At 37.5% G+C, this 144,179-nt stretch overlaps 2 protein-coding genes, 3 long non-coding RNA genes and 1 pseudogene across 8 annotated transcripts in view; 4 read left to right on the forward strand and 2 right to left on the reverse strand.

Moving 5' to 3' along the window:
• Positions 1-6,637: 6,637 nt before the first annotated feature.
• Positions 6,638-6,782, reverse strand: LOC119865430 (annotated as a pseudogene).
• Positions 6,783-10,811: 4,029 nt separating this feature from the next.
• On the forward strand, positions 10,812-67,289 carry MOB1B (MOB kinase activator 1B). Of its 2 annotated transcripts, none has more exons than XM_038556285.1 (6): positions 10,812-10,957; positions 45,276-45,442; positions 50,379-50,472; positions 56,040-56,173; positions 58,323-58,486; positions 61,291-67,289. In XM_038556285.1, the coding sequence occupies exons 1-6, from the start codon at positions 10,944-10,946 to the stop codon at positions 61,366-61,368; spliced, it is 651 nt and encodes a 216-aa protein (XP_038412213.1). In that variant the 5' UTR covers positions 10,812-10,943; the 3' UTR covers positions 61,369-67,289. The 2 variants fall into 2 exon arrangements, with proteins under 2 accessions (XP_038412213.1, XP_038412214.1); XM_038556286.1 differs by lacking the exon at positions 10,812-10,957 and adding an exon at positions 11,558-12,100 and having other exon boundaries at positions 61,291-61,486.
• LOC102152328 lies at positions 58,183-59,933 on the reverse strand. 3 transcript variants are annotated; one of them, XR_005369083.1, is made up of 3 exons: positions 59,731-59,933; positions 58,970-59,109; positions 58,183-58,728 (listed from the first exon to the last, which is right to left on the reverse strand). It is a non-coding gene; the product is annotated as an uncharacterized LOC102152328 (long non-coding RNA). The 3 variants fall into 3 exon arrangements; XR_005369081.1 differs by having other exon boundaries at positions 58,187-58,728; positions 58,970-59,106; positions 59,731-59,932; XR_005369082.1 differs by having other exon boundaries at positions 58,190-58,728; positions 58,970-59,106; positions 59,763-59,931.
• Positions 67,290-72,721: 5,432 nt separating the features above from the next.
• Positions 72,722-103,881, forward strand: DCK (deoxycytidine kinase). The gene is made up of 7 exons (XM_038556287.1): positions 72,722-72,889; positions 78,013-78,128; positions 95,071-95,264; positions 96,311-96,458; positions 98,045-98,160; positions 98,911-99,001; positions 101,611-103,881. The coding sequence occupies exons 1-7, from the start codon at positions 72,799-72,801 to the stop codon at positions 101,635-101,637; spliced, it is 783 nt and encodes a 260-aa protein (XP_038412215.1). The 5' UTR covers positions 72,722-72,798; the 3' UTR covers positions 101,638-103,881.
• Positions 103,882-113,639: 9,758 nt separating this feature from the next.
• On the forward strand, positions 113,640-115,707 carry LOC119874470. The gene is made up of 3 exons (XR_005369086.1): positions 113,640-113,691; positions 115,233-115,284; positions 115,530-115,707. It is a non-coding gene; the product is annotated as an uncharacterized LOC119874470 (long non-coding RNA).
• Positions 115,708-131,638: 15,931 nt separating this feature from the next.
• Positions 131,639-144,179, forward strand: part of LOC106559632 — a 15,483-nt gene continuing 2,942 nt past the window's right edge. Inside the window, exons 1-2 of the long non-coding RNA XR_005369084.1 lie at positions 131,639-131,836; positions 136,870-136,932. This is a non-coding gene — a long non-coding RNA (uncharacterized LOC106559632). The remainder of the gene's footprint in view (positions 131,837-136,869; positions 136,933-144,179) is intronic.

A 144,179-nucleotide genomic window follows, 5' to 3' on the forward strand; every position in this document is an offset into this window, starting at 1 on the left:
TGGATCTAAAGCCTGTGGCTCTTCTTAAAACCAGAGACTTAGTGTTAAAGAGATATTAGTATCAAGCCAAAACTTTCTCCTTCATATAATGAGAAGAAATGAAAATAAAGGGGAATAACTTTTTCTTTCTTTTTTTTTTTTTTAGATTTTATTTATTTGTTTATGAGAGACACAGAGAGAGGCAGACACACAGGCAGAGGGAGAAGCAGGCTCCTTGCGGTGAACCCAATGTGGAACTTGATCTCAGGGCACTGGGATCATACCCTGAGCTAAAGGCAGACGCTCACTGAGCCACCCAGGCATCCCAGGGAATAACTTTCTTAATATGTGATCCGGTATTATATAATACTGTGTTTGGGGCACCCCGGTGGCGCAGCGGTTTAGCGCCGCCTGCAGCCCAGCGCCTGATCCTGGAGACCCAGGATCGAGTCCCACGTCCCTGCATGGAGCCTGTGTCTCTGCCTGTCTCTCTCTCTCTCTCTCTCTGAATGAATAACTAAATAAATAAATCTTAAAAACAAAAATACTGTGTTTGTGTGACTTAAAATCCCAACTCTTCAATAAAAAAGCCCTGGGACGTTTTGATTCTCCATGAATTAGTACCTGGGTTCAAATTCTGAAATCTCCTACTTACTACTGGTGCTATATTAGATGTGATTTAATATCCTCATTCATAGAACTTGGACAGTAATGTCTGCCTCAGAGGGGTGTGGTGAGAATTAAGACTCTGAGATACAGAGTCTTGCAAGATTCTTGGCAGAAAATTATACAGCATAAAATAAATATTAGTTCCCCTCATTTCCTAAAGACTCTGTGGTCTCTTTCAAGTACTGGCTTAGATTCTCATATGCTTCCACGATTATACAAGCTTTCTAAGAGCTATGGCAGTTCAGGCAGGCCACAGTTGGCTCAGAATATTCTAGGAAACAAAGAGCTGCCTTCAGCCCTATCCAGAGTAGCCTCTTGGGAGGCACTGGCCTTTTGAGCCATGCTGTGTAGCCACAAACCACCCCTTCCCACCCCCCTGCCTCCTGTGAGGGGTGTTGATGATCCAGGGAAGATTTAAGGAAATTGTAAGCATGAAGGCCCCGTGACAGTGATTTTAATAGATGACACACATCCCTGGAGGTTGCCAGAGGGAGGAAAGACACTGGAGAAGGAGGAGCCTTTGTTCCTTGGAACAGAGTTGTGGTTCCATCTTAATTTCTTTACACATACACCTGCTCCAATTTTAGACCTGCCATTTGACCATGCAGTCATTGAGCTATGGCTAAAGGCTGTATTTTAAATATTCACAACACTCCCTATAGAATTTAGTTTGCAATTCTGTGGTATCAAATAAAGCAGAGTTCAACATAGCATTGGAACTATTGTCCGCTTGGTGGTCAGGAGAACTTTTTTTGTCTTTACACTGTGACTCTGGAATTTCTTCCCTACTCGATTCCTGATACCTTTACTCTTCTAAAACATTGCTTTAATAAGGCTTGAGATTTCATGCCATAATTGGGGATCGTGAAAATGCAAATACAACTAGAGTTAATGCACTGACAAATTCAGAAGGTCTCCTCCCCACTAGAATATAAACTTCTTGGGGTCAGGGAATTTGTTTTGTACCCTACTATATCCCCCAAGTACTGATAAAAGTAATAGCATATGGTTAGTACTAATAAATATTGTTGAGTGAATAAATGAGAGTTCATCCTATGGCCATCGGTTGTAGCAGTCGGCATTTCCTTTGTTTACATGTGTTTTTTTCATGCTTCTGGGCTTTCCATATGTGGCATTATTTTTCTTTTTTTCTTTAATTTTATTTATTTATTCATGAGAGACACAGAGACATAGGCAGAGGGAGAAGCATGCTCCCTGCGGGGAGCCCAATGCAGGACTTGATCCCAGGACCCCAGGGTCACATCCTGAGCCAAAGACAGATGCTCAACCACTGAGCCACCCAGGCGTCCCCTGGCATTATCTTTCTGTAATGCCTTCTCTCTGCCTCTTACTCCTCTATCATTCCTTCTTTTTTTTTTTTTTTAAAAAAGATTTATTTATTTATTCATGATAGACAGAGAGAGAGAGAGAGAGAGAGAGAGAGGGGGGCAGAAACACAGGAGGAGGGAGAAGCAGGCTCCATGTGGGGAGCCCGAGTCAGGACTCGATCCCGGGACTCCAGGATCGCGCCCTGGGCCAAAGGCAGGCACCAAACCGCTGAGCTACCCGGGCACCCCTCATTCCTTCTTGATCTGGAGAAAGTCTACTAATTCTTCAAGACTTGCTTCTTTGGTAAAAGTCTCTGTGATCTTTATTTTCCTTCTCAAATTAACTCTTTCCTGAGCTGAGCTCCTTTAGCTCTTGGCACATAATCCAGTTAGATTTTGTGTTGTAATTATTTGTTTATAGGTCAGGCTCTGGCATTAGAAATGAGCTCCTTGAGGGCTGAAATGTATATTTCTTTTGTATCCTCCTCTCTAGCATGGTGACTAGTTTATGGGAGATCTTCAATAAGATCTATTGACTGAATGAATAAATCTTGCAAGTGGTCCTTTATAGTAGGGTTCCAGAAAGGTCTCAGATCCCTCATTAGGAGTGCATTACAAGATTACTTCCTTTAAAAAAAAAAAAAAAAAAAAAAAAAAAAACAAGATTACTTCCTTTAAATGCCTTATTTTAGATAGGAAATCTTCCTGATCATTGTGGTTTCATTCTACGACAGCCCTTGCCCTGTACTCACTTGAAATGATCGGTGTGGAAACACAGAGTAGAGCCTATAAATAAGGGATTTGGAAACAGTTGGTCAAATTTCAAGGTGGGACTGATCATCCTGGGCTGCTTCTCTACAGATGCATCCTGGTTACCTTGATACTGTACTAGCCTTAAAAGTAGTGATATTTTGGGAGGGTTGAAATATTTCTTCCAAGGAAAAAATAAACAGGTTGACTATCACGGACAGATTCCTATTGGTGCAGTATAGAGGAATTATATTGTACAAAGGAGTAGCTCACGTCTCCAGCTATACGAGAATTGTGGCCTTCTCAGGTTGCTATGGTTGTGACCATGACAACTGTGAAAAACATGAGAGAATGCCAAGAAGAGGGTGTGGTAGTGACCATAAGCAAGAAAGAACAAATGGCTGGGACTAGGGACTGCCCAGGGTCCCTAGAGTCCCTAGGCAGGGATTCAAGACCATATTGGAAGATCTGAATTCCATATTTCATTGTTTACATTGATGTGAACCCTCAACTGCTCATAACTAATCTCTATTATTCATCCATTCTGCTTTAAGGAGGGGAATGGATATGGGGGAAGCAGCTGAAGAACATAGGGCATAACCCAAAGGGCTGCAGCTCTTGAGAACAGGCACTATTTAATTAAGCCAACTGTGAATTTGTGTGGGTGAAAGTAACAGCTGCTGCTTCTCTTAGGATATTTTTAAGTTGCAGCCAGTTGGGATACTCTCCATGCCTATATATGGTCTTTCATGCTAAAGGACCTCATGGCGATGGGTGGGCTAAAAACAGACTCTTTGAAACTGTATCATCATCTCTTGGTCTTTGACAGCACATAAGCAGCTTGCTCTTTAGGGAAACCTTAGCAAGGTTAAAAGCTGAGCTGCTCATCTGACATACTTAGTAGTGATTCCTCTATCCCTCACCCTCCACATTGTTGCTAGGCCTCTTTGAGATTTAAAGAGAGACTTATTTGTTTAGTTCCCATACACTTTCAGGCTGCTTAGCTACCACATCTTGTGCACATCTTGTGCACAATGTGCACTCCAGGCAAACAAATTTTAAGGGCACGGCAGATTGAAGCGGCAAGCAAGCCTACCAGATTGAGCCCCCTGAGCCCATGTGTGATATGAGGCAAATGAAAATACAGCTGGTAGAGTTAATTTTAGGCTTTCTGACCTTGGAAATATCCTATCAATTCGGGAAAAGCAGCTTTGAATAGGTTCAAAAAGGACCCTTCTCCCAACGCAGCTGCCTAGAAAAGTGGCTACATGGTCTAAGTTTAGTGGGAAAAACCAATTAATAATGGACCATAGTAAACTTGATAGATCAAGAAATTCAACATTTATTTAGCAAGTGCAAAGTCCAGGCAAGAAATATTTTATGATTTTTGTCCTATGAACTAAGATTCTAACACTTGTACAGAAACTAACACCTAAAAAGTTCTAAGACTGGTTTCTTGAAAACAAAAATCAATTTCGATGTCATAGTGCTTCAAAACATCACAAGTTGGTAAGCAATAACAAGAGGGTTAATAGTTTTATTTAATTATGCTGTTTATAAACATAACAGGAATTTAAATCCAAGGATAAATATGTACTATTCATTTCTTAATGCATAAGAACCAACACTCTGGTAACCAAAATAGATGAGGTCCCTGTAATAAATACTCACATATAACATGAACTTTTCCTTCCTGAAAGTTATACAATTTTTTAAAATTTTGCTTTTATTTATTTGATTGCCTGTATTTTCTAATGACCTATAGGATTCATAATGTTTTTTGCTCCAAGAGGCCATAGTAGACAATAAATGCTTGTTCACTGGATAAATGATTTACATCTCATCATTGTCTTAAATTTAGCATTCCATTGTGCGAACCTCACTTTCAAAAGAATGAACAGCTTGACGGGGAGGGTACTGGGTAAAGTTTAGGATCAATGGAAGATTTATTCTTCTATTATAACACATTACATAAACTTTGTGTTTTGATACTTTATGGCTTTTAGTGATAAATGAATGCACTGAGACACACCAAGCTTCATGAACCAATCTTTTATGCTTCCATTCTTTTCTATTACATCAGAATAATATGTCCTTGAGAAACATTTATAACCATACACTACATACATGTTTGTCTGTAATGAAGCAAGATATAGAATTAAAATCTAAAGAGCATTAAAAAGGGTTAAGTTGAATTGCTAGGTATGTGGGATTGTGTAGCATGCCAAAATTCACTTAGGATATTTTCATTCTAATTTAGGTCACCCTGGGAACGGGGGGTAGGGAAATGGGCTCTACTGAATTGAGATCATGCTTATTAGCTACATGATTTTGAGCAAGTTACATACATAACCTCTTAGCATTAGTTTCCTTACCTATAAATGGGGGGAAATAACACCTAACATCAACCTTATGGGGCAGTCTAAGGAATAAATGACATAAGGATAAAATATATGAAAAGCTTAGCAGAGTGACTAGACTATTAGAAATATTCAATATATGATAGCTATAAAAACAATCTTATGTAATAAACTAATTAGGTGGAATAATTACCACATCAATCTAGATGCTATGTAATCAAAATACTCCGGTACAACAGAATGCATTTTATCAGGTTACTAAAAGATTTGTTGCCCGGGTATACTTTTTCTAGTATATACTGTTTGGGTGTCTATTCTTTCACAGTCAGATCACATTTCTAAATCAGAAGGGATCAGCTACTTAAGAAATACTGAGGCCTAGATTTAGCCACAGAGTTTGAATTCAGCATTTCTTCTCTCTGGCATTAACAGCATTTGCTTTTACTTTTACATGTTAAAGAATATCTTAATATATAGGCAGAAAAAACTGGCCAATATGAGGGCAAGGAAAGAATGCTCTAGTCCAAAAAATCATTGTCTACATCAGCAAATTTTAAATTCCCATCATTAATAATACTTTTAATAGGCCTCTTCAAAAGGAGACTTACTATTTATTTTTCTTTTTTATTATGGGAAAATTCAAAACTAAACAAGAGTAGACAGGAGAGTATAATGATCCTCATGTACTTATCACCTGGCTTTGATGGCTATCAACTCATGGCCAATCTCCTTTTTTTTTTTTTTTTTTTTTTTTTAGTTTATTCCTGAAAGACACACCAAGAGAGATAGGCAGAGACATAGGCAAAGGGAGAAGCAGGCTCCATGCAGGGAGCCCGATGTAGGACTTGATCCGGGGTCTCCAGGATCACGCCCTGAGCCAAAGGCAGATGCTCAACTGCTGAACCACACAGACATCCCAACTCATGGCCAATCTCAATCCATCTATACTCCTACTTCCCTCTCCCACATAATTTGAAGCAAATCCCAGGCATATTATTTCACCTGTAAATATTTCAGTATATATTTATAAAACATAAGGACTTTTTGACACAACACAATTACAACATCATCATCATAACTGGGTAAATGGGGGCATCTGGGTGGCTCGGTGGTTGAGCATCTACCTTTGGCTTAGGGCGTGATACCAGCGTCCTGGGATCGAGTCCCACACTGGGCTCCCCGCAGGGAGCCTATTCTCCCTCTGCCTATGTCTCTGCTTCTCTCTCTGTGTCGCTCATGAATAAATAAATAAAACCTTAAAAAAAAATAACTGGGTAAATGGCGATCAGAAACCGGAGATATCTGGGAAGAGAAGTAAAGAAAGAACAAACTCAGATGCTTACAGGTAACACTTTGCTATGTTTATCCTCATTGGGCATATACATTTCTTTTTGGAAGCCCATCTTATGGCTTCAAATACTTTTTTTAAAGATTGTATTTATCGGGCAGAGAGCCCGGTGTGGGACCCGATCCTGGGGCTGCGGGATCACACCCCGACCCAAAGGCAGATGCTCAACCGCCCAGCCACCCAGGCATCCCATTCAAACACTTTTTTTTTTCAAACTATCAAACTCCACTCATTGGGCCAGAGACTCGTGTGTTAGGAGTAGACTTGCCCCTCCTGTAGCACACTATCTACACTGTGTGTTCATCGGCCAGCCAGTGGCCTCAACTCCAAGCTCTAACAACGTGGGGTTTCAAATACGATTTACTTACTGAGGTCTGTATTCATGCCACTAGTTCAGATCTTGACCCCCGCCCCTGACATGCTTTGCACTGTAGGCAAAACTCTACCTGGTACCACTACTCTGCTGTCTAATGGACATCTCAAAGCAAACATATCTAAAATGGAACTTTTAGTTTTACTCCCAAATTGTGACTCGTATCTTCCCTATTTCAGTAAATGGGTATTTCCATCAATTGCCAAAGCCAAAATAATAGTAGTAATCTTTGTCTCCTTCATTTCCCCAACCTCCACAATCAATCGATCACCAAGTGCTGTTGGTATTACCTTGAGATTATTAATTTCTTCTATTATTGATACTACACGAAATCAAATCACAACTGAGAAACAACTGGACTATTAGAATAGTCTTCTGGTTTCCCTTCTGACATGCTGGCCCCTTCTGGTCCATTCTCCACAAGAAGAGAGTGATCTTTCCAAAATGTTAATCACAGATCATGAACTGATAATTGCTGAAGCTATGTGATGGATTCATTATATTAATTTCTTCCCCTTTGTATATGTTTGAAATTATCAAATTTGAAAAACCGAAATGTTATTTGGATTATTTTATTTTACTTCTCTGCTGACTTCTCCAAATGTCTTGCCTAGGCCTGTGAACCCCAGCCTGCCCTCGGACATGTCCAGCTTTATCTGATGCCATTCTTCTTGCTCACTTGCCCAGGTTATAACCTTTCAGTTTTAAGAACTCCTTAAGCTCTTTCTTATCTTAGAGCATTTGTGCTTGTTATTTCCTCTACCAGAAAATGCTCATCTGCTCGCTCTTCGCAAGTCTGGCTCCTTCTCTGTTTCAGGTCTTAGCAAAAATGTCACCTCCTTAGGGAGGCTTTTCTTAGCTCTCCCTTCACTGGTACTATCACATTATTCTATTTACTTCCTATCTTACCACAATTTATAACTATTGTTTGTTTATATTTATATATATATAATTACACTTACTTGTAAATTTGAACGAAACTTTTTATTTTAACTTTTGTAAAATATTTTATTTATTCATTTGAGAGAGAGCACAAGCAGTGGGAGCAGCAGAGGGAGAGGGAGAAGCAGGCTCCCCGCTGAGCAGGGAGCCCAACATGAGGCTCAATCCCAGGGCCCCATGATTATGACCTGTGCCAAAGGCAGACGCCCAACCAACTGAGCCACCAGGTGCTTCTGAATGAGTCTTTTTTTTTTTAAAGGACATTTTTTAAAAAATTTTTATTTATTTGTGATAGTCACAGAGAGAGAGAGAGAATGAGGCAGAGACACAGGCAGAGGGAGAAGCAGGCTCCATGCACCGGGAGCCCGACGTGGGATTCGATCCCGGGTCTCCAGGATCGCGCCCTGGGCCAAAGGCAGGCGCCAAACCGCTGCGCCACCCAGGGATCCCCTGAATGAGTCTTTTAAAAAGATATTTGAAGGTATATCCATACATGTTCTGTTCTATTCTTGTTATAGTGTCAATTCTTTGAAAAATTGGTAAATACAAATTTTAATCATCTTCCTTCATAAACAAAGACTTATTTTGGGGGAAGATTTTATTTATTTATTTGAGATAGGAAGAGAGCAGGAGAGAGAGAGTGCATGAGCAGGGGTTGGGGGCTAGGGGCAGAGGGAGAGGGAGAGCAGGCTCTCCACTGAGCAAGGAGCCTGATGCGGGGTTCGATCCTAGGATCCTGGGATCACAATCTGAACAGAAGGCAGATGCTTAACTGACTGTGCTACCCAAGTGCCCACATAAACAAATATTTATAAATAAAATAAGATTTTGATCAGGAGAGTAACTTCTTGAAATTTTAAGAGGAGAGTAATATGAAATATGAATTGGTGAAGGTGAAATTGTCATTAGAAACGTCTATTTGAATATACCCTTTATTTGATTCTAAATTTTCCAGTGCTTTTGAAGCTGAATAATTTTGTGACAGCCACAGTATGATTTAAATGTTTAATCTCTGGAATTATATTCTGTATTATTAACATGACACCTCTATCATTTCTAAGACCAATATATTTAAATTTTATCAGGCGTTAATTTCAGGCAGCTCTCCTTGAGATATGAAAAGAAGAACTCAGCAGGTAATTTGGCAGATTCTCTCCTCTGCTGATCATTATTCTGATTCAGTGTCATAGAATTCATCTAAACTGTGTTAGAACAAAAGCAAAGCCACATAAGCCACCTACCAAGTCAGTGAGCAGATGAGAACTGTCTGCCAGTCCTTTGAATGAAACCCCTGACATAACAGATTTTAGAACTGGAAGATATCTTACAGATCATGTAATAATCCAAGGCTCTCATTTTAACAGGGGTGAGACGGTTGTTTGAACAGGTCAACTGATTTACTCCCCCCAAACATAATTTCCTAATCTGGTTAATTCAAGGTCTTACTTTCAGAAGACCCTTAAGGAATGATATAGTAAATTAGTAGCACCAAATCAAGATGTGGGCTTTTGTCGTAAATCCATTATCTTCACTATATTAAGATGGATTCTTCCCCTCTTCTTTCCTGCATCTTCTGAGTCTTTAAGTCTCAAATTATTCCAGTGACCTCTGCTTCTTTGGAGTTGGTGTCAAGATTCCAAGATTTTCTTCTTTTTTTTAAATTTTTATTTATTTATGATAGTCACAGAGAGAGAGAGAGAGAGAGAGAGAGAGAGAGAGGCAGAGACACAGGTAGAGGGAGAAGCAGGCTCCATGCACCGGGAGCCCGATGTGGGATTCGATCCCGGGTCTCCAGGATCGCGCCCTGGGCCAAATGCAGGCGCCAAACCCCTGCGCCACCCAGGGATCCCTATTTTCCTCATTTTTAAAACATGGTTTGATTTGCCAAAGTAATAGTGCACAAACGCAACAGAATACACTGCATATTAGTACTTCTTTTAAGTAACCAACCCAAGGTGGGTTAATAGCTGCACATTATTTAAGTTTTGTTCAGATACTTTGAAAATTTACTTGTCGATTTTTTTTTAAGATTCAAAAAAGTCACTTATTTGACAGAGAGAGAGAAAGCATAAGCAGGGGGAGCAATAAAGGGAGAGAGAGAAGCAAGCTGTCCCCTGAGCAGGGAGTGCAACAGGGGCTGGGTCCCGGGATCCTGAGATCAGCACCTGAGCCAAAGGCAGGCACCTCACTGAGCCACCCCGGCGCCGCTTACTTGTGATTTGGTGCTTGCTGCGCGTAGAGATGCACATGTCATGTGCAATAAATGGGTCCTCAAATTGATAACGTTGGGGGGGGGGGGGTTGGCTCTCGGCGGATGCTGATTCAGCAAGCATTTACGGGGCCCAGGACCACTGTAACCGCTGGGCGCTGCACGAAGCATCCTGGAGGCCGGACATGGCTCAGTCTCCCTTGCAGAGCTCCGCATTTCGGAGTCAAGGGTTCTGGGCCAAACTCTGGGATCTGCTCAGGAACGCTCCGGGCACCAGGGCCGAGGACAGCCTAAGCTGCCTGCGGAGGCAGTGACGGCCCCGGGCGGCCCCCGGTTCAGGGCTCTCAGGCGCGACCTCACGATGGCAGGGACCCTGAGCCCCACGCAGACTCCCGGGCTCCGGCGGAGCCACGCCCAACCTGTTCCAAACACGTTGCCCTCCTCGGGTCTCTAAGGCGGCAGGGGCGGCCCCGCCTTCGTCATCCCTGGCACATCCGCAGCCGGCGGGTCTCCGCGGGCAGATCCGTCCCTCGCTGCAGAGCCCCGGCATCCCGGGGTCGGCGCTCGCTTCCCTCCTGGCTGCTGGAGCCCCGCGGGGCAGCGCCGCGCCCCCGACCCGGTGCACGGGCCGGTAGCGGCGGGCGGGCTCCGCGGGAGGAGGAGGGTGGGCGCGCGCCGCTCTCGCGAGAGCTCGCGGGGTGAGGGCCGCGGGGGGCGGGGCGAAGCGGGAGGAGGGGGAGGGGAGGGGGCGGCTCTGCGGCGGCGGCGGCGGCTGTGCTCCCGGGGGCGGGCGTGCGGCCTTTCCCCGCCTCCCGGAGGGCGATCCGCGCCGGGCGCCTCTCCCTCCCGCCCCCTCTGCCTGCCGTTGGAACTAGCAGAGCCGAGCTGGTCGCGCCGCGGAGAAGCCGGCGCCGCCTTCCTCCTGCTCCCGCGCGCCTGCCGCCCCGAGGCCTAGAGACGCCGCCCAGCCCGCGCCGCGGCCGACATGAGCTTCTTGTTGTGAGTCGCCGGGCCCCGCGCGCCGGCTTTGTTCGGGCGGCCCCGGGGGGGGGGGCGGGGGCTCCCCCGCGGTCCCGGCCCCCCTGCAGCCCCGCAGCCCCCGAGCAGGCTCTGTCCGCCCGGCCCTGCACCCCGCGGCTCCGAGCCTCCCTGCCCCTTGCCCGGGGCTCGCGCGCTGCGCTGGGCTGCGCTGCGGGGACACCTGCTGCCCCTCCCCTCCCCTCCCCGGCCCGTGCGTCCTGCGCCGCCAGCTGCCGCCCGCCGCCTCCTTCTGGGTCCCGAGCATAGAAGAGTGGGCGCTGCGCTTTTTTTTTTTTTCCCCCCTGTGGCCTCAGCGCCCTTTTAACTTTCCCCTTAGGTTTTAGGAGTGGAAGTCGGGGCGCCGAGCCCCGTGGAGGGGACACCCTTAACGAGGCTGCTTTCGGGTCCGGATGCCCTGGCGACAGCCCGAGGCCTCGGGGTCTGCAGAGCCGCCTGCCTCCCCCCGCCCCTCCCCGGCGTGCGCCCCCGGGAAGTCCGGGCCTCATCCTTTCAGACAAGCACCCATCAGTCGGGCTTGATTAGGTCCGCGGGGAGTTGTTTTGCGAAGGATTTGAAAATGCCAATAACGTCACGTTTAGGACTGGTCGTTATTTCATTTATTCGTCCTTTATTGTGGACGATTTTAGGAGGGATGGGCAGACCAACGGGATGGGCAAATGGGAGTATGGGGGCAGCAGACAGCCTCAGGTCGTCAGCAAACAGGACTTGACACCCTCGGAATTCCTCTTTTGAAGGCTTCGTTGTGATTCACCCACGTTTAGTCTGTGGTTAGAGAAGCTCATAAAGACTCGGAGGCTGAAACTTGCACCTTATACTCCTTTACTGCCGTGGACGGGATAGCATTTTCCTTCACAACAATGACCCTAGCAGTTGTGTCCCGATTTCCTTCTTTCCCCACCTGTAATTTTTTAGTCATCAACATTGGCACTTGGATCCTGAGAATTTAATTGACCCTTAATTTCACGTGCTCATACGTGGGATTTTAATCGTTTTCCGGGCATTATGCAAAGCTGTGATCACAGAACATTAACTGGCAGGTGGTGGGCTTGATATTTCTCGTGTGCACAGGAGCCCTGCCTTGAGTCACCCTGCGGAACACATGTGAGTTGGTGAAATCTCTTTCTTAGGCTCATCCTGGAAGTTGATCTGAGTGTGTCATACAGGTGTGCTACATGAGAGGACTGGGTGACTTTATGAAGGTCTCTGCTTCCAGTTTTAGCTTGAATCCAGGTATCCAGGTGTCTCAGCTTGAAGCTTCTCATCTAGACTATGTTTTACATTGCTTGTATTTGATTTCTTCAAGAATGTAGAAGCTGTCTTCAAAATAGCAATGTGGATGATGTCCATGACTGCTGCCGATGGGCTTGTGTCTCTTGGAACTCAGAGCTAAATTGGTTGAAGCAGGGAAGAACCATATTTGGCTGAAACTAGGGGATGTCTCGAGAAGGTCTTGGTGATATTTTCTGAATACAAATAGAATAGTATCCTATTTTTACATGGCTCAGTATTTTATAGTTACTGAAATGCAGTGCTTAAGTTCATTTCTTCTGAAGCATACAAGTTACATAAGAAAAACCCTGCCATAACAAATGTGTGTATATATATATGTGTATATATATATACCACATTATAGGTTTGTACTGTCTGGAGCACAATTTTTCAGTTAGGTTTCATGTAGCAGTTAATACATTCCCAATATATTTGGCCCTCATGCCTGACAATCCAAAAAAGTTAATCCAACCTTATTGGTTTTGTTTTTTGTCTACCAGTAGTTTCAAATCTAAAGTGAAGACCTCATGGATAGAAGTAATTATTATCAAAGTGAAAGAACAAAGTTTTGATTATTTCATCTATATATTATTTGGTATATCTTCCTGAAGATATACACCTATTTCTGTACCAGTAGGTGAGCAGGAAAATTAAAAGTTGCAAGTTAGGAAGTAAATGTAAACATTTTCTTCTAGCTCTTGGAAGCCTACTTGTAAGGCTACTGTAAATGATGGAGCCGAGGAAATAAGGGCAATGTGAGATAGGTTTATGAAGATGCTGACTCATAACTCCTGACGGCTTTAAGTCAGAAGGAGAGAATTATTGGTTAAGAAAATCGTTTATTGTGCCAGGTACTGATGTAGGCACCGGGTATCATTTATGAACAAAACAGACAAAAATTCCTGTATTAGTTCAGCTTATGTTTTGGTAAGTGACCATAAACACTGAATACCAGTAAATTATATTGCATTGTAGGAGGATGTAAGTGCCATGGAACAAAGTAAAGCAGGGTAAAGAGGTTTTTTTGGAAGGGGAGATGAGGTAGATTAGGTAATCCCCAAACGGTACCCAGATAATCAGCAGCAATGATACCTTTTATAGCTTTTGTGCAAATGCTCAGAATAAATTGTACAGCATCTATAGATATGACTGGGACAAAGCTTTGGTTGTGCTACACATTGGCCTTTATGTATCTTCAGATTAATAAGCTAAACTCCCAAATGTACATAGGGAAACTTCACAGGAACCTAATTTAACTTTGTAGTCTCAAATCTTTAAACATCCTCAGCACCTGCTGTGTGCTAAGCATTGTGCGCAATGTGGAACTCCAGAGTGGTAGACAGTTTATAAATAGTCATCTGTAATAGATGCAATACAGTCATGGAGGTCTAAAGAATATGGAATAATTTGCTTTATTTGGGCTGGAGGAAGGCTTCTTGAAATAAGTGATTGATAGTTAATGGAATGTATAACAAGGGTTCTCTAAAAGGGTGTGGGAAACTAGAAGATTTCAGTCGCAGGAAACATCACAGAAACGTGAATTTGCTTGTGAATTGTCCATTTTCAGGTTTGTCCAGGAGGCTATGGAATTGTGGAGCTAGATGGGATCTATAGTAACATAGCTTACTCAACCTCTTTTGGGTAAAATGGCAAAATCACTGACATCAGGTTACCGGCCTAATTATTGGCTTGTGTTGAATTGAAACACAGGCCTTTTAGGGTTTTTCCTCTCTTGGCATTTTATGCACATAACATTCAGGGAAATTTAGGATCAGAGTGAGTTCTCAATGTTCATTCAGAGTACGTTGAGTGTTTTCTGTTTCTAGCATTTTGTAATTGCTGGTCTCTTCTGACCAATAGAATTTCACTGAAATATTTGACTTGGAAAAGACCAAGATATTATTTCCTAATGTAGGGCTACTTGATTGGAACAGAGTTAAAACAAATATTTGTAGTTAACTTTAAAATGGAAGTCTGGAGGAAAGGTGGTTTAGGGATGTGAATGAATATAAACCAGGTCTGTTTCTGTATAGGGAGAATCAGATCTGTTGGGAAAGGAAGGAAATACTGAGCATTATTCTAGGTAAATTCAATTTATCTTTTCCAAAATAATAGCAATTTAGGAAAGGAGATGTAGCTGTGTTTATATGTGTCTCTGTCTCCCTCTTCTACCTCTTTCAGTCCTGCCCCCCCTCACCAAAAATAACCCCAGCATCTTTGTTTTAAGGCAAATAAGCTGACTGACTGGAGTGCTTCAGCATCTTCACCTATAAAGGAAACTAATATTAATAATAGTAATAATAAATATTGCTAAGTGTTTACCATGTGCCAGGCACTCAGTGCTCTAAATGATTAACTTAGTTCAATAACTAGCAGAAGAAGAAACTAGCAAAGAGAGGTTAAATAATTTGTTTAAAATTATGGGGCCAGTGATAATAGCAGGGGTCTGAATTTTAGCAGTCTAAATCCAACAGTCCTGCCTCATATCTATAATTGATAAAATTATATAAAAAGATGGGATCCCTGGGTGGTGCAGCGGTTTAGCGCCTGCCTTTGGCCCGCCCAGGGCGCGATCCTGGAGACCTGGGATCGAATCCCACATCGGGCTCCCGGTGCCTGAAGCCTGCTTCTCCCTCTGCCTGTGTCTCTGCCTCTCTCTCTCTCTCTGTGTGACTATCATAAATAAATAAAAATTAAAAAAAAATTATATAAAAAGATAGTATTCAAAAGGCCTTGTTTTTAGAAGTCTCCCATTCCCAGGTATTAATAGCTCATACTCCTGGACTGTTTGCTAAGGGTCACCAAGAATATAATAGTGGAAGAAAAAAATAGAAGCTTTTAAATTTAAATAATACTTATAATTATTTTTGACTTCCATCTTTTATAAAAGATTTTATTTATTTATTTATGAGAGACACAGAGAGGCAGAGACAGGCAGAGGGAGAAGCAGGCTCCCTGTGGGAGCCTGATGCGGGACTCAGTCCCAGGACCCCAGGTTCACGAACTGAGCCAAAGGCAGATGCTCAACCAGAGTCATCCAGGTGCCCCTTGACTCCCATTTTTAATGTAAAAATAATACACATGTTGCAGAAATCACAATATAGTGCTAAGAAAAGCAAGAAAATAAGTCACTCATAATCATTACACCTTCCAAAATAACTATTATTTGTATTCTGTGATATAGTTTCCTCATCTTTCCTGCCACGTTTCTACTACATATAGACCAGATTTTCCATTTGGGAATTTTTTTATGTCAGCAAACATCATTCTGCAATATGATTTTGAATGGCTGTTGACCAAGTGTTAACAGTTTTGTTTTCTGACAGCCTGATTTACTATGTTATGCTTTTTTTGAGGGGTGGGGGAGTAGATTAAGTGTGGTCATCTTTTAGAACTACAGTTTGAGAATTGTAGATACCTGACTGGGTTTAGTTTACTTTTCCTCTCTAATATAGAATTGCTTTTGCTTTACATTACTGAGTGCAAAATAATTACTATGTGATCACTTTTATCATTATTGATTTTTTTTTTTTTTTGCCCTCATAGTTGCAGAGTTTTTGTACCTTTGGAGTGTCTAATATACAAAAGCACATGTAGTACTTCTTCTCAGCTGTATATTTGATTATGAGGTATTGGGACAGAATAGCTACGTGTACTTGAAAAAATGGTACCTTTTAGGAGCGTTAAGTCTTATAGAGAAATTTTTTTAACTCTTCTTTCCACATTTCCGTTTTTTAAAATTGAGATATAATTGATATATAACATTATGTTAGCTTCAAGAGTACAACTTGCATTTTTGTTTTGTATCAATCATCTAACTTAAGGCCATCCTTCATAGCTCATTTAGTAAAAAGTGTAGCTGTGAAACCTGTTCATTTGTAGAAAGTGGTTTTTAAATTTTATTTTGAAAGATTTTCAGATTTTTAGAAAAGTTGCAAAAAATAGCCCAAAGAATTCCTACATAGTTTTTATCCAGAGACCCCATTTAGTGTGATCCAATAATGTTATCCTCAGCAAAAGGGTCCAGTCATGACTCACCCAATTTTGTTCTTCAGCCTTCTTCCAACTGAAATATTTCCTTAAGTTTTCCCTTGCCTTTCAGGACCTTGATATTTTTGAGGATTATAGGCCAGTTATTTTGTGGAATATCCTTCAGTTTGAGTTTGTCATGTTTTCTTGTGGTTAGACCTGGTTATGCATTTGGGGCAAAAATATTACAGAAGTGTTACATAGGTTTATCTTATAGCTTCTTATGGTGCATTTAACATATGTTTGCCCATGATTGGAAGTGATCCTTTGATTAAAGCGTCTACAGAGATTCTCCAGTGTGACATTATTATATATGTTTTTTCCTTTGAGTAATTAATATTTTGTGGGGAGGTGTTTTGAGACTGTGGAACTGTCTCATTCCTCATTTTGTTTTCACCCACTAGTTTTAGTGTTCTTTGATGTTTCTTGTCTAACTTATTACTACTTATTACATTGATGGCTGTGTTCTAATTCTGTCAGGCTTTTACATTTATTTGACATTTTTACTGAAGAATTTTATCTATCAGTGGAGGCATTTTGATTCCTATTGTATTTAATGATTTATAACTATAATTATTTATGTTGATGCTCCTAATGTTTCAGCTTTGGCTAGTGGGAGCCCTGTTCAGTCTGGTTTCTAAGTCTCTCTGCTTGTCTCTTTTTCTGAGTATTTCCTAACTTTCTGGCACAACCAGGTATTCCAGATTTGTCCTACATTTTCTGTGCCCTGTACCTGGAAATGGCCATTTCTCTAAAGGTGTTTATTCTGTTCATTGAAAAATGGTATTTAGAAAACAGAATGTAGGTGATAGGTATGTTAGTACAGATATGTTGCTGTTCCCAGGCCCTCTCAGCAGATAGTGCTAGAAAATACCATGTCCACATACATTTACATGTATGTATTGAGTGAGTTCATACTAATATCTGCAGGTCTGATCCGAGTAGCACAGGGTTCATTCTACTTTCTCTCTTCACATATTTTTCACTTTGTTAGTGAAAAATAGGCTCCCATAATTCTCAACATATGTATTTGCTCAAACGACTGTGCATTGCCATTCTCCTAACCCTTCCTGGCCACCACCCTTGTTGTGGCTCCAGCTTCCACATGTCATCCATGTCTCCAGAGCATGTGCAGGCCCCTGCTTCAGCCGTATTGAAAGCAGACTGAGACTCCACTGTGTATGGTACGAGTATGACAGTAATCTAATTTTTTTCCTATGAATCCTGTGTTAGGATCAAGACCTCAGAGATGTTGGAAGAATTAAAGATATTGAATGTAAAAGGCCTAGCTCAATAAATTATAGTTAAGTGCAGCAGCAATATCTAGTTCATTATTGATAACTCAACAGTGTCATGATTGCTAGTAGCTGTTGTTATTTTTTATTGACATATTCATCATTCTGATTGCTTAAATCATACACAATTTCTGTAGGTTTATAATCATATGTATCAGTGCTACTTTGATTTTTCTGCAGTTAGAACTTAAAAGCAGGAGTTGAAGGCAAGCAAATATTTGAGTAGTGGTTTACCTCATAGCCAAGTAGTCTTATTATTACTATTTATGAAGGAAAGTTTGCATTTTCTTTTATTGCTACTATTATTTTATCTTTCAGCCTAAATCCTTTTGTTCTCAAATTCAAATTTGATGAGAATAGTTCAGTAGTTATAGTATTAAGTATTAGAGGAATATTTTTTGTGTGTTTCTTTGTAGAAGTAGATAATGGTATAACAAATACTTTCTTAATAATCAGTGTAAATATAGAATAATAAGTAGAAGCAATAGAGGTGAAAGCCTTTTATGGCAACTTTTCTGGTATCTTGGTGCCTCGATCATGTTCCAGACAGAGGAGCAGCAGCAGCATGGCCTTTTTGCTCGGAGGGAAACTTTTTGCTTGTTAGTGTCCTGTTAGCATTAGATTTTACTACTGGAAGAACTCTTTGTTTAAAAACTCCCCGTGGCTATAGTTTTTACTTATAGGCCAAGTTCCATTCTCCCTAATTCTTCCCCACATCCTGCCAAATATTTAGCTGGCTCTCTTATTTTCAACTCTTAGAAATGTCACTTTTGAATCATGACCAACAAACTGAATTGACAAAACTGTATTCTCTCAACCAGAATGAGCGAGTGTTGAAGAGTGTTGCTTGTGTCTCTAGTCTATTGTTAAGGACTTCCAAAGGGATCTTATCAGTCAGCTTGTTTAACTCTTTAATCAACCTATTGTCAACCTTGCCATTTTTTTTTTTTTCTTAAAGTAAACTCTACCTCCAACGTGTAACTCCAACTTTACAGACTGAGCCAGCCAGGTACCCTAAACTTGCAGTTTTTAATTTGGGAAATGACAAGTTACCAAGAACCAAAATAAAGTTTTTTGTTTTTTGTTTTTTATCAGACTATATTTACAGCCAAACTATTCCAAAAAGTACAATTCTAAGTTCCTGGATATGTATGGGAACCAAAATGTGCCTCACTTGAGTTGTACTGATTTTACCTTTGCTGAAGTGGGAACATAATTTAGGTGTTGGGACTGTATTGCCTAGTGATGCCTGTAAGTTCTAGAGATACCTTTATTTATTTTAATGCCATTCAACATTTAGAAAAAAAGTACCACTGTCATTTTATAGCACTATTGGGAAGCAAGGCTGTAGTTGACTCTCTGGTGTCAGAAGACCACCCCTAGGACTGAGGAAATCCATATCTGTACATGATTAAAGCTCTTGGTAAGTCTACTTTAGACCCTTAAAGTGTGGGGCTTTGGGCATCACATGGGAGCATGTTAAAAATGCAAGATTTCAGGCCCAAAACCTTGAATTAGAATGCATTTTAAGATTCCTAGGTGAAAAGCATGTTCAAGTTTAAGAAGCTTTAGATAATAGCAAGTGGACGATGTCTGTATATTGAGTTAAATGATTCAAAATAAGGTAAAGAAGGGGATCCCTGGGTGGCGCAGCGGTTTGGCGCCTGCCTTTGGCCCAGGGCGCGATCCTGGAGACCCGGGATTGAATCCCACGTCGGGCTCCCGGTGCATGGAGCCTGCTTCTCCCTCTGCCTGTGTCTCTGTGCCTCTCTCTCTCTCTGTGACTATCATAAATAAATAAAAATTAAAAAAAAAAAATATTTCAAAATAAGGTAAAGAAGAAAAATCCTTGGGATTCAATATTAACACTACCTCCTTTTTTGAGACATTCTGTGAAGCCCTGGTGCTCTTGAGCCCTGGTAGAAGCTTGACAAAACTTTAGTCAGGCTCTTGAGCCTTCTTCTAGGTTCATCTGTGTACTTTATAAAGTTTAGTTTTAGCAGAGACCCTACTTGCTGAATTTAACCAGAACCCCCTTTCCCCAACCTCAATATCTGATTTAGCTTGGTCATCTACCATTGTCCCTCAGGTGATGTCTGATCACCCTGGCTTGTGTCTTCAGCAAGAATCCTGTTAGGTCAATTTAGTTAGAACCCTTCTAATCCTGATGTTTTCTCCTAGTAATTTTCTATCCACTTATCCCTATACCCTGCTCCTTGCCTCTTAATTCCCACTTGCACATGCTTTATTTAGATTTGAACCCCATCTCCCCCAATGCCACTCTCCCCAACTGTAAAATCCCATTGCAGTTGTTCCTATATCTATCTCATTGTTCCTGAATAAAGTCTGCCTTACTATCTTTGACAATTGTCAGTGAATATTTTTTTCTTTAACAGTTCTCAAGGAGCTTAGGTCCCTTGGTTGTCTTTGCATACCTGTGATTACCTTTATTAATTATTAATTAAGGTTTTTCTCCCCTTCTGAACATTAAGTTTCATAGGGTTTGTTCGCTATTTTATTTCCCAGGGTGTTAGTACATTGCTTGGTAAATATGTCATCTACTTACTTATCTATCTGGACCAAAGACTTTGAAACCCAGGACCCCTCATTCATAGGCCACTACTCTTTCCATAAGACTTTGAAACCCAGGACCCCTCATTCATAGGCCACTACTCTTTCCATAACAACCTTATATATATATATATAAAGAATAGTGGCCCATGAATGAGGAGACCTAGGTTTCAAAGTCTTGGTCTGTCACCAGACATGTGACTTTGGGCACATCATTTAATTTCTTAGCTTCTGTTTCCTCTATCTACTGGGTGGAAAGGAATGCCTTTTCCATTGGGTAAATGTGAGAATTGAATGAGAATGTATATGGAAGTTTTTATAAACCAGAGAATCCTGTACAAACACTATTATTATCCTTACTCAAGAAGTTCCCAAGCCCAGTATGTAAACTCTTTCTGCATTCCAAATTTATTTAGCTATCTTATAAATGAATGGTATTATTGCATAATACAATAATTTATTGGATATCTCCTGTGTCTAAAGCAAAGTGTTAGCTGGTGTTGGGAGGAGAAAGAGGTCAGGAATAATACTTGGAACACCCCGGGAAATTAAAGAGTAAGGGAAGGGAGTGGCTGGAATCCTTTGGATTTTCTTCCTGCAGTTCACTTCAATTTTCCAGGTAGAGATCGGAGTGTGCTAGCAGTGGTTGGCAAAATCCCAAGACATAGAGAACCTCTGTGATACGGTGTTTGCTTATTACTCCAGCCTCATTTGTGCCTTCCTTCCATGTCTTCCCTCACAGAGCCCAGCCATTTTATTTTATTTTTGGAGGGGGAGGGGCAGGGAGAGAGGGAGAAAGAGAATCTGAAGCAGGCTTCATGCCTGGCCCAGAGACCGACTTGATCTCACAACCCTGAGATCATGACCTGAGCCAAAACCTGGAGTCAGATGCTTAATTGACTGAGCCACCCAGGTGCTCCAGTTTGCATTTCTTTCAACATGCATTTCTTCCTTGTCTGCCTGCCTCTGTAAATGCTGTTCCTGTTGTTCTGGCTGGACTGCCTTTCTTCCCACGCTCATTTTTTCAGTTCAAGAGTCAGTTCTTTTTCCCTGCCCTGTGCCCCCTTTCCAGTTTGTTACCATTTGGTGCCATTTCAGATTCCTTCATGTTCCTTATTATAACCATTATCAAAAAAGATACCGTATTTGTCCGTTTTCAGGCCTTTCTTCATCAGAATGTGTGACCTCGCAATTTCAAAAGCCGTTTTTAAATCTCTGCCACCTAGCATAGTGCCTAGCACATACTCAGTAACAAAATTTTTTTAAAAAATCCGTGACATTTTCAAGTATTTCCTGGTGGTAGGTGGAGGTGTGAGTGATTTCTTTTATTCTGCTCTGATTTTGACCTTCAAGAGACTTGGGAAATATAAATAGGTGGCTACTGTGCACAGAAAGGTTTGGAACACCTATTTATTGGATCTGTATCTCACAATTTTGTAGAGACCTTGTTATCTTACCCTCTTTTCAGGATTGATATGTGCCAGGCACGTTTCCTACCTGCCACTGTAAATGGTGTTCCAGTAGTAGTGAATGAGAGTCCTTATTGCCCTATATCCCTACCACCATTATACTAATAAGAATAATCATCAAAAAAACTTCTTGGCTTCTTAGGCTTTTCATATTAATGCCAGGTAAACAAGTTGTTGTTTTTTAATTTTTTTAAAATTAAAGTCGGGCTAGAACTCATGACCCTGAATTAAGACCTGAGCTGAGATCAAGAGTTAGATGCTTGGGCAGCCCAGGTGGCTTAGTGGTTTAGTACTGTCTTCAGCCTGGAGCGTGATCCTGGAGTCCTGGGATCAAGTCCTGCATCAGGCTCCCTGCATGGAGCCTGCTTCTCCCTCTGCCTGTGTCTCTGCCTCTCTCTCTCTCTCTGTGTGTGTCTCTCATGAATAAATAAATAAAATCTTAAAAAAAGAAAGAAAAAAAAAAAAGATGCTTAACTCACTCAGCCACCTAGGTGCTCCCAAAGTACACAAGTTAATGGTATGGTAAAGAGTCTTCCAAAGAATCCCCCCTCCCCCCTTTTTTAAAGACTATTTATTTATTCATGAGAGACACAGCGAGAGAGAGGCAGAAACACAGGCAGAGGGAGAAGCAGGCTTATGTAGGGAGCCTGACGTGGGTCTCGATCCTGGGTCTCCAGCATCACAACCTGGGCAGAAGGCTGAGCCACCCGGGCTGCCCCTTCTTTTCTAACGAAATAGTTAGGGTACTTGCTTACATTACCATCAATCTTTTTCCTCTTTTATTTTAAAAGGGTAAAGTAATGCTTTCTGTTATAATTTAGAATGGAGCTATTTATTAATAATTGAAAATTTAAAATTAAGTCATGTAAAAAAATAGAATATAATTAAAATTTTTTTGTTGCTCAATGTGTTTAACAGTCATAAAATTAAGTTTTTAAAATATTAGTAACTTATTAGGAAGATACTAAGTTTCTCCAAGATCTGTACAGATTATGGTCTGTAAAGGGAGATTTTACAAAATGAAATATTTAACTTTAATTGGATTTCTTCTTAATTATCTTTGATATTTTAATGCAGATAATAAGCTACTGATTTAATGCAAATGGCATGTTTGGGAGGCAGATGGCATACTTGGAGCTGTAAAAATGACTTATAGATTCTGGAAATAGATTTAAAGCAGCTTTTCAGGGCACCTGGGTGGCTCTGTGGTGGAGCATCTGCTTTTGGCTCAGGTCATGATCCTGGGGTCCTGGGATTGAGTCCCACATTAGGCTCCCCACAGGGAGGCTGCTTCTCCCTCTGCCTATGTCTCTGCTTCTCTCTGTCTCTCATGAATAAATAAATAAAATCTTAAAAAAAAATAAAGCTGCTTTTCACCTATTACTTTTAACATATTTATTACTCTTCTCATGGAGTCTGATAGAGAGCTCTGCCAGGGTTTTTCTCTCTGTATTATTTCAAGGTAGAGAGTGGTTTTTTTTCTTCCCAAAGTGCTGTTGAATTTGAAGCATATACTTTTATGAAGTGCTTATAGTTTTGAGCATTTATAGGCTGATTGTTATAGTAAGGTATATGGTGTGACAACTCAAGGACATTTTATCATTTTATCAGTAAATACTTCACATATTTGTATATATGAGAAACCTGCTAACCTTAATGGATTTGTTCCTTTTCTTGTGGTAGTTCTGATACATTTCACTTAGTTAAAAAAAAAAAAAAAAAAAAACAAACTGGGGGTGATGAGGGAAGATTTTTATGATTAGTTTTATGCATTTTTTTTTTTTTCTTTTTCTCCTCTTTGGTGGTTTTCACTTATTTGTGTTATCCTTTCATAGTTTTAAATGGCTGCAGTTGACCCATTGCAGGTACTGGGAAGTATTGCTGAATCCCAGAAAATGTCATTTTTTTCAGTATTAGGATTAGAGTGGCTTTTTTTTTTTTTTTAATTGTACCATTCCTTGAGTTTTATATAGTCTTTTTTCTGCCTTGTGTTCCCAGGTTTGATTATTATTTTCACAGGAACTCTCCTGACATTACACTGGTAAATATAAGCTGCTTGTTAGCTTTCATTTAGAGGAATGATTGTCCTGTGTTTGGGTGCCGTAGTCTCATGCTTAAATCATTGGTGATTGGAAAGATGGAACCCTTGCTTCCCAACAGAAAAGGAGAATGAAAAAAAGAAATATTTTATCTGAATTTCTCTAAAGAAGAATTCAGTTTTTCTGATGACCTACAGTTGTACTCTAAAACAGTATACTAGAAAAAAAAAAAAATAAAACCGTATACTAGAGCCTGTGTTGGCTCCTGTAAGTCAGGATCACAGAGGTAAGACTTGGAATTTAGGTAATAGTACAGAATTTAAGTTGGGCAAAATCATTGTACTTTTGTGCCTCTTTTTCAACTACTTATAAAAAGCATAGTTTTATATTTACCAATATGCAGTCTTCTTCATGGTGTTTGAGATTTATGGTGACTTGTGGAATTGGTAAGAATGAGATCAAATCTCTGGATAATTTACCGTTTTAGAGTTGGAGAAGATTCTAGTCCAATCTCTTATTTTTAGATGAACCAGTTGAGACTGTGGGATCTTGTGATTTTCCATGGCTACACTTTGTCAGTTGTGTAAACAAATTCTAATGAGACAAATCTTGGTTACACTAAGTATTCCAAGTATCTTGTCATTTTAGTTGTATTTTTTGACATTACATTATTTTTTTGCCCTTTTTAGAGTTGCTGCTTAAATATGTACAATATGTAGCTGTGACTCAAGCTTTTATCTATGGATGGGCTTTTGCTATAAGGGATAAAGAGATGGTATGAATATATTTAAGTGGTATCAGTTATTGAGTGCTGACTATGCACGGGGTGGTTCCTTACATTTCTGTACATATTGTTTAGTTTAGTTTTGGTTTTTAAGAGTTTTAAGATTTTATTTATTTTAGAGAGAGTGAGCGGTTGGGGGGGACAGAGGGAGATGGAGAAGCAGGCTCCCCATGGAGCAGGGAGCCCAACATAGGGCTTGATACCAGGATACAGGACGTGGAGATCATGAGCTGAGCTGAAGGGAGACGCTTAACTGACTAAGTCACCGAGGTGCCCCCATATCATTTAGTTTTCAGAACCATCCTACATGATAGGTGATACAGTTTCTCTTTTCTGTAAATCAGAATGATTAAGTAGTTTACCTAAAGTCACATAACTAGTATAAGCCAAATGAGGGATTCCCGGGTACCCAACTGCAAAAATCAAGATTCTGCATGAAATAGATAACGCCCCAAGTTAAATAATAAACAGTAGGGATCTTTGTGCCAGGTATTTTACTGTCTGGTTTCTAATCCTGAAACAACTTCAGCATAACACTTTCTCCATTTTGTAGATGAGGCAAATAAGGCTGTAGAGAGGCTAAGTAACTAAGTCTAAGTGTCTCACTAAGTAGTAGAGGCACCATGTCATTCTAGGGCTATAGGATTCCAGTTAGCAGTCAGTGTTCTCCCATTACTCTGTGTTGTAGGCTGCTTTTACAAATCTAAAATTGATAATGTACTTAATTGATGGCTTTTGGTTTTCTCAAGAGCCATTGGTTCATTAAATTGAATCTGGCAGTTTCTAAAGTGAATGAATGTTTTTGAGACAATTTGATAGTAGAGCTAAGCAATAGCAGCCACCAGCTACTAAACCATTAGGATGAGAAGTCTCCATATATATAGGTGATTTTGGCTTACTGATCTATGGTGTACTGTAAATATGATGAATCATAAATATATTGCATAGTATGCTTTGATTTTAAAGATAGAACAGTTTATTAACATTTCTGTAAACAATCCATTTTATTGCCATGTATTCATAAGCATTCACATTTTTTAAACTTTCATACTTTGAAAATTTTACTTTTGTTGGCATTATACATGTACATGATTTAATTTAGAGCCAAATAGTTCTGTAAGGCTTGTCATAAAAACAACCCCTTTTTTCCTGCTTCAGGATACAGCCATTTGAACTCTTATATCGGACTGTTTTATCTTTATCTCTAATTTTTTATCTCTAATTTGTATTGTTTCTCATTTTTAAAAAAATTTCTGTGTGTTAAATATTGGGTTCTTTTTTTATTGAAGTATAATTGACATACAGTATTAGCTTCAGGTGTACAACAGACTGATTCAACATTTGTATACATTGCAAAATGATCCCTAAAAGTCTAGTCAATTCATGTGTCATCAAAGTATGATACAGTATTATTGACTCTATTTCTTATGCCGTATATTACACCCCTATCACTTATTATATAGCTGTAACTTTGTATTTCTTGATTCATTTGTACTTCCCCAACCTTCCTCCCCTCTGGCAACCACCAGTCCGTTCTATGTTTCTATGTGTCTGGGCTTTGTTTTGTTTTTTAGATCCCACACTTAACTGAAATCATGTAGTATTTGCCTTTTCTGTGATTCATTTCACTTAGCATAATACCTGTTGATCCACCCATGTTGTGGCAAATGGTAAGATTTCATTCTTTTTTATGGCTTAGTAGTAGTCGTGTGTGTGTCACATACTCTTTATCCATTCATCTATTGATGGCCACTTAGGCTGTTTCCATATCTTGGATATTGTACAAAATGCTGCAATAAACATAAGAGTGCCTTATGTCTTGTCAATTTAGTAGTGTTCCCTCCCTCCTATAGACGCTCAGTAAGTAGTGGAATTGCTGGCTCATACGGTAGTTCTTTTAATTTTTTGAGGAACCTCCATACTTTTCCATAGTGGCTGTAGCAGTTTACATTCCCAGCAACAGTGCATGAGGGTCTTCTTTTTTACACGTTCTCACCAATACTTGTTATTTCTTATCTTTTTTATAATAGCCATTCAGACAGATGTAAGGTGATATCTCACTGTGGTTTTGTTTTTTTTTTTAAGGTATTTATTTATTTATTTATGATAGTCACAGAGAGAGAGAGAGGCAGAGACACAGGCAGAGGGAGAAGCAGGCTCCATGCACCGGGAGCCCGATGTGGGATTCGATCCCGGGTCTCCAGGATCGCGCCCTGGGCCAAAGGCAGGCGCCAAACCGCTGTGCCATCCAGGGATCCCCTCACTGTGGTTTTGATTTGAATTTCCCTGTGATTAGTGATGGTGAGCACCTTTTCATGTGCTTGTTGGCTATGTCTTTTTGGAAAAATGTCTATTCAGGTCCTTTACCCATTTTTTTTTTTTTTAAGATTTATTCATGAGAGAGAGAAAGAGGCAGAGACACACGCAGAGGGAGAAGCGGGCTCCATGCCGAGAGCCCAATGTGGGACTCGATCCCAGGTCTCCAGGATCATGCCCTGGGCTGAAGGCGGCGCTAAGCTGCTGAGCCATCCAGGCTGCCCCCTTTACCCAGTTTTTAATCAGATTTTGTTGTTGTTGTTGTTGAGTGGTATGAGTTCTTTATGTATTTTAAATATTAACACCTTATTGGATATATCATTTGCCCATATCTTCTCCCATTCAGTAGGTTGCCTTTAAGTTTTATTGATGGTTTCCTTTGCAGTGCAGAAGCTTCTTAGTTTGATGTAGTCCCCTTTGTTTGTTTTTGCTTTTGTTTCCCTTGCCTTTGGAATCAGATACAAAAAAGGTATCACTAAGACCGATGTCAAGGGAGCTAGCCACCAATGTTTTTTTCTAGAAATTTTATGGTTTCAGGTATTACATTCAAGTCTTTAATCCATGTTGAGTTAATTTTTGTGTATGATGTATGACAGTGGACAGTTTAATTTTTTTGTATGTAGCTGTCCAGTTTTTCCAACACCATTTATTAAAGAGATTGTCCTTGGGGCACCTGGGTGGCTCAGTCAGTTAAATGATTCTTGGTTTCAGCTCAGGTCATGATCTCAGGGACACGGAGTTGAGTCCCATGTGCAGCTCTGTACTCAGTACAGAGTCTGATAATTGGTATTCTTTCTCTCCCTCTCCTTTCCCCTGTGTCCCTCCCCTGGTTGCATGTGTGTACTCTCTCTCTGTCTCAAATAAATAAATCTCTAAAAAAAAAAAAGGTTGTCCTTTCCCCATTGTATATTTTTGTCTCCTTTGTTGTAAATTAATTTACTATATATGCAGGAGTTTATTTCTGGGTTCTGTATTCTATTCCATTGATCTATGTATCTGTTTTTAGGCCGTTTTGATTACGGTAGCTTTGTAGGATAGTTTGAAATTAGGGAGCGTGATACATCTGGCTTTGTTCTTTTTAAAGATTGTTTTGGCTATTCAGGGTTGAATTCAGGGTTGAATTCTTAAAATGGGAGAAGAAAATATCACACCCCCTCCTATCACACCTCCCACCAAGTATATACATAGTTCTTATCCTGCCAGCTTCTCAATATGATTGGTACTTTGTAAACACTGTTGACAGTTGAGCCAAGTATGTACTGTAATTTTCTTTTTCCTTTCCTGAACAACTTTAAGCTGTCTCTGGAAATGTTTTCTTTGTACTCATTGTTCTTTTAATCCCCAGTACTCCCCAGTTAATCTTTAAAAATATTTATCTTCTTTTGCTCTATTTTCGTAAGTGCCTATTGGAGTTTTCTGACCTGCTCTAGTCTGTATTGTCTAATGGTATCTAGTGCTGTTGCATAGCTGTTACTTTTGGAATCTCTTTTCACTTTCTGAGGATTCCTCCTTATATGACTTTTGGGTTGGGTTTCTTGTTTCTTGGGTATCATGTCCTTTCTCTTGGGTTTCCTTCCTTATTTTGGTGGGGCAGATATCTAAAAACTCCCTAGACATAGTAAGTGGAATGTAAATATTTTAAGACCTTATGTGTATAGAAATATATTTTATCTTCATACTTGATTTTATTTTTATTATGTCAGAGTATAGAGTTCTAGGTTGTAAATAATTTTTCCACAGAATTTTAATTTTAATTTATATGAGAGCTAAGCTCCAGCTGTTGAGAGACATCTAAATACCTTTATGATTCCTAACTCATAAAAACTAGTTTTTATTTTGTCCTCTGGACTATTGTAGAGCCTTCTCTTTATACATACAGTTCTGGAGTTTCATAATGGCATCTTTTTTTTTTTTTTTTAAAGATTTTATTTATTCATGATAGTCACACAGAGAGAGACAGAGAGGCAGAGACACAGGCAGAGGGAGAAGCAGGCTCCATGCACCGGGAGCCCGACGTGGGATTCGATCCCGGGTCTCCAGGATCGCGCCCTGGGCCAAAGGCAGGCGCCAAACCACTGTGCCACCCAGGGATCCCCATAATGGCATCTTTTGGTGTGGATCTATTTTCATCCACCCAATTAGGTTGCTCAGTCTAAAAGTGCATTTTCAATTCTGGGAATTTGATGATTTATTTCACTGATAAAGTATTTTTATGATTAAATATTTCCTTGTTATTCTGTTACATCTTTTTGGAATTTCTTTTTCTTGGATATTGGACCTCTTAGACTGGTCCTTGATTTTCTGCTTTCCATCTCTTTGTTTTGTATGCTTCGTGTCCCAAGAGATTGTTTACTTTCTATTTTTTTTATCATGTTTTTCATTTCTGCTACCATTTTAAAAGAAATTCAAGGGTTGGGATGCCTGGGTGGCTCAGTGGCTAAGCGTCTGCCTTTGGCTCAGGTCATGATCCCGTGGTACTGGGGTCGAGTTCCGCATCAGGCTCCCCATCGGGGAACCTGTATTATTATTTAGTTTCTTTTTTTTTTCTTTTCTTTTTTTTTTTTTAATATAGTATCCTGTTCTTATTTCATGAAGCATTTTTTTCCTATAAGTATTAATGTTTTTTTGGAATGGAGTAATTTTTATTCTTTTGCATTGTTTATTGTTCAAGTTGCCTTTTTTCTGTTTTAGTGTCTTCTTTCATGTTAGAGGGTTCCTACAAGTGCCTGGTAACCCTTTGAAGCTTTCTGCTTTTATTTACAAGTAGGACAACTGAAAAGCTAATTGGAATCTGTATAAAGGGTGAGTGGTCTTTGCCGAAGGATAGTGTTTCTGCTGGGCTATTTCCCTGAAGAACTCCTAGTATGAATCCTTTTAGGTCTTTGTACATGGGTGGTCAAATTTGTTAGGAAGAGCTCTTCTGATGTTTGCTTGGAGATTATTATCCTGGCTGCAAGGTTTTTAGGATCCTGATGGGGAAAGGTGCAGGGGAGGCTAGAGGTCTTGACACTGATTTTTCACAGTCATCTAATCTCCCAATGTTAGGTATGGTGCATGTGCCATAAGTGTGCCTCGCCTCCCAAATCAGACACCCTCTCTGTTTTGCCTTTTTCATAGGATAACCCTTAGCTCCTAGTCTTTTCTTAGGGTTGGGATAGTATAGAAACCCGCTGTGCAAATTGCAGAGGGAATTTGGATATGTAATTTCTTAGACTGTGAAAGTCTTATTCCATCTTCACTCCCATTTCCAGAATATTCTTATTTCTGAACCCTTTGTGGGATCTGTGGTGTAAATTGGGTTGCTTCTAAGTTTAAGATTGGGTTTTCTTAGGTAGGTTAGTTACTTCAGTTATTTATTCATCTACTTTTCTAATTTTCAAAATTTTATTGTCTCTTTCATTCTTTTTGTCCTTATGGGATTATGATTTTTTAAAAATTCACTTTATTATCATTTTTAGTAGGGAGTGGAAACTAATGTGTATTTGTAGCCCAGCCCACATCTTCAACTATCACTCTTCAAAATAGTTTCATTATAAGTTCTAATTCATTTTATTGCCATGCTCTGTTAAGTATTGACAGTTCTGTGCTGTCTCTAAGTGAAAGGAAATTATGTCTCTGTGTTAAACTACTCTGTGTTTTTTGAGTTTTGTTTCAGTGATGTATTAGTAGGTAGTGAGTCTGAAAGCCCTTTTTCCAACTAACAGGCTCAATAACTTATTTTTACAAGAAAACTGATTAATCCAAATTTGAGCTGTAAGGAACTTTTATTTATTATTTATTATCAATCTTCATTGAATTCCACATTATTCAGGTTATGTTTCTGAAGTATATTTTAGCAAATCTCATTTAAATCTTTAATGTCTTTGACTTTAATTATTCATTGGGTGAAATATATTTCCAAATCAAGAATGATCCCTTTTATTCAAAAACAAATAAAAACCAATCAGCTGTATTTGAAATTATATATATGTTTTTAAAGATTTTATTTATTTATGTTATTTTAGAGAGAGAGAGAATAGGGGGACGGACAGAGGAAGAGGGAGAAAAATCTCAGGCTAACTTTGAGCTGATCATGAAGCTCCGTGTGGGGCTTGATCTCATAATCCCAAGATCATGATCTGAGTGGAAACCAAGAGTCAGACACTTGACTGATTGAGCCACCCAGGCACCCTGAAATTATATTTATAGAAGAAAATGGTTTATAACTTTTGTATTCATGTTTGTGATCTCTTCCTCCAGCTCTAATAAATAAAAGACTTTTCCCATTTTCCTGCACACTTTATCAATTTTTATAGGCATCAACATGAGCTTCCTTATTTTCTTAAGACCATTAATTTAATGCATTGAATTTCTTATGAATACCATGGTTTTGAACTTTATTCTACAAATATGATCAAAGCTTGCTTTCTTTTAGAATCACTGTTTAATAAATGGTAAACCATAGAATATAAACAATAGATTTTTTTCATTGAATAGACTGCACTTATTCATTCTGAATGTCTGTGTGGCTTTATCCAAAAGAGTACATCTATAGGATTAGAAAATAAGTGTAGAGGGGCACCTGGGTAGCTCAGCAGTTGAGCCTCTGCCTTTGGCTCAGGGTGTGATCGCTGGTCCTGCAATCAAGTCTTACATTAGCCTCCCTGGAGGGAATCTGCTTCTCCTTATGCCTGTGTCTCTGCCTGTCTCTGTCTCTCATGAATGAATGAATAAAATCTTTTAAAAAAGAAAAAAAACAGAAAAAGAAAAAGGAAAATAAATGTGGAGCTGATAGAAGATTTCACAAGAAAATGAATGTTGTCATTATAGCCTGAGAGAAAGGAGACAGGTTAGGGCAGGAGTTGTTTATCTGGGTTTATGAACAGGTTTTAGTGCTTTTCTGAATTTCCTGTATGTAAAATATTTTGTCTCTTATATCTCTAGAGTAAGTTCATAAATGTTCAAATTATCAGAAGCTCAAAACAGATTAAGAACTGGAGGCAGAAAAGTCAGTAAAGAAAAAATAATGTTTAAATGTTTTAAGTATATCTATCGTGGGAGGTGTATTTCTGTAGTATGTAGCTCAGAGGTATGTCTTAGGCTAATGTTCACTGCTTTAAGTTTAGTTTTGATTTTGTTTATGGAAGTATTATTTACAGTGAAATCCTCAGACCTGAGTTATGTAGTTTGATTAGTTTATTTTTACATTTTTTTTAAAGATTTTATTTATTCATCACACACACACATACACACATACACACACAAAGGCAGAGGTAAAGGCAGAGGAAGAAGCAGGTTCCATGCAGGGAGCCTGATGTGGGACTCGATCCCGGGTCTCCAGGATCACACCCCGGGCTGAAGGCAGCGCTAAACCACTGGGCCACTGGGGCTGCCCAGTTTGATTAGTTTAGACAAATGTGCACTCCTGTGTAACCCCTACCCTTGTCAAGACCCAGAACATTTTCATCACCCTTGAAGGTACATTAACTTTTTAAAGTAAAACCAAAGGCCATTCTTTGTAGCTCTTTGATATTAGGACACACTTCCCCTTCACTTCATGTAGTTGTGGAGAATCTATTAACTAAACAATTGCTCAATTTTTTTTTTTCCAATTAAGTTCAGTGACCACAATGTGGGGCTTAAACTCACAACCCCAAAGAGTCGCACACTCTACTGACTGAGCCAGCCAGACAGCCCATAAATTTTATTTTATTTTATTATTTTTATTTCTTTTTAAGTAGGCTCTATGCCCAACATGGGTCTCAAACTCATGACCCTGAGATCAAGGATCATATGTTCTACCAACTGAGCCAGGTTAGCATCCCTTGAGTTGCCCAGTTTTAATGGGGGAAAAACAAATAGTCTCCTACAGTCTACTGTTCACACTTGCTGCTAAATTTCTCCCATTAGACAACACAGCCTTTTTTTTTTTTTAAGATCTATCTATTTTATTTTATTTTTTTATTTTTATTTTTTTAGATCTATCTATTTTAAAGAGAGAGAGTGCAACCACTAGTGGATGGAGAGGCAGAGGGAGAGAATCTTAAGCAGACTCCCTGTTGAATGGGGTTCCTGATGTAGGGCTCAAATCCCACAACCCTGAATCACGACCTCAGCTGAAATCCCACAACCCTGAATCACGACCTCAGCCGAAATCAAGAGTCAGATGTCCAACTGCCTGAGCCACCCAGGTGCACCTGGACAACATAGCTTCTTAAACTATGATGATCTTTTTGGTGAGCAAAGCACTGAAATGACACTTCAGTACTTCAACTTCTAGGTCCTTAAAGAAATTAGGTCATGTGAATTCTTATAGTTAATCATGTTACTCACTTAATCCACAGTGGTTATTCAACATCTGATATAATGAGTGAAAGAGCTGTAATGAACTTTGCTAAAGATAGTAGTTTAAGGAGTAGCAACTTTTAGAAAGATTAACAATTATTGATCATTTATTGTATTAAAAGTAGCGTCTGAAAAAATATCCACATGAATAAGAGGTGTAGGACCAACACTTAAGCACATGGTGGTAATAAGGGAGGACAGACTGGTTAGCATATAATTTTCAGTTTGGTTAATACAGTAATAGAAGACTATGGACTATAGTGGTACTTGAAGGAAGGTATGGTTAATTCTTTAGGGGATGGTCAAGGGCAGTTTCTCTGAAAGATATCTAAATAAACTTATATGTGGATAATTGAGAGAATCAGTATATCAGCCAACTTCTAATTTTCCATCGGTTGGTATCTTTTGTGATCCTTTAAATGGATAGAGAGACTAGAGATTTGGGAGCCCTTGAGAAAATGAATAAAAATCATGAATACAAAATTAGGTGGTTAAGTAAATATTTAGAGTAAAAAACACAATAAACTACATATTTAAGCTGAGTGAAGTAAGTCAGTCGGAGAAGGACAAACATTATATGTTCTCATTCATTTGGGGAATATAAATAATAGTGAAAGGGAATATAAGGGAAGGGAGAAGAAATGTGTGGGAAATATCAGAAAGGGAGACAGAACGTAAAGACTCCTGACTCTGGGAAACAAACTAGGGGTGGTGGAAGGGGAGGAGGGCGGGGGGTGGGAGTGAATGGGTGACGGGCACTGGGGGTTATTCTGTATGTTGGTAAATTGAACACCAATAAAAAATAAATTTAAAAAATTACATATTTAATAAAGCAAAGTCCATGAATATCACAAAATATAGAAAAATAGCATTTTTATTAATTAACTACCTGGTATGCCTTAATATATTTTTACTTAACATTTTTTTTGGCTGCATACTTTCTGACATCTTGTCAACAATTTGTGAGATAGGGTTACTGTTGGCTATTCAGAGAATAGAAAGATTATTTACTTTTTCTTCTAAAGGGAGAAAGAAAGAGTCATGACTGATCAAAATGTGTTTATTATTAGTATAATTGATAGCTTTCAAGGGTTTCTGGTTTATAACTCATTTTAGTGGGAATGTCATGTACTATTTTTAAGATTATTGTCAAATTTGTGTATATCTCTACTAAGTTTCTCCCATAGGTGACAGAGAGAATAATATTCCTGTGTCTTTGCCAATACTCTGTGGAGCTCATATCTAGATGACTCTGTTGCCACACACTAGTGTAAATGACACCAGATAAGGCAGTGCTTAGGTGGTAGGATACTCCTGGAAGTTAATTCTATATTTAGAGTGGTAATAATTTCATCATACATGGAAGTGATTGAGAACTATACATATCCTGTGAAACCTGAATATATCTCCACCTCAACCTCCCTTTAGCAAAATACCCAGATACCACATTAGCCCAGGAGGAAGTATAATGGAGCAGGAATTAGAAAAAGCAGTTTTTTTGTTTGTTTTTTTGTTTTGTTTTTGTTTTTGTTTTTTAAGAGAAAGCAGTCTTAACCAATTGCAATTACTTACCTTTTGCAACTTTTGTGAAAACTTAGGACCATGGGAACACATTGTTAGGACCTCCCAGCACCTTGGAAAGGACACTGACATTTAGGATCCCTGAAGTTTAAACTGTTAGTGTCAGGGTAAATCCAATCCTACAGTCTCAGGCTGTAATTTTGTGCTTGGATGATTCTATTTGTTAACTGACTACCAAAATGTTAGTTCAAAACATAATGTGTGGGACGCCTGGGTGGCTCAGTGGTTGAGCGTCTGCCTTCAGCTCAGGTCATGATCCTGGGGGCCAGGATCCAGTCCTACGGGCTCCTTGTGGGGAGTTTGCTTCTCCCTCTACCTATGTCTCTGCCTCTCTCTCCCTTTCTCTATTTCTCATGAATAAATAAATAAAATCTTTAAAACAAAACAAAAAAAAAAACCACCCCACTATAATATGTATACCACTATACATATGTAGTAATATAGTATGTGCTATGCTACTTTTACCTGTTAAGACTGAACCTATTTTTATAAGCCCAGAATATGAATAGAGCAAGTGTTGCCAAGATACTGCTTTACCTTACCATTTTTTTTTTAAAGATTGTATTTATTCATGAGAGACACAGAGAGAGGCAGAGACATAGGCAGAGGGAGAAGCAGGCTCCCTGCAGAGAATCTGAGGCGGGACCTGATCCCAGGACCCCGGGATCATGACCCAAGCCAAAGGCTCAACCACTGAGCCACACAGGTGCCTCACTGTACCATTTTTGACCTGAGTCCTTTTATCAGTTTAGCTCAACAGACATTTAGCAAAGATCTGTTCTAACCTCCGCCTTCTGCTAGACTCTGGAGGTACAGTGTTGACTTAGAAATAGTTCTTGCTTTTGAGAAACTCATGGTACAGTGGAAAATAGATACACGTGATAGTTCCTGTGTGAACACAGAGAAGGCTTCCTTAACCCAGTTTAGGCTATCAGGGAAGCCTACTGAAAATGGTATTTGAATTAATGCTCTTGGGATAAGTAGCCATCCAGTAAAAAAAAAGTTCAGTTAAAAGTATATGAGATAAGGAGGAGTAGGCTCTACCTGATTTTATTTTATTTTCTACCTGATTTTAACTTTGTACTGTTTTTTTTTTTTTTTTTTTCTTTTTTCCTAGTCAGGCTGGCATTACTATAAGAATTTAATTTCCCGGCATTAGACCAAGACTTCTATATTTTGCACTGTATCCTTTTGTTTTACTGCTTTATATTTGTAGGCAAATGATAGACTATAGGAATTGGAGGTGAATCAAGTGTTAACTTGAGATCTATATCTGATATAATAAAAATTGTTCAGGGGATGCCTTGCTCATTTGATAGAGCATGTGACTCTTGATCTTCGGTTTGTGAGTTCAAGCTCCACATTGGGCATAGAGCTTACAAAAAAAAAAAAGTAAGAAAGATTGTTCCATTACTGCCAAGGCTGCATACTTCTTTTTGCTTTAGGAAAAAAAAAAAAGAAAAAATAATCCTATATGACAAGGAAGTACGTATTAGCTTTTAAAGTATGATTAAATTCTTTAAACTATGGGGAGGATGTAGCAACCTATTTAGTTATTAAATATATATATAATGAATATATCACAGATGAAAAGTACAGTGTAGAGAATATAGTCAATTTTATAGTAACATATGGTGACAGATGGTGACTACACTTATTGTGGTAAACTGTTGAGTAACATATAGAATTGTTGAATTGATATGTTGTACACCTGAAACTAATAGAACAGTGTATGTCAGTTATATTTCAGTAATAAAAAAAGTATAAAAACTACATCCTCCCTCCCTTTCCCCTCAGTGGGGAGGAGTAAGCTTGTTTAAAATTGCTGAGATGTCTTGCTTTGATTGACCAGTTTTTTTTTTTTTAATTTTTAAAGATTTTATTTATTTATGAGAGACATAGAGGCAGAAGCAGGCCCCTTGCAGGGAGTCTGATGTGGGACTCAGTCTTGGGTCTCCAGGATCACGCACGCCATGGGCTGAAGGCGGCACTAAGCCGCTAAGCCACCCAGGCTGCCCGATTGACAGTTTTTATTTATTTATTTAAAGATTCATTCATTCATTCATTCATTCATTCATTCAGAGAGAGTGAGAGAGAGGCAGAGATACAGGCAGAGGGAGAAGCAGGCCCCATGCAGGGAGCCCGACGTGGGACTGGATCCTGGGTCTCCAGGATCACACCCTGGGCTGCAGGCGGCACTAAACTGCTGCGCCACTGGGGCTGCCCTTGATTGACCAGTTTTTAAACCAAGGTTTAAGTAGAGCAGGACTACAAAGGGTCCAAGGCTGAAAATGAAATTTTGGTATCAGGATTAGGAATTAACCCCAGTCCACCTGCTACTTTTCTTTTTCAAGATTTTAAAAAATTTATTTATTCATGAGAGACAGAGAGAGAGAGAGGCAGAGGGAGAAGCAGACTCCCCGCAAGAAGCCCGATGCGGGACTCGATCCCAGGACCCTGGAATCACATCCTGAGCCAAAGGCAGTCAACCACTGAGCCACCCAGGTGCCCCCATCTGCTGCTACTTCTTTTGTTGCAATTAAAATCTTTTAGAGTTGTTGTACCAAATAAAGATTATAGATCAGTTTTTTTTCTTTAATATTGGGAGCAGTTGTTCCCTTTGCAGTAAGAAGCTTTTCTCCCCTTTAAACATCATTATTTAAAATTAAATAAACATAAATAAACATTTATTAGGTATCAAGCTCTATATTAGGTACTTGGAATTCATGGGTGACTTAGACATTTATATTCTTGAGTAACTCACATCCTAGTGTAAAATGTAAACAAATAGGGAATGTTTTGAGCTGACTCTTTATGGATTAATATAAGTGTGGAAGTAAAATTGCTATGGTCTGTATGTGTTCCCCCAATTTATATGTTGAACTCCTAATGCCCGATATATGGTATTTGTAGATGAGGCCTTTTGGAGGTGATTAGGTCATGAGAGCTCCACCCTCATGATTGGGGTTAGTGCCCTTATGAAAAAAGGTTCCACAAAACCCCCAGCCCCTTCCACATATGAAGATACAGTGAGAAGTGGGCTGGTAGCAACCCAGAAGAGGGCCTTCACCAGTATCTGACAATACTGTCACCCTCATCTTGAACCCCTGAAACTGTGAGAACTAAACTTGTGTTGTTTATAAGCCAATCTGTGATATTTTGTTACAGCAGCCTGAATGGACTAAGACAAGGATAAAGTGAGGATTGGTGTTTTATTTATACATGTACAAATATGTATACGTGCATGTAAATGTGCATATACATATAGTCATTTGTTCACTGAACAATTTAAATCTGTCCATTCCTGTACTGTGCATATGTTATGTGATAGCTACCTTAAAACTTAGATGCTTTAAATGTATTCACTCATTTAATTGTCATAATGGTCTTGCCTAATTGGTGATGTCATCTCCAGTATACTATCTAAAAGAGAACAAACACAAAAATACACATATAAGGTGTTTATAGGTACTTTAGGCTACAATGAAACACAAGAGAGAATGGAGTTTTTCCTGGGAGGTTAGGAAAAAATTTTATACAAGAAGTGATATTTAAGCTTTCTAGGTGTTTCTTGGTTGAAATACCAGTATATTTGGAATTACTGCCAACTTAGTTTCTAGATTGATGTTCATTCTGAACTTTGCACGTGGAAGTTTCTGTTTCTTCCTTTTAACAGTGCAGCAAATTGTATAGGATTCTGAAAATGGAATCACTGCTGTTGCATGGAAATCACCCAGACATTTGACTCTGGGCACTTCCTAGAATCTCTTGGGGTTTCAGTACTTATTTACTGACTAGAACAATGAATTTAGTGCTGGGCAAAAGAAACTGCAGCTTGTATACAACTCAAAAGCTCAGCGGGTGATCGGAGATGAGTGATTAAACTTTAGTGTCTTTGCCTATAGCTGAGATAATGCCTTAGGTCACTTCACAGGTATAGAAACTAACTGGCCTTTGTGTGTGAAGTGCTTTATTATTTTCTAAGGATTACATTATAAAATGTTATGGGGCATTAAATAGTGACTTGACCAACCATCTGCTTGGTCTTATATGAAGTCACTGAATTATACTTTGTAAAGTTGTAGGTGTTGTGAATCTGCTCTATACTGAGAGGCATCCCAGTTAGCAGGTTAATATACTGGTGAAATATTCCCTAATAATGTGTTAAAGAGCAAGATGTTAAAATATGGAAAAAAAGTTCCCATGACTAAAGATGTTTTGGAAGCCCTGGGCTAAATCATAAACAATTTTTTTTTTTACTACTATAGGACATCTCACAGCTTATAAAATACTCATTTACTAATATACTAGAGTATCTTTTGACACTGTGCTAACCAGTGAAGATATCAAAATTATTAGTTATCTTTAGTCTGATCTTTCCTCTGAGCCTGAGTCTTATAAATACAACTGCCTACCTAACATATCCATTTGAATGTCTGGTATCTCAAGTTAACATGTCTAAAACTCATCTCCCCAAACCTGTCTCAATAAATGACCCATCTTCTACCTACTTGAGACAAAAAAAAAAAACCATAGGAATCCTCCTTGATTCTTCACCATTCTCCATAAATCATGAAATCCAAAAGTGAATCTTGTTGGTTCTACCTCCAAATATTGAAATCTTTCTTCTTTCTATTCCCACCTTGAGAGTAGGGTCTTTCTTGTTCAAAGTTACATCTCAGGGCTTAAAACAGTGCTACTTACAATATAGATGGTGGTCCGAATATGTTCTTTGGAAGACAGAATGCAAGAGTGGATAAATGGATGAAAGAAACTGACTTATTGAGGTGATGAGAAGCATTATTTTTTAATAATAAAGATTATTTTTAAAAAATGGAACTGTAATTCACACACCATAAAACTCATCCTTTAAACTATACAATTTAGTGGATTTTTGTATACTAATAAAGTTGTACAGCCATCGCAACTATCTAATCCCAGAACATTTTCGTCATACCCCAGAAAAAAACATGTATCATTAGTAGTCACTCTTATATTTCTTCCTCTCCAGCCCCTATTTTCTGTCTCTGTAGATTTATCTATTCTGGACATTTCATATAAATGAAGTCATACAGGGACACCTGGGTGGCTCAGTGGTTTAGCATCTGCCTTTGGCTCAGGGCATGATCCCGGGGTCCTGGGATCGTGTCCCACATTGGGCTCATGACAGGGAGCCTGCTTCATCCTCTTCCTATGCCTCTGCCTCTCTCTCTCTGTGTCTAATAAATAAATAAATAAAATCTTAAATAATTAATGGAGCCATACAATATATGATACAAAATATGATATTTTGTGTCTGGGTTCTTTTCACTAGCATAGTATTTTCAGGATTCACTCTTGTTATAGGAGGTATCACTGGGCATTTTCTAGGCTAGGTTTTCTAGGCTTCTCTGTCACTGTATCTCATCAACATTTTTTTAAATCTATTTTTTTTATTGAAGTATAAATGATATATAATATCCTCCTAGTTTCAGGTATATTCTCATCAGCTTTTTTTTTTTTTTTCTTCTCATCAGCTTTTTAATCTTACCAGAATTCCTCAATTTCTGGTCTGCTGTTAGCTTTCTTTCTTTCTAGCAATGTTAAGGATTTTTACTCTCTAACATTAATGATAGCAATAGTACCACTCATACTAGTCACTTAGAAAGACTTTTAGGCATGGGGCACCTGGGTGACTCAGTCAGTCAGTTGAATGTGTCAGTTGGTTTTGGCTCAGGTCATGACCTGGGAGGTCCTGGAATCAGCCCTGTGTAGGGCTCCAGTGCTGCTCACGGAGCCTGCTTGAGATTCTCTCTCTCCCTCTGCCCCTCCCCCTGCTTGTGTGCATGCCCTGTCTTGCTCTCCAAAATAAATAAATGAATCTTTAAAAAAAAAAGAATGTTAGGGTTAGGCAGAAATGTAATTATTTATGTTTGTTCACATTGTTAACTTTCTTGAATGAAGATTGTCTTTTAGCCTATAGCTTTATTTTTAGAACATGCTCTACTTGATTTTGGTAATTTCTAACATTTTTTTTGCTGGTACATATCTGTCTTTCTGAAAGCATTGGTATGTTTGGCAACCTTTAGGAGAAATTGCTATCTGGCAGGGTTTTATTTTCCCTTTTTTTTTTTTTTTTTTTTAAGATTTTATTTATTCACGAGAGACATAAACAGAGGCAGAGACACAGGCAGAGGGAGGAGCAGACTCCACGCAGGGAGCCCGATGTGGGACTCGATCCAGGGACTCCAGGACCATGCCCTAGGCCGAAGGCAGACGCTAAACCGCTAAACCGCTGAGCCACTCAGGGATCCCCTTATTTTTCCTTAATGGGAGTTCTAAGTATTCATATAAATTAGAATAAGTATGAGGAGGAAATGGAATTAAGTAGTTTGAAGATTGTTTTAAAAATGTGCCTAAGTGATAACTCTCTCAGTGTGAATTAGTTTTGTGTTCCATAAGTGGCTTGATTAAACTGTGCTGATTTAGGAAGAAAGTTGTTTGAAATAATTGGATAGAAGATAATGGAAGCATCATGTAGTCTTGGGTAGCAGGTACAAGAATGGACTTTAAAGATTTAAATCCCAGACTTAAATTCTGGCTCATTACACTCTTATAATCTTGAGCCAATTACATAAGTACCTTAAGCCTCAGTTTTGTTATCCATAAAATAAAATAATAGCCTTACATAATAGAATTAAGAAGATTAAATGAGATATTGCATGTAAAATACTTCTGAGCACAAAACCTGCAGTAAATGCTAGTTGATATTAATCATCATCATTGCTATCCAGATGTAGGAGTTCTTAGCCTGAAGTTCACTGGAACTGTCAATTAACAGGTATTTATCAAGTACCTGATCTTTAGTATTGGATTAGACCTATGGAAGGAGCTACTGATACAAATAACAGATTGGTACCTAGGGGTGGAGCAAAGAGAATTAATATTAGTATAGTTTTTACCACAGAGTTCAGTAGTAAGGTAGAATATTATTATTCCCATTTTATAGATGAGGAAACTGAGGCTTCGTAATGCTAATAACTTGTCCAAGATAATTGACATTCTCCAGTGTCAAAATATACAGATACCTATTTTCTAACCTTTACCAGTGCCCCTGTTTTGAGTTCTCTATATATCTCCTCCCTGCCCCAATTCCTTTAGCCTTAAGATTCTCCTGTCCAAATTTGAAAGTATCAACCTCATTCATAGTTCGATTGGACAAAAAAGTTAAAAATTAAGGGTAATGATAGATGTGACAGTGTTGAGATGGTAGGAAATAATGGTTTGTGGGAACTAACCTAGGTGTCACTATGGGGGCTAATCTATTCTTTAGGTTCTCAAAGAGGAAATAAATAATGCCGTTCAAATTTACAAAAGGTAGATCAAATTGGAAGACTAGTTATAAGGGAGATTTTTTCTTTTTTTAAAGATTTTATTTATTCATGAGAGAGGCAGATCCCAGGGTCTTGGGATCAAGCTCCAATCAGATTCCTTGCTCATGGGGAGCCTGCTTCTCCCTCTGCCCCTCCTCTCTGCTCATCCTCTCTGTCTCTCTCAAATAAACAAATAAATAGAATCTTAAAAATATACATATATTATACTATATTATACACTTATATGAGGAAGTCCTAGTCATTCTTTTTTTTTTTTTTTTTTTTAAGATTTTATTTATTCATTCATGAGAGACACAGAGAGGCAGAGACATAGGCAGAGAGGGGAGAAGCAGGGGCTCCATCTCAGGACTCTAGGATCATAACCTGAGCCAAAGGTAGACGCTCAACCACTGAGCCACCCAGGTAGCCAGTCATTCTGGGTACCTAATCATTCTTAAAAAGAATAAGTTAGATCTATTTCTATCTTAATATACAGCCATCTCCTGGATATATTAAGTGAAAAATACATACGAGTATACTATAGCATGCAACAATTGTGTAAAAACAAAACAGGCCCAAGCATTCTTATGCTTATTTAGACATAGAAATGTATCTCTCTGGAAGGATACACAAGATATTTCTCCTGAGATTCTCCTGATACACAGATTTCTTCTGGAAACAGATGATGGGGTGGGAGGACAACATACTTTTTGTTATTGAAAATGTTTGTGGGGCAGCCTGGATGGCTCAGCGGTTTAGCGCCGCCTTCAGCCCAGAGCATGATCCTGGAGACCTGAGATCAAGTCCCGCGTCGGGTTCCCTGAATGCAGCCTGCTTCTCCCTCTGCCTGTGTCTCTGCCTCTCTCTATCTCTCTCTGTGTGTATCTCATGAATAAATAAATAAAATCTTAAAAAAAATGTTTGTGAATATTTGCATCAAATGTCTTAAAATGCCTTGTGAGATATATGCATTTGGCCTTACATTGTTATTATAAGAATTTGTACTTGTTGATGAGGACTTTTGTGTATATGCTTTCATATTTGTTCTTTTCAACTTGAGGACTCTGTCAGTTGGTCTTTTGACCTAGGAATGGGGGGCAATATTGATCACCTCTTCCAGGGTAGGGTGGATACTGGTAAAAGTTTCAGGTAGCAGTTGAAAAAGCTGAATATGGTCTTTAAAAAGAATATTTTAAACATATATGTTGAAATGGTTATTCTGCCTGAATAAAGCAGAAGGGTCAGAGAGAAAGAAAATTAAAGGGCTTAGGAACATTTTGGAAGTTGAATGTATGTGAAAAGAAACAGAGAAGGGAGTCCACAATTTGCAAGGAACTAAAATCATTTTATAAACATTATCTCATCTCTTAAATTGTACCCTTTTGTAAAAAGTTATTTTCCAGGCTTTCAAAAAACAAAATAAAGTGAATAGATGATAATTTGTGGTTTCCTAAGTAACATAAGAAAATAGCAAAATGAGAAATAGAACCTTTTTTTTTTTAATTTCCAGTCTAGCTTCACAATTAGGATTAGATCACCTGAGCCTTGATATAGCAAAAGCACCAAAAAAACCCAAAGTGTAATTTTTAAAACTTCTTTGTGGTGTTTAAAGCATCATCTGGTTAAACTGAAGAAGAGTTTCTGCACTCTAGTATTGGTCCTGGGCCTGTGTCTAATGTTTGACATTTGGATTTGATCTGAGATCACTGGAAAACCACTGAGTGGTTTTAAGCAGAGTAGTAATGTCTGATTGGGGCTTTTACCTTGTTAAGTAAAAATACTGGCAGGGAGAGGAGGCAGTGTTAGAGTTGAGGAACCTCAGTTTACTCCAACTGAACACCTGAGGAGAGACTTCGGTGTAAAGGAGAATGCCATTGTCTTAGAATGAAAAATACTTGTAATTTGAATTGGATATTTGGGTTGACTGGTAGATTCTCTCAGGAATCCTCAGTACTTTTTGAAAGCGCATCAGATGACTATAATATGTAAGCAGCATTGAGAAGTACCCTTTATCTTGGGGAAAACAGGAGAGATCACGGGGGTAAGCTTGGGAGAAGAGGGTAGTAAGTGAAAAGCTGTGGAGAGCTTGGAGAATATTAACTATTTTCATGTGTTCTTTTTGGAATTCCCCTTTCATATTCATAAGTTCACATGTCTGAATGTTTTGGTGATATGGATTTAGTAACATTAAACTTTACAGACTTTCCACTTACCCAGCCTTGTCTAATTCATTCTTTCTTAACTGTTCCTTTTTATATGAAGAGAAGAGGGAAGTGTTGAGAAGGGATGACTGGGATATAATACAGTTGATAAGAATTTGATAGCATTAGCAGAAGAATCCACCTCTTAAAAACTCTTAAGACCTTTTCTAAGACTAGTTTCATTTGATCCATTTAAAAAATGCACGTAAAAAAATAAAAAATGCACGTATGTATCCACACAAATTCAGAAATTTGAGTAAGTCAACCTTATTAATGTCTAGCTATTTATCTGCATCTGTGGAATTCTTGATTAAGATTGCTGATGCTTCCTATAATTGAACAGAACATGTAACTTCTCTTTCTCAGTCTAGGATTTTTGTGTTTTATTGACATAAAACTGTATCTTTAATGAAGTAAATAAATTATTTGTAGTAGGATGAGAGACTTAAAATAGAGGTGAAAAGGAATGAAATGACCAAAAACAATCACAGAAGTACTTTTTGTTTTTATTGATTACAACCTATAATCCTGAGTCATTAATTTTATTTTTTATTTATTTATTTTTAAATTTTTATTTATTTATGATAGTCACACAGAGAGAGAGAGAGAGAGAGAGAGAGAGAGGCAGAGACACAGGCAGAGGGAGAAGCGGGCTCCATGCAGGGAGCCCCACATGGGACTCGATCCCTGATCTCTGGGATCATGCCCTGGACCAAAGGTGGCGCTAAACTGCTGAGCCACTGGGGCTGCCCCCGAGTCATTAATTTATTGTGAAAAACTGGATTAATTATAGCTAGAAATTATTTTTCTCTTTAGGAGTTGCCTTAGGGAATGTAAAGAAGGTTTGTAGAAGTTTTGGGTATCAAAATTGTGGCTCTAACAGTTATTTTGCTGGGATTTAATGCAGCCAGTACAGTTTAGGTCTATTTATTTGTAGACTTTAGGATCACCTCAATGTTATTTTATTCAGTAGTACAATAGAGTATATTTTGTTGAAAGTCATGCCTTAAATACTGAGGTTCTTTTTTTTCCTCTTCTATTTATAGTGGTAGCCGCTCCTCTAAAACGTTTAAACCAAAGAAGAACATTCCAGAGGGTTCTCACCAATATGAGCTCTTAAAGCATGCAGAAGCTACACTTGGTAGTGGCAATCTCCGGATGGCTGTCATGCTTCCTGAAGGGGAAGATCTAAATGAATGGGTTGCAGTGAACAGTAAGTAGCCTGTGTCTCAGTAGACTTTACATTAGGTTAGTAGCCTCATCGTAGGTGAGTGTTGGGTTGTTGTCTGTTCAGGGATCTAGTTAGCAACCTAATGTCACAGTATAGTGATACTTCAATCCACTTTAGCCTTTATTTTATTTGTGAATATGGAATTTTATGACATCTTTATCTCCCCTTATAATACAAAGCATAGATTTACCATCTTCAGTGGAAAAAAAATAACAGCAGCAATTAATATTTACGGAACACTAATTCTATGTCTATTATCCTTTCTATATGGATTATTTTTATTTCATCTTTATAGCCTCGTGATGTAGTTACTATTATTATTTCAGTTTAATATAGATAAGGTGAGACAGAAAGATTAGTTATTTGCCTAGGTCATACAGCTATCAAATAATAGAACCTGGGCTTAAATATATTTTAGAATTTTAGAGACTACACTTCTTTTTTAAGTTTTAATTTTAATTCCAGTTAACATACAGCGTTGTATTAGTTTCAAGTATACAGTATAGTGATTCAGCACTCCATATATCACTTGTTGCTTATCATGACAAGTAGAATCTACATTTTAGCCACTATACTAAATTGCCTCTTTTAGTAGCATACTCAGTTATTTGTCTGTATTATGCTTTTTTTTTTAAGGCAGTTTGATAGTGATCTTATGAAATTAGTAAAATACATTTATGAGATACTCTTGTATTTTCGGGCAGACTTTTAAAAAAATTTTAAATCCAGTGTAGTTAACATACAGTGTTATATTAGTTTCAGATGTACAATAGAGTGTTCCACTAATTCTGTACATTACCCACTGATCATCAGGATAAGTGTACTCTTAATGCCCTTCACCTGTTCCATCCTCCACCACTGCTTCCTCTTTGGCAACCACTAGTTTGTTATCTATAGTTTAAGAGTCTGTTTCTTGGTTTGTCTCTTTTCTTTGATTTCAGTTCTTAAATTCCATATATGAGTGAAACCATATGGTATTTGTCTGTCTTTGGCTTATTTCACTTAACATTATACTCTGTAGATACGTCCATGTTGCAGGTAGTAAGATTTCATTCTTTTTTGTGGCTGAGTAGTATCTCATTATATATATAATGAAATACATGTACACACACCATGTCTTCTTCATCCATTCATTTTTGAATGGACACTTGGGTTGCTTCCTTATTTTGGCTTTTGTAAATAATGCAGCAATAAACATAGGGGTGCATATATCTTTTCAAATTAGTATTTCTGTATACTTTGGGTAAATATTCAGTAGTGGAATTACTGGACCATATGGTAATTCTATTTTTAGTTTTTTGAGGAGCCTCCTTACTGTCTTCCAGTGGCTATGTCAGTTTGCCTTCCCACCAGCAGTGCATGAGGGTTCCTTTTCTCCACATCCTCGCCAACAGCTGTTGTTTCTTGTTGATTTTAGCCATTTTGACAGGTATGAGATGATTATTGTAGTTTTGATTTGTCTTTCCCTGGTGATAAGTGATGATGAACATCTTTTCACGTGTCTGTTGTCCATCTATATGTCTTTGTAGAAATGTCTGTTCATGTGTTTTGCCCAATTTTTAATTGGATTATTTATATTTTGGATGTTGAATTTTTTAGTTCTTTATATATTTTGGATACAAATCCTTTATCAGATATGGCATTTGCAAATATGTTCTCCCATTCAGTAGTTGCCTATTAGTTTGTTGATGGTTTTCTTTGCTGTGTAGAAGCTGTTTCTTTTGTTGTAGTTCCATTAGTTTATTTATTTATTTTTTTTATTTCACTTGCCTCAGGAGACATATTTAGAAAAATGTGGCTCTCCTCTAAGTCAGAGACATTACTGCCTGTGCTGTCTTCTAGGATTTTTATGGTTTCATGTCTTATATTTAGGTCTTTAATCCATTTTGAGTTTCTTTTGTTTTTGGTGTAAGAAAGTGGTTCAGTTTCATTCTTTTGCACGCAGCTGACTAGTTTTCCCAGTACCATTTGTTGAAAAGACTATCTTTTTCCCGTTGCATATCCTTTCCTGCTTCATCAGAGATTAATTGACCATATAATTGTGTAGTTATTTCTGGGTTTCCTCTTCTGTTCTATGGATCCATGCGTCTATTTTGGTGCAAGTACCATAGTGTTTTGATTACTACAGCTTTGTAATACACCTTAAAGTCTGGAAGTGTGATATGTCCAGCTTTGCTTTTCTTTTTTAAGATAACTTTGGCTATTCAGGATCTTTTGTGGTTCCATACAGATTTTTGGATTGTTTGTTCTAGTTCTCTGGTATTTTGATCACATTAAATCTCTAAATTGATCTGAGGTAGCATAGACATGTTAACAATATTTATTCTTCCAATCCATATCCTTCCAAGACATTCCTGTTACTTTATGTCATCTTTAATTTCTTTCATCAATTTTATAGTTTTCAGAGTATAGGTTTTTCACCTCTTTGGTTAGGTTTATTCCTAGGCATGTTATTATTTTTGGTGCAAAGATAAGTGAGATTGTTTTCTTTTTTTCACGTGAGCAGGATGGGGCAGGAGAGGAGGAGAAAGAATCTTAAGCAGGCTCCATGCCCAGGGCAGAGCCTGGTGTGGTGCTCGATCTCACCACTGTGAGATTATGACCTGAGCTTAAATCAAGAGTCAGATGCTTAATTGACTTGAGCCCCCCAGGTGCCCCAGTGGGATTGTGTTCTTAATTTCTCTTGGAAGAAAGCATATTCATTCATAGTCAATATAAATGAATGTTGAAAACAAAAATATTAGGATTGTTATTACTATCCCAAGATTATTATTACTGATAAGTAAATTTAATAAGATTGCTAGTGGAGTCAATATAAAAATTATAAATAGCATCAAAAATATAAAAAACCTAGGAGTAAATCCAGTGAAACATAGAAAGCTCTACTTTACAATTAGTCCTTTTTGTATTCTTCTTAAGAAATATATTTGTGGGGGCGCCTGGGTGGCTCAGTTAAGCCTCTGCCTTCAGCTCAGGTCATGATCCCAGGGTCCTGGAATCAGCCCTGCATCAGACTCCCTGCTTCCCTCTGCTTCTGCCTCTCCCTCTACTGTTCCTCCTGCTCATGTTTGTACTATGTCTCTCACTCTCAAATAAATAAATAAGATCTTTTTTTTTTTTTTAGTTTTTATTTATTTATGATAGAGAGCGAGAGAGAGAGAGGCCAGAGACATAGGCAGAGGGAGAAGCAGGCTCCATGCATCGGGAGCCCGACGTGGGATTCGATCCCGGGTCTCCAGGATCGCGCCCTGGGCCAAAGGCAGGCGCCAAACCGCTGCGCCACCCAGGGATCCCAATAAATAAGATCTTTAAAAAAAAAAAATATATATATATATATATATATATATATATTTCTGGAGGTGGGTTGGGGGAGGGGTGAAATAAGCAAAGAGGATTAAGAGTACATCTTATGTGATAAGCACTGAATAATGTTTAAAATTATTGAATCACTGTATTGTACACCTGAAACTAATATGCTTCTGTGATTGCTGTTTATTCTAAACTCACCTGTTTCTGGTCTCCATTCTGTTCCATTGGTCTACTAAGACCACAGTGTTTTCTTCATTGTGCTTTATAAATTTTAATGTTCATCTTGTTCTTTTAGAATATGTTGGATATTCTTAGCTTTGTATTTCAAATACATTTTAACTTTTTTGATGGCTATGGAATGGCATCCCACTATCACTGAAATGTGTAATTCCATGATTGCCAATGTCTTTTCATGTGCTTTTGACCATTTGGAAACTTCTTTTGTTAAGTGCTGGTTCAAAACTGTCTCACAGGGCAGCCCGGGTGGCTCAGCGGTTTAGCGCCATCTTCAGCCCAGGGCCTGATCCTGGAGACCCGGGATTGAGTCCCACGTCGGGCGCCCTGCATGGAGCCTGCTTCTCCCTCTGCCTGTGTCTCTGACTCTCTCTCTCTCTCTGTCTCTTTCTCTCAGGAATAAATAAATTAAAGAAAAAAAAAAACTGTCTCACATTTTTCTACTATGTTGTCTTTTTTTTTTTTTTTAATTTTTATTTATTTACTTATGATAGTCACAGAGAGAGAGAGAGAGAGAGAGGCAGAGACACAGGCAGAGGGAGAAGCAGGCTCCATGCATCGGGAGCCTGATATGGGATTCGATCCCGGGTCTCCAGGATCACGCCCTGGGCCAAAGGCAGGCGCCAAACCGCTGCGCCACCCAGGGATCCCTATGTTGTCTTTTTCTTTTTGATCCATAGGAATTCTTTATATATATTCTGAATACAAAAAAATTTTTTTTGAGAGAAAGCATATGAGCGAGGGTGTGTATGTGGAGGTGGAGGGAGGGAGAGAAAGAGAGAGAATCTTTTTTTTTTTTTTTTTTTTAAGATTTTATTTATTCATGACAAGACAGAGAAAGAGAGGCAGAAAGAGAGGCAGAGACACAGGCAGAGGGAGAGGGAGCGAAGCAGGCTCCATGCAGGGAGCCCGACGTGGTACTTGATCCCGGGTTTCCAGGATCACACCCCAAGCCAAAGGCAGCGCCAAATCGCTGGGCCATCGGTGCTGCCCGAGAGACAGAGAAAGAGAGAGAGAATCTTAAGCAGACTCCACATTGATGTGGGGTTCCATCTTACAACTCTGAGATCATGACCTGAACTGAAATCAAGAATTGGCTGCTTAACTGACTGAACCACCCAGGTGCCCCCAAATTTTTGTTGGTTATATGTGTTGCAAAGGATTTCTCCCACGCTGTGCTTTTTTTTTTTTTAACCCTCTTAAGGGAGTCACTTAATAAACAGAGCCCCTAATTTCAGAGTAGCCAAATATTGTAATTCCTGTGTATACTTTTCATCTCTTCTTTGTAGAAGAAAGAACACTGATAAATCTAGGATTCTGCTTGAGTAAAATTAAAATTTAATTTTTTACTCATAACTGATATTTTACTTTGCAGCTGTGGATTTCTTCAATCAGATTAATATGCTTTATGGAACAATCACAGATTTCTGTACAGAGGAAAGTTGTCCAGTGATGTCAGCTGGCCCAAAGTAAGACACGGTTCATGATTAATTCTCGTTTTTTCTTAAAAATTCTTAGATAAGAAGTTTCTGACCATATAATTTCTCTACTGAGGATCTCCGTCAGTGGTTCACTAATGACTGATATATTAAAGTCCAGATTTCTTAGCCCAAGCTTTATTGCCCTCCTAGTATAAGTTTGCTTATGAATCTCCTCTGGTCAATCCAAACTAGATTACTGGAAATGCTTATTTCCTCCATTATTTACACTCTGAAAACCTGCACATTCCATTATTCTCTTGGATACTTTTCTTTTCTTCCCATCTCCCTCCAATCATTTTTTGGTAATATTTCAAGAAATCTTACCCATCTGCACGGCCCACATCAAATGTTTCCTTGTTTATGAAACTTTTTGATTTTTTCAGACTAAATTTGGTCTATTTAGCTTCTTTGTCATTGTGATTACACTTCTTTGTTATAGTACTACTATTTACACGTGTCTTATTTAACTTATTAGATTCCTTCTTCATTTAAATCCCCTTTGATGTAAGAACAGTGCCTGCCACCTAGTTAGCACTTGGTAAATGTTTGCTTGGATCAATAAATTTTTGAAACTGGATTTTATTATTTTTATGGCTGATAATAACAATGACTGGTGCAATTTATTTAGTGTTCACCTAAAATGTTAAGCCTTTCATGCATTTCATCTTTTATTTCATATAGCAACCTTATGAGGTAAGAAAAGAAATGGAGACTGAGAAAGTTAAGTAACATGTCCAAGGACCTATTATTATCTGTAAGTAGGCAGAACCAGTATTGAAATCCATGTCTCTTTGATTGTAGTGCCACTACTCTTACTTGCTACATACAATAATAACAAAATATTATTTTATTATAAGAAATATTAATTGATACTTATAAGACATAAAGACAGGGAAGTTTTAATTTTTTAGTGCTTTTTTATAAAGTATATCCTATACCCCCATTACATTCAAGATAGAAATATCAAACCAAAACAACACTGCCCAAACTTACTCATGCTTAGGAGTGTTATCATTATAAGTTGTGACCTTAGTTTGCTAATCAATTATTGTAGAATACTTTTGGTGACTTATAAATTGGAGTGTCAGAGTCAGATTGCTAACTACCCAGGAGATGCAGTTTTAGTACTTCATAGTCCTACTTTACTTTTTTTTTTTTTTTTTAAACCAATTCACCTATTGAGCAAAGTATTACCTAGTTGGAGTTGTCTGCCTTGTCTTTCAAATTAATTCCAAACGAGTTTAGATGTTTCTTGGAATCCAGTTCTTTTAAAGAGGCCTGAAAGTTTGCCATCATCAAAGATGTTGAAAAGAATATGATTTGAATATTTCTTAAGGTAATTTGTCTGAAAGAACTTATTTTCAGACTATTTCAAACTTTGAAACTTATAATAATTTTAAGTGTACAGAAAAGTTGCCAGAGAGCACAAGGAACTCCCATATCTCTTTCACAACAGATTGCCCAGTTATTAACATTTTACTGTATTTGCTTTGTCACCTACTCTGTGTGTATACTCCTTAACAGTATTCTTTTCTGAACCTTTTGAGCAAATTGTAGACAGTAAGGCCTCTTTACCCCTTCATATTCAACCATGGATTTCCCAAAAGCAAGGGTACTCTTCTACATAACCAGTATACAAAACCCTCCAAGTCACTCCTTCCAGTCCACAGACCCCATTCACATTTCATTACTGCTTCAACAGTATCTTAGTTTTCCCTTTTTGGTCCAGGATCCAGGATCCTATCTAGGAATATGTATTGCATTTATTTGACTTACGTCTTCAGGTACCTTCAGTTTGAAATAATTCCTCAATCTTTTTCTGGTATTGCCCTTTATATAGAAAAGAGTTAACAAAGCAGACCTCTTGAAAGGCCTATATTCAAAACTGATCCATGGATAGCAACTGGGAACTTGGTTTTCAGAAGAGTTCCCACCTTCCTAACTGTTAAGACTGGCTCATAGTGCTTAAACTCTTTGTACAGACAGTATAGTTAATGCTTTCCTTCTGGGAATCTAGAATTTTATTAGGTGCCTGCACCCAGAAGATGCCTACTTGACCATCCTCAATAAATATAACCTGGACATTGAGTCTCTGATGAGCTTACTAGCTAGACATTATTTAACATGTGTTACCATAACTGAGTCTTGGAGGAATTTAAGTGTGGCCCTGTGACTCCACTGGGAAAAGACTCTTGGAAACTTGTGCTTGATTTTCTCTGAATTTTGCTTCATTTGTTTTTTCTTTTTGCTGATTTTGGTTTGTGTTCTTTCACTATAATAAATCATAGCTCTGAGTACAACTGTGTGCTGAGTTGTGTGAGACCTCTTAGCAGATCATCATACCTGGGGGTGATCTTGGGAACCCCTGCAGAGTCTAGTCTGTCTGCTGTTTCCTTATGACCACATTTAGGCTATGCATTCTTGACAGGACACCATAATTTTTTTCTCAGTGAATCATATCAAGGGGCATATAATGTCAGCCATCGCATCATTGGTGATGCTAACCCTGATTACTTTATCATCTTAGCATCTGCAAGGTTTCTTTATTTCAAATTTGTCATTCCCCACCCCTTTGAAATTGACTAGTATTTTATTGTGAGGTTTTCTGATATTATACCAATATCCTGTTCCTGTGAACTAGGGAGGATTACTGCCACTTAGAATACTGCTGTGATCACTTTCCCCACAGAAACCTTAACTAAATGGCTAGTTAGGAAGAATATACATAATTCTTCAAAGTGACAGATGCAGGCTCTCGATACTACAAAAACAAAAAATGATCTTTCTTTTCTTCTTTCATCCTTTTATTCTTTCTTTCCTTCCCTTCTTCCCTCCTCTCCTACTTACCCTCCCTCCCTTCCTTCCTTTTTTTATTTTGAGAATCTTAAGTTTTGTCCATTATTAGGGCTGACAAGATGCAGTGGTCATTGTGCTTTGCTGTTGTTAGCAGATGATGCTTGGGATTTACCAAGGAGAGGCATTTGTTAGTAGCTTAGTATAGGCTCTGTGCAGGGTGTTATTAAGTGATGGCTCAGAGGATTTTGTCAGTTATTTTTTGTTATTATTAACCAAGAAATGATGAATATTTTGCCGTTCATACCATGATGACAGAAATACATTTCGAAGAGAATGATCTGTCAAAATGGAATAAAAAAATCAATGTGGGTAAAATAGAGTTACAGGATGAAGTCACTTAAGTAGAAACATGAAAAAAGAAAAAAAAAGGATCAGGAAATCATAGTTCTAGACTGTAGAAGTATAAGCAGTATGTAGTTTTATTTCTCAAAAAACACTAGCATATTCAAAGTATGTTTTAAAAAGCTTCAGAATATTGGAAATGATTTTTAGGTCAACTGTGTCTGCTTTTGATTTCTGCATTTAAAAATGAATATGTAACACCTTATCACTAACAAAATGAAAAATATGATTGGGATGGAAGGCAAAAATGTTAAGATTTCTTAATATGTGGGAGAAAACATGGATGAATCCCTGTCTTTAAGTGAAGAATAATGATGCTAAAAGTTCCACCATTTGTGGTCTCTGTCTCCTAGAACGAGAACAAACTTAAGTCTCCCTCAGGATTTTAGCTTTAATTTAGGAAGAATCTCTTGACTGTGAGAGTGATTAAACAGTGGAACAGAATGCCAAATGTTGGGGAATCTCCTTTTGGAGACCTTCAAAGTAGACTTGACAGTCAGTCCTGTTGCCCAGGGTTGGCAGTAAGACGTGCTGTTAGAATGTTTTTTCAGGTGTATTGTGTTTAGGTTTATTGTTTAGGTGTAAGAATGGAAAGCTTCCTTATTTAACCGATTTCAAGATAATTTTCATCATTTAAAGTACTCTGTATTTTTTCCGTTATATTTTCTTTCACCTTTTTTGTTAGACTCACTGACCTATCATTTTGTCAGTTCAGACTGCAACAAGGTTAGAACAACAAAATTGATTCAAAGTGGTAGAAGTAATCTTTTGGAAACTAAAAAACAAAATGGTAGTTTTAGAGATTTTTATGCTTTGGAGTTTCAGCTGTGTGCTTATTTCTTTTTTTTTTTTTAAGATTTTATTTATTTATTCACGAGAGACAGAGAGAGAGAGAGAGGCAGAGACACAGAGACATAGGCAGAGGGAGAAGCAGGCTCCATTCAGGGAGCCTGATGTGGGACTCAATCCCAGGTCTCCAGGATCACACCCTGGGCTGAAGGCGGCTCTAAACCGCTGAGCCACCAGGGCTGCCTGCTTATTTCTTATCTTAAAAATCAAGTTGTTTTTGTGTGTGGGTGTGGGGTGTGTATAAGTCTATTACCATTTTTGTTAAACTGTTAGCTACTCATTTACAAGCCTCTCTCCAGTCTGTTTTCCTGTATGATACAATATGGAAAGTATCTTTCATTTTAGTGTCCATTGATCAAGAACAGTATTCTTTGATAAAGTATTTTTCATGTGGTAGGTGTACATTAAATGTTTATATCAAAGGATAGTGTTCTGTTAATACCCAAATCCTATAGGTATCTTTATTTGGGTTGCCATCTTTTTTTCTTCTTCTTCTTTCTTCTTTCTGGCGGTGGAGGAGTGGGAGGAGGCGGAGGAGGGAGGCTTGAGGAGGCGGAGGCGTCGGAGGAGGCGGAGTGAGGGAAGTGCGGAGTCTGTACGTGCGGAAGGGGGAGGCTTCTGCTGGCTTATTCCTTCTTCTTCTTCCTTCTTCTTCTTCTTCTTCTTCTTCTTCCTTCTTCTTTATTCTTCTCTCTCCTTCCTTCCTTCCTTCCTTCCTCCTTCCTTCCTTCCTTCTTCTTTCCTTTTTTTTTTTTTTTTTTAAGATTTTCTGTTTTTATTCATGAGAGACATAGAGAGAGGCAGAGACATAGGCAGAGGGAGAAGCAGGCTCCTCACAGGGAGCCTGATGTAGAACTCGATCCCAGGATACCGGGATCACGACACAAGCCAAAGGCAGATGCTCAACCACTTGAGCCACCCAGGTGCCCTGCCATTTTTCTTTAAAGACATTATTTAACTCTTCAACCAAATGTACTCAGATATTGACTCATTCTCCTCTTCATACATCTTACTTTGGAGCTTCCATATTAATTCTCTCTCCTTAATCCAAAATTTAAAGTCTCAAATTAAAAGAATTGTATTGCATAAGGAGATATGTTTTTTGAAGGAGAAAAACAACCATAAAGGTTAAAGAAGGTTATCAGAGAAGCAAAGTAGGAAGTTAGCTGGATTTTCTACTATGGCAATGTATGATTCTAAAATATAAATACAGTATCTAAAGAAAAGCTTACAAAAAAATGAGTTTGATGGGATCTGCTTAGTTTGGATCATGATAAATGCAAAATAGTCCAGTAACAGTTTAAAAACTCTAAATTTAAATGCCAAATATCTTTATTTAGAGGAGCAGACTGTTTGTTTGTTTGTTTATTTATTTATTTATTAGGAGCAGATTGTTTAAAACGTGTGTCCTGTGTACATTCATAATATACATACATATATAATTAAAAAATACACATTTTTATAAGTATATACTGATATTTTATGTTCCTATTATCTTTCCAATACAGATATGAGTATCATTGGGCAGATGGAACAAACATAAAGAAGCCTATTAAGTGCTCTGCACCAAAGTATATTGATTACCTGATGACTTGGGTTCAGGACCAGTTGGATGATGAGACATTATTTCCATCAAAAATTGGTATAATTGTTTTGTGTAATTGGAATCCATTATTTATCTAGTTTTATATATTTCTAGAGCGTATTGGCTCTCTAGACTACTATAGGTATCAAAATATTTTTAATTGTTTACATTTAAAATTATTTTATCTCTTTCATACCAGAGTTTATCATGAATATTAAGTTAAACCTCCCTGTAATTTTAAATGAGAATATCAGTGTATCTTGGATAATAACAAAATTTGGCCTGTGTTATAGAAAAAAGAGACTGTATACCGGATAGGCAGCCAGTATCATCTGTCACGGTCATATCCATTTCTTGTTTAGGGAACAAGCTTATATTACTTATTTCCAGTTTTACAGTGTATTTGTGGCAAAGAGGGAGTTTGAGTTTATAATGATAGTGTGAATCTTATACACTGTGAAATCAAGCTAGGTGAGAAGAAACAAGATTTGAGAGGTTAGCCTGTTACCTGCTTTGAGTGACTTTTGCTTTTTTTATATTTACTCTTAAGGAAATTATATTTGTTTTCAAGTAGAAATTATTCACATCTAGATAATTCATATGGTTTTACTCTCTAAAACTTCTTATAACGTGTTTTCTGAGAAAATTAAGAATTTGTTCTTCTATCAACAGACAACTTTTTTAGTATATTTTATGCTTTTAGAGTTTGGAAGAAGGGTGTGGTAGAGGAGACAGCAATGTAAATAGTTGCTATTATTATGGATTGTTTTAAACACATTTATTGAATGTCTTAACTACTTTGGAGCCTTTGTAATAAGAGGCTGTTTTTTAGGACTGCCTTACTTATATACCTCATAATCATTTTGGTTAAGTGCCCTCTCCTTTTATCTCCCATAATATATTTTGTGACTTTTTATTTTGACTGAATTTCAGGCTTTTAGAAAATTTACAAGAATTATGCAAAGAATCCCTGTTCTCCCCCCCACCCCGTTCTGCACTCCCCACAACTTCATGTTTTCTTTTTCCTGAACTGTTTGAGAGTAAGTTGCATGCATGATGTCCCTTTATCCAAATATGCTTTAGTGTGCATTTTCCTAAGCATGATGTCTCTTTATCCAAATATGCTTCAGTGTGCATTTTCTTAGGAAATCACAGTATAACTATCAAAATCAGGAATTTAACAATGATACAAGAGTATTATTTAATTTGTAGATCTTATTCAGATTTTTCAAAATTTCCCAATAATATCCTTCATAGCAAAAGAAAATCTCTGACATTTGTTTGTCATGTTACTGTAACTTTTTAAAATATGGGATATGTGTACTTCATTCTTTTTTGGTCCTTGATGACACTGACCTTTTCAAAGAATATAAGCATCTATTTTATATAGTGTCCTTTCATCTTGGTTTGTCTTGTGTTTCCTTGTGATCTCTCTCTATATATATTTTAAGATTTTTTTAAAAGTAATCTCTACACCCAACATATGGCTTGAACTTAAAACCCCTAGTCATGTGGTCTGCTGACGGAACCAGCCAAGTGCCCTGGTACCTATAATATTTTTAAATGAATGGTAGGCAATGTGATGACACTGAATCCAGTAGTATTAGGATTTGGCTTGTGTATTACCAATTTGGTTCATTTAGCCAGTGTAACAAAGGACATGGAATTTTTCATTTTTCTAGTCTGTAATTGTTTAATTGCTATAAAAGTGCTCTTATTCATAAAACAATGAGCCTCATTGAGAGGAACTGCAGCTAATTTCAGAATAAATGTAGACCTGGAGTTGTAATGAAATAATTTCCATCAAGAAAATATAAAAACATATTGCAAGCTTTGTAAACAAAACTGAACATGGTTAGGTTAGTACATTGTACTTAACGAATATTTATATTGAGACTTGATGTTAAGAAATCTGAGGGTGTAATTGTGAGTTTTAGCTTCATTACCATCTTAGGCATAAATCTATTTCACGTTTTGAAGTGGCAGGTATATAAGAGACTTAAGGGGCTTATTCCATGGAACTTTTGAGGTTTATTTTCATTCATGATATGTTGAGAACTTCTGAAAAGTACAGTGGGTATTTGGTAATAATTCACAAATACTTTTGAGCTTCGTCTTGTTACTTTATATTGCCTTTTGTTGATAAACTCATACTACCTTGTTCTTGTCTCTTGTTAATAGAGAGGGTTATTTATCTATTTATTAGGTGTCCCATTCCCGAAGAATTTCATGTCTGTGGCAAAAACTATCCTCAAACGCCTCTTTAGGGTTTATGCTCACATTTATCATCAGCATTTCGACCCTGTGATCCAGCTTCAGGAGGAAGCACATCTCAATACATCTTTCAAGCACTTTATTTTTTTTGTCCAGGTAAGTTGAATTAGGAGGCCTTTTTTACTCAGTAAAACCAGTTATCTACAGAGTTCCAGGGTGAGTCTCGCATCTATACTCTTAGGATAAAATTTGCCGTATCTCTCTAGCCTTTATCTTCGTATGCTTGCCATGATGATAAGGCCTTTTGTTTCTGATTCCATTCATCTCCAAGTTGGTGGCATGCCAGTCTGAAATGGATCTGAGAGGTGTCTTGCCTTGAATTTGCTTCAGTTAACAGGCTGTAATGGAGGGGGCTGAGTTAGGAATCTGGCTCGTTTAGCAGGCCTGTAGATAAACTTGGTCTCTTTAGCATTCCTCCTAATCGCCTTAACCCTCAATACCTGCCTACTCTAGATGTTTTTTTGTTTTTGTTTTTTTCAGCAAATTCTGTCCTGGAAATGGGCTTTGAATATAACACCTTTCCCCCCTCCTTTTAAAAACCATATTCTGAATAATTTTTAAGTTAGGTACTACTCATACCTGAAGAACAAAGATGTTCCAAAGAGTGTTGCTATTCCAGAGGTCCATTAGTCTTTTTTCTGACTCCAGTTGACCTCTTCTTCCTTCTCCCTTTAGTTCTCAAAGGTGTAGACTAAGAGGAGTTGGATATTTGCATTCTGCTATGATAATTAGATCATTAGTAGGCAGGATTGAAAGAGGTGGAAATGGTTAAGCTGATCAGCTTTTTTTTTTTTTTTTTGGTGGAGGTTGAGAGAGTAGATGGTAGGCAGAAGTCCAAGTCTTGAATCTGTGTTTTTTATTTATTTTTTATTAAATATATTATTTATTTGAAGGACGGTGAGCCAGAGAGAGAGAACCCAATCAGGGTTCTCCCTCTGGGAGGGTCAGAGGGAGAAGGAGAAGCAGACTCCCTGCTGAGCACAGAGCCTGTCATGGGGCTCAGTCCCAGGACCCTGAGATCATGACCTGAGCTGAAGTCAGATGCCCAAAAACTGAGCCACCCAGGCACCCCTATATGATCTTCTTTTAGAGTGTAATGTTCTCTCTCAACTGCTACCAAATAGTAGGGGATTGATAAATACAGCATTTGCCACATCTGAGCCTATTTACATCTCAAGATACTGTGACTTTCTTAAAGGTAGGTCCATTAGTTATACAATGACCCTTTGACTGAGTAAGAGGCGCTCTGACCTGGGCCTCACTGTTAATAGAACCCTATTCTGGCCCTTCTCCAGCTGTACTCCCCACAGTGTAAGGGACCCATAGGGCAAAGAACATACCTCCCAGATCCCACTGGTCTGTGCTTAGGTACCTGACACTTCAGAATTTCCTTTTCACATGGTCCCAGTTGTATTTTCAGCATGTTCACGGATCTTACCCTTGGGTCCATTCTTTCAAGGGAAGGTGATATCTCTGATAGGTGGTACCTCTAGATCTAAGGGGTAGTCAGATGGCAGCTGTTTGTGAGAGTATGACCATGGCCTATATAAGCCTAGGTAAACAGATGGCAGCTGTTTGTGAGAGTATGACCATGGCCTAGGTGTCACAATCCTATAGGCTGAGGCCCCGTTTTATGCAGGGTGGAGCTGGGGGTTGGAAGATCAGGGACATTTGCTGAGGGTCAAGGACAGACTCTCCTCATGTTACTACTTTCCAGTGCAGAATCCTGAGGAATTTTGAGAGTTCTAAATTTGAATTTGCTTTCCTGGTCACTATGAAGGCATATTTGTCAAGGCAGGAGAATAGAATATGTTTTATTTAACAATGTATTAGCTTAATGTATAAAATTTAATAGTCATGTGATATATATCAATTTGTGTTCTTAGTCCAGATCCCACAAACCTTAGGGGGTAGGTTTGCTCTTAAATGCTCCCTAATGCTTCCCCTCAGGTTGGCATATGATCATGCTAATAAATGAATGAAATGGGAACTCAGAATGTCCCACCAGGACAGAAGATCAGAAGATCAGAAGTATGGATGGTTGATGTTTATTAGCCTTACAATTTTATTTATTTATTTATTTTTTTAATTTATTTATGATAGTCACACAGAGAGAGAGAGAGAGAGGGAGAGAGAGGGAGAAGCAGGCTCCATGCACCAGGAGCCTGATGTGGGACTCGATCCTGGGTCTCCAGGACCGCACCCTGGGCCAAAGGCAGGCGCTAAACCACTGTGCCACTCAGGGATCCCCTAGCCTTACAATTTTATAGTTCAGGGCAAATCTATTCGGAACTGAACTTCAGAATGAGAGGGGTGGAATTTCTAAAGAAGTAAAAATTAAATCCAGACTTTCTCATTTGTTTCTTATAGGATTTAATTTATCATTTGTGGACTTCACATTAGTTACAGTTATTCTCATACCACATTTTATGATAGCTTGCAGATGTTAACTATTTCACTTTTCATATAATACTGAAATTTGCCTGAGATGCTAGTTTTTGGTCCCCACTTGGTTGACTATATCTAAATGATACTCAGGTTATTCCCTTTAACAAGAAGCAGCACTCCTACAAACTGAGTGGGATTCACTTTATGCCAGGGATTACATGAAGCAGTTAACACACGGAATCACATTTAGTCTCCACGGTAATTTTATGAAGTAGGGGGATTTACTCTAGTATTGTTACAGACACGTACAAACATAATATCCAAAGAGCTTAAGTGATTTGTCTAAGGAAGTCACAGAGCTAGGGAGGAGAAAAGCATTTTTTTTTTTAAAAAGATTAGACTTTTATTTACCTTGAAAGCTAATTTCCAACAAATGTTAATAGAAAATCTGCTTTTGGAATGAGATGCAAATAATATGTTTTCACTATTTTTTCCTGCCTTATCATGCATAGGAATTCAACCTTATTGATAGAAGAGAACTTGCACCACTCCAAGAACTGATTGAAAAACTCACCTCAAAGGACAGATAAAAGGATGAAGAGCTGTGCAAGTTGTTCCTCAAATGAAGTGTGTGGAGTGTATTTGGATTTTGTTGTGTTTTATTTTTATCTTGGTCATTTTTGTCTTAGGTTTGGGGGGCTTGTTTGGGTTAGTTTTTCTTTATTCTGAATAAATTAAACATATTCTATTGCTAGAGGAAGCCAAGAACCATTCTCTATATATTTCATAGGGGTAAATTTTGTCTTAGTGGCATACAGTTTTTGTTTTTTGTGTTTTTTAACTTGGTTTGATTACTTCCAAATTTTTTGATAATACTGTGTGTTGAAAGAAAATGCTTACTTAATTGGATTGCTGATGGATGGGGGTTCTGTGTTGTGTAAATTGTGGCCAATTTTTGAAGTCCCCAAAAGACTTATGTTTTTAAGTGCCTTGGCAGGCTCACTTCTGAAGTGCAAAGCACAGACATTGAACTGAACAGGGCTTGAAATACCAGGAATACTACCCAGGGCACTTACTGATGCATGTTTCAAAATATCTATGATAAAAGCCATAGTTTACCTAAATTGGTGATCTCCAGCTTTTACTACATTGAAGAAACACAGTTTGTAAAGGTGTGCATGTAGAACATAAAAAATTATTATTTTTGATATTGATGATAATTAACAAATGCTTTCAGTTCTACAAGCAGGTCTTTTTCCATCTCTTGATATCTGTGATATTGAAACTTGAGGATGTTGAAGTGTAATACCTATTGCATTTTAGCTTCTTTCTACATGTTAACTGCACTGTAGGTGTAAAAATTCAGGTTATATATAGGTTTACCATCTTCAGAGGTGATGCTGAACTGTGAGGTTTCTTAGCAATTGCCAAATGAGCCATAAGTCTACAGAATCCCCTTCTACTTTGAAGAGGAGGGGATGGATAGGAGTGTGTGTTTGGTTAGGAGGGTTAATTTGTATGGGGAGCTATGGATGAGGTTAAGTATGGTGAATCAAATTCGAAAAGTCTTGTCTTAAAATCCTTGAATAGAGTGGCATGAAGATTTTAACCAATTTCTTATTAACAAAGTTTTAGAGACTTCCTTTTAGGAATCAACTTCCATGAGAAGTTAAACATAAATGATTAATTTTAGGTATAGACGTTAAACATGGAATTTGAGGACTGTTTCGGGAAATTGATCACACTCCAGCATTTCCATTCAGTGAATGGAGCTGGTGTTTGCCTGTCATTTTAAAATGATACAGTAACTTCTTTGCTTGTGATAGGTCCAATTTGAAGCATTCTGACTTCTGATTTTTCCACTGTGAAAGGAAATCTTTTTCTTTGCAGTGATATCAAAGTGCTAATTCAGTAGTATTAACTTTTCCATCTTATTTGTCATGACTTTCTAGTAAATTATTCCCATGAGTAAAAAGTTGAGAAACTTAGTTTTAAAAAATAATATTAGCATTTTTCACTTTAGTTTTATTCTTGAGAAATATCTTTTTCAGACTTCCAGTTTTAATTTTGTCATTTCTAGTATATCTCTTTCCGTCAGTTTAAAATACATACCTTTTTCCTTGTAGAATAGAAATCTTGCTCTGAAATTACATAGACTAAAAATGATCAGTAGGAAAAAATCTAAAATGAAATCAGTTTGTTTTTGCCATTAACAATGAGAGCAGTGATATAATTTAGTGCCATTACAATTATGATCATTAGGAACTGCCTTTTTCTCCATTTCATTTCTAACAATCATTCTCCAAGTACCAACAGTAGAAGTAACAGGAGAGCCTGGCAGAGGCAAATCCATTGGACATTCATTGGTAATGTTTATTGACAAATTACAGTGAGAACTAGCTGATTTCCTTAAAACAAATCTTTTGTTATCCAAACAGGTAATATCAGCCACTGTGGGTTGATTCAGAAATAAAATTTGGTGTCAAGTGATTTTGGGTCCTATTTGTTTATGAAAATGAAGCCCGTGATTTTTCAAGTAGTCTTCCATACTGCATTTGACTTTAATATCAATGCAGTAACAAAAGGGTTGCAATAGCCAAGTGTAGAAAATAGTGAAAAATTGTTCTTGCTCTTTTTAAGCCTTACACAAGTAGTACACAGTAAAAATGGAAAAGTGTTTCTATAAATTAATGTTTAGTAGTAGGCCCTACTTTCCTACTGTATGTAGATAGGAGTTTATTGTCACTGTGTCATAATCTCAGGTGCCTGCTTCTGAGTATTCCTTTAAACAGAGGTATTATTAGGAAGTAAGGAGATGTGTAAGTGTATATATGGTAACAAAGTAGAGAAGTTCTCCCAGGGAGAGGCCTGGCATTGTACATGGTGTTACATGGCTATGGGTAGCATGTAAGAAATAACTGATTTAACAAAATGTTGCTTTGATTAGTTCCCATAAGTGTTAGTAAGATGCCCTACAGAATAAGGATCAAATTTTGGTTTTGCAGTGGAGTTCGCTTATAAATGTATATTGGATTCTTTCCTGATCTCTTAATTTAATTTATAAATAAGCAAGATAATGATTTCCCCCTTGTTCCTTATACAGAAATCTAAAGCAGAAGTTGGTTTTCTCATCCAATAATAAAAGCATAAAATATAAAATAGTTAACATAGTATTATTGTGACAATGCTTTGGTTAAATGTTGAAATGAAGCAAGTTTTAGGAATTATTTTAAATGATGGAGTAATGGTGGTGGAGAGAAATTAATAACAAAGAGTGAAAATCTTTCACTAAGCAGTAGATGGTGCTACTGGATTTCATTTGCTGACTTGATTATTTTGTTTCCCATAAAAACCATGGCATTAGACTGCATTCAAAGAGTAGTGTAGTGTGTGTTAGTTTAGCTGGTAGAGGCTTTGGTGGTCAGTTTAATTTGAAAGATTTTAGATTGCTTTTCCTTTTTTCATTTGTACATTCTAAAGGGTCAGCATAAAATGTTTTAGGTGGGAGAAGACAGGTTTGGTGTATAATATATCTCAGACTGAGTTACTGCCTGGCTTATCAGGAATTATAAAACACTGCAATCTCTTATCTTCAAGAAATATAGATGATGAGGATATTTATATTTTACATGTAATCACCAAACCCCAAACTGTTTTATGTATTAGCATTTTCCTTGCTCATAGGAAAATAGCAAAATGACATTTCTTTTATACTTTTGTGTACACCCTCTCTAAGAGAGGTTTTGATAACCAATGAAATGGTAAAATATGTGAGATACAATTATTAAGTTATAGGACTTTCTTTTAAAATAAGTGTGTCATACCTTAAACATCCAAATGAGAGTTGATCTTCAGAGTGATTCCTTAGGGAGCTCTATTCTTTCCAGCTATATTTTGAAGGTGTAATGTTTTTGGAACATTTTTAGAGATGCCTTGAGAATTGGTTTATGACTATGCAAGAAAATCTATTTCGTCATTTTAGCGTGCATGAAATCTTTTTTGGCAGCTTAATATGTATGAGCTATCTCAGTCCCCAAACCAACTCAACTTTGTTGTTTCCGTAGAACTTTAGTTCCCTACTGGTTTAGGGAAGTTCAAAAGACTGGCACAGATAGATAGATAGTTAAATAAATAAATAAATAAATAGGACTGGCATAGGTTCTAAATTTGCAGAAGACAATGTTTTGAGCATTGTTAACATCATTTTAATAAGGAAATATTTTCCTGATATCACTACTTTGAAGTAGACAGTATCATTTGGATATATAGGTTTTATTTAATTTTTTAAAATTCAGTTTAATTACCTTACAGTTAAATATAATAATTAAAAATCAAAATCTATCTCGTTTTCTATTTTTGTTTCTTTCCCTGATAACTTTTAAATTTTATCTTCACTACCGTAGGATAATTTTGATTAGAGATAGGAAGAAAAAATGGATCCAATATTTAAGATAGAAGTAGCTTAAGGTGACAACAGCCTTTACCTTTTAAACATATTTTCACTCAAATAAACAATATGAATTTAAAGACGGCAGATCATTGTACAAATTGGTAAATTTTATATAATAAGTATGCTGAGTTTTAAGCCTGTGTATCACAGATAAAATATTTAAAATTGTGTAATCATTTCATACATTTATAACTTGAAATTTTTGAATGTCTTTTTAAAAAAAGATGTGGGACCAGAAGTATATTTGTAATTTGAAAATGTGACTGCTTACCAAGGGGAAAACTTATTTTGAAACTTACTTGAAATACTAAAGAATAGACCAATTTTTAGAAATGCTATTCTGGATCTGTACTTTAAGAACCACTCCTAAAATAAATATTAGACTTTTGTCATAAAGTTAAGATTCACCTGGCAATTGTTAAATTGCTGTTTTTTTCAGCTATCAGTTTAATGGTGTATGAGATTAATATTTAGAGGTAAATATATGTCAAGATTTAATGGACAAGTTTAAGATACAATAATTCTGACTGCAAACAATTTTTTTTTTAAAGATTTTATTTATTTATTCATGAGAGACGGGGAGAGAGAGAGAGAGGCAGAGACACACAGGCAGAGGGAGAAGCAGGCTCCACTCACGGAGCCCGACATGGGACTCGATCCTGGGTCTCCAGGATCAGGCCCTGGGCCAAAGGCAGCCCTAAACCTCTGAGCCACTGGGCTGCCCATACAATTTGAATTTTTAAGGTGTTCCTAATGAGTTAACCATAGCCTATTTTAAAGGAATAGTACTGTGTTCCATGTTTTCCACTTGTAGCTGAATTGGTACTTAAATTTTGACAAAAGGGAGAAAATACAGATTAAAATATTGAATAATACCAGTTTTGCAAATACGATGTAACTTCTTTTTCTGCATATAATGCTATGCAATAGAAAATTTTACGTACAGTTCTCAAGATGGCCTTTTTGTGTTCTATGTTTGTCATCTCCTTCTCCTTAAATTACTTCTTACATTATTAACTTCCCATCTCCCGAACCCCATCTCACTAAGAAAACAAAACAAATAGATTGATTTTGCAGGTCCTCTTTGTTAGTGATTCTGAGGTATTTTCTGTCAATACATTGACAGAAGTTTTGGAAGGTGCAACTTATATAAGCATTTTTGGTTTGTTTTGGTTGATAGCTTCTTTAAATCATGTCACTGAACCTGAGATATTAATGATTTAAACTTTTTGTTAGTATTTAATTTTTCTGTTTATTATTAAATCTCGTATGTTGGTGTTTTGCGTATGTTTTCATTTTTATTTCATTCTGAAATCCTTGTGCAGGTTGTAAAATAGATTAGTGCATTTTCATGTTAAGAACATGTTTCTCCTTAAATTGTTCTGCAGAGATAACTATTTTTAGGGAAATAGTTTTTTACAGCCACTAGATTGTATTTGTTATTTTTGTACACGCATAACTAAGGTGGTAAGGGCCCTAATCCTGTGGGGAACACTTAACTTTTGTTCTATTTGAAATTTTCCTATACATGGTTCCTTAAAATTACCAAGGAACTGTCATGAAATCTAGGTTGAAAGAGAATACAATAAACATGACAAGACTTAAAGGTTGAATAGAGATCATTTCTGAGGACAAAAGTAGAATACTGCCAGTGCCATATAATGGAAGCATAGTGGCAGCATTCACACCTGTAAATATTGCAGAGAATGTGAAAGACAGGGATCTTGCTCTCATGGAGATACATAATTTTTCTCTGTTTTAAGTAGCTGGATGGGGAGAAATGGTCTAAAATATGAAATGCAACATGAATGCTATATTGAAAACTGTGCCAAGATTACTCAAATTCTGGTTATTACTGATCAGTTTAACTGCTTCATCAGTTTATTTTAAAAGGGGATACTGAATGTCAGAAAATCTGTAATATGTTTAACTGAGAGATGTAAATAATGATACAGACTTGTATGTGCTGGGATGGGAAATATTTAAATTCTAGGTTTTTTTTAAAGGAAGAAACTGAATGTTTATTTAAAAAATTAATAAATAGTTATGTTTGACAATGAATCCAGACTTTGCATTACTGATTATTTTTGCTCTAGGTGTTCCCACATTATTATTATTATTTTTAAAGATTTTATTTATTTATTCATGAGCGACACAGAAAGAGAGGCAGAGACATAGGCAGAGGGAGAAGTAGGCTCCATGCAAGGATCCTGATGTGTGGGACTCGATCCCAAGACCCCGGGATGACACCCTGAGCCAAAGGCAGACACTCAACCTGAGCCACCCAGGTGTCCCTAGATGTTCACACATTAAACACATTCCTAGAGAAATATTGTAAGTATGGAATATGTTGGACATTTAAAATTTATGTTATGCATTTTTTAAAGATATTTATTTATTCATGAGAGACACAGAAAGAGACATAGGCAGAGGGAGAAGCAGGCTTCCTGCAGGAGCCTGGGACCCCAGGATCACACCCAAAACCGAAGTCAGACCCCAGGATCACACCCAAAACCGAAGTCAGTCAGTCAGTCAGTATAAGCTACCAAGGTGTCCTTATGCATTATTTTATTTAAAAAGATTTGTTTAATTTAAAGTACACGCACATGTGTGCATGAGTTGTGCATGAGCCTATAGACAGGCAGAGAGAGAATCTTGAAGCAGACTTCCCGCTGAACACGGAGCTGGATGAGGGGCTCCATCCCACAACCCATGAGATCATGACCTGAACCAAAACCAAGAGCCAGGCACTTAACCAACTAAGCCACCCAAGGTTCCCTGTTAAGCATTATTTTTTATAATGTTCACAACAACCCCAGAGGTATCTCAGTGTCTTACACACCAGAAAACTGAAGCTCAGGAATTATACAAGTCACTGATTAGGACTAGGATTTAAAGACCTAAATAGGTTTGCTCTTGAAATCAGTGTTTTTTTTTTTTTTTTTGGTTTTCTTTAAATATTCTATTACCATGAGGATAGTTAGTAAAATAATTATATGTTGGTCTTTCTATCAAGCCTTTATCTAAAATTTTGTTTTCATTACAAACTATTAAAAGAATATTAATAAACAGTGTTGGAAGATCTTCATTTTATTCTGATACCTGAGTTCCAAAAGGCAATGTGTATTTAGAGTATTCTTAGAGTATCATTATTTAGAGATATTTATGTTTAGAGGCATTTGTACCAGATCACCACAGTCTCCCAGTGTCACTAACTGGTATTTGTAGAAGAGTCTACTTATTCCTCTCAGTACATACCCATGTAAAAATTAACTGTCTTTTGATAATTAGATTCATCTCCCATTGTACTAAATTTAAATAGTTACATCTTCATTATGTAATATTTGGAATTATAAATTTTGGTATCAAGTTCTAAATATTCCTTTAAGCAGCCGTGTTTAATAAATACTAATATTTTAACTCCTGTTTTAAACAGCCCAATGAGAACAGTGTCACATTTTCTTGATGACTAGAGTTTACCTTAACCCACATGCAGCATAATATATCTTCCTTTGATAAGGAGCTATGTAGGACTGGTGGCTATGGCCTTCTAAGCATGTTATTTTGCTATTGCACATGAGATTTGCCGGAAGCACCCTGACTCCCCACTCTTGCTTCTATTATTTTTTTAAATTATTTATTTATTTATTTATTTATTTATTTTTACAGATTTTATTTACTTCTTCATGAGAGACACAGGGAGGCAGAGACACAGGCAGAGGGAGAAGCAGGCTCCGTGCAGGAGCCCGACGCGGATCTCGGTCGGGGCCTCCAGGATCACGTCCTGGGCTGAAGGCGATGCTAAACCGCTGAGCCACTGGGACTTCCCCGGCTCTTGCTTTTATATTTTATGATGGCTCTGCATTCGTGTACTTTTAGGCAATAATGAAGGTTACCAGAAGTAATTTATAACCAAACTTACTAAGTCCATAAATACCATTTTACAGAAGTAGTTGGGCTGGTGTATACAAATACATGGACTGTAACCACTACTTATCAATGTTCAGGGACTATTTTTTTTTTGCTTTTCTCATTTTCTGAGTTGGTTTAGAGTTTTCTTAATAAACCTATATGTTAAAAAAAAAAAACACCTATATGTTATCGGTCAAGATCCTGTCTTTAGTTAATACCAGCATTCTCACAGCAGAAAAGGAATTCCCAGATTCCTTTGGTGAAGGAATGGCAGGGTGAAGATGGTAGCATGCTCACAACTGGCTGGTTGCTCCAATGCCCTGCCTTTATCTGCCGTTCCAAAATCTTGGAAAACTGAAAGTATTTTCTTGAATTTAGTGCAAACTTAACCCCTGATCTGAAGTTAATAGTCTTTATCCCACTTAATATGAAATCTCTGTTTCACTGCAAAGTATCTGTGTATATAGTACCTCTGCATGATGGTGAGGGACGGTTACATAATATATGTATTACACGATTGTATTTCTTTTCTAACATCCAAAATATTTTTGCATTCTGAAGCATCTGGCTACAAGGGTGCGAGATAACAGGTTGTGGATAAAAATCAAGTAGATTAAAAAAAAACAGATGTTATATATTTTAGAGAGAGAAAGTGAGCAGAGGGAGGAACATAGGAGGAGAGAATCTCTGCACCGAGCCTGGAGCCTAACGCAGGGGTCCATCTCATGACCCTGAGATCATGATCTGAGCCAAAACCAAGAGTCAGACACTTAACTGAGCCCCCAGGCGCCCCCAAAACTAAGGAGATTTTTTTAAAGATTTTATTTATTTATTAGACACACACAGAGAGAGAGAGAGGCAGAGACACAAGCAGAAGGAGAAGCAGGCTCCATGCAGGGAGCCCGACGCGGGACTCAATCCCTGGTCTCCAGGATCACGCCCTGGGCTGAAGGCGGCCCTAAACCGCTGAGCCCCCCGGGCTGCCCAACTAAGATTTTTAAGAGTTTTTTTCTCTTATCTCTTCCTTGCATCATCCAAAGATTATTTAGGAAAATGGTAAATTATGCTGAACCTGATGCCAAGAAGGCTAGGTTTCCCTTATCTACTTCATATTTTAAAGGAACACTTTTAGCTTTGAGGAACTCAAGTTCTTACAGCCAGAGTTTGGCAGAGCTGGAATTTGAAACTAGTCTTTAATTTTCCACTGCTTCAACCTCTCAATCAAGGCATTTTACTACTTTTCTTGTGTGTCTTTTGTGGAAACCACCCTTGGTATTCCCACTCCTCAACTCTAAACATCTTCATCAGATCCATATGAGATTTCTTCCTTTCCTTCTACTTTCCTGTTTGAAGGTCTCAGAGACTCACCCTGCCTTATTCCTCTCTCAGTACTGCTAATATCTGTACCATTTCGTGGGTTTTCCTAAACTTGGTGTGGAATATAACACCTAGGGGCTTTTCTGGCTTCCTCACCACATCTGATGACAAGTGTTCATTCAGGCTTTTTTCATTTCAAAGGTCCTGCTGCTAATCACTAGGGGTTTAACAAAACTAATAGCCATAAAATAATAGCAAAATAATTATAAGGATGTTAACAAAGAATGATTTTTGTTGTTTTTGTCCTAGAGTTCCCCATAAATTCATATTTTGATTTCTGCGTTTTTTTCTTAGAATGGATTTACCATTAACGCCCCTTCTGACTCTACCATTAAGATGCATTTCAAGTCTGATGGTAATTGCAAGGTAAAAAAAAAGAGTAACGGGGCCTTTAGTTTCTGTAGACCATTTGATCTCAGGAACTTCTAGATTGGGTAGTGTATTTACCAGATCTTTGCCAAGATTAAGAACAAATACTGGGAATTTCTACGCTGCATCTATCCCCAGCTAGGTGAATCTTCTAGCAGAGTTCATAGCACATGGGTAGGCATTCCAAAATTCAACTTTTGTTAACTATGTGCCAGCTGTAGGGCATGCAAAATTAAGCTATCTATAGTTACGCTGAACAGAAACCTACCCAGTGTGGTAATTTCTGCAGAGATAGCATTGTAGGGGCAGAAAAATTTCCCTTCTTCCTAAGGTCTTTGCCTGGTTTATTTTATTTTATTTTATTTTATTTTTTTATTTTATTTTATTTTATTTATTTATTTTTAGTTTTTTCTTTCTTTGCGTGGTTTAATAATTACATTGACTCAAGACAGAGTAACAGGAGGAAACCAAATTTAATTCTGTACATATAGGAGCTTCATAAACATATGGAATTCAAAGGAATGACCAAAGCAGGTCACTGTATGTTTCAGACAGAGAAACAATAAATTAGAATGGACAAGATAAAGAGGTTTGGGTTTGGAGGTTATAAATTGGCCAAGTAGCAAGGTCTTGCTCCTAGGCCTTCTCAGCCCTAAATCGTCTACTTGGTGACGAGGCCGCCTTCCGCACTCCGGGCCCAGGGAGGGGACCGTTCACGTAGACTCATCTCCTGCTTCTAGTGGGGACAAGGGAGGGGCTGAGCGTCCTTCTTTGCACTGTTTCTGAAGTCCCTTCGTTTCTAGATCATCTGTAGGCCGTCGCGGCATATTCTGGGGCGGCGCATTCTCTTGCGACCTGAGTGAGATTCAAATGAGATGAAGGGGGGTCTGGGGGATGTGGGGTGGCGTCTGGCTTCGTGGCTCCCTGTGCCGGCTCCACTTTCGGACTCCGCGACTCTGAACTGGCGGCCTCACGGCGCAGCTCCCGCACCGGCCGGCCGGGCTGGGGCGGGCCTCCGTGCACCGGGCTGCGGGCGGCGCCGACAGCAGGACACGTGCACGCGCTCCGGAGGCCTGGGCTGCCCGCGGCACTCGGCCCGAAGGTCGTCCTCTCGGCCGGCCCGCAACGGCTTGCGCCCCCGCCCCCGCCCCCGCCCCCCGCGGCCTCCCCGCCGGTTCTGCTCCAGACGCGCTGCTGGGCTCGGGGCGCACCGCGGAGGCGGGTCCCCGCGCCGCCGCCTCCTAGCGCCCAAGCCCGGGAGCACCTCCAGCGTCGGCGGCGGCCCCGGGCTCCGCTGGCTTCCGGGACCCCCGCCCCGCCCCGCCCCGCCCCGCCCCGTGCGCCCGCCTGACCCGACGTGGCGGGAGCGCACGCAGGGGCCTCGCCCGCGGCGGCGGAGGAGGAGGGGCCGCGGGGGCGTCGGCGCGCGGGAGAGGGAGGGGCGGGGGAGGGGAGGGGAGGGGAGGGAGGGAGGGGAGGGGAGGGAAGGGAAGGGGAGGAGGGGAAGGAGGGGAAGAAGGGGGAGGGGAGGAGGGGAGGGAGGGAGGGGAGAGGAGGGGAGAGGAGGGGAGGGAGGGAGGGAAGGGGGAGGGGAGGAGGGGAGGAGAGAGGCAGGGGTGAGGGGAGGGGAGAGGCGGGAGGGGGCGTGGCTTCCCCGCTGGGCGGGCACCCGGCCCCGCCCCGCCCCCGCCCCGCCCCCGCCCCGGCGCCGCCCCCGCCGCCGCCGCCTCCGCGCGCCAAAATCAAACCCCGAGACCGGGCGGCCGGAGAGGCTGCGGCTCCGGGGCCTCTGCCTGCGCGTCGGGTCGGGTTCGGCGGCGGCGGCGGCGGCGGCGGGGGCGGCCCCAGCGCGCGCACCTGCGGCCACCTCCATCCCCCCGTCGGATGCGCTCGGGGCGCCGCGAAGCCCGGCATGGCCACCCCGCCCAAGAGAAGCTGCCCGTCCCCCGCGACCGGCTCGGAGGGAAGCCGCATCAAGAAAATCGCCATCGAGGGGAACATCGGTGAGGAGGCTCGGGGAAGGCGCCCACAGCTGGGGGCCCCGCGGCGCGCCCTGCCGGCACCTCCGCTGCTCCTCGGGGACGGCCCGCTCCGGGCGCCGCGTGGCTGCGGACACGGCCTCGGGCCGCCCCCCCAAGGCTCCGCGCCCTGCCCTGCCGGGCCCTGCCCTGCCCTGCCCGGCCCTGCCCGGCCCGGCCCTGCCCGGCTTCCTTCCGCGCCCGCGGGCGGCGGTGCCCGGGGCGCGAGGTCGGGCCCGAGACGGTGCGCCTGGGCCTGGGCCAGGGCCTCCCGCTGTCGGGACTGCGCCAAGGGGAGGGTCGCATTTGGTTCTGCTTTGGTACCGAGGGTGCGGCGGGGCTGTAATCTCCACGCACTAAATCACCTTTTAGGATGCCCTCCTCGGGGAGCTGAGACGGGCCCGTAATGCTGTCCTACCTACTTCCATCACGATCAAGATTCGGTACATTTCTGTCCCCTCGAAAGCTTCCCGGCGCTCCTCCGTGGTCCGCTGCCCCTGCACCCCGACCCCTCGCAACCACCGACCGGGTTTCTGGGCCTGTAAGGTCCGCCTTTTCCCAGAATGTCCTATAAATAGAATCACGGACTATGTAGCCTTTTGTGTCTCACTCCTTTTATTGAGCATGATTAGATTTTTCATATTCTTGTGTCCGTAGTTCTCTGCTGAGTAGTGTTCCACTGCATAGATACACCAGTTTATTTCTTCCCCAGTTGTGAACATTTGGATGGTTTCCAGGTTTTTTTTTTTTTTTGGATGGTTTCCAGTTTTAACCATTATAGATAAAATGGCTCTAAATATCTGAGTACGAGGAAAGAGCTTTTTAATGATCTTAATACTGAGGAGTTCTCACCTCTTCCCCCACATCCAAGTAAACATTGGCTTATGATTCCAAGACCAGTAGTGTTCCTGTTCCTAACCCACATGAGGGTGGACTATACCATGCACGTCATTTTGCAAGGTACATCTAAACTTACATTCTTCTGTATTTCCTACCACAGGAAACCTATGCCTGATACTTCCTGTTCTGATAGAATTTTTTTGGCACCAAGTTGAATACTGGCCATTCATGCATACGGCGAATGTTTTTCTAAAATTCTTAACACATTCAAAACTCTTGAACTTCTTTAAAAAGATGAGGCAAAGCAGATGGTGTAGCAGCATTCCAAGGAGCTGAACACACCCTCCAAGAGGAGACCTTGTTGCATTGTTCCAGTGAGGCATCAGTCCCAAAAGACTCTCATTTGGTCTTAGGATAAGTTCTTTGAAGTTGAACGTTTACTAGTAGGATTCCTTCTAGCAACATGCTAGATAAAGAAGAACATGTATATAGGAGGAAGTAGTTGAACAAAGCCATTTCTTTCTTTCTTTTTTTTTTTTTTTTTTTTAATTTTTTATTTATTTATTTATGATAGTCACAGAGAGAGAGAGAGAGGCAGAGACACAGGCAGAGGGAGAAGCAGGCTCCATGCACCGGGAGCCTGATGTGGGATTCGATCCTGGGTCTCCAGGATCGCGCCCTGGGCCAAAGGCAGGCGCCAAACCGCTGCGCCACCCAGGGATCCCTCTTTTTTTTTTTTTAAGATTTTATTTATTTATTCATGAGAGGCAGAAACATAGGCAGAGGGAGAAGCAGGCTCCCCAGCAGGGAGTCTGATGTGGGACTCGATTCCAGGACCCAGGGATCACGACCTGAGCTGAAGGCAGACACTCAACCAGTGAGCCACCCAGGTGCCCCAACAAAGCCATTTCAAAAGTAAATTTGAATGAACAACCCCAAAGATCAATAACACAATGAATTAATCCCCTTCCCTTTCTTAAATCCAGTTAAGCAACATGTCATATCTAGAAAGTTACTACTCCTTAAACATCTTTAATCTTCCCAGCACCTGAAATAATTTCCTAATATGTCACCTCATCTCTAGCGTCTTGACTAGCTCCAGAGGAGACTTAGTATATGCAAATGTAATTTTGTTATTCCCTACTTAAAATTCTCTGATTTCTCCATCATCCACACTTGAATGAGTTGCACACTGATGGCTCGCTTTTGCACAGTAGTGGCATGCGTAGATTTGGAAAACAAATTTTAATGAATTGCTAGCATTTAAAAATTTTGAGATTCCTTGTGAACATCTAGATTCTTGCAATTTCTTACAATAGCAGAAGATCTGGTAACACTGGGCCTGTGTCTCTCTAAGATAACAATTTGCTAATATTTAGATGGGTTATGTTCCTCACCGCTTACTGTCTTAACACTGAAGCTTTGTCAGTTGCTATTAATGTGCTTGTACTATTGTTCCTGTCTCTTCCACCTTATTTGCCAGACCCAAATAAGTATAAATATACAGATTGCTAATATGTATGTAGAATACTATTTTGTGATTCCTAGAATTTGAACTTTAACTGGTCATTTTCCTTTTGTACTCATGTAACTTAACTTCTCATGTTCTCTGTTACTAAAATATTCCCTTGTGTTAGATTTACAGAGGCCTTACCTGCTTCTTCTCATCTTAATAGTTTATAGAGATGATTTTTGGCATCATAATGCCTGCTTGGCATTAGTAATTCCGTTAGGTCCCATGACTTTTTAAAGTATTAACATCTGTGACTTTTAGTTCTTGTTCTCCTTTGCTTTTATAGAATATGAATTTATTCATTGGCCTATTTTCTAGATCCTCACTTTCCCTCCAAAAGTTAAGGAACTAGATATTAATCTGATTGGGAACTACAGGTAACTATTGTTACTCTCTTTGAATTAAGGAGTAATTTTATTTTACTTTTTAAAAGATTTTTAATTTATTTATTCATGAGAGACAGAGAGAGAGAGAGAGAGGCAGACATAGGCAGAGGGAGAAGCAGGCTTCTGGAGGGGAGCCTGATATGGGACTCGATCCTGGGACTCTGGGAATATGCCCTGAGCCAAAGGCAGACAGACACTCCACCACTGAGCTACCCAGGCATCCCTAAGGAGTAGTTTTAAAGAGTACCTGTTTTTGCTCTTGAAATTTTAGAGTATGACCACATAAATTTTTTCTGTTTTTAGGCACATCAGAAGAAAGCTGGATTTTTTAGCTTTACATGTTTTCAGACACTGGCTGTTGCGTGATTTTTAATGTGTTCCTTGGACTCTCTTTCTGAACATCATGTTTTCCTTTCCTTCCTCCATCTAGTTCAGTGAATGTCCATTGATCATTTTATATGCTTCCATTTACCAATCTAAATGCTCCATACAAAATCTGTGGTCACCAGTCTTTTTTTCCATGATTAAATCTAATGGTCATCTAGTTAGATTCTGTGGTGATAATAGGACTTTGTGTTTTGCTTCTCAGCAGTTCTCTGTTACCTTCTTATTGATCGCCTTCATCCATCCCTGTTTTTGCTTTGTGTGTGATTTAAAAAAACAAAACAAAAACAACTTATTTAAGAGAGAGGGTAGGAGAAGAGGCAGAGGGAGAGAATCTTCAAGCAGACTCCCCACTGAGCTTGGGGATCCTGATGCAGGGATTGATCCCACAACTTCTAAGGACCTCTAAGGACCTCTAAGATCATGACCTGAGCCGAAACCAAGAGTTGGGACACTCAACCGACTGAGCAACCTAGGTGTCCCTCTACGTGTGATCTTTTAAAGTTCTGTTTTTTTTCTTCTTTTCTATTGCCTATGTAATGTCCTAGGTTTGAATATAGTCCTTCAAGTCAAAAGTAAGTTCTTTTTGCCATTTTTGGATCCAGTTTATAAGGATGAGGAATCTTTTCCTGTAAGCTTGCAGAAGCTTGTTTTTTAATATTTTAATATCTCTGTGTGTTTTTATTTACATAGGGAGAGAGAAAGAAACAGACTGAGAGAGAGAGAGTGAGAACACATTATGTTGACTAGAGATGGCTAATATAACCGCATTTGGTGACTTCAGATAGGAAGGGTGTGGTGGTCATCAGGAGTGTTGCCACCCTGTTACATTCTAGGTCAAGGCTTTCCTTACTATTAAGTAGAATGTATTACAAAGTAATATTAAAATAGTCAATATAATATGTCCTGATTATACCTGAATATTTCCTTTATTTTCCCTACGGGATATCTCGTTTCTATCTCACTAGAAACTAGTAAATAATCAGGGAAGCAAAGTACATACAACTTTTTTTTTTTTTAAGGGTTAGATAAGTGCACAGAATCATGAAAGTGAAGGAGAGAAGACATGGCTATTTCTATTTCATGGCCTTTGCAAAAATGTTTTTATAATTTCTGTTAGTTATTATGGCTTAATGTTGTATAGTTATACAATTAATGTCATATAGTCACCCTGTCTCATTATTAAACTCTAGGTATTAGGCGGATCTTTATATTGATTTTATAGTTCATTTGGCTGTTTCTGAGTTGGTTTTAGATAGGAAAAATTTAAACTTGTTTGTAAACAGAGAATAGAGCCAGAAGACAGAAAAATTTTGAAAATGCAAGAGCCTGTAGTGATTGTCACTGTAGTTATAGCTTGTTTATCATGACAGTTTCCATAAAGAGGGTATTATTATTTCCATTGTATTATGAAGAAACAGGCTCAAGGAGTTTCAATGACCTGCCCAGAATCACATATCTAATTAAGTAGGAGAATAGCCTTAACTATTTCCCACAAAGTTATCTCTAATTACTTGGTTAAAGAAAGTGTTTTCTGCCGTAACACCTTGCCCACAATTTTACCAGGTTTTATTTTATTTATTTATTTTTTAAAAAGAGATTTTATTTATTTATTCATGAGAGAGGCAGAGATATAGGCAGGGAACTTCCTGCAAGGATCCTCATGTGGGACTCGATCCCGGGATCACTCCCTGAGCTGAAGGCAGATGCTCAACCACTGAGCCACCCTGGTGTCCCTTCACCAGATTTTAAATTCTTCTGCTCCATGGCTTCGATAAGCTAAAACAAGTAACAAATATTAATACAAGTGGGTAGGAATTCTTTTAGTTTTCATTAAAGTAAATCTGAAGAGAAAGTTTAGGAAATTGAATATTTTTGTTTTTTGTATTGTTTGCTAGTATAAATTTTGTTAGAGCTGATGACTGTTTTGGCTTTTTTCTCCCACTAAATCTCCATCCTCATTTTTCCTTTTCCTCTCCCAACAGCTTCAGGGAAGACAACATTTGTGAATATCCTTAAACAGGTCTGTGAGGATTGGGAAGTGGTTCCTGAACCTGTTGCCCGTTGGTGCAGTGTTCAAAGTGCTCAAGGTGACTGTGAGGTATGAAAATAAAATTAGCTAAGTAGAATAAATATCCTTTGTTTTAGAAGACCAGTGGTATTTAACCTTTGGTTTTTTGTTTTTTTCTAATAAAATTTTCAAATCTAGCTTTAAGTATCTTCATCTTCATACATAGATATGTGTATATGTGTGTGTATAAATATTCACTGAACTAAGCCCTTAAGATTTATGTACTTCATTGCATCTAAGTAGAATTTTAGGAGTTTTTAAAAATTAATTTAAAAGTTTAAAAAATTGAATTGCAAATTAAACTCCTTAGGTAGCTTTTTACATTTTGTTTAAAAACAAGCAAAAACAAAGACAAAAAAAAGTTACCCAGTAACTGAATTTTATTAGTTTCACCTTTTGAAACTTTTGTCTTAAAAGAGACAAGCATCTATTTATTTCTTTGTACTTTTCATTCTTGCCAGACTTTCACCCTAGACACAACTGTTAATTTCCCAGCACTTTCCATTCTACATTGCACGTAAGAAAGAAGGAATAATAGTTAAATTTCATTTTTTATTGTATGTGTATGAAGGAAAGGGATCTGATTGCTAGGACTTTCATTTCTGGAGAAATGAGACTTGAAATTGAAAACAGCATAGCAGAAATCTTCAAAATGGGAATGTGTAACTTTTTTAGAATTGAGGAGGATAGAAGATTGAACAAAAATGTCTATTTTTTCAAGTTTAGCTGTTGATCTGAGGAATCTGGGAATAATAATTGTGTACTTAAAATGTAAATCATTAGCAAGATATTCTATAGACTTAGGATATATGGTTTTGAATAACCGAAAATATTCTCTCACACGCTGATTTGTCAAGCATAGTTAGCTTTAGAGACACAACTTAGTACATTCTGATCCTTAGAATAATCCAGGACTAAATCTTAAAGGAAATTCCTTCCCATATGGACTCCATTTTCTTTTCTTTTTTTAAAGATTTTATTTATTTGAGAGAGAGGGAGAGAGTATAAGTGGTGGGGGGAAAGTTAGGGAGAGGGAGAAGCAGATTCCCCCCTGAGCAGGGAGCCCAGTGTGAGGCTCAATCCCAGGACCCTGGGTTCATGACCGAGCCAAAGGCAGATGCTTAACTGACTGAGCCACCCAGGTGCCCTTGGACTCCATTTTCATAAGAAACTGATATTTCAGCTTGGTCTTTGGGGAAAGACTGGATTAGCCATAAGTAGAATTTTAAAGTGGGTAAATTTATTTGCTTCTTTCTTTTCAACATTTTTTAATGACCTATGATATAACTATAGAAAAGCATAAGAAACTACTTGAGTTTGAAGAACAATTGGGAAGCTAACCATAGCCAGGTCAAGAAATAGATTATTACTGATATTCTAGAAGTCCCTATTCTTCCTCAGGGCACAATATCACCTTTCCTAGGGTAACAACTCCGCTAAGGGTAATCACTCACATAAAATAATTCTTGCAATAATACTTTATTCTGCTTTCCAGAAATACTTTGACTATACATGAACAATACATGAGCATATCTCTAAAAAATATAATTTAGTTTTGTCTGTTTTTGAATCTTATATAAATGAAGTCAACTATAATCTTTATCCTCTTGCTTTTTTTACTTTGTAAGTATGAAATTTGTCCATATTGTGGTATACAGTTGCAGCTTGTGCATTTTCATTGCCATATAATATTCAGTTATATTTATATCTCACTGTTTGTTTATTCTGTAACTTTGATCAATTTTTGAGTGATTTCTAGTTTAGTTTCTGTAAAAACAGCTGCACACATACAAGAGTTTCTCTAGGAATAAGAAGTAAAATCACTGGTTGGTGGGCTATTTGTATGATGCCTGTTTTCCAAAGTTGTTATTATCAGCTTCCTAATTTTTGTCATTCTGTTGGGTGTTTAATATTATGTTTTAAATCTGTATTTTGTTGATTGCTAATGATATTGTGATTATTTAATTAATTTATTTGCCATTTTGATTGCTTTTGTGAAGTCCCTGTTCAGGTCCTTTTGTCATTTTCCTTTGAATCTTCTGTCTTCCCTCCCCTCTGCATTTTTATTTCCCAGAGTATGTCTTGTTGGCCTTTTTCACTGAAATGCCCTTCTCATGTTTGCTTACCTTCAGAAATGAGAGACCTATGTTCTAAAAACACTTCTTTACCCCTCATTTTGGGGTAAACTATCAGTGCAGTTATTCTCAGATGTTAGATAAGAACTAGACAAATTAAACTAATGTCAGAAATACACAAGAGATTATTTTATTGAGAGAATGTTAGACTAGATTGGATTAGTTGACCTCCACTTAAGGCCCATTCTAATTTTAATGTCATAAGCTTCTAACTCATTAAATATGAATAACTAGTTCTCTGGCACATTAAATACCTCTGCCTTTCATTATACCTATAATCTGGGATGCAGAAACTGATGCCAAAAATGCCAAAAATTTTAATTTTGTAGAGAGAAATATAATTATCAGATTCACTGAATTCGGTCAGTAAGTTCTCTGTGGAGGCCCATAATTCTCAACCAGTGGAAGGAACTCATAAGAATCCAAAGTTTTATTAGTATGCTTATAGAATGACAGACAATCCCTTGGGAAGTTTAATATGAGAAATGGCTCCTAGTTAAAAATGACTGCCCTAGTGAATTACCGTTAGTGTTGGGATTATATTGACCCTTTTAGTTAGGTTGGAGAGAAGAGATTGAAAACATTGCATTAATATATGTGAGAAGACAAATTTATAGTAAGTCGGTTGTCTACTAACCCTAGAATCAGGGCCCAGGGGAATTAGTTATAGTATCTTAATGACTGATATCATCAGACATTGATACACCTTTGTCTCTATTTTCAGGATTCTCTATTTCCTGGTTTCACGGATCTGATATTCATGTTTATGGGTAGGGGCGATTTCTTCCCACGTACTAGAGTCAAAATTCCAAATTGATCTTTATAACTACCACATGGATGAACCTATACATTCATCATACAGTTTAATCTAGTCATGTTTCCGTAGTATTTCAATTTGATAACCTTAATTGGTACAGATTCTTGGAGGATAGTTTTATTTTTGTATATAAATTGGGGTCTGTTTATGATGTTGGTCCTTTGTACTTCTAGGTGGCATTTCAGACAATGTGGATAGTATTTTGGAGATAAGGTTGTGGAGTGTGAGGATGGTGGGGGACAGGTTCTCTGTATCTTTAGATATGTTCTTCTTTTATTCCAGACCTCCACTAAACTCAGGAAATGGGATTTTCTTCCTTCATCCTGCAGCTCTTCTCCTCCAGACCTGTTTCTGTTCGATTCCTCACCGTTTTAGTGTGAATCACCCATGGTCTAGATCTTAATTTTGTTAGAAGGTTGTCAGTAGTGAGAAGTAGTCGGTCTTCAGACCCAACCTTGGCAAGGCCAGTCTACTTGGGATGTTCTTCATTTATCTCACTCTTTGGCAGTTGCTGTAGAATTGGAAGAGTTGGGTTATTGGTACCTTTGATCTCTTACCTTAGCCAGTAACTTAATTTGCACCTTTATGCTTTGCTTGCATTTTGTTTTTTAGCTGTTTTATTTTTTTTTTACCTGCCACCTAGTGGCTGAAATGTTGCTATACTATTGATAACCACCAATTTTAGCAAAATAATGAGACAGAGTACCTAAAAAGATTATGTAGCCTTCCCTCCTTTCCTCTCCCACGATAACATTATCTTTAAAGGTCTACCCAGATGATCACCAATCTTGGAATTGAAGGTTTATTTCAAATAGTTGCTTATTTGGTGGTTTATATTATTATTTAGGCCCAAAGCTTTGATTTAATAGCTTCCATTTAGCTTATTTTTGAGATGGACAAATTCTTAGGGATATATCTCTGCTCTGTCCTGTTTTTCTTATTGAATTTAAGTCTTAAGGGGTCTTTGTTATTTTTTAAAAAAATATTTTATTTATTTATTCATGAGAGACACAGAGAGGGAGGCAGAGACACAGGCAGAGGGAGAAGCAGGCTCCATGCAGAGCCCGACATGGGACTTGATCCCGGGTCTCCAGGATCGCACCCTGGGCTGAAGGCGGCACTAAACCGCTGAGTCACCCGGGCTGCCCAGGATCTTTGTTATTGTGAAATACTATTTTACTTTTATCCAACACTTCTTACCACTAAGAAGCCACTGAAAAAATTAGAATTGTGATAAAGAAGGGATAAAATATACTTGTTTTTCAAATAACAGCATTTTTTGATAAGTCATTCTTGAAAATTAGTTAGGAATGAGTAGGAAAGTACTTCTACTCATACCTTCTGAAATATCTTGATAACTTTTTTGGCTGTTTTATGATTATCTTGTTTGGTAGATTCTGATCTTTTTTGATTGAACTTAATTCAGCTCTTGCAATGTTTACAAAATTAGATTAGAATTAAAAGATAATGATTTTGTATCTTTACTCAGTATTACTGTTTTTCACTTACCTTGACAATAATATGTGCTTTATGCAAAATAATGAAGTATTCTATCATGAAGTGAGTTATAGAATTATAGATATGAATGACAGAAACAGTAAAAGTTATCTGTTATCCCATCACCTTATCTGTATCTTATGTATAGTTGACATAGTAATTTATTATATCCGATATTGGCAGCGGGGTGGATACATAATTTTAAAAACTATACAGTAATACAGTAAAAATATACAGTAGTATTCAAACATTGTTTGAAGTTAAGAAAATATCATAGATTACCAAAGGAAGGAACTAAAACTCTCCTGGATTACTCAGAGAAGACTGCAGATCTTACTTGGTACAATAGTATACAATTTTGTGCTTTGCTTTTTTCTCTCTCATGTTTATTTCAAAGGTAATTAAAAATGTCAGAGTTTACTATAAATAATTTCTAAAGGCAACCTAACTTACGTGCATGTACCAGTATTTACATAATATAAATGCCTAATAATAGTGGAATGATAGCCTATTTGCTTACTAATGTGATAAACATCTTTGTGGTTAAATCTGTAATCCAAGTTATTTCTTTAAGACAAATTTCCAAAAGTGCAGTTAAGTAGGCCTAAGAATATAGATTTTAAAAAGTAAATATAGCTAAGCTGCTTTGCAGAGATGTTCTATCAACTTTTACATAATATAATTTGACCCTGAGGCATTCAGATATTTTTATTTGGGTCCTTTTCAGAGGGGAATGAACTGAAAAAATTACACTCAAGTTGGTAAAGATGATATACAGTGTTTTTTTTGATACATTTTTAATTTGAATTTTATTCTTAATGTTCATAGTTGCATACAAAAACCCCCAGCGATTTGTAGTCTCTGACACTTCATGTATAGAATCAAAAGAAAATATTTTATATGGGCTCTTAGATTATCCTGAAAAACTAGAAAATGATTTCCTGGCTTAACTGTTAATTTTTTAATTTGGTGTGGTTGAACTGAGACAACAGCTAACATCTTGAAAGCTATAAAAATGTACTGTAGATTTTTAAATTTTGTTTTAATTTAAGCATTTGTATTTTTAGAACAACTAGCTGGTTATTATTTTTTCAATTGGGTTATGAGTCAGAATTGGTTCTCTAAATTATTTTCATGTAGTAGACTTTGAAATTACTTTGGGCAAGAGTAAACAAATCTGGAAAATCCAAATAAAAAGAGTCTTTTTTTGTGTGATTAAAATTTTCATTGTGGAAAAAACATCATAAACTTTACCATCTTAACCATTTTTAAATATATGGTTCAGTAGTGTTAGGTGTATTTACAAGGTTGTAAAGCAGATCTGTTGTAAAACAGATCTTTTCATCTTGTAGAACTAAAACTATATTCATTAAACAATTCTCCTTTACCCCTTTTGTTTAGCCCTTGGGAGCTACCATTCTTCTTTCTTCTATCTATGAATTTGACTACTTTATTTAATTAATTTTTAAGATTTTCTTTTTTTTTTTTTAAAGATTCTATTTTTAAGTAGTCTCTGTACCCCCTATGTGGCTTGAACCTACAATCTCTAGATCAAGAGTACATGTTCCACTGACTGAGCCAGCCAGGTGCCCCTGAATTTGACCACCTTAGATTCCTCCTTATAATTGGAATAATACAGTATTTGTCCTTTTGTGACTGGCTTATTTCACCTAGCATATTGTCCTCCAAATTCTTCAAAAAAAAAGTTTCAAACTTCTCACTATATAACAAGCCCGTTTCATATTATCTATGTAACCTACTTTGTTATCTTTGTGCATAGCAAATTTATCCTGTTTTTCAGATGAACTGAGTTCACTTCTAAGGATATTATTAAATGTCTGTATCAGGTAGATTTAAGGTAATACTTGCTGCTATCATAAGCTCTAAAATCTCTGTAGTTCAAAATAATAAATTTTATTTCTGAGAGAACAGTGCAATATGGTATTTAGTGGATAACGTACCATGCTGTGATGCAGCGACCCAAGCCCTTTGTAAATTGTGGCTCATCCAATCTCTAGAACAGTGCTTCAGACTTTAATGTTTAATAGAATGACCTGAAACATTTGTTAAATCACATACTTGGGCCCTTACCTGCACCTAGTTTTTGATTTAATGCATCTGATGTCGGGTGGGTGCTAAAAATGGGCATTTCTCACAAGTTCCCAAGTAATGTTGCTGTTGCTGTTACGGGGACCCTACTTTGTTATCCCTGCCCTGGAGCTGAAATTGAGAGCTTCTGCTCTAGGATCTTGGTGTCCTTTGCTTCTAGCTGATGGAGAAAGAGAGGAACATCACATTTGAGGTTTTTAGATTGAAGCCTGGAAATGGTATACATTGTTTCTGCCCTACTTTCATTGACTAGAATTGAGTCACATGGCCATGCTCAACTACAAGGGAGGCTGGGAAATAAAACCTGGTTTGTGTCCAGGAAGAAAAGCAATGTGGCTTTAAGGAACACATAGTGGTGTTTATTTTTTAATGTAACTTAAACTCAAAATGCCAAGTTTAATTAATTTATGTGGAAGAGATCTTCAACATATATTCTCTGTTTTCCACTTATAAGGTAAAAAAGAAGTTGATAAACTTCATTTAGCTGAAAAGATTCGTTTGTATGAAATATTTTTTTCCCTGGAGGATGCTGAATAAATAGGAAAGTCAATTTATAATTAACAAAACCTTTTCAATGAAACTTAATAGATTTGTTCTTTAAGCAGTTTGGGAAGGCAATTAACTACACCCTTATTTCTGTTCATCACCTGCTGAGTTTTTTCTACACAGACTTATTGTTGACAGTTAGCTTCTTGCTGTTTTATGCCTTTTTTTTTTTTTTTTTCAATTTTGGGAAGAAGATTCAGTTAATTATGTGGTTTGCGGTATGTAATTTAAACTCTGCCTCAAAGTGCCATGTGTTTGTGTGGTTTTTAGTTCTTAACTGAAACTTTGAGGTCAATATTTATACTTCTGGATTTTTTTTTTTTCCCCAGAGGAAAACCACCTACTTTGAGTGTGAACTTCTAGAAAGTGTTCAGGGGTGTTTATTTGGGCTAGGATTGAGAACAGGAATTAAGCCATCATATTTTATTCCTTATATTCCTTAGGATATAAGATTAAAGGCTTCATATGACTTTATTTTGGAAACCTTTATATAGCTTGATGTTACAGAAAAGGCTGGGGAAGCATCCTTTGCCCACCATAGGGACCTCTGAAGACAGCTCCTTGTTTCTTCCTTTTGTCTGGGACTATAGATACATGTTTGACCCTACAGTGCACGTGGTAGATAAATGTCTTTCTTCTAAAAACAAGAGTATTCAGGAAAGTCAGCTGTTAGGACAGAGCTCATTCTTGGTTTTCTGACAGGTAGGGAAATGATCATTCCTAGTTCACAAAGGAAGGACTTGTCTCCTAAGATGTTTTGCCTTCTGATTCTCTGGACTATGAATACGAGCTCTTCTTTGCCAAAGCAATTGCAGTTGAACTAATAATAATGGGATATGGTTCCTGTAAATGGAGGCATTAGGCTTATATGTTTGATTTGGCATGTGTTGATCCTCTTAGGGGTTACTGTTTGGTCACTGGAATTTAGAGAGAGGGAATATTAGGAAGTGACAGTGACTGGCATATCCCAAGGTATGTGAGATTGTCCTTTTTTGCATAGATAAAATTGGAATTGGTTTTATTTTCCTTTCTAAAATTAAAAGTTTAAAAAGGGAAGCATATGCTTAATGATAAGATTGTAGGTGAAATTCAGTTACATTAAATGCTGTTGTAATAAAATTTTACATATAACCTGAATATTTATAAGCTCTAATTCAGCTACTAGTTACAATATAATCTTAGAACACACTTTAGTTTTTCTAAACTTTTCTTTGTCAGTAAAATGGGAATGGTAATAGGAAAAATCAAACTTGTGTAAGAATTAAATAAAAAAAACAAAAATGAAAGTCTATTGGGTTGGAAAGACTATATATAGTCAGGGAGTGTTTTATAGTAAGTTAAAGTATATGAGATATTTGGGAGATTCTTATACTAAAAAATTATTTATTTATCTGAAATTCAAATTTAACTGGAGGTCCTGGGTTTTGTTTTTTTCTTTCTTAATCTGACAACTCTAATACTAAAGTATCCTAATATATTCTAGTACTGTGCAAGAAAGAATATTGCCACAAAAAAGAAGGAATTTCAGTGACTTCTTTCTGTTCGTCCTCTTATCTTGATTTGGAAAGTGTGGAATGGGAGGGTTTATTGACTTTGACCTATAATAGTGAAGTGGCATTAGTGAAGTGGCAGTCCTCAGATGCTCAAAATTACTTCTATGTATTTTACAAATTAGAGGTATATTTAGAATACCAGGTCTCTTTAAAAAAAAATCCACATATTAAATTAGATATCCCCTAATGAACACTACTATAATCAGACTATATAAAAATCTAATAACAAAAATTTGACTGTATAGAATATTTTAATGGATATTGTGGTTGGGGGAGAGACTGGTAAATAGGTACTGCCTAGGTATCAGGAGTTTTTAAGGATTAAAGAATCCCAGAAGAGACCTAAGATGACCTTGCCAATTTAATTATTTAAACACATAGTACTGGCAGCCCCGCTGGCGCAGCGGTTTAGCGCCGCCTGCATCCCGGGGTGTGATCTTGGAGACCCGGGATCGAGTCCCACGTCGGGCTCCCTGCATGGAGCCTGCTTCTCCCTCTGCCTGTGTCTCTGCCTCTCTCTCTCTCTCTCTCTCTCTCTGAATAAATAAATAAACCTTAAAAAAAAAAGCCACACACCTAGTACTTTATGCAGAGTTGGTACTAGACTAGAGATATGGACAAAGTAGTGAAATATTTTATTTTATTTTACTTATTTTAGAGAAGTAGAGAGGGGCAGAAGGAGAGAGAGAAAATCTTAAGCAGATTCCCTGAGCACTGAGACCAATTCAGGGCTTGATTCCAAGAACCTAGGATCAGGACCCAAAGTGAAACCAACAGTTGGACACTTAACTGACTAAGCCACCCAGGTGCCCTGAAGTGAAACATTTATTAAGCTTTTGTGATATTTTGTAAGAGCGGTAGGTAATTTCACTGTTTCTAGAGGTCAAATATTGAGAAGAATTTTAAAATTTCTAGTTACAGAATGCCAAATTCATACATTTCTTTGTCAAAATCTTGAGGAGTGAAGTAATCCCATTTAGAAATTGAGCTAACAATTTGCAAACATAAGAATTTTATCTATTGGGTCAGATCATGACTAATTATATCTACCATTTGAGCTGTAATTATGATCACAGAGTATTATGTGGGAATGTGTGATTGCCTTTCCTCCAAAGTTTAGGGTTATATCAAGAGTACATTTGGGGCTCCTGGCTGGCTCACTTGGTAGAGCATGTGACTTTTGATCTCTGGATCATGAGTTCGATCCCTGCATTGGGTGTAAACAAACAAACAAAAAATCTTTAAAAGAACTATTATATTTATCAACATGAATTTAACAATTTCGAGAAATTTTAAAGCTGTGAATGTTCATTGATTATGGAACAAAATCGCACTTTAAAATTTGGGTCTAAATTTTTTTTTTTTTTCTAGTTTTAGTTGATCCTCATACTAGTACATATAGAATTGGTAAACAAGTCTGTATATATATATTTTTCAGGATTTTGGTCCACCTCTTTTCTGATTATATCTAGTCATGTCAGCTTCTTGTTCATTTTAGTTAACTGTAGCTAATTTGCTAAAATCTAATTTACAAGTCTTCATTTGCCTTTTTGTCAGTCACAAGGAAAAGTGGCTTATACAAATTCACCATTTAAATCACTTGTCAAGAAGTTGGCTTAATTTTATTTTCTCCAGAAAGCACTAGAATTTGAAATAACCCTGATAGGTATTTTTCAAATTTACTGATTATAGTAATGAAGTTCCATTTTTATAATACTTTAAAATTAGGGGTTTAATTGGACATTTTCTACATTAATTATTTAGGCTGATCAGAATATGTAACTATATATTGTTATATTATTTAGTAAAGATTTATTTGAAGTAGATACTATATGTGTGAAGTTTTTAGGAAGTAAACTGCTTATTGAATCCTAGGAGTTCTTAATTATTTTAAGATATAAGGCACCATCATTTAAAAGCTAACTTTATTTAAATAAGCAAGTGTATATACACTATATATATGTGTGTGTGTGTATATATATATATAAAAATATATATGTAGTCTATGATTATTGAGGAACCAAAGACTTTTAAGTAGATCTATTAATATTTACTATGTTAGAAATTTAACTTGAAACACTTAAAAAATTTGCCAGCTAATTCATTTAAAAATCACAGTTGTAAGCCCATTACATGTTAACTAACATAAATAACTATTTTCCCAAAAAAAAAAAAAAGAATTTAGTGAGGAAAGTGAGATTGTTTTACATTTTGCATTATCTCTTAATGTCTGACTTATTAGCAAACCTGAGTTCTCATATCTGCTTCTACATTCCAACTGTTGCAATATCATGTGTTATGTAGCATCTAGAAAATTATACATTCATAAGAGAATGAGAATGGAAAAAGGTACATTTGTTACTAAAATCTTTTTTTTTTTTTTTAGGCTTGTAGACCCCTCTCAGAATCTCAGGAACTCCTCAGGCATTACCCTGCCACACTTTGACAACCTCTGTTCTAGATAGTATCTTTAATCTGTAGAAATTAAAGACTCAAAAGAAATTCTATAAAAGGGCAGCCTGGGTGGCTCAGCGGTTTAGTGCTGCCTTCAGCTCAGGTCGTGATCCTGGGGTCCCGGGATTGAGTCCCGCGTCGGGCTCCCTGCATGGAGCCTGCTTCTCCCTCTGCCTGTATCTCTGCCTCTCTCTCTTGTCTCTCATGAATAAATAAATAAAATCTTAAAAAAAAACAAACTATTAAAAAAAAAGATTCTTTAAAAAAAACCCTGCATCCAAAAGATTAGTAATTCCACTGTGTCATCACATCTGGTTTGTGTTCATATTTCTCTATTGTCTCCTAATTTTCTTATAGTTTGTTGATATCAAGAGTCAAAGTTCACATGTTATATTTGGTTGATATGCCTTTTAAATTTTAATGTATTGGTTCCTCTTCCTTTTTTTTCTTTGTAGTTTAATACTTGAAGAAACTGGGTCATTTGCTCTTGTACAGTTTCCATCATTCTGGTCTTGGCTGAGTGCATCTCTGTGGTATAGTTTAACATGTTTCTCAATCTCTGTATTTCCTGTAAATTTGTAGTTAGATCTTCTAGAGCTTTGATTAGATTTGGTTTTAGTTTTTTTTGGCTAGACTTCTTAGGTACTGATGTGTACTTTCTTTCACATTTCACCAGGAGCATGTCTTTTTGTGATGTCAAAATCGATTAGTCTGTTCAGGTTTTGTCAGCTTATAAAATTTCCCTCTTAGTTTTTCTCTAATAATTTTAGGATCTATTGCTAATTTATGCCCTAATCGTTCGGTGTTGGAAAGATGATATTCTAATAATCAAGGCTGTTAGCTAAGATTCTTCAGTCAAAGAAGACCATTTCCTCTTCTACTATTTCATTAACCTGAAGTAACATTTGTAAAGAAAGGGCCAGAATAAAAAAAAATTTTTTTCTCATTAAACTTTTGTTTTAATGGGTCTTAAAATTCTGTGACAGAATTTTGGTCAAGTTGTTTCCATTAAAAAGTACTGATTTTAAAAACTAATAACTTAAAACTGCCACACACACAAACCAAATGGTCCACACAACATTCTCCCTTCCTTCTGAGGGTTTTACGATGCGTTGTTCTCATTAACCAGACTTTTACTATTCAACCCAAGTGGCCGATTGACACAGTTCTGAGGCCGTTCTTCCACCACCGATCAAGACTGGGGTGGCAGGTGTTGGGGATAATACTCATTTAGCCTCCTGGGCTTTCTGGGCAGACTGGGGGACTCTGCCAGCTCCAGCTGCCTTCTTGTCCTCCGCTTTGAGGACATCCGCGCCACCGTCTGTCTCATGTCACGAGCAGCAAAACGGCCCAGAGGAGGGTGGTCAGAGAAGCTCTCAACACACATAGGTTTGCCAGGAACCACATCCCCAGATTTCACGAACTTGGGACCATCTTCCAGCTTCTTTCCAGAACGACGATCTACCTTCCCCTTCAGCCCAGCAAACCTGCAAGCGCTGTGAGCTGCGGGTCGGCCCAGCACAGGTGCGTGTCCAGCACCGATTTGGCCTGGAGGTTCAGGAGAATCACCTGAGCCGCGAAGCCAGCTGCTTCCACGGGTGGGTCCTTGTTGCTGTCGCCGGCCGCGTCGCCGCGACGAACATCTTTGACAGACACGCTCTTGACATCGAAGCCCACGTTGTCCCCAGGAAGAGCCTCACTCCAGCGTCCCGGTGCATTTCCACACTTTCCTTCGGGTGTAACATTGACCGGAGCAAGGTGACCCCCTGCCAGGCCGAAGAACACCAGCCCCCCTCGGCCCCGGGCCGGTACCGACACCACCGATTTTGCAGGCGTCCCGGAGAGGCGGGTGCAAGGGCTTGGCAGGTGGACGAGTCGGCGGCGGGATGCAGCCAGAGCTCCGAGCAGTGGGTTCCCGCATCCCCGTCCTCACGGGGCACTTTCCGTCCCTGGCCCCACGGCGTGTTAGCCCCTGGCTCCAGCCTGTCGTCACCATTCCAGCCAGAAACTGGCACAAATAATGCTACTGTGTCGGGGTGGTAGCCAATTTTCTTAATGTAGGTGCTGATTGTTGGTGTTAACACAATGGATTCCACTGAGCCACCTTACAGCCAGAAGAGATACGAGGAAATTGTTAAGGAAGTCAGAATACAATTTTTTATATTTTTTCTCTAAATTTCCAGAATAATTAATTGGTGACCTAGCAACCTCTAAAGATGTTTAGAGAGTTTTTTTCCCCCAGGTTTTCTTTAATTATGAATTTATAAATTTATGCCTTCCATTCACCATTCCTTTCAGATGTTCGAAGACTCCTGTCTTTTTGACAAGTGGAAGCCCTTGCCCTTGGTACAACCTCAGTAGATTTTGATAGTTTACTTGTTCCCTGGAACAAGATGTATTAAGCTCATCTTGTACATTTCTTTCTTCAGGCATAGAATCTGGTATATGACCCTAATTCCTTTCAGTGGGAAATGGTATTTAGACATCATAATCTGGGTGACATTTATGTTTATTTCTGCAAGCTTGTCATTGTTTATAGTCCTTTTGGTGGGCAGAGTTAGGAAAACTGTATCTTATAGAAAGGAAAATAATTCATGAGGTCTAGATGCTAGTTCAAATTCATAAATAAGATTACAGAAATTGGGGTACCTGGGTGGCACAATTGGTTGGGCATCCCACTCTTGGTGTTGGCTCAGGTCATGAGATGGGGCTCCGTGTTGGGCCCCACATGCAGCACAGAGTCTGCTTGAGGATTCTCTGTATCTCTCCCTTTGCCTCTTCTCCTTCCTGTCCATCTCTCTCTATCTCAAATTAGAAAAAAAAAAAAAAAAGATTACAGAGATTTTACTTTATTTTTTATTCTGTATTTTTTTTCTTAAACTGGAAATATTGGTTGTGATTATGAAATCACAAAATGCTGGGGAGACCTTGCTCTGTTTTATTAAGAAGATAGGCCCCAAATGCCTTAAGGGGCCCGGTAGCTAAACAAATAAATCAGGCCTGTTGCGAGAATCAACAGGAAATATCAGAGGCTGATAAAACGGAGAGCATATGTCCCACCTGATGGAAGCATGTGTGACGTGGCTATAAGTAGTTTTTACTTAGAGAAAATACAGACACAGTATTGCTTGGTTTTCACAATAATTTTTTTTTCATTTGAGTATAGTTAATACACTATTGATGTTACGTTAATTTCAGTTGTTAGCATAGTGGATTCAACAAACTGAATCTTGAACTGTGCTCACCACAAGTATATCTACTGTCTGTCACCATACAACTTTATTACAATATCATTGACTATATTCCCTATGCTGTGCCATTTTTTCTTGTGACTTACTCATTCCTGAACCAGAAGCTTATATCTCCTACTCCCCTACATCCATTTTGCCCATCCCCCATCCTCCTCTTCTCTGGCGGCCATCAGTTTGTTCTTTGTATTTATAGATTTAATTCTGCTTTTTGTTTATTTTTTATTCATTTTTTTTTCAGATTCCACATATAAGTGAAATCATATATTTGCCTTTTTCTGACTTATTTCACTTAACGTAATACCGTCTAAGTGCATATATTTTTTTTGAGTTAATATTTTTGTTTTCTTCGGGTAAATACCCAGTAGTTGAATTACTGGATTATAAGGTCATTCTATTTTTAATTTTTTGAGGAAAGTCCCTACTGTTTTCCACAGTGGCTGTACCAATTAACATTCCCACCAATAGAGTATGGAGATTCCTTTTGCTCCACATCCTTGTCAATACTTGTTATTATTTTTTATTTTAGCCATTCTGACAGGTATAAAGTGATATCTCATTGTGGTTTTGATTTACATTTCCCTGATGATTAGTGATGTTGAAGATCTTCTCATCTGTCTTTTGGCCATCTGTATGTCTTCTTTGGAAAAATGTCTATTTAGGTCTTCTGTCCATTTTTTTTTTTTTTTTTAATTTACTTATGATAGTCACAGAGAGAGAGAGAGGCAGAGACACAGGCAGAGGGAGAAGCAGGCTCCATGCACCGGGAGTCCGATATGGGATTCGATCCCGGGTCTCCAGGAACGTGCCCTGGGCCAAAGGTAGGCGCCAAACTGCTGCGCCACCCAGGGATCCCTTCTGTCCATGTTTTAATCAGATTGGGTTTTTTTATGTTGAGTTGTATGAGTTTTTAATATATTTTATATGAGTTTTTAATATATCATCCCTTATCAGATGGATATATCATTTACCAATATCTTCTTCCATTCCATTCAATAAATTGCCTTTTTGTTTTGTTGATAGCTTCCTTTGCTTTGCAAAAGCTTTTTATTTTGTATTGCAATCTCAATAGTTTATTTTTGCCTGAGGAGACGTATCTAGAAAAATGTTGCTATGGCTGATGTAAGAGAAATTACTGTCTGTTTCTCTTTTAGGTAGTTTTATGGCTTCAGGTCGCACATTTAGATCATTAATCCATTTTGAGTTTATTTTTGTGTATGGTATTAGAAAGTAGTCCAGTTTCATTCATTTACATGTAGTTGTCCAGTTGTCCCAACACCATTTACTGAAGAGATGGTCTTTTTCCTATTGTATATTCTTACCTCCTTTGTCATAGATTAATTGACCATATAAGCGTAGGTTTATTTCTGGGCTCTCCTCTTCTATTCCTTTCATCTATATATCTGTTTTTGTACCAGTACCGTACAGTTTTGATTACTACAGCTTTGTAGTTTATCTTGAAGTCTAGTATTGTGATAATGTTACTGAAAGATCCAAGTTCGGCTGCTCATTGCTCAAAAAGCCAATACTCAAGATGAATTTTGATTGATAATATGAACTTTATTCAGGAGGTCCACCACCTGGGGAGAAGGTAGAGTCTTGTCCAAAAGCCGACTCTGAGATTTCTGCCTGGCCCAAAGATTTTTAAAGGAACTTTAGAGCATTTAATCAGTAAAAAGGGAGCACAGTGGTCTGTAACACTTTTTGATTGCGTGTAGACTCAGTGGTGCCAGCTATAGATATTATGGTGGTTGTGATTGGTGCCCAGGGTGGCGGGGGAGGTTGTGCAGGAGAGTTTAGTTCCGAGTTTTTCTAGGAATTAATAAACGATCTGTAGATATGCCAAGAAGGTTAACTGATCATGATCACTAGGGCTAAAGTTGCTTGCTAAGACTTACAGACTACTAAACTGTCTGGAGGGGCTGAGGCCATGGATTCAATGTGATTTTTCTTTCTCATGATTGCTTTCGCTATTCAGGATCTTTTGTGATTCCATAACAAATTTTAGGATTCTTTGTTCTAGTTCTGTGAAAAATGCTCTTCTGGTTTTTGCATTTTTTTTTTAATTTTTATTTATTTATGATAGTTACAGAGAGAGAGAGAGAGGCAGAGACACAGGCAGAGGGAGAAGCAGGCTCCATGCACCGGGAGCCCGATGTGGGATTCGATCCCGGGTCTCCAGGATCGCGCCCTGGGCCAAAGGCAGGCGCCAAACCGCTGCGCCACCCAGGGATCCCCCGGTTTTTGCATTTTTTAAAAGAAGATATAAATCTAGGTGTATTATGTGAAATTATTTAGCTTTTAAATTTTGACAACTAATTCCAGTTTTTAAAAGGGCCAAACAAGTATTTTCTGCCATAGGCTTTTGTTTGTGACTTCTTGTGGAAAAGCTCTAAGGAACTGATGGTTAAGCTGGCCTTTCAAGTTCTTCTAGACCTCAGGCATCCTGAAGAATACCATGGGAAAGAGCAGGAGGAAGAGGACTTAATCATGTTGGTTTTGCTAATTGTGATGCATTTATTTATCTAACTTCTCTTTTGGGCTTTTTAAAAAATTTAAATAACTATTGATCATTAATTTTGCCTTTTGTTTCTTTTTTCAAATTCAAAATAGGAACTGACAACATCTCAGAAAAGTGGTGGGAATGTTCTTCAGATGATGTATGAGAAGCCTGAACGGTGGTCTTTTACCTTCCAGTCATATGCGTGCCTCAGTCGAATAAGAGCCCAGCTTGCCTGTCTTGATGGCAAGCTCAAAGATGCAGAGAAACCTGTATTATTTTTTGAACGATCTATATATAGTGACAGGTATATATAATAAATGAGTTGCACTTGTCATTTTGGAATCATGGCTTGGAACTGGAGCTTTTTTTTTTTTTTTTTCTGTTTCCTGGTAATCAAAACAAGGCTGTTTTGAGGATTTGAAATGCAACATTACCTTTAGCAGTTTAGTAATAATGGCTAATGCCATTATTAATTATAGGGAAGCCCTAGTGTTAATTAAAGTTGCTAGCTTCCGTGGAAACTTTAAGGAATATGATAGCCATCTCATTCAGATTTGCAGAGAAGTATTTTTTTCTTCTACCCTTCTTAAAATCCTCATCTCCTTTGGTTAAATCTGGATCTGTACTCTGGACTTGCATCTTCAGCAAGATCAAAAATCTCTAAGGGGGGGGATTTTTGATCCTTAGAGTTACCCTGCTTATGCAAAGATTCTTTTAAGCTAGAGTTGGCTCAGAACAAATGTTCTCAAACTTTGGTCTCAGGATCCCTTTTCATTTTAATAATTATTGAAGAGCCCAAGAGCTTTGTGTCTTATTGATATTTATGTTATTAAAAATTAAGATTGAGAAATATAAAGAACATTTACTAATTTATTTAAAATTAGTAATAATAAACCTATTACATATTAGCATAAATAACATACTTGTAAAGTTATATTTTTCAAAACAAAAGAATTCGTGAGGAGGATCATTTTATATTTTTGCAAATCTCTTTAATGTCTGACTTAATAGGAGAGAGCTGGGTTCTCATTTATGCTTCTATATTCATCTGTGTGCCATGTTCTTTTGGTTGAAGTATAGTATATACAGTAATCTGGCCTCTCATGGAACCCTTGAGAAGATCTTGGGGACTACCAGGGGTCCTTAAACTACATTTTTGAGAACTGCTGGCAAAGAACATATTTCCTATAGTTGGAGATATTCTGTTGATTTTTTTTCTGCTGTCTAAGGCATTATCTGCCATGGATCTTGGGAGAATGTTCCATGTCCATTTAGTAGATTTACTTTCTCTTTTCTGTTTCTTTGTGTTTTTTGGAAAGGAATTATGTGTTGATATAGACTCTCTTTCAGGTATGTCTTTGCAGCTAATCTGTATGAATCTGAGTGCATGAATGAAACAGAGTGGACAATTTATCAAGACTGGCATGACTGGATGAATCACCAATTTGGCCAAAGCCTGGAACTGGATGGAATCATTTATCTTCGAGCCACTCCAGAGGTGAGACTCAATAAAAATTTGCTTGCTCCATTGACAATTTAATATTTAGAAATCCTTTTGGTGGCACGCAGTGAAGGCAGTTTAGTTGAACTCCACTCCCTTACTCTCTACCTCTCACATCCAAATTAGAAACTCATATCTGTGTAGATAGAAGCATTCTCTTTGTCAGCAAAGTAGAAACCCAGATTTGGCAAGTTGCTCTTTTTAGGTCTTTCTTTGTACTTCTCAGTTTTGTTCTTCATTATTTCTTCCTAACTTTTGCAAAGTCTCTTACCTGTTACAGCTAGATTGAAATTTTGCTTGAGTGACTGCTAGAGTATAGGCATCTTGGTGTGAGACAGGGTATTTTAATTACTGTTGGATTTCCATTGCCTAGAACAGGACCTAGATATATAGTAGGAGCTCAGCAAATATTTGTGAATGAATTGCAAAGTTGATGGAGGTCTGTTTCAAGAAATCTTTTATGTCTGTTCATGGCTTGGACTGGATAGCAGCTTTAGTTGAGAAGAGACTTAGAGGGCTCTTTCCATCTTCAGTTAAGGGAGCTTACTTAGAAATGTGCCTTTCATGATCGGTTGTAAAATAACTGTTCTTACTTATATATGAAGTTATGTAATGAATCCAGGAAGACCAAGTGGATGACTTTCATAAAGCTAACCTAAATAAGAGCTTATATTTATTAAATTCTAGATTTGGTGCTTACATTCCAGTTTTTCTGTTTTTTATTCCTGTCTTCCCTAAGACACAAAGAAGGCTCTGATGAATATAAATGTCATGATTTCTAGCCTGAGAGAATATTATGTTATTATTGAAGCTGAATTTTTAAAGAAACCAGGTTTCTGATTCCAAGTGATGACTTTGTTCTTTTTAATATAAAGGAAGCTTGAATTTAACATCTATTTTGAAATTCACTTTTGTTTTTGAGAATAATTTTTTTTTATTTTAATTACGAAAATAGGGACGCCTGGGTGGCTCAGTGGCTAAGTGTCTGCCTTCGGCTCAGGGCATGATCCTGGGATCTGGGATTGAGTCCCATGTTGGGCTCCTTGCAGGGAGCCTGCTTCTCCCTCTTCCTATGTCTCTGTCTCTCTCTTTTTCTCATAAATAAATAAAATCTTTAAAAAAATTACAAAAATAGTAAATGTCAATATAGCACATAAAGAATACTAATAATTTCATTTTGTTAGAAAGTATAGTCAGTATCTTAAAGTCTAACACAAGTCTAACTTTCATTTCATCAGTATTATTTATAATATCTTGATTGTAGGATCATGTAAGTATTTGAAAAGAGGATTTATAATACATTTTGAAGCATTTACATTTTACCAAGCTTATTTTGTACAATATTTTTCAAGTATGGATCCCATAAGTTTATAGACTTACTCTAAAAGTACTATTTGGTTTAGAGTCATCAAATGATTGAAAAGCACATGAAGGGAAAAATGAACTATTTCAACTTTTTGGAAGGAATAAATGGCGATTTTGGCTAGCGTAACTCAAGAGACACAAGAGAAGAAAAATTTAATGGTAACAGACAAGAATAATTATTCCTTGCCCCTAACCTCTTTCTTATTGTTTGCTTTTAGAAATGCTTGAATAGAATATATTTACGGGGAAGAAATGAAGAACAAGGCATTCCTCTTGAATATTTAGAGAAGCTTCACTATAAGCATGAGAGCTGGCTACTTCATAGAACACTGAAGTAAGACTTCCTTATTCTTATTTACTATTTAAAGACCTTTAAAATAAAAATTTAATCTAAAACGTGTACAGATTTTCATTTTCAACCATTTTTATTTTAAACTAGTATTGTAAGATCTACCAGAATTAGGTGTCAATTGTGATTCTTTTTATTGTAATGAGATCCTATTTCCTTAAAATTTTTATGGCTAATCTTCCCCAGTGGTATTGATAGCATATAATTAAGTGATGGAGTAGGAAATATACCTGTGTATGTTACTTAGGTACTCTCTTTCAGAGAGAATTTAAGATAAGATCCTTCAAATTTATTTTTTAGATCAAGGCTTGGGAGGTTGTATAACACAGTTGTTAAGAGCATGGACTTTGTTGTCATTGGATCTTGGGTCAAATCCAGACTGACTTGTTAGGCATCCTCTGAGCCTCAGAGTGTCTTCCCTGAGCTTTAAGTTTTCTCATCTTCAAATGCAGACATTCCTTATTTTATGTTAAGATTTTGGTTTTTGAGGATTATATGTCATAATGCCTAGCTTTATATATTTTACATTGAGATTTTTAGATATTATTAGTATATAGTAGTAAATCTAGGGAAGGAAGAAGGGGCTTTCAGATAAAGTACTTGCAGAATAAATTTAATATAAAATGATTGACAACATTTTGATATTCCAGAGATGGTATAAGAATAAGTTTTTAGTGTTTTTTTTTTTCTTTATTGCTTTTTAAGATTCTGTTCACCTCTTTCTTTTTAAAACAGAACCAACTTTGATTTTCTACAAGAAATCCCTATCTTAACTCTGGATATCAATGAAGACTTTAAAGACAAACACGATGGTCTTATTGAAAAGGTATATTTATACAAAGACTATACACTAACATTTGTTTTGTCTAGAAAAGTGTTGTAACTTGTGGGAAAACAATTTTCTAACAGGAAAGAAAACAAAATTATACTGAGACCATTAAGAGCTTTAGAGGGATTTAGACTTTAGATTCTAATCCTAACTTGAGATTCTAGCTCTGTGGCCTTCGCTAAAATGAGGAGGTTCTTTGATCCTTCTGTCCCTTTATCTGTAATACAGGGATGATCACATTAACAAAAGTTCTTGCTCCCCTCCTCTCTTCTGCTGTTTCGTCTTCTTCCCCTCTTCTCTATATCATCAATCTTTAGGTACTTGAATAATGAACTACTTGTGAAATTAAATTTATCTTTTTTAACTTAATTCAGTATGAAAGATACTTGAAGTTGTAGGATAAAGATTTCATTCATTTTTATATTTAAGTCTTGAAATTAAAGGATTTTTAGTTTTGACTTTCTGTGGGACCTTGTCAATGATAAATTGGCATTGCCTGATCATTGAGTCATTGTCTTAATCAGACTTAATCTGTCCTCTACATATTTGGGAGCTGACTATATTCTGTTAATGAGTGGTGCCTGTACTGATAAAGGGACTGTAGTAAACCTATTGATGTACACTTGAGAGAGAATAGTAACGGGAATTGTATAATAAATATCCTACTGTCCATGTTAATTAACTTAGTGATGATCCAAGATCTAAAGATGAAGCCACATTTTTTTTTGGTTTGTTTAGTTTTGAGAGAAATTTAATTTTTTTCTCCTTCACAAAATATCTGTTATTTACTATAATAGGAAGCTGACGTTCATAAATGATATATCTCAAAAACTTTGAAAATCTCAACACTTATTATTAACTACTCATATAGTTGTTTTTCCCATGATATATGTAAAGTAAAGCATATCTGGAAAATTCAGATGACCTCTTTGTATCATAATGATGTTAAAAATATAGGATATATATGGATACCTGGGTGGCTTAGTCAATTAACCGTCTGCCTTCAGCTCCAGTCATGATCCTGGTATCCTGGGATCAAGTCTCAGGTTAAGCCCAACATTGAGCCCCACCATGGGGCTCCCTGCTCAGTGGAGAGTCTTCTTCTCCCTCTTTTTCTGCCCCTCCCCCTGCTCATGCTCACTTGCTCTCTCTCTCTCAAATAAATAAATATTTTAAAAATTTTATTTAAATTCAGTTAATTGGGGCACCTGGATGGCTCAGTGGTTGAGTGTCTGCCTTTGCTTCAGGTCTTGATCCCAGGGTTCTGGGATTGAGTACTCCTGCATCAGGCTCCCTACAAGGAGCCTGCTTCTCCCTCTGTGTATCTGCTTCTCTCTCTGTGTCTCTCATGAATAAATAAAATCTTTAAAAAAATAAAATAAATTAATTAACATATAATGTATTATTGGTTTCAGAGGTAGAGGTCAGTGATTCATCAGTCTTATATAACACCCAGTGCTCATTACATCATGTGTCTTCCTTAATGTCCATCACCCAGTTACCCCCTCCTCCACACCCCCTCCCATCCAGTAACCTTCAGTTTGTTTTCTATGATTAAGAATCTCTTATGGTTAGTTAGCTTCTCCCTCTCATTCTGCCCTTGCCCCTGCTCATGCTTTCACCCACTCTCAAATGAATAAAATCTTTAAAATATTTTATAAAATATATAGGATATGATTCATTTATGATACTATGAAATTAAATGAAATACAATTAAATCAGCCATTGTAATACTAACAGCCAACCAATATTTTAACCGAGTGAATCTGTAAAACCACTTTTTAACTTTATCTAATACTTCTGTGTTTTGACTAAGAATCGTATATAAATGTTATTGTTTACCTTTAATTAATACTAGTAGTGGGCTTTCTTGTTTTCTTATTGATATATGTAACTGACATACAATGCGATATATAGTTTCAGGTGTACAACATATTGATTTGACACTTCTATATATTATGCATTGCTTACTACTGTAAGTGCAGTTACTGTTACTATGTAACATTATTACTATAAGTATTTTTTTTTACTATAAGTATTTTTAAGATATTATTTCAAGGCAACAATCTTCCTTTCTTCAGAAGAATTATGTGTTATCTAGAATTTATAGAGAATAGAATCTTTTTGCATTGTGATGTTGTTTAGTTGATTAGGTTCATTCACAACTTATATGACCTTTCCTTGCATATTAACATTACAGATATGTATACATGACTCATATTTGTGCTTCAGAAATATTATAAATTTTACATGTCTGGACCTTTCAGAGTTGTTTAAACCATCACAATTTCTAATACTTTTGGTGCTAAAGCTGCATGTCAGTGGTCTATGTTATTATAAAGAAATTATGAAATTTGTGTTATGGCTGTTATAGAACTGTATGAATCTTAGATGAAAACTTAATAACTCCTGTAATGACATTTTAGGTCATTTATCTTTTACTACTATGATATTAATATATCTTTTGAAAATAAATACTGTGGCTTTGTGATGGAGTTACTTAGTACAATTGAGGTCTTCAGCTGTTATATACTATTAAATAGAGATGGATATTAGACATTTCAAATTATTCAAGAATTATATTAATATTTATTTCCTCCCCTCAGGTCAAAGAATTTTTGAGCACTTTGTGATTTTGCTGAAGACTAAAGGCAGCCAAGTGATTCTAGATACTTCAGCTTTGTGTATCTTCATAGCTCGATATTCATACAAGTCTCTAGAAAACTCAGGTTTTTTACCATTTTTTTTTTTTTGTCATTTTTGTTCCAAGAAAAAAATTGTTTTGATGAATTCTGTATAAAAGTTTATGAGCAATTTCATTTCTTTTTGGCTTTTTAAAAATAAAGACATCGAATTATCTCTCACAACAAGAAGTCTGGAGGTAGATGGTTCCAGAGTAAGTACTGGCTGAACTACATCATGAAAGGACCCGGCCTCCTCCTGTCTTTCCCTTCTATTACTTTCCTAGGCAGGTTGGCTTTTTTTTTCTTCCCCCTGGTGCTTCTTATTTCACTGGTGAACAGTTTCTTAAGTGGGAACTTTAATGTTACATAGTAAGTGTTAGTGTGTGCTGTATAAATTAATGCACCGATTACAAGTTGGAAAGTGGAATTTAAGAAATCCCAAAAAAAGGATTATGAAGTTTTATTTTAAATACTTTTGATCAAGCGTCTCTCCTTCCATCTTAATTTATGTGGAAGATAAGATCAGTTTAGTATTTAATCACTTCATTGATATTTATGAATGTATCTATAATTCATTAATAAAGGAGCAGGTCAGACTTTGTTCCCATTTTGTAATGGCATAACCTATCGTATAAGTAATTAATCTTTATTCTGCTTTTGTTTTTACATTTGTGGTATGGGTGAGACTTGTCTTTTTGCATGGGATTTTAGAAGATTAGAGAGGAAATGATAACATGTTTCTGTATTTAAAAGATAAGTGTAAAGATTCAATTTATATGGAGCTTAAAATAGCTGCCTATTTTTTTCTCAGACCATTCTCTTAGAGTGTATATTAAACTTATAGTTAAAAGATTGGTTTAAAATATGATTGCCTATAATTTGTTTGAGGTGAAAGTATGGTTTTCCCTAAGTTTCTTTCCATTTTTATTGGTAAAAATTTAGTGGAACATAGCAAGGGATAAGTTTTTCCATTTTATTTTTTGTCGACTCTACTGGGAGTGAGTAGTTTCTCATCTTTACCTTTATACTTACTTAAGAGGTCAAAAGAGAAACTGAAGACAAGGTAGATTATCTTCTTAGATGCATCATCTCTTTTATCCTAGCTCTAACTTCCTTCCCTACCTGCTTTCCTTACTGTCTGGATTAATTAGGCAGCCTGCTACTTTATTATTATTTTTTGTTTTTGTTTTTATTTATTTTTTCGTAATTTCTATACCCAACGTGGGTCTCCAACTCATAATACCAAAATCATGAGTTGCACACTCTTCTGACTGAGCCAGCCAGGCACCCTGACAGCCTGCTGTTTTAAAGCTTAAATGAAAGTCACACGTTTCTACTTTTGAGAACATGATCACTTTTCACTTCACAGTTTGCTTTGCTTCTCTGTAGGGGTTATACCTTCAGTTTTTTCCTCTTTTATATGTTCTGTATCTTGAAAGTATTATCATTTTTGTTAAATATATATTAGGAAACATATGTAATAATAAAGAATACAAGGGGGTAGAATAGTTGTAATTTTTAAAACTGCATGGATTCATTTTAGGTCTGTAGATAAAGGTTTTTCTCAAGTTTGCTTAGTTAAGGTGTGCAGTGTTTTTCTATGTAACCTTTCTACTTGATGTTTTAGAAAAATTCTGTTTTTGAAATGAGAAGAGTCACTTTGACTTTGAAACTATCATTTTCCTTTTTAAAATGTAATTTTTTGTTTTGTGTTTTTGATAATTAAAGATGATAATTTTGTAGGTTAAACATTGTAGATGCACTGATCTTGAGACTTTGTCTCAAGTCCTATACTCACCATGAATATTGAAACCATTTCATGATATTGTATGGGGTTTTTTTTTTGTCTGTATTTGATACAAATGAATTTGTTTACTAAATATTAGTTTAGTAAATAAGTGTAAATCTCATGAACTGTGATGGAGCTATACTCATTGAAATGATTATATCTTTTTAAAATTAAAATTTATCCTACTTTTGAAAAAAATATGAATATAAAACAGTGACAATGGTTTAAATAAATAACATCGATTCTGTTTTAAGTGAAGACATAATTTGGAGATTTTTAGTGACTTCTAGAAATGTTTAATTTAATGCCTTTTTAAAATCTGTAGAATTGAAAAAACCTTTAAAATTTTTTTTGTTAAGATTCACAATAAAAGCTGTACCATTGGTGGGTACAAGAGTATTGAACCTAGTGGTCTGCATTATCTTTTTTTATCCTATTTCCCATATTAGATCATCTTACATCAGACTGTATGGACTAATTTTTATTGTTTGCTGTTTTAATAAGGTAATTTTAATTGTGCAAGACATTCCCTCATTCAGAGTAGTCTCATCTTTTATGTCAGAAACTGAACACTATATACTGAACCCTGCTAAAAATTAGGTCTCTCATATTTTATTTTTTTAATTTTTTAATTTTTTTAATTTTTTTTAAAAATTTTTATTTATTTATGATAGTCCCAGAGAGAGAGAGAGAGAGAGGCAGAGACATAGGCAGAGGGAGAAGCAGGCTCCATGCACCGGGAGCCTGATGTGGGATTCGATCCCGGGTCTCCAGGATCGCGCCCTGGGCCAAAGGCAGGCGCCAAACCGCTGCGCCACCCAGGGATCCCAGGTCTCTCATATTTTAAAGGAGAAAAAGTCCCAAAGTATTTTTTATAGAAAAATGTAAATGTTATTACCTCCAGAAATGCTAGACTACAGACCTTATTTGGATTGTATCCGTCCTATCTCTCTCTCACTCTCTTTTTTTAATAGACTATTTTTTAGAGCAGTTTTAGGTTCATAGCAAATTAAGTAGAAAGTAGAGTTCCCATCATACTCTTTTCTCCCATATTTGTACGGCCTTTTCCACTATCAACATCTACCACCAGAGTGATACATTTGTTTTATTTCATTTTTTAAAGATTTTATGTATTTATTGATAAGAGCCATGGAGAGAGAGGCAGAGACATAGGCAGAGAGAGAAGCAGACTCCCTGTGCAGAGCCCGATGCAGGACTTGATCCCAGCACCCTGGGATCACACCCTGAGCCAAAGGCAGATGCTCAATCACTGAGCCATTCAGGCGTCCCGGTACATGTGTTTTAATCAGTGAACCTACACTGACACATTATCACTCAAAGTATGTAGTTTACATTAAGGTTTATTCAGTGTTGTGCATTTGTGGGTTTTGACAAATGAATAATGACGTATATCCACCACTGTAATTGTAATACAAAATAGTTTTGCTGCCCCCAAAATCCTCTGTGTTCTCTTCATCACCCCTATCCAACCTCTAGCCACCACTAATATTTTTATTGTCTTCATGGTTTTGCTTTTTCCGGAAAGTCATATGGTTGGAAGCATTTAGTATGTAGCCTTTTCTGTTAGGCTTTCACCTAGAATTTGCATTTCTTTTCCTCCATGGCTTCTTTTCATGGCTTGATAGCTTGGTTTTTTTTTTAGGACTGAATAATCCATTGTCTCCATGGATCATAGTTATCTACTTTCCTGTTGAAGGACGTCTTGCTTGCTTCCAAGTTTTGGCATTTATGAATAAAGCTGCTACAAACATCTGTGTGTAGATTTTTGTGTGGACATAAGTTTTCAGGTCACTTGGTGAATGCCAAGAAGTACAATTGTTGGATTGTATGGTAAGAGTGTTTTAGGTTTTTAAGAAACTTTGTAATGGTCTCCCAAAATGGTGGTATCATTTTGCTATTCTACCAGTAATGAATGTGAATTCCTACTGCCTGGCAACTTTGGCAGTACTTGGTGTTGTCAGTGGTTTAGATTTTGGCCATTCTAATAGATATATGGTTGTATCTCATTTTAATTTATAGTTTCCTCTAACTAGGGGTGGTGGAAGGGGACCGTGGGCAGGGGGTGGGGGTGACTGGGTGACAGGCACTGAGGGGGGCACTTGATGGGATGAGCACTGGGTGTTATTCTCTATGTTGGCAAATTGAACACCAATAAAAAATAAATTTATAAAAAAAATAAAACATGAAAGACAAAAATTATAGTTTCCTGATGACATAATAGCAATCATCTTTTCAAACATTTATTTGCTATCTGTGTATCTTTGATGAAGTATCTGTTAAGGACTTTTGCCCATTTTTAAATTAGTTTGTTTTCTGGTTGAGTTTTAAGAGTTGTTTATATACTTTAGATTATAGTCCTTTATCACATGTGTCATTTGCAAGTATTTTCTCCCAGTCCAGTCCATGGTTTATCTTACTTTTTTTTTAATAGATTTTATTTATTTATTCATGAGAGACCCAGAGAGAAGCAGAGACGCAGGCAGAGGGAGAAGCAGGCTCCCTGTGGGGAGCCCGATGTGGGACTTGATCCCAAGACCCTGGGATCACGACGTGAGCCAAAGGCAGACGCTCAACCACTGAGCCACCCAGGCGTCCCTATCTTACTCTCTTGACATTGTTTTTTACAAAGCAGAAATTCTCAATTTTAGGGAAGTCTAGTTTATTAATTATTTCTCTTATGGATTATATCTTACTTTGTTTTTTTTTAATTAATTTTTTGTCCTATATCTTGTGTTGTTTCTAAAAAGTCATTGCCATACCCAAGGTCATCTAAGATTTCTCCTGTGTTATCTTCTAGGAGTTTTAGAACCATGCATTTTACATTTAGGTCTATGATCCATTTTGAGTTAATTTTTGTGAAGTGTGTAGGGTCATTGTCTAGATTATGGTTTTTTTTTGTTTGTTTGTTTGTTTGTTTTTTGGTATGTGAATGTCTTACTTGTTGCAGCACCAAAGATAATCTTTGCTTCATTGTATTGCCTTTAGTCCTTTGTTGAAGATCATTTGATTGATCTGCTTGTCTCTTCTTTTGCCAATACCACACTGTCTTGATTAGCTTTATATTAAGTCTTGAAGTTGGATAATCTGGTGTTTCCTGGAGGCCTGAGCTACTTAGGTTTAATAATATTTTGGAGGCTTTTTGAAGTTATCCTTATGAGGTTTTTTTTTTTCATTTAAGTATTTATTTGTACAATGAAATTTTTTCTCATCTTCAGTTAGTTCAATTAATTTTTTTCCTTATTCATTGTAGTTCTTGCAATCTTGTCTCTAATTATGAAATATATTAGTACTGATATTAGTAATGTCAATTCCAGTCTTCCCTCATAAGAACTGTTTAGTTAACACCATTTTGCTATGTCTTGGGAAGTTCTATCACCTTACAGACAATCACCCTTTTTGCTCTTGGGTACAAAGACTTTCTCTTTTCCAAAATACACTAAACAAGAATGCAATAAAAATCAATATTTAAACATTACCATCTCAAACAAAAACATACTAATATACTTAACATTTTCTATACAGAGGTTATCATTTAAAAATGTGAATTATGTATCAGGTTATTTTGCTTTGTATAGGTATATCAAATGAGAAGAATGTAGAGGATGCATCTTCTAGGACTCTATTCTGTTATGTGTCAATGGCATTTCCATCGGTTTTGAAGTTCCCTAAATTTAGTTTTTTTTTCTGTTGTGTTGTAAGTTAATTTTAAGTGCAGTTTGAATGCAAGATAACTATTAGTCCCCCAACGGTGGAAAATTGATGGGGAGAAAGCAGAATTTATCTTCCAAAGAATAATTCCTTTATTTCTTTCCTCCACTAACCACTACCCACTATCAGGTTTTCCACTTTGGCAAGTACAATAAACCTTTTTTAACAATATATTTTATGTAAGTCTGTATTGTTTATTGCTTATAAACTTGTTCTTATTATTCAGTTGATTTTTTTTTTCGTATCTTGGTATATTGTATAATGGTATGTAATATAATGTAATCTTGGTATGTAATATAATGTGTCCTATTAAAATTAATGGGAAAAGTTTTCAAAAAACCTTTTCCTTAGTGACAGTGCTTTCAGGAATAAAGACAGTAAGTGAGGGATAGGTATATGTAATATAAATTTGAATAAATTTTACCTAGTCTCCTCCCAGCATTATTTAGATTATTATAGGCTGCAGCTCTATAATTGTATGTTTCTTGACTTATAAATTCCTTTTTTATTTTTTTAAGTGGGCTCCACATCCAGGATTGGAGCCCAGCATGGGGCTTCAAACTCATGACCCTGATATCAAGACCTGAGCTGAGATGAAGAGTCAGGTGCTTAACCAACTGAGCCACCCAGGTGCCCTGAGTTATAAATTCTTAATATGATATTGATGTTCTCAGAATATATTCTATCAATGAAGATGTAGATTTGGTTCAGGGATTTCACAAAAAAATTAACACCCAAGTTCTTTGGCTGGTTTTAAATTGATAAATAATGAAGTGTGGTTTTTTAAGAATTAAGACTATCCTCAAGGGAGTTTATTACCAATATGGCTATCCTTTGAATTTACTTAATTTTAGTTCTATGCCTAGTATATGATAAATACTATACCAGTTAGTATCCACTGCACTAGGATAAAAGGTGACACTTAGAAGTCTACCTAGGTAATAGTACTTTGGTTTTTGGTTTATGGTTTTTTTTTTTTTTTTAAGATTTTATTTATTTATTCATGAGAGACAGAGAGAGAGAGAGAGAAGCAGGCTCCATGCAGGGACCCTGATGTGGGGCTCGATCCCGGGACTCCAGGATCACACCCTGGGCCAAAGGCAGGCGCCAAACTACTGAGCCACTTAGGGATCCCTAACTAAAACCCTTGGTTTAGTTTTTATCATGAGCTTAAAAATGCTTTATATATAGAATAGTAAGTACCATAAGTAAGGTGAAAGTACCATCTAAGATATTATAAAATCCTTTCATATACCATCTTCTAGCCTTACAAGTCTGTAGTAGACAGAATTTACCACCATTTCACAGATGTGAGAGGCTAAAGAATTTCTCAAGATCCCACAAAAATGAACAAAGCTGAAACAAGAATCCAAATATTTGACTTTATCATGTGGGGTCATTTTATTTAGTCAATAGTGACTCTATTTTTGCTTCTTTTTTTTTAACCTTTGCTCTTTGTATCTAAGGTCATTTTTCTTTTCTTCCTTAATTCTGGGCAGTATTTAATGCCTGTTTCAAATAGAAATTTAAGAATAAAAATTTGATAACAAAAGTAGTTAATAAAGCCCATGGTTACTTCATAGTTAAATCAGTAGTTATAGTCATTTGCCACATGAGGTCATTATATACCTGATTCTTCTACTCTGGCTATAATCCAAGCAAAATTATTTTGATGGTGAGTCATTGGAAAAAGATAGGAGTTGATGAAAGGTCTTTTGTATTGCCAGGGCAAAAGCATTAATTGATTAATAAATATTTCATTGAGTGATATTTTATGTGTTCACATGTAGGGGGAAGAAATGTGCTTTTGGACTAAATATAGGCAAACAAAAGTCCTGTTAGAATTATTTTACTATAAGAAAGTCCACCATAAAACTCCCTTCTGCTTCTCTGAATATTCGATTGAGGAATACCAGTTGTTTCTTTTATGGAATGGTACTTGGTTAATTATGCTTAACAGGTTGATAGGGAATTTAATATTCTAATGTTTACTCATTAGACTATGTGAAGGGCTGTCTTGCCAAATTGTTTCCCATTTATTTAGCACTTGTGTATACAAAGAAGCATGCATTCATTTTTATTATTCTCTCGAACTATATGGAACTCAGATGATTATTTTTCTAGGAAAAAAGATTTGCTTAACAAAACCGAGACCAAGAAAGTGATTGGATAACAGAAGTAGTCAAAACCTGGTCTTTGATTGATCCATCTTCTGAAATGTATCACCTTTAAAAAATAAAAGATTATTTATTTGAGAGAGAGAGAGGGAGACAGCAGGTGCACTCATGTAGGGGGGGAGGGACAGAGGAGGAGAGAATCTCTAGCGGACTCTCCGCTGAGTGCAGAGCCCGATGCAGGCTCTAGCTCACAACCCTGAGATCATGACCTGAGCTGAAATCAAGAGTTGAGTGCTTAACCAACTGAGCCCACCCAGGCACCCTGAGATATATCACCACTTAATGTTAATTGGCATAACTTCAAAATGGTGGTGGTGACACTAGTGCTTTGGTGATATTGAATATATCAGTATGTCTGTGTATGTACTGTTTTTACCATCATCGTTTGTTTAAAACTAACATGGTTCATTCAGAGGTAAAGCCTCTCCTAAAATTGCAGTTTTGTCCTTGCTGTTATGGTCAGCTAGAGTAGAATTACTTTATGCTAAAAGAGTAAATTAGGAAATTGGCTAATGTTACAAAACAATTTATGTTCCACTTGGCATAGAAATGCTATTTTGTTATGTTATAAAGTGCTTAGAATACTAGCTATCTGATGTGGGAACAGAATAGCCAATATGGGCATAAGTTATTATTTTGCTGATGGTTGACAAGAACTGGTTGTTGGATTAGTTAATGAAATAAATCTGTTAAGTAATAATTAACAGACTGACCTTAGACAATTGAATATTGTCCTCTTCAGAATAGTTACTTTGAGAGACTATATGTTTATCTCAAAGATTCTGCCATTATTCAAAACCCTCTTGGATCTGAGTTTAGAATCTGAGTCATATAAAATATGATTTGGGTTCTTTTTTTGTGTGACTGGATATAGTGTGTATGTGTGTTTGTTTATGACCATAAATCATTGGGGACAGTTTAGTGAATAAAATGTATAGTAAAACAAAAAAAGCCACTTTGGGCCATGAAAGATGGTAAGACAGATCTCTTTTCTCGTTAAGTTTATGAAATACATATGAATGAAATTTATATGTGTTTTTGCTAAATCAAATGTATTGACTAATGGCGGACTCTAAACTGAATATATAACCTCTTGGGATGGTGACTTTGAAGGCACTAGTAAGTATTGAAGGTTCTGGAATAGTTTTTTTTTTTTTTTTTTAAACACCAAAACATGTCCTGTTATGTTTGCATCTGGTATGCACCGACAATCATTATTAAGTAAGAATTTATTTATAATATTTTTAACATCACAGTATCAATATTGGTTAAGAATACTGGGTCCTGGGCAGCCCCAGTGGCGCAGCGGTTTAGCGCCGCCTGCAGCCCAAGGTGTGATCCTGGAGACCTGGGATCGAGTCCCGCGTCGGGCTCCCTGCGTGGAGCCTGCTTCTCCCTTTGCCTGTGTCTCTGCCTCTCTCTCTCTCTCTGTGTCTCTATGAATAAATATCTCTATGAATAAATAAATAAAATCTTTAAAAAAAAAAAAGAATACAGGGTCCTAAGACAGACTGCTGGCTTCTAATCCTGCCCCTGCCACTTATTGTCTAATTTTGGGCAAGTCATTATAACCTTAGGCAGGCAATATATTTTAATTTCCTTATCTATAAGAGGGACATAAGTAGTAGTATGTACCTATAAAGTTGTGTAATGTGTAGTATCTATACATTTTAGAACAATTCTCAGTAAATGTTTTCACTCAATGTCTTGGTGGCTAAAAGCATCTGGAAACTTAATAATTTTGTGGAATTATTAGAAACAAATGAGTGTATCCACTGTATTTTTTTAAAGTGGAATAGTTATAGTATGATCCCCTTTCTTTCTCTCTCTCTCTCTCAATAGATGGATAGATAAGTAGTTACAGAGATAAGTCTATATCTATCCATTACTATAGATAGTATATACCTCTCTCTGTCTATATGTGTATTTACATACATATATATGTGGTATGTGTGTATAGTATATGCTTCTGTAGAGAGAGATTCACCAACCTTGTGGTTGCCTCTGGTGAGTAGGATTGGAGTGGTGGTTGAGACTCTTGGGAGAATGTCTTTGATATAAAAACTAAAAATTAGGCAATTCATTGAAAATTAGTCAATCTGAAAATATTTTATTAATTTCCTACTACACACCAGGGTCTGATGAAGGAACATTTAAATTGTTAGGAATTACTCTTTCCCTTGAGGAACTTTGAAGCTATGTCAAGGGGATTAGATTGCTACCTAAGTTCTTAGCATTTCCTTTATTTTTAATTTCTGTATTTTAATTTTTGAGTGATGCTGAATATAAACATTTTTGGTGTCTTTATTAATGTTTAGAAAACTATAATTTTTCACATGTGAATATAAAAGTTCTAATTTTAAAATGTAGAAGTAGCTTAGCTTTATTGTAGTCAGATTATAAAAAATAATAAATATTTGTTATAGGAAACTCTCAGGAGAAATTTATGCTTGATATTCCCCTAACACCAAGAGACCTTCCTTCTCTTGGGAAGTAGATGAGATTAATAGGCTATGGCTTTAAGTATTGTTTTCAAGCAAAGTGCAGAAGGCTCTTTGTGCTCTTTCCTAGAACATAAGTTGCAAACAAAACCAAACCAAACCCAGAACTCTCAGTATCTATTATAAAGTCTATTTGTTTAGAAATTGCCCTTGTGGGACGCCTGGGTGGCTCAGCAGTTGAACATCTGCCTTCGGCTCTGGGCGTGATCCTGGATCCAGGATCGAGTCCTGCATTGGGCTGCCTGCATGGAGCCTGCTTCTCCCTCTGCCTGTGTCTCTGCCTCTCTGTGTGTGTGTCTCTCATGAATAAATAAATAAAATCTTAAAAAAAAAGAAAAGAAAAGAAAAGAAAGAAATTGCCCTTGTTCTTTTTATTTTTGTAGAAGTTTGAAGTCTATTACTCTTCTCTTATTTGAATAAGAATATTAATATTTTTTAAAGATTTATTTATTTTAGAGAGAGTGAGCGTGAGTGGAGGGACAGAGAGAGAGAGAGAGAGAATCCTGAAGCACACTCCCTGCTGAGTGGGGAGATCATCACAGGCCTCAATCCCATGACACCTGAGATCACAACCTGAGCCAAAACTAAGAGTCATTATCTCAACCGACTGAACCACTCAGGTGCCCCTGAATAAAAGAATATTATGATTAATGTTATGAGTCTAATATTTCTGCCCTGGGTTAGTGATAAAAAGGACAATGCTCAATTCCTCATGCACCCAAATTGTTACCCAGATGCTCCTGCAAGGGTTTGGTTGTAAGCTGTAGGCAAAAATCCTGCATTGGTTTCATTTCTGGTTGGGACCTCAGGACTGTTTAGACAGTTAAAGAATGCCTTCTTTGGTGAAGCAGGACTGAATACCAGGGTAATACTTGATATTATTTAATAGGGACCAAAAGGAAAGTGAATCAAACTTTTAGTCTGTTGCTGTTCTGCAGTTTTATTACAAACAAAGTAACCAAGGAAAAGGAGAAAAATACCTTCCTAATTTCATGGGTCCTAGAGCAGTATTTAATATGGGAAATTAAGCCATCTAGAAAATCGTAAAGAAAAATATAGTCTACTAGAAATCCCACTCCCTTGCACCCATCCGCTGTGTATACATCCTCATGTGTGTGCACATATGTGTATATATATGTATACATATATACATATACATATATATATAGAGAGAGACCTAATTTGTTTGTTTTTTTTATTTTTTTTAAATTTTTATTTATTTATGATAGTCACAGAGAGAGAGAGAGAGAGAGGGGCAGAGACACGGGCAGAGGGAGAAGCAGGCTCCATGCACCGGGCGCCCGACGTGGGATTCGATCCCGGGTCTCCAGGATCACGCCCTGGGCCAAAGGCAGGCGCCAAACCGCTGCGCCACCCAGGGATCCCGAGACACCTAATTTGTACATCTGTGTATATTTGTCACCTTTGGAGGGCTTTTGTTTACATTCAAACCCTAAATCCTGAATTCCATGTTGAAAGTGATAAATTTAGGGGTTTTTAAACTAGTATGTGATTATCAACAAAATTTATTGACACACATCTTTTATATTTAGTGAGATATACCTATACCTAACTTAATGGACATAAAACCAAAACTTTTATGAATTAGAATTTGGGTATACTAATGTCTTTCCATTGGTTTATAATTTAATTTTTTTTTTTTTACTTTCACCTAATTTCCAGTTGGAAATGATGATAAACCTAAAAATTTTCCTTTTCTTTATAAAAGTACAATGTGCTCATTAAAATAATTTGCAGATTGCACAGATGTTCAAATAAGAGAACTCCTGGATCCCATCATTCAGAGGTAAGTAACACTGTCCTAGCAAACTGTTACCTTCCAGCTTTAGGTACTTGCATCTACAAACATTTTTATTTTTTATCAAATTGAGATACTATTGATTCAATTTTGTGTCCTGCTTTTTCCTTTAAAGTATATTGTAAGAGGGATCCCTGGGTGGCGCAGCGGTTTGGCGCCTGCCTTTGGCCCAGGGCGCGATTCTGGAGACCCGGGATCGAATCCCACGTCGGGCTCCCGGTGCATGGAGCCTGCTTCTCCCTCTGCCTGTGTCTCTGCCTCTCTCTCTCTCTCTCTGTGACTATCATAAATAAATAAAATTAAAAAAAAAAAAAAGTATATTGTAAGAAATTTTTTATGTCGAACTTATTTTTGAAAATGCAATAAGTATAATTTCTTGCTTATATGAAATTTGAATGTACAGAAAATATAATAAAAAAAATCTGTAATCCTACCACTGAAAGATAAGCAACTTTCACATTAGTGTTTCCTTCTGAGCTGTTTATTTGCTCCCACTTTCAAACAAACAAAACTTAAATGCCTATGATAACTTAAATGCCTATAATTTTTTGTATATGCTGCTGAAGCAAGCACATACACAAAAATGTATATAATTTTGATAGTGAAAATAATTTTGAAAAATGAATTTCTTTAAAGAAATTTATAATTTTGTAGTTAGTATAATTAGTAAATTCGTATTTTCATATTTGTAAAATGTTTACATCTGTAAAGGATCTCTAATCTAAGAAATTGTAACATTTTCCCATAATTGATATATGTACATTTGTACATGCTTATATATGTGTGAAACTTCAAAAGTTCAAACGTTAAATTCCATTATGTTGGAATCTTTAGGGAGGGGTGTGCTTGTGTGTGTGTAAGAGACAAAAGTAGAATCCAAAGATAGAAGATCTACCTCTTTTTTATCGGGATGGCTTTGGGCAAGCTGCAACTTCTGTAAGCCTCAGTTTTCTCATTTTTCAAATTGTAATGCTAGAACCTCCCCAAGGCACAGGCTTGTTGTAATGGGCCAAAAACAAAATCAGTGAAAAGACTTCTTAAATTATAAAACATACAAATGTTAATAGTTATTATTCAAGATGCTCCAAGAAAGAAAAAAGACAAAGGCAATTCTTGATTCCAGAAGTTATTGTCAGATTTCCTTTCAGAACAAATGGAAATTGAATATGGAAACCTTCCTGTGAGAATTACAGAATATAGCTTTGCCCTGACTTCCTCATCTTTCTTAGCAAAATGTACAAATTTTCCTGACTACATGTTTAGATCTCAGGACAAGAGAGAATATAATTATTTTTGTACTGTTTATTATTGAATAAGCCATGTTTATGGTACCTAGCTCTTAGGGAAAAAAAAGAAAAAGAGCAAGAGAGAAATGGTATATCTGCCCACCACCACCTGCTATTTTTAGATTGGCTAGGAAGCCCTATTTGGCAGCCTTTGCCCATCTCATTTGGCAACTCTTGAGCCTGCATCATTCAGAGATATAAGAAGCTTAGAAGGTGGAAAACTGAATTTCTTTGATTTTCCAGACGTCATTGCTGAAAAAACATATCACCACAAGCAATTTGAAGGACATTGGCTGTAAGTAAAGCACTAAGTGTTTTCATTTAGTCAGATGGGCATTTTCAGTACAAAAGACATGATGTATTTTCACCTTTTTGCCTTAATGGGGGGTGAGGAAGGGATGAGCCTTCTGTCCTGATTTGATTTATATTCATTATCAAGAGAAATAATAATTTAGAAAAAGAAGCAAATACTGTGCATGTGCAGGCATGCATACACATGCACAAATACATATTTGCTCACACATTTTTATGGCTTTTTAGAATAAAATCTTTGGAAAAGAAAAGGAAACCATATGAATGCCAAGGAAAGAAGCACAGAAACAATCTTCAAAATGTCAGACTTTAAGATTAATGTACTAAGATGAATTTGAAAGCTAAGTAAATAGAAGGTAAATAGAGATAGCTAATTTTCCATTTACACTGATAAAGAGACGTAATATTATACCCATGGATCATTTTAAAATGAGCATACATGTTGGTATTTTATAGATAATAAAATTTAACCTATTGTATCTATAGTTTCTATGAAGTGTTTTGAAACATTTTTTTTGTTGGGTTTAGTAAGTTACCAAAGCTCTAATAAAAGTCAGGTTACATATGCTATGTGTTTTTTCTTTTCCCTAGATTATTTTATTGTTTTGACAATAACTTTCCTTTAACTGTTAAACTTTTCTTTAATTGTTAAATAATCATTTTCCTATAACTGAATAATTTTATTAAATGAGTTAACAATGGTTAAGTAAGTGCTTCGTTTTCTATTATAGTTATATTGGCATTTTTAATATATGCACAATTTTTAACAAAACGTATGAGAAAATTGATTTAAAGCTAGTCCTATTGCAAGTTATTTTAATTATTTTATATAACTACACCTTTAAGATGAAATTCACTTTCCCATAGCTCTTCCAAAGTTGATTATTTTCCTCCATTTTCAAAAGAGTTTGAGGAAAGCTTGTCTTGGAAGTGTAGTCTTAGTAGTAATGTAAAATAATTTTGCTTGGTAGGAAAAGCGGTGGATATATTGCTCTATTTAAATTTGTCATTATTGATATTAGTGGCATATAAAGGAGAATCAATTTTCAATGACTTAAATTCAAAGATAAAATTTTTTCTACAGGTTTAACTTACTTATAAAGGAAGTTCAGGGAGCATTTGTAAATTGCTTTATTGTTTGCCAAGGACCTTTACATACTCTGTCATTAAATCCTCACAATAACTGTGAGGTAAATAGTAGTATTGCTTTTATAGATGAGATAGGTGAGCCTTTCTGAGGCTCACAGAGGTCCCAATTTGTATGTGACAAAGCTAGGATTTCAAGAGACCGGATGATTAGGAAGTGTTGTAAAAAAAGGTTGCCTACATGATGTCTGCGCTGGAAGGGATCTTGTTAAAGATCTTAGGAGGTCCTTTTAAATGCACATTTCTGTGACTTCTGTAGTTTTAGGTGGGACGCAGCATGGTGTAGAGGAAGCACTTGAGAAATTTACTATACTCTGGCCTTGAGCAAGTACCAGCCTCTCTCAACCTCAGTTCCTTATCTAGAAACAGGAACAATTTTAATAATTTACAGTGTTATTGAAAAGATGAAATGAGATAATGTAGAAAAGGACCAGGCACATAACTGCTTCATGATAGAGCTATTGTTAATACGTATAAATCCAAATATAGTAGTCCTTCGAACATACCACAGTTACTACATTGCCCATTAGTGCCATTCCTTTGAAGGGGAGTACAGTGCTACTTATCAGTAGCTATTTTGGCTAAATGAGGAAAATGAATGGAGAATTTGTTGAGATGTTAGGAGCAGAGAAAGGAATTGCATAGAATGGAACCCATGGATATATTTTGAAGTGGAAACCAAGATCACAATTAAAAGCAATGCAGATGGGAGGAAGAACACTGCAGAAGTAAGAAATAGCTCATAACCTAGTTTGGTGGAAGGAAAGAGAATCGTTTGGCTACATCCTGGGCACACCATTTCAGGACCAACCATGGGCCAGAGAAGCCTCCAGCAACTTCTGTGGTTCAGGCAAATGCAAAGTTTCAGCAGCGGAATGGAATGGCTCACATTGGAGCTTTATGGTTCGATAGGCACAGGTTAAAATTTTGTCTGTGCTACTTGCTAGCTGTCGGACCTTGGACAAATTATTTGATATCCCATATCTCTTTGTAAAAAGAGGATGATAAATCCTATTTCATAGAGTTGATTCAAAGATTAAATAAGATATATACGTAAAATGTTTACTTTATTTTTTGTTTTGTTTGTTGCCTCCTCTGCCAACAAAAATTTAAGATCTCTATGGGTAGGACCTTCATTTTGCCTTTGTACCTGTTGTATGCATATAATAGTAGGCCCTCAAATATTTGTTGAAAGACTAAATGAATGAACTCATCAGTGTCTGTGTGTTAATAAGCCCATAGACCTCACTGAATGATGTGAAGAAAATATTCCCAAGTTGCAGTAGCATTTATAAGATTTTTATCATGATTTACCCTTGTCTAAATTTCTATTACATTTATTGCCCAACCAAAATCTATTAAATTTATGGTCCAGATGTGATTAATATTTAATCACATACTATTTTATGGCATCTATTTTATGTTATATTTTTCTAATTGGACTGTTAAACTCATAGGGACTAGAGAGTTGTATTTATTCATCATCATCCAGTCTTGATGCTATGTTTCTAGTATCACTAGATTGGAATAAGGATATAAATTGTAAATTATTGGCCCTAACCAGGAATTTATGCTTGATCATGGTGATGTGTCATGGTAGGATTTGGGCTGAAGATGAAAATAAATTTTTTTCAGTGGTCTGCAATAGGTGTTTGTCAGATGAAAGGCTGAAAGACATGATGTCAGTGGACAAGGAAAGGACAGAAAAATTTAACAAAAGTAGTTATGTTCTAATCCCAGAACAGAGAGTATGTGTTGGTAGATATTTTGAGATATATTTTGACAAACATGATGTCTCTTGCTTCTGGGTCTTTGCATATGTCTTTGCCTAGAAAATTTTCCTTAATCCCTCTTCTCCATTTGTTAATTCCCATTCCTTTCAGTTTTTAGCTTAATGTTACTTTCTCCAAGAAACCCCTGTGGTATTAACCTGAGTCTGGATTAAGTGTCTCTCCTTGCATTCTCTTAGTACTCTATACTTTCCCTATTAACAATACATATAAAATAACATTTTAATTTTCACTTTGTGCCTACTACTAGATGACAACTCCATGAAGATAGAAGTTGTATATGTCTTATTCACAATTACACCCTAGTGCAGTGCCTATTAATAAATATATATTGAATAAGTGAATAAAAAATGACTAAAGGAAAGGGAGAAAAATTCTAAATAATAGCTTTTATTGGATGTCTGTTAAGTGATCGGGCTTTTCTGTAAGTTAATATTTAATCCTTGTGACAACCCAGGTGGGACATTTGAGTTCAGAGAACTTAACATGGTCAAAGTGATACCACTGAGATTTGAACCAGTATCTCTTAGATCTAAGTCTCTGTTCTTTTCACTTGATAATGCTACGTAGCTCTCTCATACTTTACATTTGTATAAGTTGTTACAGGCTACAAAACTTTTTTACTCCTTATGACAGCCTTGTGAAGCTAGATATTCTTTCCTATTTTATATCCACTAAATGGCAAAGCCATGATTTTCAAATTAGATATTCTGGATCCAGGTTCAATTCCTTTTCCATAATAGCACACCTGTCCTATTCTGGAGGATTCAAAGCTGTAAAGTCTTTACAAAAATGGTTAGATGACAAAAATATAAAAACTGATAAGGAGTTTGATTCACAAATAATAGAAACAATTTCAGGTAGATGTATTTTAGCAGGGCTGCAATAAATTCTGTATTTTCCTTATTATCTTTTTTTTTTCCAAGAAGAGAAAAATAAAATTAGGAATAATTCCAATTAATATTATCAAGTTCTTTCTTCTTTTTGATTTCTTATTATTTCCTAGCCTCCTATTGCTATGAGCTCAGAATTCACAGGATCCTTACAAAAGATACTACTGCTGATGGGACAATATGGTGCCATTGGGTGAATCTGAATGAGCTCCTTCCCACAGCAGCCCCCCATCTTGTAGCAGTTTGTTTTGCAGTGATTTTACTTTGTGGTTTCTGATAGGAGGGAGCTTAGTGGGTTTGCCCTGGAGGTTATTGACTCTGGCCACCCTTGGCCTATGACTTTACTTTGCTCTTTACCCTTCCACTAGAATTTACTTCTGTTGAGAAGTAAGGGGAATGAGAATAGAATAGTGGGGAGTGTTGTGACCCAGAGACCCAGAACTAAAGCAAATCACAACACCTTCCAAAAGTAGAGAAGTCTTCCACACATGCAGAGAAGAAAATTTAGTGTGAAAAAGAATTAAACCTCTATTTCATTCTTCTGTCACTCATTATACACACAATAGTGTGGTAGCACCACACTATTTTAATTGGTGAAGTTTCAAAATAAATATAGTAGACTTGTTCTCCTTTTATTATTAATTTTACTTTTTTAGATACAGGAATATATCTAAAGCCTTATGGCTTTTTTCTTTTTTCCAGATGCACTTTAAATTCCCTAACAGTATATTTTCTTAGTCCTGCTAGACTGTTCAGCAGCTGCTCCTGGGGAGTAGGGCAGTACAAACGCAAAATCTCAGAAAGGAAAGTGTTTTTTTTTTTTTTTTTAATATTTCAAACAGCATTTTTAAAAATCATGAAAAGATAAGCCAACAATTAACCAAAATTTTATCATATAATCTCTTAACAAAATGTTAATTTAAATGAAGACTTTAAAACCAATGGCAAATTTGAAAATAAATTGCCCTAAAGCAAATACAATCCTAACATATATCTTGATTATCAGTTACTTTGTTCTGCCCTGTACTGTTCTGTAAATGTTTGATGAAGCCACAGTTCACTATTTACTCTTTTTTGATCTCTCCACCAGCTAAATATATTTGTTTCTGTTTTCCTTGTGACTTTGCATTTGTACTATCTGAGATTGGAATTTTGCTGAATAGATGAGTTTTATTCTTTATGGGAGAGAAGGAGGAATGTAGATAACCTGTGTCCAAGTAGGTTGTGGTCAAACAGAAGGAGATCTCAGGCTAGTTTTTAGAAGTTGGGGTACAGTTTACATACAGTAAGCCTGTAAGTTTTAAGAAAACATTTTAAAGTATGCATCTAACCACGAATCATCAAAATAGAGAACATTTTCAGTACTATGGGAGACCCTCAGATGTGCCCTCCCTGACATTACCTACTCCTAAGGATAACCACTATTCGGATTTCCATCACCATAAATGAATTTTGTCAAGACAGTTGTTTTTAACAGTGCTTTTCATAGAAAACATCATGAATGGGAATGACTGATACAAAGTTTGGGAATTGGGAGTAAGTTAAAATTCCTTGGGATGATGTGTATAACAGCTGTTGGGGTATCAACTGCTTCTTAAAAACAGAAATTCTCAACTTGTTCTACCCAGTTCCACATTGGTCAGAGGACAGAATTTTCCCTTAGGTAGTCATCTCTGCATAGGATGTCCAAAGTCACCACATTAAGTCCCACTTTCTCTTCACGGGATATTTTAAGAGTATCCAGGTTGGTGAGATGTTAATGTCCATAGGCAAAGGATCAATGGGGGGCCCACACTAAAAATAACTCATCACTGAATCCTTTTCTTTGTGTTCCTGGACCTAAAAAGTTCCCATTCCCACTTTGAAAGGGCCCCCAGTCCTGGACCCCCATTCAGGTCCATTCTCCATCGCTACTTGCCCTGATCTCAGCTTCTCTTTGTTACTCTTCAGTAACAAAAAAGCTGGAAGCATATATCCACACCTTTTCTGTCTCACACTTAATCTATTGGGTTTTGGGGTCTCTGTTTCTGCAGAGGATGGAGATCCTTCTGTATCAGTACATAGAGATTTGCCTTATTCTTCAAAGGCTGCATAGAATTCCATTATATGGATGTATCCCAATTGTTCCAGTATTTTGATATTTTAAATAATGCTGCATAAATATCTTTTCTCACATGTATCAAATATATGGGATCAAATCCTAGAAGGATTTCTGAGTCAAAGACATATACATTTAAATTTTAATAGTACCAAATTACTCTCAATAGAGCTGGTACCATTTTATACTTCCATCAGCAATATATGTTACTTTTTATTCACATAGAAAAGCTGTTGTGTGTGTGTGCTTTTTAATTTTGCTTATAGTATTTTTATCTTGCAGGAATTTAAAATTTTTATGTATTTGAATTGATAATTTTTTAATGACTTCCAGGTTTCCACTCTATTAAAAAAATTCTTTCTTGTTTCTAGTGCTTTTTAAAAGTTTAAAACTTTAATGTACCAAAGGTTTGTTCTGATATAAAGGATATGGTGTACATTTTTAATAAATGACTAACCCAGTTGTTTTTAAACCATTTACTTAATAATTTACCTTTTCTCCCAGTAATGTGCAATGTCACCTTTATACTAAATTCCCTAATATATTTATATGTATTTCTAGACCTTCTATTCTGTTTTATTCATCTGTCACTTATTCAGGGGCACCATACTTTAAATTGGTGAAGGTTCAAAATAAAAATAAATATAGTAGACTTGTTCCCTTTTATTATTAATTTTATATTTTTTAGGTATAAAAATATATCTAAAGCCTTGTGGCTTTTTTCTTTTTCCATATGCACTTTAAATGCACTTAGCTATTTTTCCAACAAATTTTTATGATATTTTCATTAGGATTTTATTAAATTTAAATATTTAAGTTAGGGAGAATTGCTGTCTTTGTGATGTTGAATCTTCCACTCATGAACTTGATATTCATTTTCATGTGTTCAAGGTGGTTGTACTCCAAAGGGTGTTTCAAAATTTCCTTCATAGTTCTTGAACATCTTTTGTCATATTTTTTCCTAAGTATTTTGCCATCTTTTATTGGCATTGTAAATGGGATTTTGTCTTCTTTTGTATTTTTAAATTGGTTGTTTGTACTAATCCATAGGAAGGCAATTAATGTCTGGATATTAATTTTGTCACTGTTCACATTGCTGAATTCTTTTTTCATCGTAACTGGTTCCTCCATCTTTACCTTTACGTGGAAGCAATTGATAGATAATCTGTAAATTGTGATGTTTAACTCCTCATTTGCTATGTTTAGAAAATATTTTATTTACTTGGTAGAGAAAGTGCACAAGTAGGGAGAGTAGAAGAGGGAGAGGGTGAAGCAAGCTCCCTACTGAGCAAGGAGCCCGACTTGGGCCTCTATCCTAGGACCCTGGGATCATGACCTGAGCCGAAAGCAGACACTTTACTGACTGAGCCACCCAGGTGCCTCTCATTTGCTATTTTTATACCTAATTTCTATTGACCGATTTCATTGGCTGCTGTCTCCTCCAGAACAATGTTAGATAATAATGTTCAGAGTGGTCATCCTTGAGCTAACATATTTTGAATTTGTGTAAAGTGATCCACAAGGCTATAAGATATGTTTCCTTAAACCCACCACAGAGAATATGTCTTTAGAGAAGAAATGACATGAAGCCAAAATGCTCCCTGAAAGGGTATTTTATATGTTTAAATCTTTCAATTTGTTCAAGTGAATCTTTTCAGTGACACCTTCGCTGACCACCTATTTAAAATTACACTTGCCCTACCCCTAGTCCTTCTTATTCTCCTTTCCTGGCTTACTTTTCTCCATAGCGTTTATCACAATTTCCCAAGCTATGTATTTCATTTATTTAATTTTATGATGTATGTTTCCCTCCACTGGAAACAATAACAGGGATTTTTACCCTTTTTTGTTTACTGCTGTGTCTCCGGCACCTAGAACAATTGACCTGGCACATAGTAATGCTCAACAAATACTTCATAGATGAGACTCCAAAAAAAATCCAGGAAAGGCACTATGAGAGAGATGCGCCTGCCTCTAATTAGATGACAGGATAGAATAGGAATTAATTACCTGAAGAACTAGGTGGAATTTAAAAATGTTTTGTGACATCATCACATTTAAAATTTCTGTTACATTGTCTTTTTCTCCTGTGATGAACAGGAAATGAGAGTGTTCATATCCTAGGTGAGTCTGGGGAGATAAGGACCAGGTGGTGGTAGGCTGTGACTTGAGGCAGCAGGAATTCCCATGTAGCTCCTTGACTGGCATCCATTTTGAAGGACAAAATATTCTTCATCGGTTTTGCAGCAATGACCACAAAAGTATTTCACTAGAAAGAGAATTCATCAGGAGGACTTGAGCTGCAATACAATCTTACTATTGCTCAAAACAGATGTTCTTTTGTACCTAATTTACATTAAAATTAAACACAGTAAGAGGTCTTTCTTTTACTAAAGGAGTGAGAGACTTCATATCTAAAGGACACCATTTAGGCCCAGGATGTAACTATGATTATTAAGAGAAAGGAAGGGAGGGAGGGAGGGAAGGAGGGAGGAAGAAAGACAGGAAGAAAGGGAAAAAGGTTATGAAATTTAAACAAATTAGCTGGTGAAATTCTGTGCAAGTTCTGTTAGAAAATTGTTCTAGTAGCCTCAATGTGGGAAAATGAGTTTTGTTTTTTTTTTTCTGTTTTTTGAAAATGAGTTTTTGCTAAAAATACAGTAACTAGAAAGATGAGGTTGCTGCATGTGGCACATTTGCCTGGCCAATGCTTGGTAGTTCTAGGTTCCAGCTCTGGCATAGTGTCAGCACCTTAAAGTTTGTTCACCACAGGATAAGGGTTAACCTCAACCTGGAGGACATGTAGCAAAGCTCGATTCAGAAGCAAAATTTGGGGATCTCTAGCTCAGAGATGCTCTTCATATTTGTGCTATTATTAGCACCATGATTAGGCTGGATTTAGACTAGCATTTCTATTTCACCTGATGGGAAAATAGGAGGTTACTGCATTTAGACTGAAGGAAATCATGAATGTCACCCTGCTATTAACAAGGTTTTCAGATAAAAATTGCAAGAGCCACATGTTATGATCTTGGAGTAGATTTCAAAGCAGTCTGTTGTTCATCAGGACTAGTCTGTTCTCTCCTTGGCATTGTGATTCCTGTAATGTATTCCTTCCTTCCTTCCACTTGATCCTAGAAAGAAATAAAGGACCGACTACTTCATGAGGGTAAAGGAAGGATAATCCCATCTTTTGTCTATCATTTCAATCAGAGACAGGAATAAAGACCTTACCATGCTTCATGAGGTACTTAATGTCTCCTACTTCATTTCTTACTACTTTTCTTCTTGCTCATTCACAGCAGACTGGCCTCAGCTAGTCCTTGAGTATATCAAGCACCTTCTTGTCCCAGAGACATTGCTTTGCTAGTCGCCCTTGATTGGGGTGCTTTCCCTTCAGATCTATTCATGGCTCTCTCCAGCACTTCCTTAGGTCTCTGTTCGTCATCTTATTAAGCAGGTGTTATCTGACTAACCTGTCTGGTAGCATCCCCTTCTTCCTGTTTCCCACTATTTCCTTTAACTTGTTTTATACTTGGTTATTATTTCTATCCCACCTGTCAAATATATATTTGTTTGTAGTCTGTCTTCTTCCACTAGAATGTAAGCTCCATGAGGACAGGGACTTATTTTGTTTGCTCCTCTGTTCTCAGTACTTAGAATAGTATCTGGTAAATGAAGCAGATGCTTGTAAATATTGGTTGAGTGAATAAGAGAATCTGCTTTAATCCTTGGCCCTTCAATGTACAGGTTTTTCCTATGCTTAATATACTTAATTCTTAGGTCTGTGGCACATGGTAATGTATTTGTTACATAGCATTAGTAGTTATTTATTTTTATAAAATGTTTTATAAAAATGAACTTAAGAAAATTAAATATGTAGGGTATGTGTGAAGGTTCTGTATGCAGTTGGTTAATGAAATTTGGTCCTGGACTTTTCAGAGTATATACTTTTAATTTTGGTTTCTATCTTTTCCTACTTATCACACTCTGCTAGGTAGACAATGATAAGGACCAAAGTAACATATATATATACTCAACTCTACATTATCTATCCTAATGAACAAGCTGCTAGCTGGAACTATTTTGCTTGTGTTTGTTTTTATACTTTCCCTAAGTTAAGGAGGATCAATGTTTTGGTTGAGAAAGTTTGGTTATAGGCTACATAGGGGAAGCATGTAAATAAGAAAAAAAAAAGGGCTTTATAGCAGAAGATTTCATTGTTACCTGTTCAGCTTAATGATGCCTGAGAATTTGAAAGCAAGATTTGCTATGGATCATGCTCCTTTTATTTTTTCTCCTACTGCATTCCCTTGGTTTCTTCCAACAAAAATAGATAATTAAGAGTTTTCTATACTATAACAGACAAAAGAATTACTATCCTGCAAATATGTCTAATGACTAAATATGCATTATTTAGAAAAATCAGTACAAATATATTTATGTTAACCCAGTATGAGTGCCAGGAAAATGCATGTTCAGATAGAATAGGTCTTCTTTTCATCCCAGTATTTAGAAAATCTTGGTAAGATAAGATTCTATAAGAAACCAGAAGAACTATAAGGAAAAAAAAGATGTATTCTATGTAGAAAATATAACATTAGGAAAGATTTGGATATAGGAGAACTGTGGCCCTATGAGGGGGTTCTGAAAGTTAACCAACACGTTGTGGGCCCTCAAAATACATCAGACTATCTTTGTGCAGTTAGCATTCATTTATTCACTTATTTTTCATTATCAGACATTACTGGATGCCCCCTATGTGCCAGTTTAGTTTGTTTGTTTTTGTATTTAAGAATACAAAGTTGAGGAGCACCTGGGTGGCTTAGCGGTTGAGCATCTGCCTTCGGCTCACGGTGTGATCCCGGGATCCAGGATCAAGTCCCACATCAGACTCCTTGTGCAGAGTCTGCTTCTTCTGCCTGTGTCTCTGCCTCTCTCTCTGTGTCTCTCATGAATAAATAAATACAATCTTAAAAAAAAAAAAAAGAAAAAGAATACAAAGTTGAGTGAACAATAGGACCCTGCCCTCAAGTTGCTTACAGCCTACTTCAGAAGAGAAATGTATCAATCCAGAGGTATAATGAGTTGCTTAGAAATCTATACAAGATTATGGGGAAGTGGTAGAGTTCACCCCAGAAGAGAATTATCAATTCAAGCTAGGATAGGTTTGTTTGAGGGAAGCATCAGGTAGTGGAATCTAGGAAAGACTCAAGGAAAATGTCTTGCATGTCAAGGAAGAGTTGGAATGATGTTTAAAATATTAATCGATGCAAGAAAAAAATGCTTTGGACATCATCAAAATAAAAAACGGAGTGGGAGAAGATATCTATAAATGACATCTGATAAAAGGGTTAGTATCTAAAATATATTTAAAAACTTAAAAAACTCAACACTGAGAAAACAAATAATCCAAATTAAAAATGGGCAGGAGACACGAATAGACATTTTTCCAAAGAAGACTTACATCTGGCCAACAGGCACACGAAAAGATGCTTGACATCACTCATCATTAGGGAAATACAAATCAAAACTACGATGAGATATTACCTCACACTTGTCAGAATGGCTAAAATTAACACAGGAAACCAGGTGTTGGTAAGGACACGGAGAAATGGGAATCCTCTTGCACTGTTGGTGGGAATGCAAACTGGTGCAGTCACTGTGAAAGACAGTATGGTGGTTCCTCAAAAAGTTAAAAATAGAACTACCCTATGACCCAGCAATTGCACTACTAGGTATTTACCCAAAGAATATAAAATTACTCAGAGAAATACATGCACCTTGATGTTTATAGCAGCATTATCTACAATAGCCAAATTATGGAAAGAGCCCAAATGTCCTTGACTGATGAATGGATAAAGAAGAAGTAGTATATGATATGATATATGATGGAATATTACTCAGCAATAAAAAGAATGAAATCTTGCCATTTGCAATGATGTGGCTGGACCTAGAGGCTATTATATTAAGCAAAATAAGTCAGAGGGGTGCCTGGGTGGCTCAGTTGGTTAAGTGCCTGCCTTTGGTTCAGGTCATGATCCCAGGGCCCTGGGATGGAATCCTGTGTCAGGCTCTCTGCTCTGTGAAGAGCTTGCTTCTTCCTCTCCTTCTGCCACTTCCCCAGCTTGTACTCTCTCTCTCTCTCAAATAAATAAATAAAATCTTAAAAAATAATAAATTAGAGAAAGACAAGTACCATATGATTTCATTCATATGTGAAATTCAAGAAACAAAACAAGCGATCATAGGAGAAAAAAAAAGACAAACCAAGAAACAGACTTTTAACTATAGAGAACAATCTGATGGTCATCAGAGGGGTGTTGAATGGGGTATGGGTTAAGTAGGTGTTGGGGATTAAGGAGTGCATTTGCTGTGATGGGCACTGGGTGTTGTATGGAAGTGCTGAATCACTATAGTGTACAACTGAAACTAATATAATGCTGTATGCTAACTAATTGGAATTTTTAAAAATATTTTTTAAAAATTTATTTATTAATGAGAGATACAGAGAGAGGGAGTGAGGCAGAGACACAGGCAAAGGGAGAAGCAGGCTCCATGCAGGGAACCCGACGTGGGACTCGATCCCGGGTTTCCAGGATCAGGCCCTGGACTGAAGGTGGTGTTAAACCGCTGAGCCACCGGGGTGCCCACTAATTGGAATTTAAATAAAAACTTTAAAAACTGATTCAAAGGATGCCATTAAGAAAGTAAAAAGATAACCCACAGAACTGGAGGAAATTTGTGCAAATCATTTGACTGATAAGGAACTTGTATTTAGAATACATAAAGAACTTAAAGAATTTTAAAAATGGGCAAAGCATTGAATAGACATTTCTCTAAAGAAAACATACAAATGACTAATAAACACATAAAAAGATGGATGATATCACTAGCTATCAGGAAAATGCAAATCAAAACCCCACTGAGGTAATACTCTGTACCTACTAAGATACCTATAATCAAAAAGACAGATAACATATTGGCAAGGGGTGAGGAAATGGCATTATATTCACAAATTCTACTCACCCAAGGGGAGGGGATAATAGGGTCTGTTTACCAGGGGTGGGAATCTTGGGGATCATCTTAGAATTTGCTTACCACACTTACTTTTTACTCTGTCCAATTTTTTCTTTATCCTTTTGTTCTATTTACTGGGGGATTTTTTTTTTTTTTAATTTCATCTTCTAAAACTTGGGTTGAGTGTTTTCAAAATTTTGGAGATTTAACTTCTCAGGGTACTTTCGCGTTTTGTGAGTATTTAATATAAATTTTTAAAAGATTTATTTATTTATTTTAGAGAGAGGGGAGGGGAGGGGCAAAGGGAGGGAATCCTCAAGCAGACTTCATGCTGAGTGCAGAGCTGGACCTGGAGCTCAATCTCAGGACCCCAAGATCATGACCTGAGCCGAAATCAAGGGTCAGATGCTTAACCAACTGAACCACGCAGGCGCCCCTAAAATAATTTTTTAATCTAAGATAACTTGTATGTAATAACCTCTCTTATCTCTCTGAGCTTAATTATAGTTAAAAAGCTTTTTATTCTGTACTTTGCATCAACCATTTCCTCAGAATTTATTTTGTTTTGTTTTTTCTCTGTATTTTTTTTAAAGATTTATTTATTTATTTTAGAGAGCAAGAGCACGGAGGAGTGGGCAAAGGGAGAGGGAGAGAGAGTCTTAAGCAAAAGTCTGCGCATCTCATGACCTTAAGATTACAGCCTGAGCCAAAACCAACAGTTGGCTGCTCAGCTGACTGTGCCACCCAGGCACCCCCCTGTTTGTATATTTTAGCCTGAGTTTCATGTTGGAGATGATCCTTACATGTTTGGTGATTCTTGACTATTCACTTGTATTTAGAAGAGAGTTATGGAGAAGGTAATGAGAAGCTCTATAGGTTTATATTCTTGTGGGTTTTACCATACAGTAATTGGACAGGGACCCAGCTGTTCTGTTAGGACTCAGAAATGCCAACTGCTGTAGTTTCTTCAGAGAAGAGTCCTCTAATGCCCTGCAGAGACAACTAACTGTCAGCATTCTGGAAGCTGAATGGAGGGAGGTGTCGTGGGTTCCACAGTCCAGCATGATTTTCATTTAATCCCTCATCCCTGCCCGTAGCTGGAACACAGCTGTTTTAATATCTTTAGTAAACCTGTCTTCAGCCAAGGAGGTCCCTGATGATATGGGTTGAGGAAGGGCATCTTGGCTTCCAGCTTTCTAATAAAGACTCAATCTTTCTGTTTCAGCCACACTGAGGGACAAATACAAGATTAGTCGGGCATAAACTTGTACAATTTAGGGGCTCTCCTTTAAAAAGAATGCAAAATTAGTTACCGGGCTCTGGTAGAGGCTGTGTAGGAGAAGAAAACTTCATTGACCTCCCTCCTCAGGTTGCCTTTCACAGGAAGCAGGGCCTTCAATGTTGCAGCGTTCCAGGGGGTGAGCAGAATGATTTCGGTGCAGCTACGTCAATCTCTGCTCAGCCAGATCAGTTTTATTTGTCCAGGAGCCTTCTACCTCCAGCTCTTTTGTTACCATCTCTTCATCTCCTATTATTTTTGTTGTTGTTGTCCTTTTTTCTGGTGAGTTTTTAGGAGGGAGTAAAGAAAAACAAGAGCGTTTGTCAAGTTTAACCTGAGCTTCTGTAAACTCATTGTAGAGTCGGAAGAAATCTCTGAGACCATCTAGTTCAGGGATGCTTAACCTGGATTGTAAGGAGGTTTGTGAACCTTCTCCTTTCCAAATTACATGCAGATTTTGCATGAAAGTGTTCGTATTTGTTTTTCTGGGGCAGAGGAAGAGCTGTAGCTCTTATCAGATTCTCCAAAGTTAACATGCCTTGATACTCACAGTTGGGGAAATTGTGGTCAAGAGTGACAGACATTACACACCTCATTGATTCTGTGTGTCTGACGATAAAAAAAAAAAAAAAAAAAAGCCTTGATTCTTAGTCGAGAAGTCACTGAAGGAATTTTTCAAGCTATGAGCTTTCCGACTCTGGTTTTTCTCAGTACACTCTAGTCCTCTCTCAGGTGTATAAATATGGACACGTGTAAGATCTTTGCTCTTGCTTAATGGAATGCTTGCTCCCCCCGTTTAATTGTCTTCCTTTGTGAGGAAAAGTCATTTTCCTTGATGGAATGATGTCCATGATTGTAAACAAAACAGGGAGATCTCAATCTGTACCTTAGCTGTGTTTATCTTGGGTTTAGCCACCCAGAAGGCCTTTGTCTTGGGATCCTCTAAATTCACAAGGAATCTGACACTGTACCTACATAGCCTGCTCAGCAGTGACTCATTCTAAAGGAGTAAGAGCTACAGGCAGCCTAGAGTTGGTGGGAAGGGGTAATTTTGGGGCATTGGGGCATTCTTCATTCAGCTCATGCTCTGTCCAGTTCCCATGGATCCTTGTCTGAATGCTAGGGAGAGACTGCAAATAAAATCTCAAAGGGATATTTTCATGAAAACCTCTGAACACTGGAAGCACAAAAGCATCGCTGCTTTGGGATTGTATGACACTTTCAAACTGAAATTGTGAGAAATCATTCCCTATTTTGGTAGAATTGTGATGCAATGTTTAGTTTTCAACAGCTTTAGGGTATTTCTACGGCAAGGGTGAGAGTCTCAGAGGGCTTGGCAGTCATCTTAGGGAACCAGGAAAGCAGGAAAACTGTTGTCTGGTAGCTGAGAGAATTGTGACCATCATTGCTTATGAGATACCTCCTGGGGAGGAGAGGGGGCATCTGGGGTGTTAAAATGTTTAGGCATTCCTGTTGTAAGCCTCTTATTTGGTCGTGGCAGGAGAAACATGAGACACATGCCATGTGTTAGGATACCTATAGTGAAGAGAAGGGATATGTCTTTTTGTGTTTTGAATTTCAGGTATGCTATTTCATTAAGAAATCTGTAGTCAGTATGATCTCCAAGTATCGCTGAACCTTCAAGTCCTAAGATGATGGAGGATTTAAATTTCACCAAAAGGATTATGTGATTTGCATGTGGATCATATTCCACAGAGGTAAGGCTGCCAACAAGTCATCATATGGCATTATCTGGAGATACACTCCTCTGCGGACACTCTCTAAGTCTTCACTGGAATCAGTAAGAAGGTGGGAAGTGTGAGGACTGTGGGGCTGTGTCCCCCACAACATATAAATGCTAATGATCAGCTCTCCTTCCTATGTGATGCCAACATCAGCCTTCTCTGGGGGGATTAATATATTGATTGGCCCTCTGGATGGCAGTGACCTTCCCAGTGGGAGAAGTCTGGCTAATCCCTTAGTTTCTCTGACAGCAGGTCCGGAAGGATCCTGTTGCCAGGAATCGAAGGTAGTTGTTACCTTGACAGCAGGACTGCAGCATGCTTGCGTCTCTCCTGGTCCCCATGTGATCCTTTGCTGTGACGCTTGTGTGTTTATACCTGTGCAAGACTCAGGAAGGTAGAGACAGCCCACGTGTGTCCCATATGCCCTTTTCGGGAGGCTGGGCCCGCTGGGGGCAGTGTGCATTCTCTCTGCTGCTCTCTCAGTCCTCAACAGATGGGACCCTTTAGCCAGAGGGGGAACTCTCAGGGAGGACAGCATGGTTCCTGATATGGGCAAAAGGCTGGGTAAGTAAGCACACTTACACTTTCAACAAGCCAACTGGCTAAAATGCTTCCCAACACGGGGCGCGCGTGAGAGGACGACCGCCTTCCCCTTCTGGGTGGCCCGCGTGTTGCTGGACATTTCTCAACATCACATCGGAATTGGCTCAGGGGTTTCCACCACCCCTCTTTCTCACTTTATTGTTTCTTACTTTATATATTCAAATGCTTTATACACTGCGCATTGCTGGAGCTATGGGCTTATAAGTGTTTGGGGGTGAATTGGGGGCGTTTTAGATTTGAGGCTGTCCCTGTGATTACTGTTATTGCTTAGCTCCTTCTCATTTCACCTGGATTTAATATACTTAGTTGTCCTGCTGCAGGAATGCTGCCACGTCTTGTCTTTCACCTCAAGCTTCAAACTAAATTCTAGCTTTTACACAGAGTTCCACTTAAAACAGTCTCCAATATGACCTGCTTCTCACTGTGTAACTGAAGAGATCGTCACGATGACATATTCATAAGTGGATATATTTGGTCATTTGCAGTTTCTTCCTCTTTCCCTTCCCCCTTCCCATTCCTTTTCTTAACCAAAAATCCTCTTAGAAGATTCCATATCTTAGAGGGATGTAAAAACATTGGGCAGAATGATCTAATTCAAACTTGTGTTTTATTTTATTATGTTTTCTTTTATCCCCCTCTGAAGCACAAAGTCTTTCACAAACATGCTGTGTTCTGCAGCAGCCAGTTACGGGGACTTGGACATCGCAGCGTTTCCCACCCTGGGAGCACAGGGGCGTTCACAACTGGATTGCTCTGCGCCCCCCCCCCCCATTAGGGTTCCTGTGCAATTCTCCTCTTCCATGTGCTTGTGGAAATTCCCCCACAAGACGCTTTTCATTTGTTCATGCAGAGCCCAGGCGAGAGCTCACACCCGGGGCTTCCCAAGCTGGGTTGCCACAGCTGCCAAAACTGGAAGTCTGCTGTTGCACTGCAGTCTAGCTGCAGATCCCAGTGAAAGGTTGGTGCCAGCACAGCCCAGCGCTGCCATCGCCGCCTTGCTGTGGCTCTTATCTCAGGCACCTGAGCCAGGGGAGCTTCTGCAAAGTGAGGAAAAGAATACCTCCTTGCTGTACATTACAGTGAAGACAAGGGGTTCTAGAACGGGCTTGGTTAGTGTTAAAGCACAATGGTTAGATAGACAGCGCTTTCTTCTGAGCTCACCTGCATTGCTTCTGCTACAGCCAGAACTTCCACCTGGAACTAATCTGGTTGGAACTCTGATGTTGCAGCTGCCTTTTGAGCCTGGTAAGCTGGGACCTTGCTGCCACCAACACCTTCTCATTTGGGATCCCTGCTAATATCTTGGCCAATTCTGTTCTTGAAAATGAAAACTAAAGTGTTTCTTCCGTCAGTTTTGGGAATGATGGGAAGTCTTGTGCCACAAAGTTCCTAAGTTGTGAGCCAGCTGTTAATTCATACGTGCAGGGCTCAAACATGCTGCTGGAATGCCTGGGTCCCCCTCGGTTCTGCTCTCAGCTCTTCAATCTACTGTCCTCCAAACCTGAGGTCCTATTGCTGAATTTACTGCAGCAGACACCCTCCTCCCTTTGGTAAATTTTCTGTTATCTCTCATTATATCTTACTTTATGTGAGGTTCCCTAAGTTAATCAGACATAATTGTATACATATAAAACCTAATTGTGGATTTGATTTAATTATTTTTCCAAGGGGATCCAGGTCTCAGGTAATCTAGTTTATGCCAATAGATTGTGTCTGTAAGAAGGATAAAGGGTGGTGGGTATCCTCTTATTCTCTCTAACTTGGGTGTATCTGAGTCTCATCTCCAGCCCAGCCAAGGCTGTGCATTTGCAACCAGTTATAGTTCAAGTTTCGAATATTTATTTATATATAGCTCCCCCACCGATAAGACACTGTATTCTCTCATCTTCCTTTTTTTAAAAAAAATGATAAACTATTTCAAACATTCAGAAAATTATGCTGAAATAACTATTTCGAACATTCAGAAATGTGTAGAAATGAACACAATACCATGTAGCCGTCTCCTACATTTAACTAGTGTGAACATTTTGCCATCTTTGCTTCAGATATTTTAAAACAAATACAATGTTACAGAAATAGTCAAGGTCCTGTACATACTTCTCCCCAGCCCATAACTCCCTAAATACCCCAGAAGTAAGCATTCCTGACATAGACTTTTCCTTCCCATCAGTATTTTATGCATTTTGTTTTTATGTGTATATCCATATCAATACATAGTATTATTTTATGGGCTTAAAACTTAAATGTATGCTATTATTCAGTAAATAACATAATCCAACTTGATATTTTCTGTCAAACTAGATTTTTCAGGTTTTTTTTCCATGTTGATACATTGGATGCAATTCATTTGTTTTTCTATTATAGTGATTATCTTTGAGAATATACCACAACTGGATATATACGTCTCTCAGTTGATAGGCCATATGGCTACTTTGAAGAAGAAGCTCCCTTATTTTCTATTCTTCCAACTTTTGCCTTATTACCTCCAAAATGTTTCATTATTTCTTATGATTCTGATTATTTTTAAAAAAGATTTTATTTATTTATTCATGAGAGACACACAGAGAGAGGCAGAGACGCGGGCAGAGGGAGAAGCAGGCTCCATGCAGGGAACCGGATGTGGGACTTGATCCTGGGACTCCAGGGTCACGCCTTGAGCTGAAGGCGGGCGCTCAACCGCTGAGCCACCCAGGTGTCCCAATGATTCTGATTATTGGCTTAGATTCTAGAACCCTTCTTACCTTACTTGGCTCCAGTGTTGGAATAAGTAAATTGATACCTGAATTGAAAGACACGGCAATTTATGGACAAGAAAGGAGTACATAGTTATAAGTTCTGAAATGATGACTTAAAGATGCTCCAAGGGGAATGCCTAGCTGGCTCAGTCAGTAAAGCATGAGACTCTTGAGCTTGGGGTTGTGAGTTTGAGCCCCACATTGGGTATAGAGGTTACTTAAAATTAAAAAAAAAAAAAAAAGAAATAAAGATGCTTTAAGGCCTTATATGAGATTGGTACAGATGCTGTAACTGTAGTGGGAGCAAGTGTGATTTTGGCAATTCTTTCTAAACTCTAAAAACTGACCCTCAAATTATGGGTAGCTTATGGAGTTGTTTTGGGTATTAAATGAAATAATTCACATAAGACTTATAGTGAGTGCTTGGCATAGGGTGAGTATTCTGTTCATCTTCAATATGAGTGACAGTTATTAGATTATTCGAAGGTAGATACCTTTATTTTGTTAGTGGGGCCTATAGATAATTACTCTGCTTCTTGGCTAGAGCTGCCTATTTGTGTGTTCAGGGAGGGATGCAGAGGATGTAATTGCAAAGCTCTTATAGGGGATCCCTGGGTGGCGCAGCGGTTTGGCGCCTGCCTTTGGCCCAGGGCGCGATCCTGGAGACCCGGGATCGAATCCCACGTCGGGCTCCCGGTGCATGGAGCCTGCTTCTCCCTCTGCCTATGTCTCTGCCCCCCCCCCCTCTCTGTGTGTGTGACTATCATAAATTTAAAAAAGAAAAGAAAAGCTCTTATAATCTTAAGCTTATATGGAAGATTCCTCAACTGTGCTTCAAAGGCAAAATAGACTTTTGGATGTGTTGAGAATTCTGTATAAATTCAAGGGAATTGTTCAGTATCCTAACGTCTTTTTTTTGAGACAGAGGGTAGGTGGAAAATGTGGGGGAGAGGGGCAGAGGGAGAGGAAAAAAGAGAATCTTGAGCAGGCTCCATGCGCAGCTTGGAACCTGATGAAGACCTTGATCTCACAACTCTTGAGATTATGACCTGAGCCGAAATCAAGAGTCAGGTGCTTAACCGACTGAGCAACCCAAGTGCCCCTCTCCTAACATCTTCTAAGAGCATTATCTATAAAGGGATGCAAATACTGTGTTGAAATATATTCTATAAAGTAACTTCAATAATTCCAGTATACTAAATATAATCTAAAATGATCTTTTCATATGTAAGCTTACATACATGTTTACAGCCTGTTATGTTACTAGCTCCTAATAACTAGTCTTATACCTGTGTTTGAAAACTTCATGCATTATGAATAATAATGTCTGTAATAACAACTAAGATAACATGAAATTCTTTTACTTCATTTGTATAATTGTTAAATCTTTGGGGACTATATGTGCAATTACTTAGGAAGGCAATATAGAGATGATTTTCATTAAGGGACGTAAGGTAATATAAACATATACACAGGATTGAGCAGTCTGTTAAATAAAGATAATCTGGCCACCACTTTTTTTTTTTTAGATTTATTTATTTATTTGAAAGAGAGAGGGAAAGAAAGAGAGAGATCAGGGGAAGGGGCAGAGGGAGAGAGAGAAAATCCTCAAGCCGACTCCCCGCTGAGTGTGGAGCCCACTATGGGGCTCTATCCAGGACCCTGAGACCATGACCTGAGATGGAACCAAGAGCCTGATGCCCAGCTGACTCAGCCGCCCAGGCACCCACTGGCTACAGTTTCTATACTTCATTTTAAGCATGATTTTTTTTTTCTTAGAAAATTCAAGTTCTTATGATTGATAAAATCTAATACATTTTTATTTTTATATATTTCAATAGCATTATTTTTTTCCTCCATTTTCTTATAGGGACTTTTTCCTTTTAATTGACATCTAAAATGAATATTAACATCTAAAATGAGTATTTATATGTTTCAAATCTCAGTAAGAGGTTAGGAGTAGGTAGCTTTGTAGAAGTTCCTGTAGAGTCTTGCTTAGACATATTTCCTATATATTTTAAAGGAAGAAATAAGTGATTTTCAATATTTTTCCAACTAATGGAAATTTGCACATTGCATTACCACAGCAATAAGAATGCAAAAGTCTAAGAATAGGATGCCAAGAACAGAACCTAAAAGAGGGCCAAGAAGAGAAGAAATGAAGAAATTCTTATATTAATTTAGGTATCATGAGTTATTATACTCTCAATGAAAAACTTTGAGATTCATCAAATAATTGTTATTTTTTTCTTCTTACAGATACCCATACCTGTTTCATAACCGCCTCTGGCTGTAAACCTGAACACCGATGCTTGACCTGTTGTAAGTCAGAAAGTCATATATGGAAAAAAACAGCTTTGCATTTTAACCTCTGTCCTATCTTTACTTAAAAAAAAAAAAAAAATTAGAGGTACCCCGAGAGCTCAGTTAGTGAATCATCTGACTCTTGATCTCAGCTCAGGTCTTTATTTCAGGGTCGTGGTTAGAGACAGAAAAGCCTTTTTTGTGTCTGTAAGCAAATGTCTGACCTTGTTCTGAATTGATTAACTGCATAGATCTACCTTTACTAATTTAAATTCCCAGAGCTCCTCTTGTGGTACTGGTTGATTGTCAATAAATCATTGCTATTGTTGTTGATGATGAATATAGGTAAGAATGTGGAGACGCATTTTTCCCTTTGTGGCTTGATATAAAAAATTTCCTTTTCAAACCATTATAGGGAGATATCTATTATTTGTAGATCTTACAACAGTGAGTCATTTATGCATCCCATTATAATTTGATGTAGATACAATAGTTTTTATCTTTGCGTGGAAACAAATCAGAGAGAAGTAATAAGGCAGCATTTGGAATTGTTGGCAACTTTAAATGTTCAAAAAAATGAAGTCACAAAAGCAAGAGAACAAAGGCCTCATCCTGGCTGATTAGATGATTTAACCAGCAGTTGGTGTTGGCACCAAAACATCAACCAGACTGTTTAAAAATAAAACAAAACAAAAAAAAACCTTGGGGGCTAATAACTCTGTCCTCTTGGGGGAAAGATCTAAAGTATGTCCCTCATTATACCTTTCAGTACACATATTTCCCTTATGAATTTCTAATTGGAAGAAAAATATGAAGATATGGCATTGTAAGAAAAACCAAGAGTGGGAAACAGTAATAAAGTGTTGTGGCCCTTGTGCAAGGGAGTTTTATCCTTTGCAATTTGGGAGGCAGTCAGAGACTCAGGTCTTGTTATCAGAGTATCATCTCCTCTCTTCATCTAAGCATCCATGGCTCACGTATTGATGCTCAGAGGGAGAGATCCCAGGAAAAATGGATTGGAAAAGTTGCCACATTTATTGTAAAGAGATTTTGCAGTGTAGAGTGGCACATACAGGATCTTTCTCCAAACACTAGGCAGTGTGTGTCTATTTTTGGCATTACATGATAAATAGGTCTTGTGCTTGTAGTGATACAGAAAAAAAAACACTTTTAAGAGAATTTATATTCAGCTTTACTACTTTATGATATTTAAGGCTCCAATATTTTCATAGATGATGCTAATCTGTTAGTACGTTTTATTACTGTGTAAGTCTCAGCCTTTAGTACATATAAGGATATGTGGTCTGGGAAGCTCTGAGTGTTTTCTGACAGATCCTCCACATGTTAATAGGGAATATTAACCACACACAGTGAGGTTAATGAAGTTCTCTATTTTCTAGGGGTGTTTTTTTTTTTTTTTAAACAAATTTTTTTTTTTAAATTTTTATTTATTTATGATAGTCACAGAGAGAGAGAGAGAGAGGCAGAGACATAGGCAGAGGGAGAAGCAGGCTCCATGCACCGGGAGCCCGACATGGGATTCGATCCTGGGTCTCCAGAATCACGCCCTGGGCCAAAGGCAGGTGCCAAACCGCTGCGCCACCCAGGGATCCCTCTAGGGGTGTTTTTTACACTTTTTTTTGGATTACAAGAAACTGGATTTTTGTGCATATGTTCAGCTCATGTGACAGTCTTCATTCTTTCAGGAGAAGAAATGTCTCTTTCTTCTCCTGCAGTCTTCAATGAAGTCACCAGGGCCAAGTCCTACGTTTTCTAGCTTGAAAGTCTTGACTTACATTTTACGTATGTTCTATCAGTTTTCAATGGACAGGCTAAAACTTAGGCAATTGAAGGTTTTTTGGGTTTTCTTTGTTTTTGTAACCTGTGGAACTGGACTTATTTCAAATTGTTGACCAGTAAGACCATATGTTAGTCTTATATACTGTATAATATGGCTTTCTGTTGGATCAGTGTAATATTTTCAGAAGAGCCTTATGAATCTAACTATGTTAGGAAAGGGTTTCAAACTTCACAGTGAGCTTTTGGGATCTGGAAAACTTGAATTTCTTTCCTACTGCTGTGTGAAGCCATCCTGCACTACTCTTGATGAGATGCAATAGCCAGCAGACGGAAGCAAAACCTCTATATCCTGGGAAAGATCAATGGGCAGAGCATTTGATCACAGAAGAGCAGAAATGAGTTTCAGGAGGAATGCTAAAGGCCAGATGGCCCTGCAGAGGTCTGCCAAGATTTCAGAGGCCACAGGACAATCAAGCCAACAATTGGACTGTGCTCTGCCTATTATACAGACAGCATTAGAGCAAGGAGTACAGGTTATTTAGAAAAAAATATGTGTCCAAGATAAGAAAAAAAGTGGGAGTTTATTTATCTGCTTCCTAATAGTGGCTGGACTTTGTGACCTCTGCATCTGCTGCCTTTTGCTCTTGGCTTAGTTGCTTATTGATTGCACAGGTTCTATTTGGATGATGTTTGATTCTCGCTGACTGGCCTCCTTCCCTTACATAATTACTTATTGAGTGACTGATAAATCCTGGGCACTGTGTTAGAACTGGATGTATATAATGAATAAGATGTATATGGCTTCTGCTCTCATGGACCCTGTGGACTAGTGGGGAAGATAGAAAATGGAACAGATAGTTATAACAATGTATAATGAGGGATATGAAAGAGAAGGTACAAAATCCTATAGGTACACATAGCAGGAGAACCTAATATAATTTAGAGATCAGAAAAGGTCTCCCTGGAAGGGATATGTAGGCTGAAACTTGAAAGATAAGTGGGAGTTTGCTAGTAAAGTAAGGAAATATGCCAGATGGAGAGGTATATGAAATTGTGAAATTGAGAAATAATTTGGCATAGTTGAGCAACTGGAGGCTAAAGTGGAGGGAAGGTAAGATGGAGGGCCTGAAGGGTGTCTATTTCTTTCTCTCCCTACCCGTACTCTAGGGTATGAGGCAGGAATGATAGAGGTGGGGAAAAGGTTTTGTTGGGTACAGAGGTTCAACTTTGGCAGGAGAAAGTACTTTATTGGAAGTGGGAAGTATGATTCCAGAATGTGTCGTGGGAACAGAAATTGACCACAAAGGCAGAGAATTGGAGGCTAGAGTAGGTTTAAATGATCTATGTAGGGTGGCTGGAAACAGTTTGAGACTCAATAGAATATGGAAGTAGCTGAGATAACCCAAGTGGTATGTGTAGAGAAAGGGGAAAAGAGTTAAAAAGAGCCCTAAAGAACTTCGACATTTAGTTAACAAAAGAAGAACAAAGAAGCAAAGAAGATTGAGAAGCCAGAAGGAGAGGAGGAAAGCTAGCAAATGGTGATACCAAAGAGATGACACAAAGAGAGTCCTTTCAGGGCTGGGACTTGCCTCAGGTCACAAAATGTAAGAGAGTGCCAAAAAAAGTCTAATTAAGGTAAATAATATTTTAACACAATATTAAAAAAAAAACCTAAGTTAAAGCAAAAATTGGTGATAAGCAAAACATCAAACTTCTTTTTTTTTTTTTTTTTTTTTTTTTTATCAAACTTCTAAATAAAGACAAAATCAGAGGCTAGATTAGGTTAAGTGGCCAGATTAGCCACCTGGATGGCTTAGTCAGTGAAGCGTCTGCCTTCAGCTTGGGCCACTTTGGGGTCCTGGGATACAGCCCCACATTGCTGGGCTCCCTGCTCAGTGGGGAGCCTGCTTCTCCCTCTCCCTCTGCCCTTCTCCTCTCACTCATGCTCTCTCTCTCTCTCTCTCTCTCCCTCAAATAAATAAGTAAAATCTTTAAATAACTCTGTTAAAAAAAAAAAGACAAGATCAGGATTACTGAATTTCCTGTTGCTTCAGGCTTCAATATGCCTCCTCAGGACACATTACAATATTAGATTTAGAAATCTTTTATATTTAGAAGTTTGATATTTTGTTCATCTAAAAAGAGGGAGTAATAAATTGTGTTGGGCAGCCTGGGTGGCTCAGCGGTTTAGCGCCGCCTTCAGCCCAGGGTGTGATCCTGGAGACCTGGGATCGAGTCCTGCCTCCGGCTCCCTGCATGGAGCCTGCTTCTCCCTCTGCCTGTGTCTCTGCCTCTCTCTCTCTCTCTCTCTCTCTCTCTCTCTCTCTCTCTCTCTGTGTCTCTCATGATTAAATAAATAAAATCTTAAAAAAAAATAGTGTTAAATGTGGCAGAGAAGTCAGTAAAAAAATGGGTTGAAATGAATCCATTTGGATTTAGGGACCAGGTATTGGTCCCTAAAAACCAGGTATTTTCTCTACCTTGTTTTAATAAATCAAAATAGAGGTTATCTTATCTCTGCAAGCCTAATCACCACCTCCTAAGAAGCTAAGTCTTTTTCTGAACGGAGATTGTGTAAACCATAAACATATGTTTTGTTGTTTAAAAATGTTTTTATTGTGGTAAAATGGATATAGCACAAACTTTACCATCCTAACCATTTTAAGCGTATAGTTCAGTTATATTAAGTACCTCATAGTGTTGTGTAAACATGCCACCATCCATCTGGAGAATTCTTTTCATCTTGCAAAATTAAAACTATATATCCAATAAAACCCTTTTTAAACTTAAATTCTATTTTGTCTGATGTAGTATAGTCACTCCTGCTCTCTTGTCTGCATCAAATGTCTTTTTCCATCCTTTTACTTTCAACCTGTTAGTATCTTTGGATCTGAAATGAATTTCTTGTAGACAACATGTAGTTGAACTGTGTGTGTGTGTGTGTGTGTGTGTGTGTGTTTTCCATTTTGGAATCTCTGTCTTTTGGTTGGAGAGTATAGTCTATTTACATTTAAAGTAATTACTGGTAAGGAGGGACTTCTGTCATTTTGCTATTTGTTTTCTATATGTCTATAGTTTTCCTGTGTCTCATTTCCTGCGATAGTAAACACGACGTTATAGTCCAAGCCTTCCCCTGGAAGTTACAAGCCTTTAATAGTCTCCGAGTTCCCAAATAGTTACAGCAGACAAATTCTGCCAGTGTGATTGTTTCCTGGGTGGGGAGACAGATTCCTGATGCTCTTTACAGCCTCTTTATAGCATCTTCCCAGGATCCTCTTTCCTCATCTCTACATTTTTAACCTCAAGGTATCTTTTATGTTAACTTTAGAGGGAAGGGAGATAATTCCTTACTTTAATGAAGTCGTCTTTCTAAGTTCTCTGGATGGATCCTTGTTCTTACCTAAATCCCTGGAGCAGGCATATCTGAGGGTCAGAAATGTAGGCTGGGGTGCCCGATAACTAAGTAGAATTGCTAAGATTGTCTGTCCGTGTTGACCTCTGAGAAAGAGAAGTCCATTTCTGTTTTGTTTGTAGCTTTAAAATGAAAACACAAACACAAACTAATTATTTGGGAGGCACGAGGCTCTTATTTTTTTGGCACTACTCTGTTTTTTAAAATAATTTGTTTCTTGACAAGTTCTTTAGTTTGAAGTACTATGCACAAATCAGTGCTATGTACAATACAATCCCCAGATCCCTCCCTAATAAAGATGTTTATGTACATTCCTTCTCAAGTGCTCTGATGCTTATTATTTAGATTATACCTTTTGCCTTAGGCTCCAATAAAGCTCATTTTTTTGTTCATATACTATTTTTTATTCTAATTATTGTTGGGATACCTCAGAAAATTAGAAGTAACTTGTCACATTCCAGCCACATGCCCAAAATCTGGGGAGCTCCAGCTTCACTTCTCAGTGTGTCAAAAGTCTAATTACACTTATAAGGTAAAAAATTTTCATTTAGGTCTCATAAACTCAACCTCTGGCCTTAGGATGACCAACTGTCAGGGTTTGGCTACAACTGTCCAGGTTTTAAATCTGAAGTACTGTGTCCTGGTAAACCCCTTAGTGCTGAGCAAACCTGGGCAATTAGTCACCCTATTTGACCTACAAATATTCCTGGACTGCTTTATTAAAGTCATTGCACACTTCCGGTTCTACAAGTAACAGATGACTTTGCTAATTTTACATGTTCATGTTCTTGCTGAATTTCTGAGGGCTCTGTTCAAGGATATTGCACAGTCATGGACGGCTGGTGGTTTGGAGTGAGAGGAGAGTTAAGAGATCCTGCGCTGCAACCATCTCATTTTATAGATAAAATCCCAATTGCAGTGGAAAGTTTTAGCCATCTTCGTTTTACTCTGGCTGCTATGGTACCAGATTTCTGCAATGTCTTCAAACATCTCCTTTCCCACTAATTAAAAACAAATGATTATGTTGGAACATCAGCTACAGTAAAGGAAAAAGTAACATTCAGCTAGTTTTAAATTGTCCAATAATCTTTTTCTAATGCCTCTATTTGCGTCACAGGCATTTTAACTTCCCTCGTGTCTAAAGTTCAATGTCTTTCATGGATTACTCATATTATCTGAGTGTGAAGATAAATATGGTCAGGTTAATTAGCATCGATTTTAATAAGATCCCAAAGTAATTTTATACAATGCTTCCTGGAAAGAAAGAAATTAAGCTTGATAACTGAGATGATGGGATTTAAAATAGAAGCAAAGCAAGGGACACCAAAGAAAATAAGCACAGAAAAAGGAGAAAGATATTGCATATCCTGTGTGTGATATATGGACAGGTTTTCTTTTCAGAATTGCACAAAGGACCTTTGTTATTTTGCCTTCAAGGGAAGTCAGAGTCCAGTGGTTTTCAAACAAGCAGACTGATCTTGTAGGCTTGTTGAGAATTCAAATACCTGGCTCCCATTCTTGGTCATTCTGATTCAGTAGCTCTGGAGTGGGACCGGGGGATTTCTATTTTTAATAAACTGCAAAGTGGCTCAAATGCAACTGGTCTGGGAACCAGTAATCTAGGCTATTTGAAAAGGCTTTCCTATTTTTCACTTTGGGAAAAATATTTAATGGTCATTTCTCAGGCTTCACTTAATGAGATGGCAGGTATCATTTTGCTTCTTTTAAAGAGAGGGAAATTGAGGAAGCTAGAGTCACATTTTAATGTAAGAATATGAGAAAATGAGGATCTTTACACCCAAGTTTCGTCCTGAAGAGTATATTAAGGTCCTGAAATAAGATCCACTACAAAGAGCAAGGGTGAATTCCTCCAGAGGGCAAATGGGACTGTGCAAAGCCATTTGTATATTTTACATTTGGCCATAATGAAGAGACTGAGTAGGAATGGCCCTTGAAAACTGCCCAATAGTCCAGCATTTCTCAACATTAGTCTGACTTGTACTGTAGAGGTTGTCTAACCCTAATTGAGTGGAGAAGAAATGGCCGAAGTCTC

Source organism: Canis lupus, chromosome 13 (genome assembly GCF_011100685.1).
Source record: "Canis lupus familiaris isolate Mischka breed German Shepherd chromosome 13, alternate assembly UU_Cfam_GSD_1.0, whole genome shotgun sequence".
NCBI lineage: Eukaryota > Metazoa > Chordata > Mammalia > Carnivora > Canidae > Canis > Canis lupus.

What these genes read in the sequence shown, in the direction of transcription:
- MOB1B (XM_038556285.1), top strand. An exon ending in TGAATGGGTTGCAGTGAACA is followed by an intron (nt 45,443 to 50,378) that starts GTAAGTAGCCTG and finishes TTTACTTTGCAG; the next exon opens with CTGTGGATTTCTTCAATCAG. An exon ending in ACTTTATTTTTTTTGTCCAG is followed by an intron (nt 58,487 to 61,290) that starts GTAAGTTGAATT and finishes TATCATGCATAG; the next exon opens with GAATTCAACCTTATTGATAG.
- DCK (XM_038556287.1), top strand. Translation starts at nt 72,799, where the DNA reads ATGGCCACCCCGCCCAAGAGAAGCTGCCCGTCCCCCGCGACCGGCTCG. An exon ending in CGCCATCGAGGGGAACATCG is followed by an intron (nt 72,890 to 78,012) that starts GTGAGGAGGCTC and finishes CTCTCCCAACAG; the next exon opens with CTTCAGGGAAGACAACATTT. An exon ending in CGATCTATATATAGTGACAG is followed by an intron (nt 95,265 to 96,310) that starts GTATATATAATA and finishes ACTCTCTTTCAG; the next exon opens with GTATGTCTTTGCAGCTAATC.